Below are 144,179 nucleotides of genomic sequence, written 5' to 3' on the forward strand. Positions count from 1 at the left end.
ATTTTTGTTTTAACCATATTTTTGTTTCGTTGATATGAGTAACAGTCAGCTACTGTTTCTGTACAGTTTTCTGTACAAACTAGAAATGCTAGTGAAAAAGATACTCCTACATCAGTTTAGCTCTAAAGATTAATTGCTGCAAAGCCATAAAATACTTCTGTGCTAGCTAATCAGTTTAACTAGCAATAATCTCTCTAAAACTAGAAATTCATTAATTAATCATCCCAACTGTAAATGCAGTCTTGGCAGAAAAATCAATAAAAACCCCAACCGCTCTTTTAAGGTCAGATGTTATCAACCAAAACTCTGCTGGTTTACTTATGCAAGACTGCACATCTAGTTAGAGATAAGGCAACCACTGCTAAAAGACACTGCATATGTGATGAAGAATTTTCATAAAGACCTGGGAAAAAAAGTCTTCAGTTTTTACTGAACTTGCTTTTTACCTCATCCTTCTCACACTATTGCTGTTGCATTTTGAGCAGACCACAAATAGCTGAAAAGTGAGTAGGATTTTCACTCAGCATAAGGAAAAAGGGCAGCTTGAATCAGTAGTGAATTTGTAGTCTTAAGAGTTACTATTCTTTGGAAGGACTTGGAAGACTTTCGTAAGTACGAATATAAATTCTACTTGGTGAAAAGTTTTACACATGTTCTGGAAATTCATGAATGATTGAGCAATAAATTATTAACAATTTTTCATAAGAAAGGATGCAGTGGGGACACTCAAAGATAATAGATGTAAAACCAGCTAAAGACTTTATTTTTCACACATATGATTACAGTGTGGTACTCAGTAAGACAAGATGCACTCAGTACTGAATCCTAAATTGCTACCAGATTTAGCTAAATCATAAAGAATTATTTTACAGAAGAATTTTGAAAGAAAAATCCATCAAGAACTATTAAGCATGTTAAGTGTCTCAAAGACAGACATCTTGCAGATACATGAGGCATATATTATTACAGTTTTCATGCACCCTCTTCATAAATATCAGCTTCAGAGCTTGACAGAGGCAAGTTCTTTTGCCATTAGTCTTTCTTTAACATGAGTATTTCTTATCTTCTGCCCTATGTTTTGCACTGTGTGACTTACTTGTCCATATTTCTGCCAGCAGATGGCATTACTCAACATGACCCATGAATGTAAACAGAACAAAGAGGGGTTGACAGCTTCAGAAAAGGAAGTCTTCATCGGAGTACCATAACAAAGTGATCTGATCTATTTTCATTTTGGGAATTCCACTTTGAAAGTTAGGCAAGAAATGGTTCTGCAATCCATGTCCTAACTCTTAACATTATGTAAAGCAGGAAGCTAATTTTCCAGGAAAAAATGTGAATTGGAGTGCAAGATTTAACTCAAGTTTTTCTTATAAGGGTAAATGTAACAAACCTTCCCAAATTCTATCTCTCAGGTCTGTAATAAAAGATTCTTCTGGCGAAATTAATATGTATTACCAAATTAAATAGTTTATTCCATTAAAATGTAATTTTAAAGAATCCAGGTTAGCAAATAAAGGACTGCTCACTACTCATTTTATAAATGTCTTTCTGTATGAATACACCAGATGAAATGTATGTGACTAATTTTCCTGATAATGATGTGTGTAGATTTCATTCCTTCTTCAAAAAATCCCCAAATAATTCTGACTATCAATGGGGAATGGCCGTGTGAGGTGAATAAATCATCTTTTGGAGGTTTTTGAGTCTTTTTCAGCAATGTTGACAGAGGTTTTATGAATATGTTAATTCCCAAAAAATGGGCTAACTCAAAGTCCAGAAACACAATGGCAGCTGAACTGCATGAAAGATTGCTTTCAAAGCAGGGCTAACCCAGTGTAGTTCGTCTCTGCCTAGATTGGCAGAACAGCTTGTGGACTTTGAAAGAGAGACAAGGAAAACTTACAACCAACCAACACCCCTTTATACCGGTTACTCACCATGTGAAGTCATTGCTCGGTTTGTGAATCATTCCCAGACATTCTGATCTCTTCTGAATGTCAGGAACCTTCTCAACAAACATGCAAGCCACCTGCAAATTTACAGGCTTTCATAAACTGTGGGTTTTTTAGCACTATATGTTCATAATAAACTTAAATTGGCTCTCAATCTGTGTTTCACCTTTAATATTGCCTGCTTGGGGTATTTGTATCATATTGAACACTGTCAGTGATTAAACCATTTCAGACACCTAACACTCATGAGGTACAACTCCTCATCCTCCCCCTTTTCCTCTCCCTGCCCTTTGAAATCTTCCACCCTTCTCCCTTTAACTATGAAGAGAGAATCTTCTCAGTTTACTGAAACACACCTAAGCTGCACACCTAAAATGAGAAAATTCTCATTTGCTAAGAAAATATTCATTTTTATTGTTGACAAGCAGTGTAAAAGAGTGTAGAGCAATCCCATTGGAAAAATACACCATTAAGAATTGACAAATCTCTCTCATAGTCCACTAAATGAGAATTCTTTCATTGTGACAATTTTTCCAAACAGCATTTTTCTCTCATAAAAAGACCTCACTGAAAATTTAATGGGAAACTTTTAAAAGAGTTTACTTATTTATGCTGTTCAAATGTTTCAGAGAATAAGCATGTTCAACAGCATAATGCCTACAAGGATTATTTTAAAATTCCGGGGAAAAACATTATGTGACCAGTCATTAATGTGCTGTCATGTTCAAAAGCAGAAAAAGTCTGATAAATTATCTTTGCTTCAAGCTAGAGCTCTGCAGCTACAGATGTTATACTGGTCAGAATGCAATTTACTTTGTTGTTGAAGTCCTTTTTGCAGAGCTGAATGCGTTTAGGACTGAAGCTGGGCAGGGTGATTTCAGTCTTCATCTAAACTTCATAAAAATTTGTGAATTTCGTCTTTATTTCAGGAATTTCTTTCTGAAAACTTTTTCATTAATTTTTTCAATGAAATAAACAATGAGATGCAACTTCTTCTAGATTAGTATAATGAAAAGAATTGCTGCTGTGTTTTTACTTTTCTTGAAAAAGGGCAGTTTATTTAGATGATAATTTTATGTATGTTTTGCTAAAACTGGAAACACTTTGAAAACTTCTATTGCTCCTACTTCTGTGCAGTTTAAGGGAAATAATTTTATAGAAATATTTCTCATCAAGAAATAACCAAGAAAATTAATTCCATTCAAACATGTGCAGCATTTCTGTGTATTCCTAATTTGGCAGTTCTGGCAGGATGATTTTCATAATGTACTTAGCACCACCCTCAGGAAATCTTTTAAGATGTCTCACATAAAACTGGAGAAATATCATATCACTACTTTCTGAAATATTTGCTTATTTCTTTCATGGAAACCTAATTATATGTGACATATGAACAAGCAGGAGAACTCATGCATATTCCAAGTTAAAAGAGAAATTTCCAAAATGGGTAAGATGAGCAGCAGGTGAGAAAAAGATGTATAGGGTAGAATCACAGATTATAGCTACCCATAGCTAATTGCTGTTTAGATGAAACATGTGCATCTGTTTTCAGCAATTAGTGTGGAGATCAATAGAAAACATATATATTTAATTAGACATATGGTTCATTTTACTATAATTGGAACCCCATGTCACTTCTGGCTCTCCATATGCAGTATGGTCTAAAATGTTTTCTGGGGTGTGTTTCCATCATATGGAAGGTGAAGCGCAGACACCAGCTGATAAATCTCAGGGCCTTGTGGTGCTGCTAAATGGAGACATTTACAGTGATTTAACCAGACCAGAAACCAATAAAACTTTAATTTTGAATGTCATTTAACCCTTTCCCTGGTGACTGACCACACTGCATATCTTGTAACAATCACAATTGTTACTACCACATTTGTTCATCAGTATTTGAGCTTACCAGGGTTTTGAATAAGGTCATTTCACAAATCTCTAAAAATTAAAGAAACTTTAATTTTTATAACTTCTGAGAAACAGATGCATTCAGAATAAGGAAGAATGGTTGTGGAATTACGAAATTTTACTCATTGAATATACATTATTCAGTGATTTCAGTCAAAAACTCAAACCAAACCAAAAGAAAAAAAAAATCACAAAAATCTTCAAGCAATTCTGAACTGACAGATGTACCCTAGCTCCCAAATGTGTGTATTTCTATAATACTTGGTTACTGTATGTCAGTCTCATACATATTAAAATGTAAATGAGGAGAAGCTTCCTCTGCAGATACAAACAGCAGTAGAATGCAGGAAGGAATTAGTAAAGCTTGTTCTCAATGTCCATACTTTCTGCATATGTGTGATATCATACAATATGTTCATAAGCATTTTGAGTGTTTACCTCCAGTGTCTATCCTAGACCATTTTATATGCTCATTTAAATATTCCAGTATTGTTTACCAGATTTTTAAAAAAATTAATTTAGCAGATATAAAATGAATTAAACCGGAACAATTTAGTGAAAATCAGAGCTTTCATGTAGTTCTTGCTCAGAATGCCTCACATTGTAAACATCTGCCTGGCACAGGCAAATGGATCTATTTTAAGCAGAACTAGTTAACAGACAGAGCAAGAAAGCTCTCTTAGAGAGGGTAAGGGAAACGGAAAGTTGCGTCAACAGTAGTTGACTTATATGTTAAAAATTCTGTGTTAAGTCTAATAAAGGATGCAGACACCAAAAATGTGGCAGTGAAAGTGCTCTTTGAAAGACAAATGGGTATGTATGATCTGTTAAATGACCCCATATCCAAAGTATACAAACAGAAACTAAGAGCTGAAGTAAATCAGATCTTTCATCTGGATGAAAGATTTCAAAATCACATATCAGGAGAGCAACTTTGCAACCAGATATAGGATATTCTGGGTGAGGGAACTTCCTGGTTTTATGCTCTGGTAATGTCAGGAAGGGATTGTAGTTTCCTGTGGAGAGAAGAGCAAAAGCATTAAAGTACTGAATCTTAACTTTGGATCACATATATCTACATTTTCTAATGTGAAACATTCAATGTGCATAAACCACTGTCGTTTCCAAGATTATGTTTCAGGAATGAGTATCTTTGAATCAAATATTATAAACACTGGATTCAAAAATGAATATTTCTTCCCAATACACTTCACTAAAATATTTGACTATATGCACTAAAAATGTTACTTTTCAATCTAGCATGAGTCAAACAAATGATGGCTTCAGTTTTCCTTAATGTATTTGCCTAAAAAGTTCTGCAGTTGCTATGCAGCCTTTTTATAAGAGGTAGACAATACAGATTTAGTGTGCCTCAAGCTGAGGACAAATTTAAACCTTTCCTTCCATTTCTTAGGGAAACATTCTAAACTAGCCTAGATTAGGCAACATCACCAGTATTTTTGAAGTCAGGTCTGGTTTTGCCAGAGAAGGTCTGGGAAATTATTATTCTCAGGAACCTTAAATTAAAAAAATCTCTCTAATTAATTTGGAAAGAAATTAGACAAAACACTTCAAAGCACAGCAAGTTTAGATTTTGGGTACCTGAAAATGTTAAAATTAAAAAGTAAAGGACCTGTGGATTTAGAGCAAGTTTATCTGGAAGTTTCTAGGTTGCAATCTTGGGTACAGATCCTGAAACTCTGTCTGCATCTCCTTTAAAAGTTTAAGTCCTTTTCCTCTTATACACATCCCTCTTCAACTATACGAGCTCCCTAAGATATTTTTGGACTCCCTCTTCCCTGTCCTTTTTCACTCCATATGGTTAGAGGAGTCCATTGACCCAGGAAAACTTTCTTCTTAAGGCAATAGCTGTATAAAAACATATTTCCAGCAAACAAAGTCCAGCAAACAAAGGAGTTCCTTTTTTTTCCTTTTTTTTTTTCTTTTTTGTCAGAAAATTGTTCTTTATCTTAATTATATAAATGGGCTCAGAACAGGACAGCCAGAGAACAAGTGTTAGAAAAGCCAAGAAATATAATGTAGTTTCTTTCTCATGCATTGCTTTAAAGATCCATTTTGTCCTGCTTAATACTTTTATCCTTCTTGACCCTGAAAAATGAAACTGTCCAGAAAAAAAGTATTACTTTTGGACTGATGCCTATGTATATTGTCAATAATTGCAGGAATTAATGGGAATTTCTAAGTATTGTTGCCATTGAATAAATTGACATCACTGTCTTTGTTTTACAAGGGGAAATTTCTTTCATCGTGATCTGAATTCTTGCTTGCCTCATGCTGCTGCCTCAGATATTGGTGCTGGACAGAAGCCTGGCAATGGAGTGCACTGAAGGCCAAAATAAAAAGAAAAACAAAAGAAGCAAAAAACCCACCCCGGTCCCTCTAGAAATCTATTGAAATTGAGTCAGATTGTGAAGTTTTGTTCTTGCAGAGTTGACAGAAGTGCAGCTGGTTCAGCCAAGGAACAGAGTGAGCTGTGCTGAGCTCTGGTGTGATGTCCTGTCTGCAAGAGATGGAAGGCGACACCTTGCATGGCAGTACCACTCCACTTTGTGAGAGATATTAACAATTAATTTCATCCTTCCCTATTTTGTTCAAAAGGGTTGCATACACTCAGGACAGCATCAGGCATTTTGGCTGACAAGGCCAGGTTTATTGCAGGGGACACCTGAGATACCCTTGCACCAAGAGCATGTCCCCTCCCAGGATTTGCTGGGCTTCCCAGCTGCATCTTGGCTACAAAACAGAGTGTGTCCCACAACTGGTAGACACCATAAAAAAGCACAATCAGGCCAAGATACATGAGAATGAGTTTTCCCAGCTCTCAGGTACTAACTAGATCAGTGGTGTTAATGAAAGCACTGCACTACTTTGGAAGTTATTTTTACAGTAACCCATCTGGCAGGGCAGAAGGGCTGTTTCTGTGTGAGCAGCACTGCCAATGTCTCTCTGTACCCACCAGGAGCCCAGGCCCCCCAACCAGGACTTCAACACTTAAGATGATTCAACACCTTCTGTAGGTTACCACTCACACAGAGATTATGCCTCTGTTCAGACTAAAATGATTATGTTTTACCCCACACTCTGTCATGGAGTAGGTGTTGGCAAATAACTGATTTTTTGTACCTAGCTCTACTCTTAAGAATTAAAGAGAAAATAAGTCTAAATATAGGTTTGTAACACTCTTGTGATTTTCACATTTTATGGGTGAATTATATACTTTATAAAGAGTGATGAGCTTATAATCTTCTTTAAACTGATTTGAAAGTTCTTTAAAATAGGAGGAGGAAGTCAAGGCCAGGTAAATGTTTATGGACATAACTGCATTGCCTAGAGATCAGAGATCAGTGCTAGGGAACAATGCTGCCAGCTCAGTGAAAAGCCCACTGCTTGTAGTCATCTCACTAGCAACTTCTGTAGAGCCTTAGCTCCTCCAGGGAAATGGGAAAATGCCATCTCCCCCCAGCCCACAGTTATTTAAATACTCCAGTGTCAACCAATATTATGGTGCTTTTATGTTTTCTCCATTAGACAGCTGCTGGATCTGCCTTTATGGGAAAGCCACCCTTGAAGTCACTTGACCTCTTGTTGCCTCAGTCAACACAGATGGAACATTGAATAAAACCAGGATGTTGCTAGAAATCATATGACTCATTTGAACCAGGGAGGGAGGGAATTTTTTGTACCTTGGGAATTGTTTTTTTTTTTTTCTCCTTGGGCAAATAAGAGTTTGGCTTATCTAATTATATGCAAAGGTACACAGACTCTGTTTTGCAAGAATGTGTTTTCACAGTCCAGCAGTCATCTTTAAAAGGTCAACAGTTGTATAAGAAAAAGCAGCATACATTTTGATTTGAACCAATACCCTGTACTTCTATTCAGATCAGTGGAACACAGGATCACTGCATGGGAAGTATTGGCATATAGATGGTATCTGCTTTTTGTATCAAGACTTATTTTATAAGTTTATTTAGAAGTATAACTGAATTCTTGTTACATATAAAACAATTTAATAAATGGAAAATACAATTTTTTTCTTAGAGTCAAGATGCCATAATCCACAGTGATGACTTTTTTGCTATCATGATCCAGCAGCCTCCCCAAAAAGCTGCCAGCAATTGCCTGGAGGTCATGAGCTTGTTTCCTTCCCTTTTTTTCTGGCCTTCATCCAAAGCAGACTTGTTCAGACATCAAAACCAGCTCTACTTGCTGCTTCAATATACCAACAATTCCTAATCATCCTGCTCTGCCAAATCATGGAGTGGATTTACTAAAGTACCATGGAAAGTAGGACTAAAGATGCCATGTTGTAATGAAATTCATTCAGATCAAAAGCCCTGGCAACCCAGGTGGAAGCGGTAAAGCTTGAAATCTCAAACTGGAAAAATGAGCACATTATCTATTAATCCATCAGATGGACAGTTTATAACTATTCTTCTTTCATCTTTTTGATTTATATCACTTAGACATTCATTATAAAGTACCTTACTGCAAGGAAGAGGCATTTGAATATTCAGTCTATGTGAAGTTGTCAAATGGTGAGCAATTCCAGGAGGCCGACCCTTGCATTTAGAAGTTTGCAATGCAGACAGAGAAATTTTAGAGTATAACAGGAATTCTAGTACAACCTCAGTTTTATGTATCTGGACACATAATATGTCTTCTTGCAAGAAAAGATCAAAGCGGTTTTGACTGGAGTGCAACATTCTACCATTCTTTGTTCCTGTGGCACCCTGCTGAGCAGCGCATGGTCAGGAGTTTCCCTCTTAGGATGCCACAGGTTCTTTCTTTAACTTTGGTGAATGAGCCTTCACCTCAGCACCCCTCATACTTTCACACTGGATTTCAAGAGAAGCAAAGGTTACATTGAAACCATGGCATTTTTACAGCTTCACATGACTTTCGGGACCACCAACACATTATGAAAGGTTTGTGAGCTTAGTGGCCCAAGTTGACGGCCCAAGTCTGCACTGTCTTCTGAGCAGGAAAAGACCAAATGAGGATGATCTCAGGATACCAAAACGTCTCTGATGCAGTGGGCCTCTTAAAATTCTGACATGCATTTATTGGGAGAAATAGACTCTGTAATAATGGGAGTAAAATAAATGTCCGCACACACAATATGAGAAAACTAATATACTGTATGACTTGAAAATTCACAAAAGCAGCACAGAAGAAACAGATGCATCAGGAAGTCAGGAAATAAAGGGCAAGAGTCAATTTTAGAGAACAGGATACACACGCAGTTTAAAGACATGGCTAGGAGCCCAAATTATAAGAGAAAGCCTTTGTAGAAAGGGTGACAGTAGTTAGAATGGCTGTAAAGTGGGAGCTGTGTTCAGTCTTGGGGCCTGCTGGTTTCTGCTTACAGAAGGTGTTAATGGTGTCAGTGAGAAGGGACCAGCCCACTAAGAGGGACAAAGAACAGGCTTGCAGCTGGTGCACACTCCAAGTTCACACCACAAGCTCTGCAGTCATGGGAAGCATTTTCATCTCTCCAAACTCCTTCAGGGAAGGTGTAACTTAAGATGGAGCTGTGCCTAAGCACAACAATTAATCTCTGTTTTAACATGACAGATACCCTTTAAGTTAAACATACAATACAAATTGTATGGATAAGGCTGCTTGTTATTTACAGTGTACTTCTCTGAATCCCAGCTTGTGTCCTGTTAAGTCCCCTATTCATGGGGCAAATAAAGTTATATTGACTATGACCACGTGTTTGTTTCATAACCCGTTGCCTATTGTGAAGTGCTGGTAGAGCTGTGTAATCCAGAGACCTCCCTCTTGACCTACTTCAGTGATAACTGCTTTTTGTTCCATCTTTTGATAAACATTATTTCACATCTGGAAGACAGCCCCAGATATTTTAATATCTGTAACAGATGTTTTGTATATAATTTTAAAATAGTTCTTAAGTGAAAGTTTAAAGAGCTGCTGCATATTACTTTTATTGTTGTTCTTATTTAAAACAAATAATTTGTAAGTCTGCTTCCTCCATTACAGTAATAGAAAAGTACAATGAAATTTATTTAAGTACAGTAGAGTTTACCAGCCAGCAAAAGTAATTTTAATTAATTTTTTGAAGAACACTATTATTAACTGTCAATGCAAATTTCTGCAAAACGGCACCCCACAGACATATAAGAAGAAATTATCTCACACTGAATCTCCTTGCAAGCTATAAAAAGCATTGTACTCCTCACAATCTGTAGGTAACCAAAAGTAACTGTTTCAGAAGTGGCTTAAACTCTGATGTTAATGCTGTTACAGGGGTATTTTGTGTGCAGACAGACACTCTTTAGGCATAAAACCTCCAGTAGATTTCACCCTCCGTTCTCTTTTATTGATACTGTCTCTCACTAACATTGGAAACTTTGTTTTTGTGATTTTTCTCTTAATTCCTATCAAGACGTAACAGAAATCAATGCAGTAGATGATGCCAGTAGGTCTTTCTGTTTGAAATCTAAAGGATGGGGTAAGTGTGGGAGCAGCAGTATTATGACAGACCTATTTGCTCTCCATAAACCACAGCTGGATCACACAAATCAGTGGCTCTGTTGCTTCTGCTCTGGCTTTTAAACAGAGTTTCAGTGTGCTATAGATGACAAGCATTTTGAGTGAACTGTTGAGGAGACTCATTCTCACCCCACAGTGTAAGAGTTAAGAAAAAATCCTCTCTCCACGTTAGAAGTGGCTGAACTTTGTTACCTAAACACCAAAAAGGTTTGTTCCCTTTATCTGCATCTCTGTATCCACCCAAACATATGTCTGCAGAAACTTCTGGTTCATAGAATTGCTGGACTGTTCACTGAATTAGCCAAAGTGATTCTGAATTTTATTGCTAGTCGGACTGAAATATTCACAATCTAAATATTCACTTCCTTAAAAAGAATAAGAGAAAAGAAAATAAGAAATCTTAATTTTGCTACACTAACAGCATGAATATATGCTGGGAAGTTTATTATAGTATGAATTGATGTTATAGAATTTTCTTTGTAACTTTCTTTTTTTAAGTTATAAAAAATATGAATGAAAAAAGATAAACAGAGTGATTAATATGTTCATGTGAACTCTGCTAAGCTACTTATGAAGTGAATGAGGATTGGTGGTTTGTAAGAAGTCTCTGCTTTCCTAACTATGAAATTTTGGTGTTTGATGGAAGAGTCTGATTGAAAATAATGAGCTCACCCTCTGATTTACAATTGACCATTCTGCTATTAGGGGTATAAAGAGGCTTTCTGCTAATTACAGCTTTTTTTGGCTCATTAGATAGAGACTGACATTTCTCATAAAAAACGATGGTATGCTGGAGACATGTATGTCTCAGCTATAGTCTGGAATTCTGGTATCGTTTGAGGACTGCAGCTTTGAAAAAAATAACTGAAGACCTCATGGGCTGCAAAGAGGAGGAAGCAGACAGTATAAAGGCTGGGCACTGTGCCACAGTAAATACAGAAATGTTTGCCATCCATCACACCACTGGTCTGGGCAGTACCCAGAGATATGTCTACAGGCCAAACTCAAAATCAGGTTTTGTGGCTCTCAAAAACAATTAACTGAAACAAGTATTTTTTTTAACCCTTTATTGCTTATGGATCTTACATGGAATGTGTCCATAGATGAACAAAATCACATGCACTGACTGATATTCATAAAAACTAAAGCAATTAGAGTGTAGAAACTGTTCAGATTAAGAGCTGTAGTGCTGAAAAATATTTCTTCTTACATGTGGGAAGACAGAAGGGATTAAAAAAGCAGAATTTGATCCTGAAATATTGCAAAGAGCCTTCTAGCACATATTATAAAAATGGCATGAGGGTTTTTTTTAATCCCCTGTTTTCACAGGTTTTTTACACACTTCCAAAAGTTCTGAAAGCCCAGGGAAGTCAGTGAAGTTTCTCAGTTATAACTGACATTGAAAATATAACTTTTTGAGCTTGGTCATGATTTCTTTTTCGAGAGTAAACATAGACAACCATGATTATGAAGAATTCCTGGCAAACTGTTTGTATATTTAAATGGTTTTGTAATATTTGCAAACAACTCTGTGACCTTTTGGGCCTTACTTTCTTCTGATATTGAGGAATGGTGCATACATAAGTTACAAATATATCTCTCTGTGCTTGTTTTTGGATAAAACAATGATTAACCACACATTCGTTTTCCTAACTGTGTAGAAAGAATATCTTGGCAGATTTCCCACCTTCAAGCATTTGTATGTCTCAGTGGAGGCATGTGGTCTGAGAGCACCTTTTAATATTAATATAAGACTTGCAATAGCAACATGAATGTTGCCACAAAAAGGTCATTGAAATCACTTAGAAAAATAATTTGAATTACTGTGGGGAAAAGTACAGATTAAGACCAGGTTCCCAAAACTGTTATAACGCAGAGTTGTTGCAGTCTCACACTCTGGCTCAGTTTTGCATTCTTTGTCCATTTGCAAGGAAACATGGCTTGATTTTTCATTAGATATAAATAGCAAGAAGTAAGAATACACAGGACTGTAGCTTTAGTTGTCAGTAATTTGCAGCACTAAGGAGTGATTTAAACTGAACATGTAATCATCAAGGACTGTAGGCCTACACCCTCAGAAGATGTTCTTTCCCATCATGGCAGCTCTCAGGAAAGCATCTGTAAGGATGGTAAACCTCCTCCAAGTGTTCAGGGCTTTGGTGAAGGAAGGGAAGAAGGAGCTCAGCCCTCAGAGTGACTTCAGTCAGATGCAGAAACCAACTGGGTGCAACTGCCAGTGCTTTAGGCTGATCCATCTGAGACCCTGTGGGGCACAGAAGACAGAATTCTTAAAAAATGGAAACAAAATTGTGCACCAACAAATCTACCAGTGCAGAGCTGAGATTTGAGGCAGACAACAGACAGTTCTTGTAATCTCTAAGTGTACCTGACTTTCTTCTCACATGAAAGTAGGGAACCGACCTTGTCCTATGTGAGTCTGGCCATCGTTACAAAAGGATTAATTATAGTGGGAAAGGATAGCACAGGTACATAATGAACAATTAACATATGTCTTTTAATCTGTCCCTTCACTTACTGTCTGTTCTGTAAATCACTGGCACAAGATTTTCCACAGGAAAAGTTGAGTTAATAGGCAAACTCCTTAACCTGAAGAAAATAACACTGAAATCCTCCAAACCCATCCTAGTAACTCCTATGCACTCTGTCATTCCTGAGTTCAGGCCAGAAGACAGACAGACATATAATGAGAAACCATCTCTGGTTAGACCACACTGTCACTCCACAAGTTAAAATAATTTGCAAAGGAATATTCACTGTACTTTTGTCTTAAGTTTGCTCATGTATTAAAAACAGGAACAGAGTAAATATAAAAACCCACAATACCACTCCAGCTCTACTCTGAGCTCTTCTGCTCTGAGGAAACAAGTCTTTTTATGCTTTTTTTGAGAGAACCCTAAAGAAAAATGAACAAACTTCTGTTTTTAAATTAGATGCACCATACAATTCAGCTCTTTTTCTCAAGCTTTGTAAACCCAAATACCTTCATAAAGAGAGAAAAATATTCTGGACTTTTCACGTACAGAGAGTAAGTTTAGATTACTTATAAGGAAAAAATTCTTCACTGTGAGTGCGATGAGGCACAGGAACAGGTTGCCCAGAGAAGTTGTGGATGTCCTATCCCTGAAAGTGTTCAAGGCCAGGTTGGATGGGCTTTGAGCAACCTGGTCTGGTTGAAGGTGCCCCTGCTCACAGCAGAGGAGTTTAACTTGATTTTCAAGGTCCCCTTTAAAATAAACCATTCTATGATTCTATGAATCAGAGAGCCTGTTCCATGGCTGTAGTCAGAACCATGGAAGAGTTAATTGTAAAAGCATTATTGTCCAAGGGAAAATGTGGAGACCTCTCCTTCTGAGGGACCTTGGTGTTAAAAATTGTCCTAAAATGACCCTCAAATAACTAAAGGAAGGCATCATCCTGAATCAGCTATAACACATAATCAAAGAATCACAGAATAAATTAGATTGGAAAAGACCTCTAAGATCATCCAGCACAATCTATGACCGAACACCACCATGCCCACTAGATCATGCCACTGATTGCCATATCCACTCTTTCCTTAAGCACCTCTAGGGGTGGCGACTCCATCACCTCCCTGAGCAGCCCATTCCAATGTCCAATCACTCTTTCTGCAAAGAAATTCTTTCCAATATTCAACCAAAACCTCCTCTGGTGCAATCCAATGTCCTCTTGTCCTTTTGCTGGTCACCTGAGAGAATAAGTTAACCCCCACCTCGCTACATCCTCCTTTCAGGCAGCTGGAGAGAGTGATGAGGTCTCTCCTGAGCCTCCTTTTATCCAGGTTGTTTTTTAAACAACCCAAATTCCCTCAGCTGCTTGTCATCAGACTTGTGCTTCAGACCTTCCCCAGCTTCATTGCCCTTATCTGGACATGCTTCAGCACCTCAATGTCCTTCCTGAGCTGAGGGCCCAGAACTGGATGCAGCACTGGAGATGTGGCCTCACCAGTGCTGAGTATGCAGTAGGAGTGGCTTTCCCAGTCCTGCTGGCCACACTATTCCTGGTACAAGCCAGGATGGGATTGGCCATCTTGACCACCTGGACACACGCTGGCTCATGTTCAGCTTCTCTCTACCAGCATCCCCAGGTCCTTCTCCACTGAGCCACTTTCCAACCACTCTGCCCCCAGCCTGTGGTGCTGCATGAGGTTATTGTGTCTCAAAGTTTTGTTCTGAACAATAAGCAAGCTAGAAAATTACTGAGTGGTGATGTTATTAAGGACGCCAAATGAATCATGCAAAAGAATAATTTAAAACACACACATCCCCACTGTATATATATGGCAATAGGGATTTTAACTAACTAGTTTAATTGCTTCCAAGGCCTGATGACTTGTCAAGTGTACAGGATGGCAATGAAACAGCTCTGCTGAAGTCCAGATCCTCCAATATCCCGTCAGTTGAGACTCAGAGGCACAGAGCCGCCTGTGTGCTCCTGCTTCCACTGAGCTGGGAAGTATACAGAAATATCCCACATAGGCACTGTGGTCCTAAGGAGTATAGAAAAAAAAAAAAGGGGGGGGGGGGTAATTTAAATGCTATTCTCTCTTGAACAGCATTCAGCATTTAAACAATTTAGAGTAAAAACACTAGGGACCACATATTCAACACACAGAAGAAACTAATTTTTATAAACCTACTTACTATCCATCTTGAGCATAGGACAGGGCAGGGGTAGTCTGGGGTCTTATCTTGAGGCATATGCACAAAAAAGTTGGATTGTTGTCACAAAGATGGCCCTTAGTCTATTTCCTAACTTCTGAATTATCTAGCTTTTAATATTGTGGTTTTTGAAGATAGGCTGTGTGTTTATAGTTTTACTATAGAGCAGCCAAAGAATTCAAATGAGCATATCCAACCTTTCTATAAACCTGTTGAGAATTTTTCGCTTCATTGAAATGTACAAAAGCCTTTGCCATAGTTTCTTTTAGTTTCAATGTTATTTTCTCACTAGAGAACATAATTCTAAATCAAGATGTCTTTTTCTGCTACATATTCAAGCTGGGAAAGTTTGGAGAGATTGATTAAACTTACCTTTCTGTCCATTCACCTCATACTCCCTGACCTGCCTTTGATACTTACAATTTCCAGGGCCTAAGTTCTTGTGTATTCTAGTCTAAATCTTGACATCATAAAATTAGTGTGTAACTCATGACTAAGCTCTAGGATGTTACAGAAATATCTTGGTTTGCCGTCCATCTCCACTGCTTTTGGGACCGTAGGTGATTCTTTTCAAACAAAGCACACTGATTCAAGTCCATGTCTTCCCCTGTCATTCACCACTGAGAAATCAGTGTTGGAAGGGCATAGACAGGGGGGGATATCCAGCTAGAGATCTTTCCTCTGTCTGATCTCTGCATAGGATGTAAACCTAGGTCATCTAACCACTGCAAAGCAAAGCTAGAGGTGTTCTGTTCTGCTATCCTCTCAGTCTCTCTTGTCCTACTGTGCAAAAATATTTAATTATTCATTGAGTTTAGACAGAGTGTTAAAATTGCTATATTTAGATCACAATCTCTGCTCATACAGCTACAAATGTGTGTGTCAAGTGGATCACCTTCAACAAACACAGACTTTGCTCAGCTTATTCCAAGCGTAAGGCAGCTCCCTTGGGAGGAAAGCAATTTTATTTCAAGGCCTTGCTCTAAATCAAATTTATGGGGACTTGAATTTTAGGATTCACTGCTTTGAATTCAGCTGGGAAAACAGACTTCCTCTTTTGGCTCTTTTTAACATCACTTTTGCATCTACCCTGCTTCTGGAATTGATTTGTATCTGTGAAGTATATGTTAACAGGATCCTCTGCCCCTCCATTTAAAAATCTTCAGAACTACCTTTTAAGAAAGAGCTAAACCCTGCTCTTACCCAGGAATCCCCTATTGTCCAACCTAAGTTACCTCACATACATCTGGGTGTTTTTTCTGAGCCTCCTGGTTTCAGATATTAAATGCCTTCTCTCAGTTGCCTGGCACTAATTTTGCTGTTGAGAATTGCCCATTTGTGCAACTGGGACTCATTTCCATATGTGCTCAGGCCAAACAGGAGGGAGGGTGATGGCTCTAGGGGCTCCTTGAAGGTTGTGGGGAAAGCAAGGGTGACATTGCTTCTTTGTTGGGGTGGAGAGCCTGGAGACACTGGGAAAGTTCCTGTGGGCCCCAGGCCAGGAGGTGGGCACAGCCCTCCTCTCTTTGTGGCACCACCTGGGGCAGAACCCAGCCCTGAAACTTCAGGCGCTTGGGCAAAATCCAAGGAGAAAACATATGGAAAGAATGAAACCAGGGAACCTTATAAAAAATGCTGCATTTAGAAAGATGAAAAACACGGAGAACAACCTGAGATGCTTTGCCTGAAGCTGAGGATGTGGGTACTGCCAGCCTTTTTCTGTGCAAATAGAAACCCTTGGCAAAGGTTTGAAGTATGAGGTAATTGTTAGCAACGTTATGGTTAATTGGTATCAGATTGGTACACTTGCAATATTCTCATTTTAGAAGGCTGGGTTTTAAGAAATGGAGTGAGACTTCCAGAATTTCTTGCACGTGATAAATCTAGTGAAATTATTTGAACTCCTCAGAAGTGTTATTCACAGTTTCCTCTCCTGTTCCCATCCCTTCACATTCCCATAACGAACTGTGGTCTCCTGAATAATTTTCCGCATGAAACCTTCAATTCAGCCCAGGTAAACCCTGTCAGGATATTATGTCCTTGCTTCATTTGCTATTTCTCATTCCCTTTATTTGAAGAGTGAGAGGAATGTGGGTCATGTGTTTTGCCCCAGGGAAGCTCCCCACCACAGTACAGCAGAAAGACAGCAATACACCTGAACCAGTGCAATTAAGACTTCACAAAACAATTTGCTGACCCATCATTTATGCAAGTGTGTCTTGCATCTTTTGTGGTGATCACTGGCCAAATAAGGGATGGCAAAACTAGCGTGCTGTTCATGGCACACCAGCAAGCACAGCCATCTCCTGTGTCCTTGAATGTTTTGTTCTGTGGGTAACACAAATATTAGTGAGGAAGTGTCTTTCTTTGAATGTGATTGTTAGTCATCCTTCAAAGCATAAAAATGTTTTGGGATGGAGTAAACTGTAAGCATGCAATTAACTGAATTATTTTCTTGCAGCTGAGTTGCCGGTGGGATTTCATCCATGCTTAGATTGCACAGGTTTTCATTATTTTGCTGCCTGGTTTATGTTTGCTTTATGATCTGTAAATATTCCACAGGGAAGACTATTGCCAAGGGATACATCAAACTAACATTTTCTAATTAATAAATTAAGAATCAATAGCAGGCTACACCTAATCTTTCTGAGAATCTGACTTGGAACTTTTAAAGTTGATAAATGTACAACATCAGTAAGCAATGCTAACAATGATTCATTCTCCTCAAATCCTGTTCTCTTCCATAGGCAAATATGAGAACTTTGCTTATATAATAAGAGCTAAGAGAAATTATTTATGAAGAAGATTAGTTTTTGATAAAATACCACACAGAGATTAAACAAATGAACTCATATATGAACATATGTTAAAGAAAATGCAGATAAATTACACACTCCACCCCCACTTCCCCAAACTATTAAAACTGATAATACCTTGTTCAGGCCAAAATATATTTCAGCCCTATTCTGTAACAGACTTGGAAAGAATTGGGGAGTGTCAACATTCAGCTTTCAGCTGTTGCACCTGAAATGCAGAAAAAATATTTTGCTATTATCTGTACCTGTCTGAACTTGCTGTACTTGCTGCTCCAGGGCTGAGTTCCACACTCCTATGTCTGATGTCTCTGCTTTGGAACAAGCAGCCTGTGTTGTGGGAAATAAACAGGTCGGTGGCACACCTACTTAATTCTTTTGTTATGCTGCTTTATCGGAGAAGGAATGTGCACATTACAACCTCTCCTGTTCTATGTTAATGTAGAGTGACTATGGAATTCTTTTTGGATTACTCTGCAATCTGCAAGAACAAGCGATTACAGTAGGTAGAAATAAGCACGAAGGCTTCCATGATAGCCAGTTACTCTGTAACTTAGTTATCTAAAGCCCCGTTAAATGTTTTAAAGACTCTTTCACAGGGTCCCCTACCAGTATAAAAAAAGTAAAAAATAATGTCATCAGATGATATGTCACAGACATGTTTTTAGCAGGACTGGGCACTGAAAAGCATGAAAGATAATGGTTTATGAGACCTAAAATAACTCTTCAATTAAGAGCACAGTGGACATTCTAGTTATTCCATCAAACTAAAACAAATATGTTTGCTTCAATAAAATAATTTAAAAACATTTTAAAAAGCAAGTGATCTTTGATTCTCAGTTGGACAGTTTAATTTTATTCTAAATTATACTAGGACACTTATTTTTATACACTCTAGTGTTTTTTTCAATTTATTAAAAGTAGTCATTAATAATCACTTTGCATGTTGAAAACTGAATATTTATTCTTGCTTTATAGCCAAATCTTTACTCATGATACAACTTTACCATTTATGCCATTGCCCCTTGTTGAATTAATATAAACTCATTACCTTAAAAATAGTTCTCAAAGGGTATTTAATAATTTTTAGGTTATTCCATGATTTTTTTCAGCCACCTGAAAAGAAGCAATCATTCAGCAATTGTATTTTTGTACATATACTTATATATGTCTGGTAAATTGAGCTTAATTTTCCATGTGTTTAAGATACAAAAGAGTAGTTTAAACACAGAGGACAGACACAGGGCATGCATGAGGGATCAGGCTCATGTAAAATCTCTTTTCTGCTGTCCTAGGAGTTGTCAGCGACTCTTCTACAACATTTGTAACCCTTTAGATCTGGGACCAGGTTACATCAGTATTTCTTCACACAGGTGTATGTGACCTGGGTCTGGCAGAGAATTGGGCACAAGGAACTGAAAGATGTTCAGACAGAGAAAAATATTGAGGACAGTTTATCACACTGTCAGCAGCTGATGGAAAGCTTGATTTCGCCCAAGGAGTTCTGTGTCCTCTGTATAGTGAGGGCATAAAAGAAAATATAATGAAAAAAATATATAATTTTCAATGGCATATGAGGTATAAAACACCTATTCTTGAGCCTCCATTGCATAAAATCCTAAGCTCAGCATCTCATCTTTATTTCAGATGAGATAACATCTGTCCTTCATTATCTTCACATACAGACTTCTCTCTGATGTATTTGTGAATAGCTCTTTTTTTCCTCTGATGAACCTGACATTACAGGACTCTCACTTATATTAGAAAACAAGGGTTCTTATTGTTGAATTACTAGTAGTGAGTCTTTCAGGGTTATGTTTTTAATGAAAGTTTCCATAAAGGGTGGATTTTATATGGATGGCATTACACTTCCATAAAAACAGTAGGTCTTTATTGTTTCCATATATACCTCTTCTAGTTGTTTTTTGAGCTGGTCACAGGGAAAGCTGATGTCATGTAAAACTTCTATGAAGGGACCCTTCCAAAATTTTTTGGATCATTATCACAGAAACAGAATCAAGAACAAAAGTTTCTGTGAGGCCAGAGGAATTTTTACCAACCCACCTTTCTCATATTGAGGTACAAGGTTCAGCTTAGCTGTTCTTGGCCATCCTTACACTCACATGAGCCACAGAAATACCAATGAGCGTGGTGTTCTCTGGCCATGATTAATTTTAGAGCTCAGTTTTAATTTCACCAATAGTGTCTTATGATCTCTACATGTAAATCTTCCAGTCATCTACACATAATGATTTCTAGGACAGTGTGTAGCACTAGCATAACAGATACCTAAGTCCTATCAGCTGCCTATTCCCTTGACTAATCCCAGGATGAGACTTACCTGTAGCTTTGGTCGAGCACTAAGTGGGTATGATCTTAAACTCCATGTATCTGGAGAAATCAAAATGTTTCCCAAAGTTTCTGAAGATACTAAAACATCTGCATGAATAATTTTGGTGTTATTAGGCAAAGGTAAGAATTGTCACAACAAGGTGAAATAAATGACATGAATGAGGCAAGAAATGCCAAGTATACCTTTTCCCTATCCTTGAGATGATGGTATATACATACATAAATATATTTCAGCAGGAGTGCTCATGGTACTTTGCAGACACAAGAGAGCTCCTAGAGAATTTACCATTTAAGGTTATTTGTCATTGCTGTACATGAAACTACTAAACTTGGCAGGATCCATACTCTTTTCTAATATTACGAGGGATAAAATAAGCAGCCAGGGATCCCATAGACTGAGTAATGCTAAAAGAAGGTGTTTTATACTGTAAATCTGGCACCCTCCACTTCTGTATCTGGATGCATCTGGTCTCAAGATGGCCTGGAGTGGAAGTGGACATCATGGTCATGTAAAAAATTCCTCTATCTCAGCTTGAGGACTTGGCTGCTCCCGAGCTGCAGGTGGTCCTCTGCTGGGGACACTGTCTCTTGCCAAGAGCCCTTAGCTGAGATGGGAGAAAGGAAAGCTCCAGAGTTTCCTGTTTTTTTGAACTGAAGTGTCAATGACCATTATTTATTAACTGACAAAGGGGCCTTTTTTCCTCTCTTTTAATTAGAAACTACAACAACTTGCTTTTCAAAGCTGAAAATACTTGAAATGATCCCAAGTAATATTCCAAAACCACTAGCCTAAAGCTGGCAGTTAGAAACCTAATGAAATCTGATCGACTGGCTGAGCCCTCCTTTTCCTACACACATACTCACATGCACACACACGGTCCTCTTGCCCCAAACACACACACACACACACACACATACACAAAAAAAAAAAAAAAAAAGACAGACAAGGCAAGTGCATTCCTTTTTAACAGTCATCTAAATTTGTCACACATTTAGTGGACATTTTGGGATCTATCCACGAGAGATTACACTTAGTTCTTTGAGAGGCAAAATCTCCTTCATGAAACCTCCAAGAGCGGAGTAAGAAAGGTACATTCATTTCACAGACTATATTTAATTTCATTCCAGGCTCATCACAGGGCTTTATAATCCTCTTCTGTGCAGAGTATCTTCATGGTTTGAACTCCTCTTTAGCAGGGTAGATTTAGCATTTGCTGTGGGAGGGGGGAAAATCTAAATGAAGCTGTGCTGAGTTGCAGCAGCTGCTCCACCACAGGCTCTCTTCTTCCCCATTTAACATGATCTCTATTCCAGCTCAGGCCTCCGCAGCACACACAAACACACACACCAGCTCACAAGATGTGAGGGTTTTGTCTTTTAAAGGCAGAGTTTGACAGGCTGCTTGCTGCTGAGGTTCAGCCAGATACAGCTGGTCAAAGCAATGCTGCTCGTTTACATCTGTCTCCCATGCACTGAATTCTGTCAGGGTTTATTTGTCATGGATGGAGTTAATTGTGAAATGCTCAAAACTGAGAGAATATGGAAGATAAAACATAAAACAAGCATCTGTTCAGTGAGAAAACTGAAATTCTGACACAAAGCAGGGCTAAAACTCAAGCAGTTTAAATGTCTGAATAGGTCTCGTGTTTGAGAGCTCCAGGATTATTTATTCTGTCTCATTCAGTCCTCTTCCTAGTAAGTCCTTCTGTCACAGCCTGCCCTCAGAAACAGCTTTTGAGTCTGTATTTGCACTGTTTTGCATCTCAAGAGGGGCTTGAAAATTGTGATTGGACAGAAATAATGAAGAGTATGTCACAGATGTATAAAGAGCAACCAGTTTAGAGATGGTGTTTGACAGAAATGGTTTGAAAAAGGGGGATTTGGGATGGGGAGTGGGCAGAAACTGGGGAGGTGAGAGACATGTCAGTAATGCAGATGTGAAGTAGGGGCTTCTTAAGTTTGGCTTGAGGAATGCCTGCCTCACCTCAGGCCTATCTGGTATTGCTGGCCTATGCTTCTTTTGCAGAGAAATGCCTGTCTGCAGCATGCTTATTTAAACTCATCCCATCAGCTGTGTGTTGTCCACCTGTTCCTCTCCAGCAACAGCAGGATCACTTGTTAGTTGGGTCGCATGCTTTCATGATGAGCCTTCGTGATATATTTGCCACCAAGAGGAAATGAATTTTTAAGACTTTTATGAAGACATTATGATGCCCAGAAGTTTCCAAAGGGAAAATATTTCATCTCTCTGAAAACATGGGAATAACCCCTCTTCTCTATAGATGTCAGCAGTCAATGACTGCCTCTAGGAAATGAAGGTTTGTAGGAATATAAAACTGACATGTGACGCTTTTCACGCAGTATAGAGACTTATTTCAAAAGCATAGATATTTTGAGAAATCATAGTTCATTTCCATTTGCACAAAGTTTTATTACGTGTTCTCATAGCTATGTTTGATTATGTATTTGATGTCTTTTCCCATGAAAGCAAACCTCAAAAAAGAAACTTTCAAGGATAACCTTACTCGGTATGGTTGGGATATACTTTTTCTTATTCTAGTTTTTTATAGACACAGCAACATCTGTGTTTTCAAAATATTCACAAGACATATTGCATATGAAAAGAGATACACTTAAATCTTGTTGATTAGAGTGTGACTTCAGCATTGTAAGTTAAAAACACACTTGAATTCTTTGCAAATGGTGCCTCAAACTATTGCTAAAATTTCCCTCATTCATACCAATGGGTCATAATAACTTGGAGTTAGTGTTGCAACTCTGAGTACTTTAATCTATGTAACAAACTCCTCCTTGTTATCTGCTGCTTATCTGTTCGTTTCCTTGACCCAGTTCCCCTCCATGAGAGCCTGTGGGCTTTCTGAAGTCTAACATATTTAGGTGGGATGCAGCAGAAATTCAGTCCTGATCCACTAGAAGGGCTAAAACCTTGACACTCTTGAGTCAGGAGTTAGAAAATGTATCAAACGTAAAGAGGAACAAATTGCAGCTAATTGCAGAATACTGCTAGCAATCTGTGGGAAGAGGCAGAACTCAAACAAGAAATCCCACAAATTTCGTGAACCTCAGAATTCCTCTTGCCCATGATGTCTTTACAGTCTTTGTATAAACTCATCCTCTTATCCTTTCAATGGCAAGTTAGCTACCCCTTTGTTCCTTTTGTGTGTATCATTCTTTGCCTTGATTTTTTTCACAATCCCTTTCCCATCCTCCTCACCTCCGAAAATATATGAGTAGATAAATAAGCAGTGACCTCTCCCTGACTTTGCTCTGAGTCCAAGAGAAACATGGTGCAGGTTGATGCTTGAGCAGAATTCATGATAATTTTAATCCTTTTGAAACAAATGTTTCAATGTTTTTGTCATCTGGAGCCCTAGGATAAACTTTGGAACAAGAATATTCTGTCTATATGTGTTTGCATAATTTTCAAGGTCTTTATGTCTATTTGATTTTTATTTGTGTACATATATTTGTGTGTTAGATGGTTTTTAATACCAAATAGAGATAGTGGAGTCTCTGTAGAGTCAGAGCTATCTGTGCAAAGTCATTCAGAAATATGGAACTGTCTCCCTTCAGCAGATCAGCATCACCCTCTTCCAAGCCATAAAAAGCAATATTAAACCTGTTGTGGTCACTAGCTGGTTTGTCTTACTTCTTTGAAGTGTCATATGGAAGCTGCTACGAAGAGCATATTTTTTTCTAAATTTCTGCATTTCTTTATGTCAGCTATTCTCTATCCTTTGTGTTTATACTATTTCTCTTACATCAACAGTTCCAAAATAACAAAATCTGCCTAGTTTGTCAAAGAGATGAGAAATTTTCCTTTTTCATATCGATCAAGTACTTGACACCTGGTAAGTAGACAGTGCAAAAGGTGTCACAGACCAAAACCCTGTGACTGAGCAAAAGACTACAAATATTTCCATTCTACAGAATTCAGGACTCCATTCCAAATGCAGTTGGTAACTAGTTTTGGACAATTTGCCATGTGTTTCCCAAAGGAACTTATGGATTTGCCAGAGAGAAGAGAACTGGACTGCTAGACTGTGTAAATTATTACCTTCTGTAATCCTGCACTGGGGTCCGCGTTGTGTATATTTATAGGTTCTACTGTAAAATAAAGGAAGGCTAGGTCGCAGCTTGTCCAGCTCGTAAACATCAATATTTACATTTTTATTTTTGGCATTAGGAATTCATAACATCTTAATTTAGGGAATTTTAACATAGATACTGAATATGTACTGATTTTTTGTGCCCATAAATACCATTTATTTTTTTAAGAAAACAGAAAGATTAAATACAAATATATGTGTCTTTGAATTTTCCCATGCTTTAATAGTTGAAGAAAGAGCTTCAAATGTGGAGTTATTTCTAGGACTTGCAATACAAAGTCTGAGATCAAGAGGTTTTAAAGAGCATAAAATTTATTGGAACCACATTGTGCTTGTTCTTAGAAACCGAGATTTTGGCTTTTAAACTCCTATAATTTTTGTGGGAAATTAATGCTTACTGCTAATAACTGGATACCATTTCTAAGAAATCCAGGAACAGTATTCCGATAAACAATTAAAGATCATTTGTGAATTTATCACATGGCCCAGATTTAAATTTGATCAGGTTCTCTACTGTCTTCATTTGCATTACTGAGAGATAATTCCAGAATTAAGTGGCTCAGTTAGTTGCAAATTTTTGAAGGACAGTGAAGATGTTGATTATTGCATGAACAAAGCCCAGGATTTTTGAAGAACTTAGGGGAATTAAAGACCCAGTTTGCAGTGGAATGTAGACACCTAAATCTCTTAAAGCTTATTTATATTATGACTAAAAGATGTTTTGCTACGGAGTTACCTCCTTACAGATTATAGTGCTAACTATTGTTTAAGTTTTGACCTGAGACCCCTGCTGTAGACAAGACCATGAGAAGTGCATGACCTGCATGTAGCACTGCCTTTCTGGACCTCCAGCCACTACCCATTAACAAAATCTCCAGGCATGGCAGTGTGAAGAAATGTCCTGTGTCAGGGAAAACCTCCTTGTTTCACATTATGTTATCTTATTAATCACAGATATGAGCAGGACAGGGACAGCAAAGTAGATGAAACCTCAAAGTAATGGTCAGCAGGTGAATATGTCAGCTTCTGCCACCTCAGCAATGGTGTAATAGTATCAGTTCTTAGAACATGTTACTGATATTTCTCCAATCCACCAAGAGCTGCCTCAACAAAACTTCGGGATGAGATGGAAATGAGAAAATTTGTAGTTTAAACCTAGGGTAATGTATAATAGAAAGGCCTTCAATTTTCCCTTTTCATTGGACATGCCCTTGTGAATCCTCAAGCTTCCCTGTGAAGTGCTGCTTTCAGCTGAAAACATGGCACTGTGCAATCCTGTATCTTGGGTATTTTTTTAAAAATAAGGTGTTTCTTAATACCAATTTTAGCCAGTTTTAGAAAATCAATCTGTGGAGTTTCTGTCTGGAATGTTACTGCAACAGTCTGCTGTACAGCTGTTTGTGGTGCCATTCAAAGCTCTAAAACACCATTCTCCTAAACTGTGCTGGCCAGGGCAGGGGGAGATGCAAGGTCTGGAACCTGAGGATTGCTAGCAATGCACTTGAATGGACAAGACTAAAAGAAAAAAGTTGTTTTTCCAATCGTTCCTCTGAATTCTGGATAGATAAGAAGAGACAGTGCTTAGGGAGGTTCAGGGTCAAGCAACCTTTCAGTTAAATATGGGGATCTGAAGCAGAGGGGTAAAATTACTTCCGTGGGAGAATAAATTTGGTGATTGGAGGCAGGAGTGTGAGATGAGTCTTCCCACAGCCACTTAGTATAAAAATTTTTGAGATGGGCAAGCTGTGCAATGCATTGCTTACTGCATTAAATTTAGGGCTTAGGTTCACTAGGATGTCATATATAAACTTGTAGTATTATTCAGCCCACACTCTCCCATGAAAAGGGACTTTTTTCAGCCATAACTAATAATTATGGAGCATTAACTTGGATATCTGGTCCAGATGACAAGGATCTGCTAGCAGTAGCACCTTATATCTGATCTGGTCTGTGTTATTGATTGAAAGAAGGAATAGGCACAACCAGTGTTTTAGACACATATTTAGATCACTCTTGGAAACCCCCAGAATGGTTAACATACACACTCTCACTTAGGACTATGTTTCAAATTGAACTGACACCTCTCTCTTTCCATTTAATTTCAGACCAAGTAATAAATCTTTGACATGCCTCAAATGAGAAACTGGTTAGCCCTATTGTTTTTCTTGAGATGAAAAAACCCCACAAAACAAAACCTAATAGCCAAAACAGAACTAGTTTAATTACAATACAATAGACTAAGTTTTTGGCTGTAAACCCTACTCGTAGTGCACTAGAATACACCAATAATTTCTCTTGACTAAGACAAAAATGCATATGGTTGTTCTAAAGTATACACACACACAGAAAAAGTCACAAACCTTATTGATTTTGGCTGTGTTTGTGCTTATCTGACCATAAACCATGGTTAAAACTATTTTGGCAGTGTAGCAGTGCATTATATAGTTTATTGCTTTTTGTTTTGGAAACTGAAAGCTGCTAAGATATTGTGGTTTGGAAGCTGCTTCCAGAGCGTATACAGTGTTTCTCACAGGCACACACTTTCACTGTATTTTTGTTTTGTCAATGGATTACAGACATATCATACAGTTGGGCTTTTATGTACCTTTTCTAAGACCCTTAAAAAGCATAGATGGAGTCTCCACTCAGTTTAATTTGAGTCACTCCTATAGTATTAAAATAGTTATGTATTATACTGTAGCAAGTACAATAAAAATGTGTTATACCACCCCAGAAGTTGCTGGCTTTTATCGATTATTGTTACAGATTTTGATTTCTCACTTGCTAACGAAATCTTTATTAATTTTACCTTTCCATAAGGAAGGTTTCCCACCTATAGAAATATTTCCCTTTCTGAAACTTATTGAATAAATAAAAGAGAATGGAATTCCACAGTCTTTTTTTTTCCTATTATGTGTACTGTCTGATGCCAAGACACACACAGAAGTAGTAAATGGAGATATAGGCGAATAAGAAAAGGAATTAGAGGGGAAATTATGTCAGAGGTGTGTGATGGATGCTAATTTTGTGGGATTGCAACAGCAACAACAGAAGTAGGTTTTATATTGAGAAGGATCACACTGTTTATGGCTTAGGTTATTTTTTGAGGACACTGAATGTACAGAGAGATATGAGAGGTAGTGTCAGGATAGAAGTGGTGCTTAACATTTAAGTGGACTTGAGAAGTCTGTTGAGTAGCTTTTCACATAGGGACACTGGAGCCATCAGAATTGTACCAGAGACCTGCTTTACCTGGAGACCTGAAAGGTGGCCTGAGGCTACCACTGGAGTGTTGATGGGTTGTTCTCACCAGAATTTTCGGCTCTTACAGTTGTCTTGTAATTAACTCTCATCTTTAAATCAGGATTGTTCTTGCACCCACTGTGCTGAGTGGCAATGGAGAGACTCCTCTATATTGTTGAAAATGAAACCAAGTGGTGAGGTTTCAAGGATTATTAAGTTAAGAACAAAATCTGTCCAAAGGTTACAGCAGAGATGCAAACTCTGTCAGGTGTCCATGGGCCAGATCTCCTGATTTTCCAGCATGGTCCCAGTGGTAATTCCTAATATAAATACATAAATTTAATTTGAGGAAAGTTTCACAGAGATTTCTGTGTTTTCTTCCTTTTACAGATAAAATGACAAACTGCTGTTTAAGTCAATCTCAGTGCCTTTTTCATCCTTTTACCTCCCATTTGTATATCTCTATCAGGGAAAGAGTAGCTTGAGCATAATTAACAGCTTTTAAAAGGGATAAAAAAATCTTTCTCTGTTCACTTCTATCTCAAGACAGAAAGACTGATAGAAGTACAAGGAAATAAATGACTAACTTAATAAAGTGCTTGTCAAAGAGAAGATGTTCCATTTTGTATGGTCCAATATGTGGGTTGCGAGGAAGTAGGGAAATGTTTTTCTAGTGGAAAAGTGTGACTCCAAGATAGTCACAAGAGTGAGCAGAGGCTGAGGTGTACCCAGGTGCCAGCCTTGCCCCACCACAGCCACGTCTCCCAGACAACTTTCCTGGCTATGCCTGGCACTGTTCAACCCCAAGAACGCTGGGCAGGCACCCCAGATTATGGGTCTGGGTATGCCTGGGGCCACATCTGCAGGCACATGGCACATGGAGAGGAGTCTAGCCATGGAGAAAAGCCTGATCCAAGACATGTACAGAAATTCAGAGCTAGAGGAATCAACCTGAGGATACATGTTTTTTAAAGATGACAACACGAGGTGAAATACAGATTGCATTTATACGTGGTGAAGCAAAGCATGTACTTTACAAGATAATCAAACAGCTATTGCAGTGATTGTACACACAGTGGTTCTCACACTATTTCTATTTTATTGCCTTCAGTTACCTGTGGCCATGCATTGATGTATAACAATGATATGTGGGTGTAATAAATATTAGAATGGTCTCATTTATGGCATGCCACTGAAGGGAGTAAAATCAACGTAAAAGAGATAAAAAAGCAAATTAGTCTTAGAGGCTGAAGCTATAAATCAACCTTGTGCAAAGTGCTGGTCAGGTTTATTTGGTGCTTTTACTGCAAAAATACATGACAGTAGGAACTGGTTTGCATGGGACAGAATAGCAGGTAGGGCACACAGCCACAACTTTGCCTTCTCTGCCAAGGTCTGCTCCCACCAACACAACTTTGCTCTGACTTACTGAAGGTCCTTTTTTATGTTAATTTATCTTCCAGCACCCTGGCACCTGCACTGGGGTGGGGGGGCCCTGGCTGAGCGTGGGAGCCAGCAGAGCAGACTGCAGAGAAGATGACCTCTCAGCAGTGCCTGCAGGCCACGCTGCCAGGCTGGTTCTACCCCTGTTTCACATGAGCATCCTCCTCGCTGTCTCCACCATGATGCAGATCTGTACCACCCACTGGTGGGGCCCATATACTCCTGCAAACTGGATGCAAACTTAATTCCAGCACCTTTCCTAGGAAACATAGCTTTGCTGCTGGCCTGACTAGGAAAGGCAAGTGTAGCTCTAGGCTGGGTTCCCAGATCCTGAAGATAGCTTCTGGGGAAACAGAGGTGCTTTTCTGCAGCTCGGGTAAGTGCTTTAGCCCTGTCAGTGAACAGGAGAGCTCTGCCAAGGGGCCCCTCTGCTGTGGCAGTGCTCAGAGGGACGTGTCAGTCACGAGGGCGTTCAGCGTGCCTCGCAAATGCCTCTCCAACCATGGCCTGCCGGGGATTTTGGAGGAGGAATTCCTGCATCCCCAGCTCCCAGCTGCTCGGCCCCGTCAGGAATGGGCCCACCCTGGTGATGTGCTGAGATGTGAACCCTGGCCCCAGGGAACTGTGGCAAAAGAGGAAAGCATCTCTGGTGTTTATGTGTCTGCAGGCTTCTGCAGCAGCTGTGTGATCATATCTGGTGCCTCAGTGCTGCATACACCTCTCAAATTCTGCTTGAGAACCCCAGTGTGAATCCAGGGTCTGGATCCGCCCCACTTGGGGTGCATAACTGGCACACAGAGTAATCCCTACTCTTTCTAAAACGTGTCTTTTCTTCTCTGTCTGTTTATCTTCCTTTGTTTCATCTCTTGTTGACTCCAAGCCTTCACCTGGCCCCTAAATTGGCCCTCCTATTTTGACATCAAGCACCTTGTCCAAACCCAAGTTTTTCTCTCAGTCTCCCTCTCCAGAGCCTTTCCTGGCTCTGGCCAGGCACCACACCTGTGGCTGGTCTGCCCCAGATTATTCCCAAACACTTCCCTATTTTCTCTAAGGCTGCAGCCAAGATCCATCTATGATCTTCCAATCCCAGGGACAACAGCTGCTCTTCACCAAAACTGTAGGGCAAACTTTAGTTCACACAAGAAAAGGATGAGTTTATGTGTGAATTGTAGATTTTTTTTTTTTTATTTTATTTTTATGACTTCCTTCCTGAAAGTCTTCTCTGTGAAGGGGCCCACAGGTAACACACAATAGTGCATTGCGTAACCCGGTGCAATTATGTGTTTGCTCTGGTGAACAAACAGGGTGCAAAACCCAGCCAGTTTCCAGATTTCATACTTTCCCCAAATGTTTTCACAGGAAAGAATTCACATTTAACTTCCTCTGTTGTTGCAAAGGTTCAAAGCATTCATACTTGGCATATGGTTTTATTTTATTTAGAACTTTATCCTTGTTTTCCCTGAGTATAGAAGTCACCATAACGAAACTGTTCTGTAATTCAAATATATGTATAACTACATAGTGAAAAAAAATGAAAAGGGAATTTAAACAAAAAGTAAGTGAACTCAGCACTAAACCACAGCATATTTCCAAATGATACCCCACAGAATCATTACATTGCCTGTGTGGTAGGATAAAATGAAAATAACCTCCATGAATGTTTTTCAGCAAAATGACAACCAGGACTATATAAATGTACTTATAGACATATATAGAGATATATATGTATAACATAAAATTGGCTAGTAACACTTGAGCTTTATTCCTCTTTTGAATATCCTTTATTCAAAAGGATACACTGTTTACACAGTGATTACCTTTGATTTATACCAATCTGTATGAGAAAAAGAATACCTACCACTTACGGACAATCAGACCATCATAGTCTCAAATGTAACCTCTGTAACAAACATGTTTTCCATTATTTTTTCCTTCTTACATTGAGAGCTTTTCTTTGTATTTATCTCTGTTTTGATTTTTTTTCTTTCAAAACTTATTCTTATATGTGAAGGATGACTAAGCTAATTTCAACAGCTGTTGAAATTTTTCAAAAATAGAAAAATACTTATGTGGTATAGCTTTGAACTAAACAGACAATTATATCCAAAAATGCATATTTCTGAATTGTTTGGTCACAAACTGTACATGGCAAAAAAACCCCCAAAGAACCCCAAAAAAACCCACAACACAACCCTTCCAAACAAGGTTAGGCTAAATTAATATGTAAAATATACAAAATGCTTAAAATACTGTACTTTTTAATTTGACATGTTGACATTTGCTACAGACCTGCTGCAGACCTGCTGCAGACCTGCTGAGCATCTTTAGAGGCTGCAGAAAATGTGCTTACTCTAAGTCACATGCTGAATGATCTTAACATCAGACTGCAAAGGGTAGGAAGACTCTGCTCTCTCTGCATCTTCTGCACTCTTTTTATTCATTGTAAGAGTTATATTAACACTCAGTGACAATCCTGTTTTGCTTGTCTCTGAATTTGAACCAGTCAGGAAAATGTCTAAGCTATATTTAGAGAGAAAGCCCCGCTTTCTTTCTTTATTAGTGTAAATTATTTTGCTCTGAGTCAAGAGCTGCCAGACTTACAGGAAATGATAAATGGACCTCTGCTTTACATGCAGGAGAAAAAGGCAGTAGGGAAAACCCCTCTAATTTGTTTGTATGAATGACAGCATATCTCTTTTGCACAGTGCTCGAGGTAGTCTCATTGAGGCGATGTTTCAGTTTTGGAAATGACACTCTGAAGTGAATCTAAGCAGATCTACAAAGCTGGTGGCAAAGAGAAGACGGCTGAAGGGCAGGAGCAGTGCACATGCCAGGGCAAACAGGTATAGGACTCCTGCTCAGTAAAATATAGTCCTCAACATGGTAGACTGACTGAAACAATTTTGTCACCTGATCTTGAATCACCCAGGCTTATGTAGATGTTATTCCTCCTACTGAGAGCTTCTCTGTGGGACTGCTCAGGCAATAGCTGAGTTAATGAGTTAAATCTATGAAACTGAAGCATATAGTCAATGCCACAGAGAGAGTGCAGGTCACACTCAGCCTGCCTCATTGAGTAGTCCACACAAAGAGATAGATAAAATCAATTTGGAGTGAGAGGAGATTATTTTCTAATTGTTCTGGAACTAATCAGTTAAGTTTTTGGACTGCATGTCCGATACTCATTCTCTTCTAGCTTCAGTTTCATTAAATATCTTCCCAAACAAAACAAGCCTGTATTACCACAGATTTTGGGATGCTTTCAAAGAATTACTGAAAAACATCACTTGTGGAAAGGACTGCTTATGACCCTCTGCCCTCCAACTTCAGTCTGAATATGACCCTGCAAGATTTTCCCACGTGCTGAGAAAATCAGAATGTTCTAGAGCAGACTGCAACTTGTCCTTTCACTTTTGTCTGTGTCACACCATGTGCCCTGATGACCAAAGGTGGGGGGGGAGTTGGGGGGGGGGAGGACCTGCTATCAAGTTAATTTTGTAAATAATAGATATCTTGCAAGAATCACAGGTAGAAGCCTTAGAGACAGATTTTTGCTTTTGCCCTTGAACAATAGTAAAAGAAAATTTTGGACAAGAGCATCTACTTGATTACTTTCAAAGTTCAAAATGTATTTTTGGAGAGTTGGGAAAGAACAATAATAACTCCAGGTTCAAGAAATGTAATCTTTTGGAATAAGAGCAAAGCCCTGAAAGTCTTGAGAAACAAAGAGGTTTAGGAAAATAAGCCAAACTGAAACAGAAAAAGTTTTTTGAAAGTTGCTCCTCGTGCTACCGAAAACTATAAGAAAATTAGAGAGTCTCTGCACCCAAGGCTATGTCCCTTTCTAGCAAGAAACTGCAAATTGATGAAGACTTTTCCCTCTGAAGGCAGGAGTCTGAAGATGGTTTTTAGTGTGCCCACAATAAAACCTTGGGCAAGCATGAATTTGATTGTAAGAAAACTGACTAAAAGGCAATCAGAAAAATTAAAAGGACACAAATGAGAACTGTTTTGGCTGCAAATGAACCACATTTTGAACTCTAGTGGATTCTGGTTTGTCCACAGCGTTGGGAATTGTAATGTTTCATGTACAAGTAATGGTAGGTAAAAGTTATGTATTTATTAAAATAGAAGCTACAAGGCTTAGCCAATATATGATCATCCTGGATAAAAGCTGATTCACTTTGGCCCAAGGGCAGAATCACTGGGATAAATCCTACTAAGTGCTAAAATCAGAAAGAATCAAAGCTACAAATCTGGCATGCAAGAGCTTTAATCCAGAAGCACTATATACGTTGTATTATAGTTTTGATTTTAATGTACTCGTTGCTTGAGGAAAACACATCTGCATTACATTATGCCTGTGGTGCAGAGTACATAGATTTCATCACATCTCTGTACAGAATAACAATAAATGGACTGTGAACCATTCTTGAAATACCTTCTTTAAGAATATAACAACAGGTATAATATTTCAAGGTATGAAAACACAAAGAGAATGAAACAGAATAACTGAAAAATGCATTTTGAAACAATGTTTCAGAATGGTCTTGGTCATGTTCTCTTTATTTTATTGTCCATTTTGACAGCGGCTGTCTTCAGCTGTCACTGAAAACATAATTTCAAAACTTTCATTTTATTCCTGCTTTAGAGATACTAAAATAGTAAGAGTTATTATATTTGGAAGATATACTTATCTTCTGCAGCATAAAAAGTGCTGGACATGTTCTGTGCCCTTTTTTTTCTCACAAGAAAGTTATTAGTTAGAACACTAAGGAAAAAGTTTACAGAACTTCCGATTTTCAAGACTAGATTAAGACAGAAAACTTATCTAGGCTTTACAAATAGCTGGGTTTAGAAAAATTGTCAGGTTGATTTCTGGAATGGGACTTCCATAACAAAATACAAAAAGCCCAAAACAAACAACAAAGCATGATGCTCACAAGTGTTTTCCAGAGGAAGTCAGTATCCTGTTTTTACACAGAAGTAAGTCTATATGGAAGTGTCAGAAAAGCAGCATAGGTTTGATGATGATCATAACGTTACACAAGCTATATAACTGTGCAAACCTTATCTGCAGCATAAGGTAACATCCGTGGTTATTATGGTTACCAGCCAGCACAAAGGAAGTTCAAAGGAGGAAGCAACAAGGTGAAAGCAAATACAAGTCAACAGCACAGTTTTCCACTGTTGTGATGAAGAATGTGTGCTTGCTTTATGAAGTGCAATGCAATAGGACTACAGCAGGAACACATACAGAACAAATGTCAGGTAGGAGCCTGAAACACCTGTAGTGGCCAAAACAGAACTGATCTGGGATTATGGGACTGCATGGTGTGAGGAGCAGGTCCTTAGCTCCTGTTGTTCCATCACTGTGTGATCTAGATTCCCCTGCTTTGGAGGATAAATTATCATTGCCCAGCCACAGTTGGCTCAGTAATTAGAAAATTTGTCCTAACTATCAGAAAAATGCAGTGGAGCTTGATAACTATGTGTGGGATGATATGAGCATATTACTTTACTACCAAAGATCTAGTGCTGGTGACCTGGAAGTCCTTCTCAGCTGATGTCAGAGAGCCTTCTGTTTACACTAGACCAGACTCCAGTGTCTGAATCACTCTCCAGACTTCACTTGACTGTAGGTTGAGATCTTTTCTGATCATAATAATTGAAGTACTAACATCAGGCTCACAAGTAGATTCTAAAATTAGGCTGGTGCAGACTCCACTCCACTGACCTTTCACTCTGCTGTTGTTTCTGCTGCACTTTTTCAATTATGTGAGTCAAGACAGAGCTATGGTCATGCAGACTAGCCAGCACAGATCACTCTGATTCATCCATGAATCTGTAAATCAAAAGAAGTTTTAAATGCTCAATAAAATAGTCTCATGCTGAGGTCTGCATACATAATATATAAAAACTTTTTTTTTTAAATTCAACTTTAATTAAATGAAAGGGATGCATATTTAAGCAGGGAATCTAGAGAGGAGTTACATTTTATCACTGGGTTAATCTCCCCTGCTTTGGGCCAGCCCCATTACATGACTCAGTGCTTCACAAGTGAGCAGCCAAGAGTGCAGGTTCTTCATTTCCATCAGGATCTGGTTGTAATTATGGGAGAAGCTGAATGGATCACTGTGGCTGCAAAGGCAATAAAAGAAAACAAGAAACCTTTTCCATTGGAGCCCACTCATTCTCCATGCACAAATCAGAAATGTCCATCTCTAGCAGCTTCTGTGACTGCACCTGACTGTGTCAGGGGAAAATAGACTGGAGTTCTTCTGTGAGTACTTCAAAGAAGTTACATTTCTTTGGGTCTATTTTGACATATTTGTGAAGAGAGAAAAACCAGGAAATGTATAGCAAGAAGATGAAATATAGGTAAAGGAACCCCAAGTTAATTTACATTTACATTTATTACTTTACATTTTATTTTAGCCTGACACTGAAAATTATTTGGATACAGCAGATCATGGAACCATAGAGTATCTCAATTTGGAAGTAACTGAATCCCATAAGGATCATGTTATACCCTAAGTCTTCATTTTTCCTGTTTGTAGACAAAGTACACTTCCACTGCAGTAAGCAGAGGAAGTGACCATACATTCTAGTTCCCTTTTTGGTACCTAAAAGAAGACTATGAAACTAAATGAAATCATACTAGCACTTTGTCTGATGTGACATTGTGTATATTTTTTTCCTCAATGTAATTCGGTGTCTTTCAGCATACAGCAGAATCCAATTAAATATAATAAATCATGATAAACATAGATTGAACTAGGAAAGGGGGCTTCCCCAAAACTAATCAAAGCAATAGAGAAAGACTACTAAATGGGTCAAGGGAATAAAGCAAATATTATGCTATAATTACACTTAATAAAGAAGGAGTCTGAAGACCTGACCATATCTCTGGAGACCCAGATGTCAGAACATATCTACAATGTTCTGCAGTGCTCAGGGTCTGGCACAAGTGGTCAGGAGCTCAATGACCTCAAATGACAGTCATCGCCAAGCAAAGTATGTTATACGGAAAAAAATCCCTTAAGAAAATGATCTTTCTGGAAAAGATCATGTTGATATTTCAGGTAAATCAGACAGTGTTTATAAAGAAAAATGCAGTAAAACCTTAATGAATGCCTCTGCATTTGGCAAAAAGCCAAAGAAAAATGCTGTACCACTCCTTTTCAGAGAAAGTGAAGTAATTATTTGCTTCATGGGTGTGGGATAATTGTTATGCACTTCTTTGAAGCCAAACTTTTTCAAAAGGCAATTTAAAGCATCAAGTAAATTACATGTGTTTTAAAAATAAAATACCTCTTTTATTGACAATGCAGACATTTGGCTAGGATGAAATCTATAAAAGCAATATATTTATTTGAAGAAATGATAGGAAGGTTTCCTAAAGGTTAGAACTCCATAACATACAAAATTTTTTGTTGTTGATTCTTACTGCAACTATTCTAACAAGATGATTTCAGTGGTAGTTTGGTTCCTACCTATCTATGTATTTATGTATGTTTGTATGTATATATGTATGTATGTACGTACGTACATATGTACGTACGTATGTATGTATGTATCTATCTATCTAAAACTGCCTGATTTCCCACCCCTATCAGTCCAGACCTTGGTAAAAGATAGTTCTCAGCCTTATTCACTTCATAGCAGAGATTCTCAGTACACCCTTTGAAACCTCTCTACTGATATTTTAGATTTATTTGAAGTAAAGTCTTCTCTTGGATAGATAGTCTGAATGATTTAATCACTTGCAACAGCTAATATGAGGGTTTAAATTCTGCACACCTCCCAGGTGAGTGTTTTCACATAGTTCTCAGAATCTGAGTCATAGATCAGTTAGTTTATAAAACTGTGAAGGAGCGTCCATAGAATTTTTGGCCTGGTCAGCAAGCTTGCCTTTAGCCAACTACCTCATCTGCAAACAGAAAGTCTCTTCAGAATGAGAAATAGGAGATAAGAGGGGAAAGTTATGGCAGAGCTTCTATTGGAGAAGTGGATGCATCATCTATGAAAAATATCCAGCACTGTCCCAGCTAGCTGATACTACCCAGAATCATCCAAGACATATCCTTAAGGGATCACAATCAGCTTTAAAAGACTTTGCTTGAAAAATACCTCTTAAAAAATGTTCTTCCTCCTCACCAGGCCAGAGATCTGAGGAAAAAAGAGTAAGCATTGAAAACTAAGCTGAGTGCCAGCAGTTCCAGCAGAGCTCAAGTGCTGGGATCACTGTATCTTGCTTTCATGCCTGCCTAAGGCAGCCTGCACTGACTGCTGTAACACTGGTACTGGCAGGCAGCCCGCAGCCCTGTCACTGTAAGGGCTTGCTGGTCGACTTTCATAGCCCCTGTCACAGAGAGGGGAACAGGCAAAGTGCCACTGGTAGCAGCAAATGGAGGATTCCCAAGGACTTCTGCTCACAGAATACTTGTAAGCAGGATGCAACTTCCCTGAATGTGTTGGATAATTGATAAAATGAGTTTATATTGAAGGCTGAGCACCGGAGGTCAGAACAGATGTGCTGTCATGAGGTCACATTTGGACCTAAGTTCTGCATTTTCTTTAGTGAGAGGAGACTGGCAGTTTCTTGTATGTAAAAATATAAGTTGCTCCTGCATTCGAGATGCTGTGGTGATACACTTAAGTCTTTCCAATTTTAAAAAGTTTTTATTGCAACAACATTGACCAGTTATGAGCACAAAAGGACTGCAACCTGGGAGTGGATTAGAAAGACAAGAAATTGCTATGTTCAGTTTTGCCCTCCTGATTTCCATATCTGTGAGATGGTATGTGAATCAAACTGATTGCTTATTAACATGTTAAACAAATCCAAATGCTGATCATGTCAGAATGTAAAAGGAATGTAATTATTCATTAACTTTTTCCTCCTAAGTGCTTCTCAGCAACATGCAGATGCCCCAGTGTGGTGGTGATTCCTGTATCAGGAATAGGCACCGATCTCCCGTGGCCTGCCAGCTGCTGCTGTAAAAGTTGTGGAATTGCTTATGTAGATGTTTGGGATAGCCTATAGCTAAAATGGCACTAGATGTCTGTGTTTCAGTCCTTGAATATCTTCCAGTGTGTCATTTCTCAGTGTGCTGAGGAGATTGAATTTAAGAGTCGAGGATTTCAAGATTTATTTGTGCAACCACTAGCTGTGTATACCCAGAGTAATTAAATGGCTGATCCTGATCTTATACCTTAGTCATGCTTTTGATATTCTGTAAAATACAGAATACAGCTACATCTAGCATTACATTTGGTAACAGATCTGTTCCATTTCCAACAGTGAAGTATTTCAAACAGTCACTTTTCATTACTCTGAGTTAAGAGCAAAATGGATGATGACATTATCGCTGAGCGAGGAGGAAAAGATGCATACCAGTAAGACTGTGTCAGTAGATTGTTAATTGCTGTGTCAGTAGATTGCAAAGGTTTCAATTTCTCAGTGAAGGGCAGGGATTACATTCTTTAAAACTACACAGATGCTGAGGAGAGGACGAATGGCTGAGGAAAAAATAAAATAGAAAGGAAGTACAACACAAAAGCTGATTTATCCACCTGTAGCAAAGATAATCTTCCAAAGGTGTTTAGAAAATAAAGTACATTTTTGTTCTATTGCCTCAACCTCTTCAAATAGTATATCATTATTTATGAAAAACATCTGCCAATTAGTGGCAAGACTGAAACATGGAATCTGATCTGTGGTTTTGTTTTATTGTCACTATTTCCTACCTTCCATTCTTTGATGCCAGAATAGTTGTAGCACAGGTTAGAAAACCAAGGTTAAAAAACCCCCACAGTCAGTGTTTTCAAAGCTATAGGCATAAGAGTTTTTCTCTGTTTTGCATGAATGACAATCATTTCCAGCTTCAGAGTAAGTAACCATTCCTGCTGGGATGGGAAAAAAGTTAGGAGACTCAGAGGTGACATTCAAAGCCAGAGACTGCCAGAATTGTTTTAGGTGTATATGGACAGTACAGTTATTTTTGCAAATATGTTCTGTATTTTTCTACATGAACAGGTAGAAGTGATCTCTATCCTGAGGCACAGAGTTCCTAAGTAAGGTAGGCCACTTTCAAACTCACCTGTCGACTTTAAACAAGGTAATTTTCTTTGCAGACTGAACTAAATCCACTGTGACTGGGCCTCCAGGTGAGGAAGAACAGTCAGGGTACAGACACTGACAGGGATAGAGGGGGAGAAAGTGAGTGGCTAAATCTATGTTTATCTTTTTGTTTGCTTCTCCCATAGGCCAAAAGGATTCCACAAAACATTGTAAGAAATATATAGAAGTGGCAAATACAGGATTTACCTGTAGTTCTTGCAAAGAAGCTCAGATAACTTATGCTCCAATTTGACAAGTTCCATAAGGTAAAAGAATATCCTGAGCAAAGGAATATGTATGCTCAGCTGCTGTGAAAGCATCTTAATGGTAGCTGAGAACACCTGCTGCAGGCTAAGGTATGACATGCAAAGGCTGTCAGCTAGGGAGTAAACACCTTCCTCTTCCAATCCTTCTGGAGGGATTTTAAAATGTTTGTGTGAGTTATTTCCAGAGGTTTTGTATGAATTTCAAAAACACATGAAACCAAAAAGAAAAAGCAATTAGGCAGGCAGCTATGAGCCCTTTAAAAGCACACAAGCAAGCATCCACTCCTGAGCTGTGCACACATTTTTCCCACAGAATGAAAGGCCCCAGTCATGAACCAAGCAGAGCCATGAAAAAAGATGGGAGAAATCCAGTAAGTGATATAAACTGTTCGCAGAGTATAAGCTAGCTTAGTCTAGGTCTGAGTGTCCAACTCAATGGCACCTCTAATTCCTAAGGGACCATTGCTGGATGTCCTATTACTCCACAAGCCTCCTTAGTATATTGGTCTTTCTTCCACAATTTTATCCAGCAGCTCCCTGTTGCACCCTCTTCAGTCAGAACAGATCTCCCTTTTTATCTCAATTGTTTGGGAAATGCAGACTGTCAAGTCTTGGAAAGCATGAAGAAAATAAGGAATTCTTAGTGGTGGAGAAAGAGAAATTGGATAGAGACAAATAGAAAACTCATTTGACATGAGTTTTCAACATAATGTTCAGCAAAATAAAACCAATATAAATCTGGCATGCATAAGGAATTACCTCATATAAAGAGGAAAGCAAGATATTTTCCCATATATGTATGCCTCTAATATGATGAACAATCAATTCAACTAGTGTCTCTTTGTCCAACACTGATGTAATGAACTATATTGACTCTGAGGAAAAAAAACCAAAAACTAAACCCTCAAACCTCCCCAAAACCCCAAGCCCCCTAAAAACCCAGCTTGTTGAAAGAAAATTATTTCAAAACCCAATAAAAACAATGGGCTTGTGTTACAAGGGGAGGGTTTTACTGAAGAATTACCTTGTCAAAAAAAAAATAATAGCTTGTTGCCTGCCACTTCAGCTGGATCATTCTATTTCTTTTTACTTTTCTCTTTGTACAAATTATTTTATGGCATGGTGTATGGAGATGCAAGTCCCTGAATACATACTGTTCAAATTGACTAAGGGTGATCATCAAGAAATATTTTGTTGTGTGCCTCTCTGGAAGGCAGTTTCTTGAGATAACTGTATAGAGACCAGAAGGAATAAATGAAGAGGAGAAAAATATAGGAATTTATATATACAATATACAAATGAAAGAGAAGCCTTTTCACAGGGAGAGCTTTTACAGGCCTGCTGGCTTCTTGTTTGAACAGGAGGTACCACAGTCACCCTAGTCTGAGAGATGAAGCTTTTCTACAACGAGGAATCCTGTTCTGGGAGTGCAGGGAGAAAGATGATGTAAGAGATCTTTGCATCCTTCTGTGATCCATTAGTAATGTTTCTGTTGACTGATGCAATTGACTGAAGTTAATCGGATGATGTACTTCAACTGCAAGCTCTGCAGTGAAGGTTCCTGACTGATGAGCAGAGATTGAACAGTTTGACCACAAGCTATAGAAAACGATAGGTCACAGTTGTTTATGCAGCTCCCCAGGAGACACTCAGCAGAATGATGAGAAGACTTTACACAAGCAGGGAGAAGAGCACAATATAGCTGTAATTCACAGCACTTGACTATTTTTAGTTTCTAGTGTTTAAAAAGCAGGCTTTGATACATTAAAAAAAATTACAGGATGTAATTTATCCTGCAAGGCCAAAAATGTTAGCCTAAAGATCTCTTTAATGTGATCTTAATGGCACTGTACTGACATTCATCTGATGTGAATGATTTTATTCAGGCAGACTAACAAAAAAAAAATCTTGAAAGCCACAGAGCCTGCACTGTGGTTACAAATGAGTATGATCCCAGAAGCAGATAAGTAGCTGATTTGCTCCCAAATGTGCAGGATCTCAAAATACATTAATGGTATGTGAGACTTTTTTAATGTCTAGCCAAGAGTTACTATTTTTTCTCCTTCTGCCACTAGGCAAGATGTGCCTGGACATTTTACAGTGTGTCATAAATTAAAGAACACCAAAGGGGCCTTTCGTCTTTATTATAGCAATCTACACCAAAACCACAGTCTGATATTTTATTGTAAATAGAACAACATATCTGGTTTCTAATTCCAGCAAGCTGAGCAGCCAGTTGTTAAAGTGGCACTGAAAAAGCATTTCATGCATGACTTAAGAAGTCGAGTGTAGATAATTGTATCTGAAATTATACTAGTAAAAATATAGTATGGTAAATGAAAGGTCAAATACTAGCTCTTGAGGGATGGCAGAAGGGTCCTTCATCATTCATAGCATGCAGTTTTTAAAGAAGTGTTTCTCAAGTTTCAGATTACAACTAGGAAGTTATAAAAGGCTCCAAAGACGTAATTCCTCTAATGTGGGGAGTGACAAGGGAACATGAGTGGGCTGTAATACCTGGCTGGGTATGTTTATCTTAGCCAGAGAATTGCTACCTAACTCACTGCTGGCAGTGGCTTGATTCCTCCTGGGCAGGAGAACTGACTTGGGGCTGCCTGAAGATTGGCAGCCCAAAATGTTGAGAAAGATTGCTTTGAGGGAAGACGTGACTCAGAAGCAACAGGAAAAAAGAGAGCAGAACTATTGCCAGGTTCTCAGCATGCAGGGGGCAGAGAAGGAAGAGTGATGACAAGGGACAGTCCCAAGACAGGTATTCTACTTGCCAAGTCTGCTGTAAGACTGATGGTTGAGGCCTAAAAAAATTTTTAAAAAATTTTTTTAAAAATTTAAAATTCAATCTCTCCTCTACAGCAGCATAGAGGACTGATATGCAGCAATTTCCTTTATGCTGCAAAGCAGGAAAAGCTGTTTAAGCTAACACACATAAACATGTATGTTAGTTATCTGTGTTATTTTCAGTGCTCTGGGCTGCTGTAGCAGGAACCACTCACCAACATGCCATGGGTAAAGAAAGCATCTGCCAGGGCAAGGAATGGAGAGCAATGAGAAGTTGCAAAGAATGGTAGCAAAGAAGTTTGTAAAAGCTACAAAAAGCAGATAAGCAACTTAGCAGATATTCAAATTGGGTCATGTTACCCAATAGATTTTATCAATTGAGGGCTGCTGCTTAAGTGGTATCTCAGAGTGGATAAGAGTTGACCTAGCAGTTGCCATATGAGAGGGAAACAGATTCTAAAATAGTTTGGTATTTGCTTTAGGCATTAAATGTTATAAATCATGCTGTTTAACAAACTTATTGGAATTTTCTTTCTCAGCCCCCCTCCCCCTTCCCCTTTAAATAACAACTGCTAGCTGATCTGTGTCTGGAAGCATGGGAGTCAGCTCATTTGGAATATTGAATAATTCAGATCAGTTACTCCAAGTTCCTGGGTGGAAGCTCCGCTGGTGTATTTGTTGTGAGGATCCACATTTGGATGCAGTCCTTCCTGCTGCCAGTTGAGCCCTGGCAGAAAGCTCATCCTAGAACCACAAGGCTGTTGCTTAAGAGGAGTCACCAGTCAGACAAGTCTGGTCTAGGAGCTTCCAGTTGGCTCTGGGCCCTGTGGTGTGAAGAGCACTTAGCACAGCAGATCTCCCTGCAGTGCCTGTACAGGAATTAAGAGTCTTGGCAGCAATTCTGAGCCATATTTGTCCTTTGTACATCCTATTAGTAACTTCAGCTACCATGCAGTGCTGCTGCAGGAGTCTGGATACCTTGCTCCCTGACGAAAGGGGCAACTGCTCCAACCATGAAGCAACTGTTCTTGCTCTACAGACTCCCACAGGCTAAATTCTTCACCTGCCTTTGCCATGTGTCAAAGTGATTTCAAGGCATTCTCACAGTATACTTCAGCCCTTACTGCACAAGCTACACCGTTGTCTTCATTCAGAAGCAGCAGAGACTAAAAATTACACTGATAATATCTAAACAATAAGCTCAAATTAGTCTCATTCTACTGGTATCTATTGGAGCAGGTTCCGAAAGATTTATATAAACCCTGAGAGCAGGCAGGTAAGTGTGTCCATTAATCAAAAAATACTCTAGTTCTAAAAATAAATAAAAGCAATGAAAAAAATTCCAGTGGTACATCCACTCAGATCTGGATCTTTTGCCACATATTTCACTTTTGTCCAGATTCTAGCAATGGGCATGCTGACTTCAAAGCACTTTGAACTTCCACAAGTTTTGAAGTCACAGCTGAGTCAGAAAATCTGTATCTTTCTCATCTGTAGCAAGAAACATCTTAAATGCTGGCTTTAGATATCTACAAAAAAAGGAAGAAATGGAACAAACTTGACAAAGTCACTTCACACAGTTATATTTGGGGGGAAAAGTCAGAGCTTAGAAGCATTTGATGAGGTTTATCTACATTCTTTAAACTGATCATTTCCACATTTTTGCTGCTTAATAATAAGATTCTTGGTCTGGAGGTCCTATGATTGTTATTTTACTTTTCAATATTAAAATTGAAATATGAAGTTAACAAAACTTTTCTTTGCCTGAGAACTTCCTTTTATTTATTTTATTAAGAACTATTGAGGGGCTGAAATTAGATTTGAGCCATAAAGCTAAGTATGTAAAAGTTTATGTACTGATTATAAGTCTAGGTCTGAAGTTTAATGCAGATCCTTTATACTGAACGAGGTGTCACAGGCTCTTATTAGCCTTTCAAGTTTTGATTAGATGCCAGTATAATTAAAACATTCTTTGGCACAGGATCATGTGCCTTCATGATCACAGGCTGCTCTGTGTGCGTGCATGTGCACGTTACACAGCACTGCTACCACCACCCACCAGGGACTCACAAAGCTGCACCATTTTGTTCAGTAATTTCAGGTACTTCTGCAAACAAAGGGCTGTTCCATGTTTTATAGGGATTGGCAGTACTAGGAAGTCCTGACCAGGTCTTGGCATTGTATTCAGAGCGCCACTGGCAGAAAGTAACTCTGCACTTACTCTACAGTTCCATTTATAACTTGGAAGAGCAACTTGCACCTTCTGTAGAAAAACATCTGAGAGACAGTTATGAACATAATGTTGGTGAGAACTTTCAATTTTTATGCTTTAAAAAATGTGTATGTATGTCAGTATGAACAGCTAAAATCAAAGAGCATAAACTCTCCAATTAGGCCATTTGTAACCTATTTCAGCTGCAGAGATCCTTTATCTACTGCAGATACAGAACCAAGTATGAAGGTCATGCTAATTTTCAATTTTGTTTGCAGGCTTTTCTGTCTAAACCTCCATCCAAAATTGATTACATTTCCCCGCTCAAGAGCATAAAAAAGATGCTGATGAAGAGCTAAATGAATGTCCTAATCTCTGGGCCATACAGTATCCTGGGAATCCAGCACCTCCTCCTGAAGAATCCAATTGTCTTAAGTGCATGTCCTAGATTCTAGACCAAAGGATACATCCCTTGCCCTCTCACTCTCTGTTACACATGAACTATTTGCTCCAAGTGGAAAGGCATAAAAGGAGAAACTTTCTCATTTCAGGATATCCTACGAACCACCATGGAGACCATTTCCTTCACATTCAAACTCCAAAGAAGATAGAGGATGGAGCTAACTTGTTTTGCTTGCACATAAGGTCTTTTTGACAAACTTTTTGGCTACTTTCTGTTGGACAAATTTTCTTGGTATGTTCAGAAAACACTTACTGATTTGGGCCCCACAGAGATGCAGAAAACACCTGACATGCAATTTTGAGGGCTTGGTAGCCAAGTAGCTCGGTATTGCCAGGATCTGAGCAGTTATGGAATAATCAAGGCAGCCAAGTAAGGACTCTGATGATTTAAATTTTGCTCCTTAAAAGACCATGGATTATGATTTAGAAACCAGAAAAGAATACAAATACCTTCAAACATCTTTCAAGCCCACTGAGAGTGACACCATCCTTTCTCTTCTGACACTTCTCCCTCAAAAATTTACTGACATGTGTCACAAATTAATTTCATCATTTATTCTAATTTAGCTCTTTTACTAACAAGGAGTTGAATTCTTCTAGTTCATACCATGTGCCAACAGATGCCCACTACTCTGTGTTGTGGGAAGTCTGACTGTCCATAACCAGCAAAAAGGAGAAAACTTGATCAAAAATTTCATTCTGTAAGAAAAGGAGGAACTTTTACATTTATTATTCCTATTATGTAGTATGAAGGATTCCAACTAGTCCAAACATCCCTCAGGTACCCTCTACTGTTTTTATAATTTATTTTTCAATAATGAAACCTGTCAAACTTATTTTTATAAATTTCAGACATCCAGATGATTACAATCATATACAGTTTTCAAAGTGTATTAAAATATCTGTTGAAGTTATTAATTTTGAAGTTAATTTAGTAATTAATAGAAGTTATAAGTAGTGTTGCTTATACTTTTATTTGCATCCAGGCCACATTCAAGAGAAGATGAGAGCCTGTTAGCTTCAGCATAAATCATAAAAATGTTTAAGGTTGAGAGATGTCTCCTTTTCTCAAAGACTGCCTACTTTGAAAACTAAGTGTACATAGCTTTATTTAATACTAATAACATTGTGTGTTGGACATTGAATAGAAAAGTCAGGTTATTAAGAAGAAAACTCATTATCTCAAGATTGATCACATCTTCAATTTCACATATTTGTTTGAATCTTTGAAATTTTTTCACTTAGAGACTGATGCCTTAATACTATAATGCGTCTTCACTTGTCAGGAAGACAAACTTCAACAGGTAAGACAATGTATAGAATGTAGGTTCACCAGAAAAATCAATGCACCAGAACCTGCTAGAGTGAAAAAATGGATGTCTCTCTGCAGGCCTGGCTCAGATTCACTGATAAGCAATCAAAGTGAGCATTGCTTCCTGGAGGGAACAGGAAGGAAATGGGTAAGACTGAACAGTGCCCCATGCTGGAAATTATGTGTTTAGATTGTGCAAAGTATACAATAGGGGGATTTTCATTTTAAAGGTGTCAATGTATATTTTGGATGTCTAAACATGTTTGGTCTTGTATTACTTGGTTAGAAGTACAAGTATCAGCTATTAGGGAAGGATGTCTGGGCAGAGAGGAAAGAAGGCAGGAAGATAATTTGCTAAGTTAATCGATGACACAATAAAAATATTAGAAGTAGAATCAGGCTCTTACTCTAGCTAGGAGAAGTAGCTCTACTTAAAAAGCCAGTTCTCAGATAGACAAAATCACCTGAGAATAAAACAGCTCTCAGTTTAAGTGTGTGAGTGGAAGACATGGTTCCTCACTGGGAACATCTCCAAAATAGGTATTTGGAAAAGCTTCCCTCTGACAGAGCCTTGAGTAAGATGATGACTTCTACCAACAAATTGCCTGAGCCTTTGATGCAGTGCCCTACTGGTTTAGTATCACCATGGCTGTTAACTTTTGGTTTGGGTAAAGAAGAAAAAACTTCATAAATCATAAAGAAAATGGCTTTCTCCAAAAGAAAGTATCTCCTTCCTTCAAATAAAACTGGACAATAAGGTCCCATACTTCTGGGAAGGTTGATTTGTGGCTTGAAGGGTGTACTTTTAACGAAGGCAACAAACCACAAAAAAAGGATGACCAGTGTTGCTTATATTATTGCTTGATTATTTCCAGATGTTACATTATAGATTTGCAGTCTTGTTGAATTATACTTGTACCTTAGCATGTCTTTTGTGCAGTGAAAGGAGACTAAACAATAAGACTGGCATACAGAGTTCATAGACTACTATTGAGTCCAGATAAGACGTTTGTCTTAATACATTTTACATGACAATGGTGTATTTCCAGCCAATTAAATTATTGTCCATCATGACACTAAAGAGAAGAACTATCGTAAATTTGGTAAACTTCATAGGGAATTACAGCGAAACATTTGATTTAGCATTATTATTTAAAATATTATCATGCAAAGCCAACAGAGTACACAGGAAACAGTAATACTAGCAAATATTATTAGAAATAAACTAATAGTTTTCTTAATGTCTCTATGAATTAGTAATAAACAGCAAATAACAATACAATGTAAGTACCAATGGCCAGCTACAGATCACAAGAGAGAACATGCTTCTTTTCAGCAGCATCAATGCAGAAATCTGTTTCTGCCTCAGTACTGTTCAACTGGGAATTTACTGTGACTAAGCAATGAATACAAAAGCCTTCCAACTACTAATTGTGGCTTGCTATTTACAAACTTTATTTATAAACTCATTTTCATGCAAGTATAAAATACTAGTTCCATGGACAAATACACATTTGTTCACCACTCTAAATTATGTACATTGTATTTGCATCTAATATTCAGAGAAGTGCAAAGTCCACAGTGACGTAAATAACAAGTTTTGTAAACTATTTTAGATGACAAGCTCTCAAAAGATATTAGTAACCATATGATAACATACTTTTTGTATACTGCTGAAATCAAACATTTTTGTAGTAAAAGAACATACATTTCAGCTACATTCAAGTGAATATTTTATTACCATGTATTATGCCTTACAAACTTTAGTGGAGATGAGCAAGAGCGCTACAGAACCATACCTTAACGCAAGAGGTGTATTGAATGGTATGTGCAGGCATAGCCAAGGAGAGAGGACCGGAGAGAGAAACAAGGTAAGAAAACCTGTACAAAAATGGACAGTAATACTGACTAACACTGGGTTATGGTCTTACTTATAACAGACCCGAAGGGCTAATAGAGATCCAATTCAGAAACACCTGTGCACTGTAGGTACAGTTTGGTGCAGATCAAGAGTGCAGTAATACAGTCAACGTTGTACGCATAAGATAATGCACAAATACGCTGATATGCATATAAACAACTAACTTGTTTACATTAAGTAGGGCAGCACAGTTGTAGTACTGCATCCTTGGCACTTAGTGATAGGACAACATGTATTTGGTTTAACTAAATTCATAAACAGGATGTATAAGGGTTTGTAAGATGGAGCACATACATCATCCCTTCTGGTTTTACAGCATTTTTCTAATTTTCCAGTTCAAATGCAAACATGACACACTAGCTAGATATGGAAGACGTTTCAGATATTGGCTTAAAACATCACCTTCAACTAAAAAAGAGAGAACCAAGGAGTAATTCAAATGATAGTAAGTGAATTTGTTACTATTATCTTGTGCTGAAAACAAAATCTAAAACATTAAAAAAAAAAAAAACAAAAACAAAACCAAAAACAAACAAACAAAACCCCACAATGCCTTTATGGGCTTTTCCTGAATAGTAACTGCTTCCTTAATGTCCCTTTCATATATGCTAATTTCTCTTAAAAGAACTGCTGAATTCATTAATCTGAAAAGTTGCAACTGAGAAGTTTGGCCTAATGTATCACATCACACAGAATGGAAGAAAATATGCTCTTCTTCAAAGAAAGCATGTTTCAGCTATGAAAGGATTCTGATTTTAAGTGATTGTCCTTTATTAAACAATATTAACAACTATCCGGAGGGAGCCAATTTACTTTTACCTGTTTCAAACAAATTGGCTAAATTGCCATTTTACATTATATATAACAAATGTAATAAAATTGTTCTTAACATATAATGATGTAATACTTTAAAATTAACTGTTTAAAATATTTTACAAAGACATTTTATTATATATGAACTATACAACACACAAGAGTATGAAACATTTTGAACATATACACATTTCTGTATTTTTCACGTAGATTATTATTTTGCACCAAACATTGGTGTCTGCAATTTTACAGTCCTCAGATAAAAGCAAAAAAAACCACCCCAGAATGTTTAGTGGATATGTTTAGTTTGGGTTTTTTCCTGAAAATAAAACCTATTGCAAGAAGAATTTCTCTAATGATTTTTTTCTTTCCCCAATTTCATATTTTGCACAAAGCTCTCCAAATGGATCAACATACACAAGAAGAATAACCTCTCTGTTCTTTGCAGTGCAATTTGTCGGGGATAAAACTGAAACCAAATTGACCCTTTCCCCACTAATAACATTGAAAATTGCAGTCAAAATGTCAATGCCAATCACTAGTGAGACTCCTTTACCCCTTTTATTGAAAATGCAATCCTTTTCAATACCCATTTTAATGAAAATATTTGCATAGAGCATCCTTGTATTATTTCTAAAGAACATTATGAGCGTTTTAACACAAGATAAGGCACATGTTTTTCAGCATTAATAATCTAAAACTAATCCTGAGGATCTGCTCCTCCCCCTCAGCAAAATCTGCTTTTTTAATATACCCTGTATTACCTGAAGAAAGCAGAAAAGCAGTATAGAATTAACTCAGATTCTTTAGCTGAACTGAACTCAAAACATTAACAACTCCTGATAATAGTGTAACAAATCCACAGGTGAATTAAGTCACTCTCTAAACAAATAACTGTTAGAGGGAAAGAAAAAGACATAGCCAGTAGCAATGTTACCTAAAAGTTCACATACTAGAGATGACATTTATAGTGAGTTTTGCTAAAATAAACTCCCATCAGAAACAAGGTAGCTAAATTGTGAGGCACTTAAGGTTGACATGAAAAGGAGGAATGCAAGGGGTCTGTTTCATAGAAAACCTGAAGTTGCATATCATATCCTTGTATTAAGCCTTCTATTAAAGTGCTAGAAATGGAGACTTAAAACAAAAGGATTCAAATACAAAATAAGTGATTACAGAGCTTAGTATGCATTAAAATTAGGTGCTTTTGATTCTCATGAATTTAGAGCTTTTTAATAGTTTTTTAAAAATAAAGTCTGGAAATAATCCACATGTGAAATCACCTTCCTTGTGCCATCAATGCTATTTGTAAAGTGCCCAATTATTTTCTAAACAAAACCATTTGCCTTATCTTATGTTCATAGCATGACATAGTCTGTAGTATGTATGCAATCCATACTGCAAGGACACAGTCAGCCTGATGGAAAACAGCACATGCATACTTTTAATCGGAAGATTTAATTCCACCTGCCATTCTAAAAAGCCAGGTCTTGAATTACATGTCCACCCGTATATAGTGCAACCAACCTCATATTCTCAAAATGCAATTTAGCTGTTAGAGTCTGACGCTCAGAGAGAGACTTATCAAGCTTTTCCTCAGAGCAGCCTGACACCCAGACAAAATCACAGATGGAGCTCTAGATCTGAATCACATAAATCCACTAGATGCCAAATCTGAGAAGGATCTGGGTTCTTTTGGATGATGAAGAGGCTGAAGATGTGTGGCAGTCTGTGCATTACTGATCACATCTAACTGTGAGGGATATGATTCATTTACATTTCCTCCATTGAAACCATTTTGGAACTGTCAGGAAAAAAATAAAATATAAATGGTTAGTATAGGAAATCAACTTATTTACAAGTATTTAAAAATCCTCCTAAAGACACATTGGATGAAATAATCTTAAAATACATTGATTAGCTTTATTTTTTTAATGATGATTAATGGAAACTTAATTTGCATTAAAACAGGGACTGCATCATCAGTGAATGTTACCCATCTTGAAGTCAATGAGGGCCCTACTTCTGGTTAAGCAAAGAAATAATTCCATTATCTCAAGTACAACAGAGTTTCCATTTCAAGAAAGTACAGTTTGAGACTGTCACATCCAGTCGTTACATTTTAGAAGCAACCTATTTACATCTCTCCATGGCTGTAGTGGGATCCAGACATAACAGCTCCTCCAGGAATGCACAGGCAGTCCCATCCACAAGCTGAAGCATACTGTGTGCAATCCACTGGCTGAAATGTTGCAGGGTGGGCTTTTTGACAGTCTTTGTATTGACAATGCCAAGTAAGAGCAATGAATGGCTTTCATCAGTCTTAACATAATTGTTCATAGGATTATTTTAATCACCTAATGTAATGCTTCCTGTCATGCTGTGGACTTTATCTACAAAATACTCCATTCAGTCATGCAAAGAAAATACAACAAAGTATTTTAAACATTTCCATCATCTCTTTAGGAGTAGCTTATATTGTAAGTACTCATTCTTTCAAGGTTTGTCTTTAAGAACATGTCTTATACATTCATTCATCCATTCATCTGTCAAATTATGCTGGGTATTAGTTCTTTCTTCCTTCTATGCAAACACTGAAATTTGACTAACTGTGCACAATTCTTCTGTTTAACAAGCCTATAGCCATGTGAATTACATTTTAATCAAAGCTGACACACTTCTAAGAGTATACACAAGGATTATTTCTCACAGAACCAGGTTATTTCAGTATTCTTCATTAATAAGATGACCACGCTCATTAAAGTTTTTAGGAATGCTCTCAACATAGAATCAAGTACTTAGGAAGGTTTCTCCTGCTTAATAAAGGAATATTGATCCTAAACAAGCAGCCAAATAATCACAGGCCTTTCTGTCCTTCTCCACCACTGAAATGGCTGTGGAAATACACTGGCTATGCTCCTACCACAATTACAAGATAGGCAGAAAGTCAAGGTGCACGACCACAACAGACTTTCTAACTCTGTAGCCTTTCCATGTAGAAATTGATGCCAGTTACGAGTCTGAAAAGACACCAGTCATGGCTTGTATGGCAACGTCTGTCCTCTCACCACTGACAGGGGTGTCAGTGTGCCAAACCCAGCCACCAAGACTGCCCTGCTTTGGTTTGGCTGTGTGAATGTGGGCTCAGACAGCAGTGTCCTATCTGCTTATGCAGTGCTACTCAGCCCCATGGAGCACAGGAATGCCCTAGCAAAAGGGGTTGAATTTGCCTCTGAATAACTTAAAGACAATTTTCACAAAGTGGTCTTTGTTCATTTTTTTACAACAAACTAAATGTCCTATTATTATTGCAATACAGCATTCTAGTAAATATGAAGCAATAGATAGAATATTTTCAGAGGTGCCATCTTAGTCATTAAACCTTTTATAGATAGGTGTGAAGAAAATGCAAGGAAGAAAATTTAAAAATAGGGATCATAACAAAAATTACTAAGGAAGTGTAACAAAAAATAATCTGCAAAATAAATGCAACTGAAACCAGCCATTAAAAATAAAGAAATGGAATTGCCAATGCAACAGCTGTTCAAAACTGATGCATCACTTTAGTACAGCTTTTCTGAAAAGAATAATTCTTTGTTTTTATAAAGACAAACTTGGATGGCCCTGGAGCTGCTCTGCAACCCTATTAAGAAGCACTCTGAAAGACTAAACACCAAGCACAGCCAGGCAAAGCACAGCCAAGCTGTGCTCAGCTTGCACAGTGCAGTTTCTCAAAGTCACTTCATGCAATTTCAACAAAGGCACTCAGGGAGAAGCCATTCATCTATCTGAATTGTATCATATTTTAGGTAAATTTTTTCAATTCTACAATTGCATTATTTTCAGCAGTGAAGCAGTTTTAAAAAGGGAATGTTTCATACTTGTATTAAGCATGTAAAAAATGGATATGTTCTAATTGCATTCCTCACCTTTGTCTTGCACAGGTTAAATGCCAATTAATACTTTAATTCTGTAAAGGCTTATGCATGTGCATAGGCATTTGCAGGATCAGTACTTCAGAACATTAACTCATTGAGATAAAAAGAAAAATCATTTTGGCTCTATACTTTAGCAGCATTAACAGAAATAAAGGGTACAACAGAAACTACTTCAATAAAGTTTATTCAGAATAGGAACTAGTAATTGAATTATATTTCTAAGTTAATTTTACCAATGAAGAACAGTGTCTACAACTGTAGTCTGCTACAGCCAGGATCCTCTCTTCTATGGCTTTTATTATGCATTCTCCTTAGTGAAAAAAGACCAGCTTAGCTTACTGTGACTACAACTTTTTCTAACTCTTTTACCTTTAGCAGTTAATTTAGACAGCAGCTTGAGGAATAAAATGGCTTTCACTTATAGCAATATATAACAAATTTTTTTGCAGTAAGATTGTGCATAGGAGTGAAATAGTTCACATTTCGGCCCATTTTTATGATATTACAATCTAATACTTTCACTAATCCTAAAATTATTGAGTAATCTGAGTAGCTAGACAATACTCACACTCCAAAATCAATTTTTTTTGTTCCTTATAACATATTTAATGAAAATGAGTGTGCCAAGCAAACTCAACTCCTCTCTAAAGGGTCTACTAGGAAATTCCAAGACTTGGACCAACCTACTTTTCTTCTGCTCCTATCAGGAAAATTACTGGTATAGTATCACAGAGTTTATTTACTCTTGATTAATACTGCCAAAGAGAGCTATCACACTGCAGGTACACCTATATATAAACTTGACCAAATGCAACTCTCTCCACTCTAATGAACAAATAAAGCAAAGACATCCACACACTAATGAATGGATGGGATGCAAACCCATCCATTTCAAACTCAGCAATTCAGTCACGACAAACTCTGCTCCCCAGCAGTCACCCAAACCAATATAAACTCAGTAAAAATGCAAGCAATGCAGCAATGCTGTCCACCATACCTTGTTCCCCACTGTTTGCTGCTGTTGATTTGTCATCATAGGTTCATACTGCATTTGGTCCACGCAGGCGGGCTGTGCCTCCTGCGCGCACGGGTACATGGAAACAGCGCCGGCGTAGCATGTTTGAGGAGCGAGCATAACCGACTCAGAGTTTACCCCACACTCAAGGTTTTCAGGGACTTGCTGCAGACAACTGAGAAAATCCTCAAAGTTGGAAGAAGCAGAATAGGTCGATACATCAAAACCTGCTGCAGGAAAATCCATTTGAGCAAAATTAGAAAGCTGTGGCATCATCGCTGTGGGTTGCTTGTAAGGAACAAAGTCTTGCCTACACTCGTAAGGTGAAGTGTTAACTTCTGATTTGTAAGAGAACTCAGATGTACTGGCATGCATGCCAGGGAACACGTATTGCTGGGGCTGCTCCTGTGAGCAGCTAAGAGGAATGCCAGAGCTCCAATTTGTGAACATCCCATTGACTTGCATATGTTTCATCTTGTGACAGAGCTGCTGTTGCTGCTGCTGTTGTTGCTGTTCTACAAGCTGCTTCTGGTGCTGATGAAGTTGATGTGGATCTTGCTGTACCATGCAACCTTCATTCTGGACCAAGGGCTGCTGCTGGTTACAGTCTGAATACAAGAAGTCAGATTTATTTAAGGAATCCTGAACATAAGTCAGGATTTCGTCAGTTATATTGATGTCCCCAATATCATCCCCAACATCAGATAACTCAGCTTTAAAAAACTCCTCATCCTGCTGAATACACTTTAGATCTTCAAAGTCAATGCCCAGATTTTTCATGATGCTGTACAAATCACTGGTTTTGTTATCCTGAAAGAGTGCTGCACTGTCTTCAGGAAGTGGAACAGTACTGTCCGGGGAACAGCCCATCAGCTCTCGTTTGAGAATGCTGTGATTTCCAGCAGGTAGGAGATTGTCCGTCCAGCCACTGCTAACAACACCGCCCAGTTCATCCCTACTGTCTGCAAAGAAGTTCCGCTCAAAAGAAAGCTTATGTGATGCTGGAGGGCAGAGATAAACAGACTCGTCCTGCCTTAACATGACACCTAGGAGGGAGTTTGGATCCACAGAGTCATCGTGCAGCGTTGCTTTGGCTCCTTTTCCCACCGTGCTTTTACTCTTCGGTTGAGAGGGGTCCATAAGGCTCGACATGGGGAAAGATACCTCATACAACACAGCCTCACCAGTGGCAAACATGAAGGGCAGCTTCATGTTACGCTTCCGTAGATGTTCTGCCCCTTCTTCATCTCTGAAAATAAATCAGATATATAGCGTGGTACTGCAGGACTAAACAGTTACTCTAATCTTTTTGTCCCCTGGAATTAACATAAAAAATGAACTATTCTATTTGTAGGCATTTTTCAAATTCCTACCTATTCCAGCTCAACTTGGCTGAGTTAAATCAAGAGGCAGATTATGAAATAAGGAGCTTATGACTGTAATACCACATTTACATATTACATTTGTAATTAAATCTAGATAGCATACACCATTTTCTGTGCATTATGGGCTGAGGTGAAAATAAGTGGGCTTTGTTCCATGCATTAAGCTTTTCTTGGAACAGCAAGTAAATCAATACTTGAAGTATCCCTCTCCATTTTACAGACTCCTTAGCAAAAATCATTTAATCTATTTAACAAGGCTGAATTCTATATTATGCAGAACTTAGTTCTGAACTAAAATTCAGGACCAAATTTCTTTGTTATTTGTTGTTTCTTGTTATTTATTGTTCCTTCCACACAACTGCAGTTGGATTTCTTAGTTTTTGCTCGTTGGGATAGAATATGGTGGATGGAATAACTTCATGCTTCTGCTGCTGATCTTGTTCTTATAAGAAATCAGTATGTCTAAAGTTTTATGCAAAAGAACTGTGCCACAAATTCTGAAATATCAGAATTCTTTACATGTTTTTAAGCAAACAGAAAGAATTTTGGGTATTTGGAATATAAAAGGTCGTAATTTAAAAACAAAAATTTCTTCACAAATCTAAGCAGCCTCGAACAAGTTTTCAGTTTTTGAAGCATACTACTTTATGAAATGATGACTCACGTAAGAGGTCTTTGCGTGGCAATGATGTAATCTGGTCTTCCATTTTTGTAGACAAGGCGTGCGTTTGCCTGTACCCAGGCCCATCGATTTTCTTTGGTTAGAAGCCTAAATACAGTCATTCCACTCTCACCTGTCTTCATCACTAAAGAGGAAGCATACAGTTTACTGTCCAGCAAACAAAACCATGAAAACCTGTATGCCATGAAAGGAATCCCACCTGCAGAGGAATGTTACAAATCTCATGTCCTCAATCACCCAATTTGGTGTGGCACTAGTGCATTCCCAGTAAATCAGGAGGACTGATCACTTCAAGATGTCTAATTTACTCCTAAAACAAAAGTCAAAACTGCAAGATATCTGCTACAGATTGGCAGCATACTATATGGGGCTTTGTCCATATACATATGGACAATAACATATATTAATATATGTTAATAATATATTAATATGTGTCAATATATCAATAACATATTAATGTATATTAATAATAACATATTAATAACATATATTAATAAATACTAGAACATGTAAATGACAAAAGCCTAAGTTTCTCTTACCTTCCAAAAAGAAACTATTACTTTAACAATTAGAAAACACACTAGCTCCCAACCCAATTCTTTTGCATTTTGACTGGTTTATGCAGTGGTACTTAAAAACCTTATGTTTCATTCCAGCTACCACTAGCAATGTTTGATAAACATACTCAATTTTCACGATATATTTCTGTATTGAGTTTGTGTGGACACGTTCTGGTAGTAGCAGGGAGAGCTACAGGGGTGGCTTCTGTGAGAAGCTGCTAGAAGCTTCCTCCATTTCCAACAGAGAAAATCCCTGGCAGGTCCAAGGTGGACATGCTGCTGGGCAAGACTGGGACAATTAGAAATTGATAATGCCTCTGTGATAACATTTAAGAAAAAAAAAAGTTATTGTGCACATGTAATTGTGGCCAGAGAAGAGTGGGTTGAGAATACTTGAGAGGAACAACTCTGCAGACACCAAAGTCAGTGAGGAGGGAAGGGCAGGAGGTGCCAGAGCTGAGATTCCCCTGCAGCCTGTGGTGCAGCCATGGTGAAGTGGCTGAGCCCTTGCAGAACCACAGGGATGCAGAGATGCACCTGCAGTCCATGGAGGAGACCCATGCCACAGCAGGTGGATGCCCTACAGGCTGTGCACCCATGGGAGGCCAGTGCTGGAGCAGGCTTCCAGCAGAGGCTTGCAGACCCACAGAGAGAGGAGCCCATGCTGGAGCAGGTTTCCTGGTGGAAGGTGTTTTCAAGGCCTTATTTTACTTCTCATTATGCTGCTCTGGTTTTGTTAGTAATCAGTTCAATTAATATGCCCAGATGAAGTCTGACAGTATCTGGTGAATGATCTCTCCTGGTCCTTATCTCATCCCATGAACCCTTCATTATATTTTCTCTCCCTTGTCTAGTGTGGAGGGCAGAGATAGAGAGGTTTGGTGGGTGCCTAGCGTGCAGCCAGGGTCAACCCACTACAGTCTTTTGGTGCTGAAACCCAGGATCATGAGGATTTTCAAATAAGGATAGTAACCAGGAGAGGTAACAGGCAAAAAGAGTACTGAACAATGTCAGAAAGTAGAATAATCATGGGGAAGTTTTGTTGTAATTGTGGTGAAGGGATGCAGGGTGGATTTTGTACAAATTGTCCAATTTTGTTCTGTGTTGTGATGAAGTTATCTTGTTTTTTGTGTGGGGAGCTTTAGTTTATTTTGGCTGGTTTTGTTGTTCTAAGGGAATGTTGTGTGATGAATGTGGATTTTAAAGATAATTCTTTAAATGTGATTCACAGAGGCAAGGGATGGAAGTAATACAACTGCTCAAAACGCCTGCATTTCTAGACAGAAAAGTTAAATAAAATGTATGAGGAAAGTCTGAGAATCTAAACAAAAATCCTTGCTACGAAACTTCTTTATTTTAATCTTAGCATCAAAAATGTAGCAAAGCCAGTTTTAAGACAAAGTTTCAAACCATTCAAGTTTCAACCCCTTTTACTCTCTTTTTCTTTATGAAAGAAACAAAACCACTGATAAGCAACAATGACTGAGCTACACCTGAAACAGAAAATGTGCTTAAATAGGTTGAGAACAACCTGCTGAAGGGCATTATCTAATTTTCTATGAGGGGGTAAAAGAAAAATGAACTTTTCAAGAGTATTCAGTAGAAAAGAAGTACCATAATATACTGAGGATGATTCTGTAAGTTCCGAAGATAACTACATTATAAGTAACAACAAAAGTAAAAAACTGAGTCCCCTAAATAGTTATACATCAGATACCTGATGTTTATTTCCTTAACACTATACTTCTCTCCGTAATTGTCACTTAAACCAACTCAAGCTGCCAAGAATCAAATCCAGAAATGTTTGGACACTAGCATGTTAAATCAGAGATTAATTTCTGGTAAAAATCTTACACCAATATCAAAAGAAAATGCTTTATTTAACTTGCTAACAGGAAAGCTATCTTTGGCAGTCTCCCTGCCCAAAGAAAGTTGTTGAAATAGCAGAAGTGGGGTTGAGCAGAGAAGGAAGTAAGAAGAGCAAGATATGACAGAGACTGGAATATTTATTGTAAAAGGGTCTAAATAGGAATGTTAAACATTTCTTCTACCAGTGTAAGTTTTTAGAAGGACAGATAGAACATATGACATGAACAGTGCTCCTTTTGTTAACAACCTCTGTTTTCTCTGTAATTCATATTGCATTTATACTGAAAAAATGCTCCATGCTTTGATTTTTCAACCGTTGTTAGGGAATGGAACTTACTTCGGATGTGATTTTCAGCACAATAAAGCATATCAGCTGCATGTATAAACTGGTATCCTGTTCCTCTCATACACAGCTCTGCTTCAGTGTATCCCAGGACGATCTTTCCTCTGGAAGGTAAAATCAAAAAAGTTTCAACCCTGCTGATGAACCAACTCACAAAATGAATGTCAAGCAAGTTAATTATGTCTAGAACATTTTTCATGCAAGTTTGTTGCTATAGCAATTGCATGCGGAAGGAGAACAGCTCTAATAAAAAATAGAGTCAACAAATCATAAAATTTTAACTAGTCTGCCAGGTTGTCTTCAGTGACTAGGACTGGATTCACAAAACCATTAGATCATAAAAAAGTGAATGCCTACGGCTGGACACTCAATTCCATACTGCAGAACACACTCACTCCTAGCAGGCAGCTCCCATTAGTTTCAAAGAAAGACATTTTTTTCTTGGCCCTCTTTCTTATCATTTACCTAGAGGTGCTTGGTGTAGAATAAAGTAGGGCTTTAACTTTAGTTATCTAAAACTTCTTACCTAAATCAGAATTTTTAGTAGCTTAAAGTTTGAACTTAGATGTATCTCAGAACTACATCCCTTTTGGTATTGAGTGGTTTGGGACCCCTGTGTTTCCATTTAAACAAGATATGACTCAGAGAACCACTAGCAAGAGTCATATTTGACCCTGGCAGCTAAAATTAGAATACTTTACTAGAGGTTGGGGAGATGAAACACTTAACAGAATTCACGTCATCTCCGTGTGCTACATGATAAAAAGACATAGTCAAAAAGAGATCTAAACAAGATTCGAAACAAAGAAATGGAGATTCAAAGGCAAAAGGTATAAAAAGGGGAAAGTAGGGATGGAGAACAATAAACATAAAACTGTAAAATATGACAAAAAGAGGCAAATGTGTAAAAATATCAGAGGAACAAAATACTTATGTTAACATTTTGCTAACTTTTACTTGTATCAGCTTAGAGAAATAATACATTTAGGTCTCTCATTAGACAAACTACCAATTCGATTTTATCCTGCAAGTAGGCATGGAAACCCATGCGAAAGATTCCACTGAAAATTAAAGCATTGTCAGTCAAAAATAGGAGGGAGAGGAGAAGGAAGGAAGCCAGAGGCTTTTATTTTGATAAAAAAACATCCTAATGGGCTTCTTGCCCCGTTGATGCATTGTAACATTATTTTGATCTAGTATTGCAGTAGTGTTTCCAAATTTTACTGGGGAAAAATGGTTTGGAAATGGGTAAAAGTTATAGTATAAAAAAGTATTCCATTTATTTTGAAGAAAAAAATTTCCATTTTATTTTATACCTATTCGAACTGAAGGAGAAATGTAGAATTAAACTAAACACTTGTTCTCTCTGTTCTAAAACCAAACTTCAAACCAGCTTTAACCTGAAACTTTCCTTCTTCCCTAATTCATTAGTATGCTGTCTTTTGGTTTTTCTATTTTGCATCAGTTTTGTGGATTTTTGCTTTGTTTTTCCAACAGTTAGGAGTCAGACAGCAGTATGCCATTTCAAGGAAATAGACTATGGCAAACCCATTTCTCTTTACTTGATAGCAGGGCTGGAGAGAAAAACCTTAACAGCTGCTAAACAACCATCACTGAAACAGTTTATACACCAATAGAGTGGCCTGCTTTATATTTCAAATACATACTTGAAACCTATTTCATCAGCAAATTATTAGACAATTAGACAGAATGGTTTACACCTACTTTGCATCACAGCCAGTAGGTGTGAAATCCAGTTTGTGTTTAGTTCTGAAGATGAAGTTTTTGGTTCTTATCTCAAGGATAGATGGTGGCTGCAGGGGAGTAGCTACTGCAAACAGTGCAAGCTGAGGAGACAGAGTAGCACCATCCTTCCCTTTCTTGTTTTGTCCATGGAGAAACTTCAGTCGTCCTTGAAAATTCATAGCCTTAGGATGAGGAAAAAAATAATTGCTATATGCTGGAGATATTTAAAAGCAAGTTATTTCTGTTATGATGTAAAACATGTATTTTTCATTTTTCTTAAGATCCATCAGATTTAACCTTTATAGGATGGCATACATAAAAATTAGTTTACAAGTACAGAACACTGTTGTAATCCCCCTGAGTGTGTCACTTCAATATCTACTAATAAACTTACTGAAAAATTAACTAATGGGAAGATTAATGGGTGAAAAAAAACCAAAAAACCAAACATGCATCAAATATCAATTGGGGCTTCTAATAATCTAATGAACATACATGCATATAATGATACCTTTATTTTTCTTGCAAATTTGTATGTTCAATTTTGCAATTGTAAAAATTATATTTTGTAAGATATTACAAGGAAAGTGATAAACCAATACTTGTTATAAAATCTAAATAATTGACTAACAAAAAAATGCATTAAAAAGAGCAAGCACAAACTTTTCCAAACAAGGAAAACCTATGGTCCTCTTAATTACTATTACTCATTGCATCTCAAGATACTAAACTTGATACAAGAAAATACCCTTGTAATGCTCTTTGATCTACAAATGACACAGCACTTTACAAAACCAGTAGCTTATTTGCATGACACTGAGGAAACTGGGCCATGAGAAATGAGAGAACTTGCAGCTGGTTGTGACAACATCTTAAAGGGAAGACATTCAGTGTCACTAACTAAAACATTGTGGTTCAAACAGCTCAGATATCTTTGGAGACTTTACAAATAAAGTAGAGTTGCTGCACCTCTTGTTAGGATAATGCAGATTTTCAGCTTTTAAGTGTAGGTGGAAGTTCCTATGCAACCCCATACTCACCAGAAATCCAGATGAATTATCCAGGAGACATCGTAACCTGCAGATGAAATTCCTTTCCATAAAGGAAGAATTCTCCGGAGGAAGTTGGTCTGGGTTATAATAGGTTGCTGGCTGTGAAAAGCCATTATCTCCTGCAGGAAAGGATTATTTATAAGGATTATTTTTAGAAGAACACCTAGTGAAGTCTATCTATAACTAACTATCTTCCGTCTCATAAACAAAGCATTAGGTCACGACCTGAGCAAGAACAATGTAAACTGGAAACATCCTCAGAACCTGCCATGATTGTAACACTGAGGCTAAGCATCAATTCTTCTGATGGGATTATGTTTTACAGGCTCTGGTATTTGAAAACAGAATGTAATTTATTTTTCAGTGGTTTTTTTCTTTGGGGCTTTTGCTTGTTTGGGTTTTTAATTTATTCATTATGTTTGTCAACAGCCTAGATTCTGGATCAGTTGCAAAGAGCAGAGGTCTCAGCAGAGAACATACTCATGTTCCTACAATGGCAAGATCTGCAAAAAGACACAGCAACTACACGAACTGAGTATTCAAAATCTCAGTAATGATATCAAACTGTGAAACTTGCTTTCCAGAAAACCAGGTGAAAGCAGTAGCAATAAATAAAAATCAGCAACTGTAGGAAACCACCTACAAAAAAAATCAGCATTTTTCTCCAATGAAGGCAAAATCACCCTACTAAATAGTGAAAATATTTCTGGGCTCTGTTGATCAAAACACCATATTTACCTCTCCAGATATACCTGGAGTACTTGTGTTTTGGAGGTTGTTTGTTTTAAAAAACACTCAAAGCCATGATTTTTAACTAGGATAACAACCTCCACCTCATCAGCACAAGCATTTGCTGCTAAGTGGTATTTACAAAACAGACTTAAACATTTGGAATATAAAGTAAAACCAGAAGGTAAATCAATAAACTTCTGACAGAATACATATGTTCTACATGAGACTACATATACAGAGATAGCAGAGCATGACTACTCATAGCAAATTTAGCAATCTTGTTTGCAATACATATTAAAAAAAAGTCATTCCATAGAAATTCATACATGCAGAAAATTAAGAAAAATCCAGCTTAAAAGGACATTTTATGATAAAATAATTTTTAATTTAAAAAATAGTCCATGTACTCATAGAGAAGCAAGTATCAAGTATGTACAAAATAATAATACAGATTTAAAGAACCCATAGTGACCTTCCAGACATGGAGACGAGGTCAGGGAGAGCATGTCACTTAATAACACACCACATTATATTTTCTGAAATATAATTTTGTCTCATGAACAGCTGGAAAAGCTTACAGATAGTCTTAGAGGTTAGTACACTGGCAAAACAAACCCAAAGGTAAACAAATCATTACCAAAAGCCAGTTCAATTTAATCTCCTATGAATTCAAGGGACTGAATTTGAGCCAAATGAGATAGTTGATGTCTTACCAATAGGTCTTGCAACCTAAGGCCATCTAAATCCTACAAACATGCCGAGTTATCCAGCTTTTCAGATAAAAATCAGGAGATACCTTTTTTCCCATAAAAGATCTGCTATGCAAGGTAATTTTTTGCAGAATAAACTTCACGGTATAGAGAAAAATAAACCTTTTTCTCCCCTAGCTAGTAGTGTGACAAAAAGAGATAATCTGAAATTACAGCCATCTGAAGAACTGTATTGGCCAGTCACCATTATGAGCAGATCCCACAGGCAGACAATCTCAGGTATTTGTAGTCCAAGACAACTACCACAGAACTTTGAAATTAAAAAATAAGAAATTCCCACACTTGTCATATGGATGGTTCTCAACAGACAAAGCGAACTTCCTTAATTGCTGCTGCTGCAGATTTTATTATTATAAATTGCTTAATTGATGGTGAGAATTTTCAACACTTCTGAGATGGTGCTTCTCCAAGAAGCTCTTTGAAGAAGCAATGATTATGAAGAAAGAACATCAAAAAAACAGCTTGCAAATCCTAAATATTTCAAAAATGCCAACTCTGACTGGGTGCAGATGTAGTACCCAATAAGCAGTGCCAGGGTTTCTGCTGGCATCCTTGGCACTGGTAGGTGTGTCCTTCAGCATTTCTGCCACAGGAGAAACTCAGTGTTATTCTTTTGGTAAATACAGAGCTGAAATTTGAAAGTTCAGCAAGTCCAGCTGGATCCTGTGGAGTTTGTTAAGTTCCATAGTAAAATGCACATTTCTTTCCCAAGAGTGAGCAAAGCTGTGGTGAAAGAAGTGGCTCCCAACAGGAGAGGAACAGAACTCAAAACAGGAGGCAATGGGCTTCAAAACTGAGCCTCCTACACTTGTGAAAGCAACACTGCTGCACTTTTCCAGGCAGACAGAAGGCAGGAAGGTTTTACTGCCAGGATCTTGAAGTGACTCACTGTAAGAAGGCAAAGAATCTTACAGAGCATCTACAATCCCTAGAGCAAAACTACCAATTAACACTACAGGGGCTAGAAGCCACATCCCTCATGAAGCTCACACTGGATCTCATCAACACCACGGAGCAATGCGCAGAGCATGCAGTGCATTAAGTGCTTGTCTTTAAACTCAAGACCATATGCTTGTGCAACATGTGAAGTTCAAAAGATAATCCAGACTTAATGCCCCAAAGCAGATATTTGGGACTGAAAAATCAGGATTTTGCAAACTTCTCTGGGAACAAGACAAGGACTGGGAGGCATATGTGGGAAGCACAGTAACAGCTGAGGAAACCAGTGGTCTAGCAGCATTCCAGAGTATTGAGTGAGAAATAACTAGTCCAGGCTAACTGAAGCAGAATCAGTTCCCAGATTCAGGATAGAATCTTGCCTGAGCAAAATGCTATCTATAAATACCTACATAATGCTAGCTGAGTATTAAAACAGAAATGGATTAAATTAGCAAAAATGGAGGAGAACCTTATGATCATATCATTATCCTTTGCTATGAATCTCAGTTCAGTCTAAAAATCCTCAACATCCAAACATTTTATGCTACTTGAGGCTCAAAAGTAATAATTGAATCATAGAATGGTTTAGGATGCAAGGGACCTTGGAGATCACCTAATTCCAACCCCGTGCCATGGACAGGGACACCTTTCACTAGACCAGGTTGCTCAAAGCCCTATCCTCCTAGGCCCTGAATGCTTTCAGAGATGAGGCACAATTAGAAGCTTTTAGCAAGCTAGAAACACAAGATGCAAAACAAAGAATTGTTTGTCATCCTGCTCAGCGTTTCCTGTCGTTCAGTCAAATCTGAGGCCAATCTAACCTGGTGTCAGACTTTTCAAACAACCTTTCCTAAATTCATATGCACTTGCTTAAGGTTCATAGAACACAATTTCACACTAAAGCAAACAGGATGAACATCTGGTTTCTGAAAATTGTACTCTTTGCTGTACTGAACTCTACTATTAAGTAGCTGTGCAGCTGCAAAGATTGATCTAGAGATGATATAGTAATGTTGACTGCTAAATGAAAAATTGAAATATACTGAGGTGTGTTACAAACACAGTAACCTTTCTCTATCAAATCATGGCATTTCCATGGCTTTTTTTAAAACTAAGTTAATTTAAGGTTTATTAAGGAAATGGACTTCTTATGGATTAATAAACCCCCTATAATCAAGTCACAGTAACAGAAGATTTTACATGTTTAAACAACTGTGTAACATGTTTAAACAACAGTTGTGCAAAGGGAGCATTAAAATGGAGCAGTTGTCTCTATGGCTTTGTTGTCATTATGATGCAGGCACATGCTTCCTGTATTACACAATTACCTGCACCTACACATCTTTGCTCTGATACACATGCAATGTTCCTCCTTAGTTGTTTCTCAATATAGCAGCTCACTTAAGCATCAGCCAGTAACATGTGACAACTCTGCTCTAAGATGCATATTAGTTGATCTTAAAGGCTCATCTATTTAATCTTCTATTTCTCTTCCCCTTTTATCTCCAAAAGAAGTAGTGGTCTATGTGGCAATGAATGCACTATTTCCTACAGTAACACTGTAACTAGCACATTCTTAGACTGATCAGTCTAAGAAACATTGTCACTTATACTCCATATTACAGTCTTCCAATTTAAAGTATAATTAGTATTTTAATGGCACTGTGCTATGAATAACAGTGCTTATTTAAAGTGCAAAAAATAGTAATTCCCACTGTTGGCTAAATGTGTCCATAAAATTAAAATAAATTTGAAAAACACTATTTCTTCCTTTATTAATAAAAAGTTATCTAAATTTCTTTAAATAAACAAATTTAAAAAGCCCAAAAAACAAACAACTAATCCGACAGGCAAACAATAAATTCTGTTCTCACCTTGTACACTTGGAGCAGAATCCCCTGACTGGGCAGGATTTAATGCCCAATGTAGCTGTCGTTGAAACTCAGGTCTGTCTTCAGTGTGAATCAGTTCAAATACACTCTGGTGTATAATATCAGACTGGGAACAAAAGGAGAAAGGGGAGAAAGGACGACAATAAGAAAATCATATGACAATATGATACAAGTCATCTGAATGACAATGCTCTTATGGATATGGCAAAATCCATTTTGCTGAGGGATAAATACATACAATCACATGCAGGTGGCAAAGCTTCATTAAATAATTTTTAGCAGCTCAGAGAACAGCTCAGTTACACACAAGACTGTATGGGAAACAATAATAAAAATATTGCCTTAGAAAAAAAAGGTTACACTATGTCAACTATTTCTTTAGCTGCTTTTACCTAAGAAGGCCTGGAAATGCTGTGCTTAAGTTCTGTTTAAATAATTTAATTTTATATAATAGTAATATAAAGTACTTGTCAGCTAGTACTTGACTTGACCTACCATAGGTGCTACAGGAATACAAAAGAAGGTAAAGACCCTGAACCAAACTGCCAAAACTAAGTGCAGATCATAAACAGTGGATTTCTTTGCCTGAAAACTTTGTCACTTCTTAAGGATGGGGTAAAACATGTAATTAATTAAGCCCTTATTCCACTACCAATTGTGTGGTTAGGAATGAGATCTAAATGGCAAAGCCTCAATAGCAAGGATCAGTACTTAAAGGAATTTAAGGGGGAAGAAAACCACTCAAAATATTCAAGAAAATACTCAGTTGACTGAGAAGAGTTAAGATCCCGGTTTTTGGCATGTTTCAAAACCCCAACCACTATATAAACATAAAGTATTTAAATGAAACATAGATCTAATGTAATTGAGATGAACTGGCAAAAGTAGAAGCCTACGTCAAATTTTGCTGTGATGAATTTCATAAAACAATCAGTATTTTCCATAATAAATTGCCAGAAATGCTAATTTTTGTAACTTAAGGATCTCATTCCTGTATCATGCACTTGATTTACTGGCATTACTTCACAAATTTTATGCCTAATTTGTTTTCCAAGCTTTTTTTCTTTTTTCATTCCCCAACACTGGAGAAATGTGTAAACTCAGGAATAACAATGTTTTTTTAAAAATATTTTCTTTTACACAAACTTTCCCCAATCTCTTATCAGTTACCTGAAATTGCAGACCAAGCAAGGTTTCTCACTATTTTTAGACAGCAGCTGAATCTATCAATATCCATGGATATACAGTTGTTGAGAACAATAACTATCCTCTTCATTCTATCATCTTCACATAAAATAATCCCAGGAGTTTTCTAACAAAGGCAGACTTTGCCTGCTGTGCCTCAGTCTTTAATACTTTGGCACCTGGTTTTCAAGCCCAGTGAAGTCAGCTGTAATTGACTGGTACCATAAATAGTAAAAAAAAAAAGTTTGTTTTGAAATTAATAATTAAATAAATAAACATGAGCAAGAGAACAAATTTTAAAAATACCAAAATCACTCACTTGATATTTATAAATCTCAAGGCATATGGAAATAATTTTTCATGAAAGGTTTCTATTAAAATAATTACCTTTCCATTCAATTATGTCTCACTCAGTATCATAAACTGGGTAACACCACAGTATAAATTTCAAACAGTTGTTCCAGTAAAGAATAATTAAGTGTGAAAATTTCCTATCTTGCCTAACGCAGCTCTGGAAATTATATTCCTGTTGTGCTTGGCCTGACATTCTGGCTATGTAAGCTGATAGAAAAGTAATATGGTTTCCAAGTAATACAACCTAAAGTACCTGAGATTTTTATTACAAAAAAAATTTAAGACCCTAAATATGAACACTGATGTTCCCTGAAATTAGGCAAAACCTCTGAAAAAACCAGAAGAAATAAACTTACTTGTTGGAATCCTAAGTAGTCTTGGATAGTAGAAGAGACGTAAAAGACCAGAGCATCTGCTGTAACAACTAACACAAATCCATTTAATGCCTGGGGAAGAAGCACAGCAAATTGTCAGCTTCAGAGATAAAATTCCAGATCATTATTGTGGCTCTAGGTCTACCTATAATGTAGTCCCCCAACAAAATGTGAAGCACACAAAAGCACAAACAGCAGGATCATTATCTACGGCACAAACAGAAGGATTCCTCATTGCATCTCTCTACTGTAAATATATTAGAATGAAGAAAACAGGATCTAATGAAAAAAAACAAAACTTTTTTTTTTTAATTCAGTGGAGAAGACAAACCGTGTTGATGACTTTTAAATACTCTCGATTATAGAAGATGAGGGACAGTAGTATGAAGAACTGTAAGTTTATCTAATATCAGTCAGTTCACAATGCTTATGTGGCTCAAGCCTTGGACAGCCCCAGCACAAAGGAGAGCCATGTCACAAACCCAGTCCCAAAATCCATTCTATTCACAGCACAGACAGGCCACTGTGGACAGGAAATCAAGCTATCAAGATCCCCTATACAGTCCAAGAAAACATTTTATAGTTGACTTAAAATAGAAAACCTCTGCAAAAGCAGGCTGTTGCAAGTAAACAATGTTTTTGAAGAGATTTCCCCCTCCATGGAGCAGCAGACCAGGCGGCTCCACACTCAAAGTCACGCAAAGGGCATTTATCTGAACTCCCAATCAATACAGTCCATGGCAATGGTTGTGATAGCAAACAGAACATTTGTGACTTGGCAGCTCATCTGAAAGGTGCCGAGCTACTTCTATGCATTTCAGTCAAGATTTAACAAAAGGCAGTCTCTAGGGGATGGATTGACTATATTGTGCCACTTAATTTCCTCAGCTGCATTTAAAGGCAAATTTGGCCAGCATACTCAAAACACTTTTAAAAAAAACCTATTTATGCAGAATTAGTCTACACAGAAAATGTAAAGTAAGGAAAGGATATCCTATACTTCACTGCAACAAAGTAATAACATATAAATGAAATATCTCATTAAATGACTGGTCTTTAAATGCTGTAAACCACTCCGATTTAATGTGTAGATATTATTTAATCTACTCTCATAAACAGTTGTTAGCTCTATAAAAACTCCTTATAAGTTTAGTAAATTTTACGTGACTAAAGAATGAGCTAAAAAAAATCAACAATAATCTGAAATTAAATGGCATAGCCAATCCAAGAAATCTCAAGTGGTTCCACAGAATACTTGGTTTTGATGAAGCTTGCAGCAATTTCATGGGAGCAGAATGCCGCAGTGGCAGGTGCTCGTGTCCTCTGCTAACCCTGTTCTGCAGGGCATTTCACCTCAGCTGGTTGACATAAAAAATCTGCAAGCTGCACAGCATCTAACTTTGTCTCAAATGTTAAAATTGCCTATTCCGGTCCATTTCATACAGAGCTACCTACACTTACTTTACCTGGAATTCAATCACATTTTGCACTGGCCCTGGTACACAGTTCATCTCCAGCCAGGATTGTTACTGAGACAGTCAGATGCATTATTTAAGCCAAAAAATCTGTAAAATGCATGTATCTGAATATACCAATAAGTGGGAGATGAGTTCGGATGAAGGTTCTTGCAAAATGCAATCCAAAAATAATTACCTTAAAACACATAATGAAATTTCTCTGTGAGTCTATTAATCTGGAGAACTGAAGATGATATTTGTCCCCCTAAAAATTACTCTCAGTGCTCCTAATAAAGAGGTAATTACAAAATTGTTCATCATTGCTGAGAATTAAGTTTTAAAAATTTCTTAGACGTCATCACTTGTCTTGCACTTTTTATCATAAACTTGTTGGGCTGTAATAGATTTTGTATTTAAAATAAGAATTTGAAATAATTTAAATAATTTTAAAGGAAAATTAGCTTGCTTTTAAGGAAAGCACATTTATGTATTTGATTTCTGCTTCCACAATATATTGAATTGGCAAGATAGTTTCTATGTTGGAAATGAAAGACAATTTTCTGTTTGTTAAAAGCAAGCAAGAACAACTGATGAACAATAAATGCAAATATAAAGAGGGTGTTTTTTTCATTTCACCTTGGCAAAACCAAAAAAAAGTAGGAATAATAATAAGGAACATGTTCATCATCTGCTATAATTTATTCACCTGTGTAACACAAAAGACTTCTGAGCCAAAGTGGAAGGACTTTCAATATTTACAACTTACTGATTCCCACTATCTTCTAGAAAATTCCCAATTTCATCACACTCATGAGTTGTTACATAACCTAAGAAAACTCTATCTGCATATTCATTCTCATAAATTTTTTCACATATATAAAATATTTACAAAACAAATTCATTTAAGAAATTTGGTTAATTTACTTACTTCCCAAGAGGGGCAGAATTTTCAGTAATAACTATATCATCCACTTAATTTTCATACTGGAAAAGAGTTCCCACATATAACTTCCACTCAGAAGTCATAAAAAACCCCCCTATATTTCAGATGAAATAGATGTCCCCAATATAAACCATATTTTCCAGTTTTTTAGGTTTTCTTCTGTATAAAAGGAAGTTGTTCACTGGCAGTAACTCCACAACAGATTTTTGTCATACTTTATTAAGGTTAGAAAATAAAGTATGTATCCTAGTCGTTCTAGTTGGTTAGAAAACAATTTTCAATTAGCATCAATTTAAAATAATTGTTTTGTGGGATTCTTAGAACCTGTTTTCATTTCTGGTCTTTCAACACTGAAATTCATTTTTTCTAAGCAAGCAATTGGCTCTGACCGAACGATTTGCCACTTTTGATAGCTACATCAGTGTGAAACCTGTGTAGAAGACAGCCACCAACATATTTCAAATGGACCTGCAGGTCTCCATAAAATCTATTTTGTGAAACTAGTTAGAACACTGTAATACCTATATTTGTAATTTCTTGAGTTTAATCTGGACTTGGTAGTATATAATTATCCATACGCTTTGACTCTGTAGGACATTAAAACAGGCTAGACAATTCAAAAAACACCCCACACTTTTAAAATTACTATTTCCCATTAGTTCATATAAAAGTTATTCAAAGTATTTTAAATTTTTTCCTGAACCTACACTATATGTGCTGAGTTCTTTCAAATCACCAAGAAAACTAGATATTTCAGCAGGCCCAAGGTCTTTGAAGGAGAAGTTGTTTCTTTCAGACAATTAGTCACCAAATTTACAGTAAATTAGTAACTTACCTGGCCCTTATAAAACTGTTCCTTTATATTAATAAGTTTATTAACAGATGCAAAGAGATCGCAACCCCTCCTCCTCAGTAAATTACTTAGAAACATTGAAGAGGAGCCCATATTCTAACAGCCACTCTAAAGTCCCTACCACCAAAAAAAAAATCCAAGAGCTGTTTAATATTACCCTAAAGAAAATGAGGAAAGGATTTCACAATAAGAAAACTTTTCTATCTCATCACTGAGATTCTAGTATGCTAAATACAGGTGTTTGGGTTGTTTCTTTTTTTTAATTTAAATCTTTATACATCATGTCTATTGCAAAACATACCTGCAATAGGAGTTCTCCTTCCAGGATCTGCATCCCTTCTCCACACTTTCCTGTTCTAGGGGTTTCCTGAATGCCATTTCTTTCTGGTCTGGTAGAGCTTGATGATTTTAATGCAACTAGAACAAAGAAAAGAAAAAAAATTTAACCAATCTTTGAAAGGCTCACTAGAAATTTAGGTAATGATCTGCTATTTTGTGCAAGAAAAAAAAATATTTAAATATATATATACACACACATATATATATAAAAATTCAGTCTAATGAAATATTTTTGTCTCCATGTCAAACTTTTTCCTTACCTTTAGAGTGAACCCCCCAATTTTGTCATCCTTCTCTTTTCTGCATATAATGCTTTCACAACAAAATCATAATTATTGCAATCAACCCAAGCCTCATTATTTTAAACCTTTTTTCCTTCTTCTCCTTCTCTTTAAGAGAGTTTGTCACTCTTGTGACAAATAAAGGGCACTTTTGTTTTCACGGGCCATTCTCCTACAATGATAGCAACTCTGTGTCAAGGTAAGAAAACACTTGCACTTATTTTTATCCCACCTAATTTCAGACATCAAACTATGGTTCATCAGACAGGTAAGTCTGCTCTAGACCTAAAGCTCCCTTCAGGGAAAGGATGCAAAGAAACATAAACCCTCAATGCATGCTAAATAGCAAAAATTCCCAAGAAAACAAAGAAAGGTATTTCAAACAAAAAGGTATGGGTATTTTCTGTCACAGTTAAATTTAAACCTTTTAAACAATTAGGCACTCTTTCCAGCTTCAGATAAAATACTATGACAATAAATCATCATTATTCAGATCACAAATATTTCTAATTGAAAGAAAAAATCATCCAATGACTAAGAAATGAAGGCTCCAAACATATTGCTATCAAGTTCCCAAAAGACATTGCCATCTCTGAATTCTTCTAATAAACAAGATGCTATCAAATAAAACTACATGCTCCAAGATCATCCATAACTCAGAATTTACCTGCTTTTCCCCGCTCCAAAAATGAGGGGAAAAAAGAGAAGTTTTCAAATCTGAAATTAGTCTGTAGTGTCTAAAAAGCTTAAAATTACTTGAGCAATTGTACCTTTTTTCCACTGTTCAGAACTTTAGTCAAGAATCCTGAACAACTTCCGTTCACTCACCTTTAAATTACATTAAATTATATTTTACACTACATCAATTAACTGAAAGATAAATGATGCCTTTCCCTTTTTTTAAGCTATCACAGCAGCTAAGAACTTTCAAGCCAGACAGTTTTCATTAAAATATACCTCAAAGGCACCACAGAGGAAAAATGTGTTCTAAAGAGACATTAACTGATTAATTAGACCAGACTGTATCTAAAGGTTTACTTTGAAATTAAAACCCTACCGCTGTTCTTCCTACAAGGCAGTCAAAATGTCCTGCAATAGGCCACACAGATGTAGAGCCACAAATTCATGTGAATAGGTTTTGTAGTCAATTCTCTTGCTAGCATTATTTCAAAAGGATATATAGAATATTCACTAAACATCCCTGAAGCCAACAGGCAGTAGAGGAAAATGTTTTAAAATTTATATTGTATGATTATTGAAAAATCCACATCCAGTGAAAGCTGCAAGTAAAGATGCCTAAACATGCTTGCCATTCTGCAAAGTACTGTATGTCATTAAATACAAGTGGGTTTTTTCTTTTATAGTGTCTGATAAGATGAAATACTGTCAGAAATATAAAATCTATCCTGAGCTCAAATGTATCTGATGCATTGGTAGCTATATTCCTAACATTCAAGGTGCATGAGAGGTACATGTAAAGTTAAACATTTTCCTGAATTGGAATCTACAGCTTGTGCAGAAATCAGAATGTGGACGGAATCAAGCTGTTTATGACCAAGGCACATAGAAAATTGCCAACAATCTGGATTAGTAAAAATGGAAGATAGCAAGGAAATTAGAACTGCATAGCCATAATTTGGTATACAACTCCTGAAAAATAAAAAACCAAATTCAAATTTACCTTGTTCTGACAGATAAATCACAGGCCTGTTAGTGCCTGCTACGAGCCACCCAAGTCGCTGGCACTGAACCCCAGGTGCCAGGATGCACACCTGTAATGTGTGCTTCCATCCTGTCAAATTGAAGGCTGCCTGAAACAAGGAACCTTACAGCAGGGAGGACCACCTTGCTAAGCAGCAATGCTGAACAGACTCAGCAACACAATGACATGGCCTCAGAAAGACCAGCTGGAGATATAATAATAGGTAATGGAAAGGAGAAGTAAATCTTAAAAAGCATAACTCATCCAAAAGTAATATTACAGTCAATATCACCTACTTTAAAACCAGCCATGTGTATTCTGCTAGTTCTCAGTCTATTTTACTCATGTCATCGGGCAAAATAATCACAATAGTTCATTACTTTAATCTCTTTGAATCTCTGAATTAAATAGAATTCATTGTGGGCTATCCCCTCTTAATTTTCTTATATGGGAAATTAAAACATGAATACTCCCACAGAGTAAAGAGGAAAAATCTGCACGCATACTCTAGAACACCCTCACTATCAAATTACTTCTCAGAATTTCCCATTAATAATTTTAAAGCATCAAAAATAAAGCAAAATTGCTTAAACTTGTAAAAAAACCCAAAATCTAATGAGCAAGCAAAACAAAACCCCAAACCAAGAAACATCTGTTACACAATTTTAGCAGGAGGGTTGGATTGTAAGCACCTGCTTTCCAAGTAGGTTAATGATTGTCATTTAATCCTGTGTTCAGCAATAAGCATCATTTCCATTGCCTAGACTTCTCTGATTTGAAGTACTGAATCTCAAAGACAACTAGGCAGTGACATTTTTCTAGACATTAAAAAACATATATATACATCTATATTCTGATAGATTTGTCTTATGAGTGTGAAATGCTTTAGTACCCAAGCCAGCAAATGTAAAAGACAGTTGTTTTTACATTACATCTACGAAGATAAATTAAATAACAATGGTTACATCAGCATTTACCGGCTTCTTATCTCTGGTTTAAACTGTTACATTCAGGTGATAAGAGACTTCCATGGAGATGCAGTGTACTTTATTGGACTAATAGTATGGAGTGGGGGAGGTAATGTCTGACATACAACTACTGCTTCAGGTCTGAAACAGAATTCTAGCAACTGAGTTCTAACTGCTGCCAAAAGCCATCTTTCATTTTAAAACCATGTAAGTAGTCACTAAAAATTATTTTCAATACATAAGGACAATAGGTATTTGGGATCTTCCTTCTTTCCAGGGACCAACAGTCAGTACAAGAAACTGCATGAGTTATAAGCAGCTTGCTGAATCAACTAGTAATTCATGATAGATTAATTTCATTATTGTCTGCTGAGATATTCAGGAGGTAATCTATTGTGAGGAAAATTATTGAAAAAACAAGTCTATCCACAGTCTCATTTAATCTCTATACTGTCCTTCAGGAGAGACTCCAGTCCAAGATGAAAAAGGTCTTTTTCACCTTCAAACACCTGATCTCTGGGGTTTGTGCTTAGTAGGTTATGATCCCTTCAAACTTCAACCCACAACCAGCATCCTCCTCCTTCCATGCTGTCACTCCTGTTCTCAATAAGAACCTTTGCCATGACTTCCTCATTTGACAGGCCACTGCTCTGAAGTCCCAGCTTCACTATTTCATCCACTTCAGCTTGCAAAATCAATGATCAGGCAGTCATCTGTAGCTACCAGAGCACCTTCAACAGGAATCCTGTAAATGATGACTCCTTATTCTCTTTGCCAGAAGTTGCAACAGCAGAGAATCACAAAATTGTGACAGAGCAAGTGCAATTACACTCTGACTGATGTACTTGAGAGGGCCCTACCTGTACTAATTGTAGCAAAGTTAATAAAGTAAGTGGAGATGCAGAGAATTCATCATAAGGTGTGTATGTTATCAACTATCTAGCCAGGTTTCGGATGAACACTCATGCAGAAGCCTGATTTAATGCATACATACTTGAACTGTTGAATTTACTATTACTTTAAGAATATATATGGTTAAATTACTTAAAGACAAAGGCATTCAAAAACTGTTCCACTTCCCCCATTCATGAAAGGAATGACACACCTACAACACTTATACAAATATTCAAAAGAAATATCAGTAACAATGAAATCTAATAAAAATGCCTTTAACCTCAATGTGACTTATATCTCATGCAATAATCAGATGGCGGACCATAGAACAACACAGTAGCATCCATCAGTGGGTATCAGGACACTGTCAATATTCACCTCAGCCAAACCAAGTTCCTCATACTGTTTTTCTCAAATCTAGAAACTACTAAATTTGGGGAAAAAACGTACATTTTTCTTTCAAGTCATCAGAAAGAACAAAGTAAATGAGAAAAAACAAATAAAAGGGTTTTTTTTTTCTGTGTTGAGTGAATTAAGAAGCTTTTCTGACATAAATGCACATTTTCCTGTGCTCAGCTGTGAAGTCTGGAGAGATTTTTCTCCACTGAAACAAGAGCATTCACACACCAAATGTCTCTTATTATCAAAGGAGTGAAAAAATGTATGGTTAAGCTTCCCATCTCAAAATTCATCTAATCCAGCCACGTGTTACTAGAGTGCTGAATAAAACCATTTCAGCAACTGCTGGCTGAAAAGCTTCATAGAAACCATACCAAAGTTCAATGTGTTTGTAACCTTTGCCTTTTCTTACTTTTTTTCCCCAAAGAAAAAGCATAGCAAATTGTTTTAGAGGAGTCGGAGTAGCTCACTACTGAGAGGTGTAGAGAACAGAACATCAAGATGCCAAATTTTAAACAGACCTTTTAAAATCACATTGAGATGCAACAAATTTCTTTGAATCAGACTTGAGACAATTTTTTACTTTCAGGTGAATGATCTATTCAAGCCTAAAACTGTATTGAAGCAACACTTGTCTAATATCACAAGTGTATCACCAGCACATCAGTCATACAGCCCTGGAATTTAATCTTAAAGAGCTTCCCAGAACTGCTTTAAATCAAACCTTGGCACAGTTTCCAAAATCTGGCCAAACAGGTCAAAGTTTGCAGTCAAAGCCAATTGAGACCGTTTCATAACCTTTTCAGTAGATTTATAAATTCTACTTGTCTGTTCTAGATTACTGTACAAAAACAACAGTTCTCTTGAGCGGGGTGGTCCTGCTCCAGCAACAAATGCTAAGCTTCAACACAAAGGTCACCAGCCAACACAAGGCAAGGAGGGCACTACTGAGAAAACAGTAGTTTAATATTAAACTCTTGCCTAAATCATTAACATAAGCTAAACTGTTTATACTAGTGAAAGATCCATTTTCAGTGGGAGAACGTATTATATATACACACCCATGTATCTACATGCAACCTTATCTATTTCCATTACTTAAGATTATAAAAAACATTTTGCACCTGCAATCTCTGACATTGTCAAGGCAAAAATGTTTATGAAAGTTAAGTAACACAAGGAAAAAATGCAATTAATTATTTTTCTAGGAAGATAAAAGATGCATTGACTTTATATTTCGCAAATAGCTACACTTCTAGAAAGCAAAACTGTACATTTTAGTAATAAAAGTTGTGAAGGATTGCTCAGTATTCAGAGATACAAGAGAAAATAAATAAAATTCAGAATTATCATAACTAGTTCTAAAGTCATAGCTATATTCCATGAGGCAAGATTGACTTCTGTGTAGGCTGCACTTACAAGCAAAACATGTTACATATGGGGGAAAAATGTTTTCACTGTGTTTGGCATCCTTAAATTTTCCATTTCCTACTTTCACATTTATGATTCTGAATAATTGTCAAGATAGATTTATAGTGGCTCTTCTTCCTTACATGTCTGAAGATGAAATAATTTAAGAGCAGTCTTCCTGGCAAACTGAATTATAAATTAAAGTACAGCTTCTAAATTACAGTAAACCGTGGAAGGATGGAGCAATGTATAACATGTGTTCTCCATTACTACTGAAACTCCAAAATGTAAATAAATTAATAAAAAAATGTAAAAAATACATGACTTTTCTGATGTGCAGAGCAGCATCAGAAGATTTCAGAGCAGTATCAGAAGAAAACACCTTACAAAACCAGTCATAGAAGTTGAATAACCGGATTTTGTAAATATAAGCAAAATGAGGATGAAATTGTACATTTGGTTGTGATTAGTAACAAAGGATACGTTTCTCCCCCTTAAGCATCAATGAATGAACCTAATTATGACAGTACTGGAACTGCTTTCAAATAATACTTGAACTGCTTTCAAATACTATATTTTAAAGCAGAAAAATTACCAACAAAACATACCCGGGAGCTGCCTTTACCTTCTGTAAAAAAGCCAAATATAGTTTAAAAACTAATAGCAATCAAGTTTCAGCCTTAGAAGACATGATACATTGATTCATAAGCATATTTTCAGCTAATGTGGAAACACATAAATATGTCTACATATTTAGGAAAAGCTACTGAAAGAACCAATAAGCCACAGAAGACAGGTATTTCATGATGTGGCCTAAAAGAAATTATTCATGGTTCAAGAGAGAGAAAATGCCATGAAGCAGCTATCACAGGAAGATAAATCATACCACCATGAACACTTTCAAAGAAATGTTAGTAGGTTATAATTGGTGAAAGAAGAAAAAAGATACTGAGAGGGAATAAAACTTTTACCAGAGTAAGTTTTAACGAGAGAGAGGGGAAAAAAAACCAAACAAACCAAACCTTGAAAAATTATTTCCACTATTTAAAAAAGGAGACCAGAACGAGGGTAAGAGGTCAGGTTCTGGGCATTTCCTGGGCTTTTGAGAGTCAATAACTTAATTGCTGTACGGGTACAGATTGCTTACTGATGTTACAAATCTCTAGAAATGAAACATTTCCAGGCATGCAGATTTTGTGACTGCAACCAGAGCCCAGCAGCGTCACAGACCTGCACTGGATGCACTACGAGTTCTGTGCATGAGCACCCCTCCATTTCCAGTCATCCAGCATTTTCTTTTTAGCCCAAATCCAAACCAAATAAAATGCATACTCATCAGCTGTACAATCAAACACGGCAGAGAGAGCACAAATCTACCATCCGCAAGGATTTTGAAGTACAAAACAAATTTTATTTAAGGGAGGAAGAAATGTAGGACTTGCCCAAAAATGCTTAGGCTAAGAACAGGAAAAGAAAATTTTCATCTCCAAAGCAGATGATTCCAAAGGTTAAAAGTGTCTTAATACAAAATGCTTCAATAAAAACTGTTAGGAAACTATAGTGTCTGCCAGCAAAGCACCTGCTACAATATAGCCATATGTATTTGCTAAACTCTGGGGAAATAGTTATACTTTTGGCATGACCAAGATAAAGAAATTTCAATATTAAGGTTCTACTAAGGATCCTACTTGAACATTTCAGAGACCATGGATAAAAACAGACCTACAAACCAAAAATAAACCAGTAAACATTCCGTCAGCATTGGACTGAAATTACTCAAGGTACAGCTCCAGAACTTCCCAAGGGCCCCGCTGTACTTACACTTCAGACATGTCCTCATACATATTTTACACTCAACAAGAGAAAAGTGCAGAAGTGGTACACATTACTTCAGGAATGCTGCAGGAATCTAAAATAGTCTCTTCATTGCAATCAATATAATGAATATACATCAGAAATAAAAGCAGCACACATTTTTCTCAATACCAAGTACAATGGTTTTTGAATGTGTGATATTTCAGATTCACCTAACAAAACCCATCTAAATTTAAATTGACCTTGTGTTTCCCCTACTATACAAAAAAGGTCCAAAGTGAAAAATACCATTTTTCATTTATCTGTGATCAAATAATACGCTTAAATAATTTAGCATGAAAGCTATTTTTGGCATATGGAAGTCTGGTGCTTGGCCTTTCAAAATTGACATGTCTGGAGTTCAGATCAGTTCTACTTGGTTTCCAGGTCTATGGCAAGGATACGTTTCCACTGCTCAGAGCTATAAATCATAAAACTGACAAAAACTTGGCAGGAGTATCACATTTTTTTCTACCTAAACTTCAATCAAATTTCATTGGCCAAGACTCAAAGAGAGCCACAAATTTGCCAGAAATTACATTTCTGAATCACAAGATTACTTATAAGATAGTAAATGAGTACACACATTTGTTCTACTGGGGGAAAAAAAAATAAATAACCTTTCTCTAAATCTATTTTTTCTTCTTAGTAAAATTTACCGACACTAACAACAAACAAAAGCAGAAAAAAAACTTTCAAAAAGTTTCTAAACCCTACAGCTGTTATTGACAAACCACCATATCCTAGAAATACTGTAGTGTAGCATTTTAATTCCACTTATTTTATGGTATTTTATACTTGAACACACTATTTGAATAGGTATCTTCTAAAAAACAAGATTTTCATTTAAATTTGCAATTTTTTTCATTTAAATAATTATTAAACTACATATATATATAAAAATACAAGCCCATATCAGCTACTTTTCAAAATATCTTGAAGTTACAAAAGGTGAACCAGCAAGTTGGTAACTCATTTGCTGTTTTACAAGTTGTGTGTTTAGTGGACCATAACTTAAATCCTAAAACTCATTTATAATAAAACAAGGAGATATATTTTAATAGTTGGTTGTACTGAAAAGTTATTGTTCTGCTAAATGCATGACTACATGTGTAAATACTAAACAGGAGGAAGAAAACCACAAATTCTTTCTTTCCAGCACCTGAAACATAAGAAAGCCTGTAGGAAACATCTCTAACTCTTCCTGGCATTATTTTTATACCGTCTAAAAGCCTCTTAGAAGAAACGAACCCTAACCTCAGTCTCCTGAATAGGTAACAGCAGGTAAACAGGACAGGAATTAGATCTTACCTAATGAGTTTATGATGGGCTAAATGCATAGCAACTTCCTGAGACAGAATTTGGACAAGGTACTGGGTCTCCACTGTTATTTTGGAGAAATAGCCAAAACTTCATGGTTAAATGTCCTAAAAGAACAATGCTTTAACTGCAACAGCCTGCAAAAGTGGCATCTGTCTTTCCCCATAGCTTCAGTCATGGCAGCATTTTAAGACAGCAGAACTGCATACAAAAATGAGGAAGGCAATAATCAATGCAGAATCTGTGGCTTAGCTGTATTTTCCACACAGTAACAGCCACTATTATACTTTTCAAGTAAATATAAGAATATAAGATACACTACAGTATATACATGAAGCCAGCAGGGTGGTAGGCAGGCAAGAAAGAGAAAGATTGAGAGGCTGAAGACAATGAGGAAGTTATCAAAAATATGCCTAAAGGCTGAGAGGAAGAATGGTTTTGTGGTTCTGACATCGTCTTCCTGTGCGTTGTGGTGGAAATCATACAGGCACTGTACACTTCATTTCTTTAACCATGAAACCAGAACAGGAGCACTTCAGCTCCACCAGCATTGCAAGGATAAATGCAGTAAAGATTTGGAAGTTCAGATTCTCTAATTGAGAGAGATTTCAGTGCTCCATATGAAAATCACATTAGATTACAAAAGCTTAAAGGTTATAACTGCACTGTATTTCAATATCATCTTTCCTGACAATTTTGACGTTCTATGTTGAACTATAAAATTTATGAATTAAAGACCCATGAATGGTTACAGTCTCCATATAACAAACAAGGCAAAAATTTCAATGGTTTCCTATACAGAAAGAAGAAAAAGGGAAAAAAGGTCAGACTGGATTTTATCCTAGACACTTTCATTGAAGACTGTGCTTAGGAGGCCATGCAGGACAGACCGAGCATCAGAAAACAGAAATAGCAACAGCAAGCGTTATATAACGTATGTTGCTAAGGGTTAGGCTGTGACGCAAAGGAAAACTATATTTTATTCATTACAACCCCAAGGAGGAGCGAAAGAGAAAGGCAAGAAATGCTGCACTGAAGCACACAGACAAACTCTGGAAGAAAAGGACTTGGGGTAACAAGAACCTCTGCCTCTGTCATCTGCTCTCCCCCAGAGGGATTCATTTCATTGAGGGCCTGTTCTAGTCTGTCCATAAGTAAATACCATAAAATATTTCACATTTTTAAGATTCTAAAATTAATATATAAAATTTTACTTATTATTTAAAAAAAAAAATCACTCCTGTTAAGGTTCTATTCCAAATAATTCCAAATACAGAAATGATACATCCTTTTCATAGCATAAGCTTTTCAGAAAACCAAAAGGTACATAACATTTTCTTAAGATTTTTAATGCTTCCCTTCTACTTTTAATGAAGTGCTTCAGAAATCAAGACAGATACTTAAATGCTATTCATTGAACATCACCACTTAATTGAACCACTGATACCCATAAACACAGAAAGCTCCTGCCTTGATGAGATTGCCCTGGAGGGCAACCACACACCCAAAGAAAGATAAGTGATAGGATAGTATCAAGATTTCGGTTTCTTGTTGCAGTTTCATACTTTACAAGAACTATGCAGCTTGTGTGGACTGGCAGAATTTTTTTGGTTGGGGAGGGGAGGGGTTGGGGGTGCTGAGGGTTTGGGGGTTTTGTTTGTTTTCTGTTTGTGCTGTGGGGAAATTCTGATTGTTTTGAATCTACCTAGAAATACAAAGATTGTTCTGAGAATCTGACAGCAAAAGGGACCTCTCTGGAGCTGTGACACTACCTGGCCCTGGAGCTCACAGGTGCCCATGGTGTATTTTTGCAGTATTTTGTATCTCTGAAGTTGGCAATACTAAAGCCCAATTTAAAAGGGATTTCCATCTGCTTCCACATAGCTTGGTTCCACAGCTTTACCACTGGAACCAGCTTTACAGTAAACATGAGACTTTGCTAGATGCTCAGAAAGAACGGCCCCTTTCACTAGCTCTTCATTTCACACGCATTCCTTTCTTGTTTGGGAATTCCATAAATTTTTATTTCTAAAGAAACTACAGCATTGGAAAGGCTGTACATAAGTAGTTACCATTTCCTCACAAAATGCTTTCTGAAGCATGTTCAACTTTCACTGCACCTGAAATGCCATTAAAGAGCTGATTTGGAAGATGCAATGTCTTCAAGGGGACAAAGCAACATTTTCAGACAATAACTGCTGTTATACCACATCATCACAGTAAATATTTAGTTAAATCTCAAAAATACTTAGTTATTCCTCTTTTTTGTCTTTTTTCTTTCTCAACGCACTGAGATTCTAGGAAGGGTTATTTTGCTTATTTTCCTAGAAATTCTCAAATTGCCAGTGACCATTTTATCATGTGCAGCTTATGTGCTCCTGTGATAACACTGCCCATTAAATTCAACAGCTCTTCTCCCTTTTTTTTTTGCTATTACCCTACTTGGTACATGCACAGACAGCAATCACAACCCCTAGGCTTCTGCCATGCTAAACATGACAAACACAGTCATCTCCTCTAATATGTACTCTCTAGGGTGTCTTTGTTCCTGTTATATCTGTAAGACCTTAACTTGATCTGACAAACTGGATGACATCTCTCATATCTTCTGGAGAATCTCAGTTGTTTTAAACTGATAAATGGAGTAACCCTGCTCTGCAGGAATGTACCCTTCAGCACTACCTCCAAGACTGCTTCCAGAGAACCTACCAAAATCTGCAGAAGGGAGAAACAAAAGACAGCTAAGTCCCACCTCGTAAAAAGCCTTCCACATCACTTGTTTTAGTCCCACCAGAAAAGCTGAAATGAGAACAACTACAAGTTTACAAAAATACTTATCAGTATTTACTAACTGTAGCTACTGAAGTGAAAAACATTCTTAATATTTTAGTTTAACCAGTTATTGTCTGGCTCCCAGACCTCTGAAAACAGTTACGTAACAGGAAACATTGTTTTAAAGTGGACAATTGCAATGGAGATGGATCTGGCTATAGGCCAGAGTACTGCAGATCTCCAGAAGGCCCGATCCGTACAAAGGACCTGATACAGGAAATTTGGCCCCATACCCAACGTACTATTCTGAAAACTCCCAATTTAAATAGCGTATCTACTTCTTTTCCTAAGTTCCCCCGTCAGCCCCACCATGCATGGTTGCTGTATCTCCCTCTGGATGGGTAAGAATGCATGGATGGCTTGGCACTCACTTCACCCTGACCCTAAGCATGGTGCAGAAACTGGATTTCTCCTGACTCTTTCCCCATACGGCATAAATCCAGGTTCTTCTGACAGCTGGTAGCCTCTGACTCTTTTACAGGTCTGAAGAAAATTACACAGCTCTTTTTTGCAGTATCAGGATATAAACTCAGCCTTTATTCACTCCTCTGTTAGAGGCGGTTCTTACTCCATCATTTTCCACTGCAGAAGAGGTCTGAAATCTAGGGGTACAGGTAAGACCTACACTTCCTGTTGAAAAATATCTACCATATAGAAAAGAATAAAAAAAAAAAAATCTTTCTCAAACCTGAAAGATCAAATCAGAAAGCATGTTCCATCTGGGACACTGACCAAAAGAGACAACATCACTCCCTGACCTAGTTCCCATCTTTGAAAAGGGACCACTTTGTTATGGGATGAGTGTTTCATGGGAAATGCATAATCTAGTCTAGAAAACTCAGATCTAGTAAGGTAATAAAGAAAAATCAGAAGTCACATAAAAGAGAGCATACTGAATTAATCTTGACAAACATTTTCTGTGTAGTAAAAAGTGTTTTTTACAGGTAAGGCTACAACATCTGTAAGGATATCTGCCCACAGAGTGGACACTTAAATAGAGAATTGGCAATCACTGACATTGGCCTCCACATAGAAAAGAGAAACAGAAACAAGCTTAGGGCCAAAATTTGATTGCAGTTTTATTTATAATAAAAGGAATAATGTGCACATATTTTCTTGTGAACACCTGCATGATATTAAGTTTGTTTTTACAGTTACACAGATTGTTCATGTTGTTACCAAGATAAATGTACTTTGCTTCAAAATTTCAGTTAGAAGTTTGTGCCATGCCTTTATCAAGCATATTGAGATTCATATTAGAGTAAGCACAAATCAACTCATATTTTAATGGTGTCATCTGTCATTTCTTTTTGCATTCTGCTGCCAAAGCAGCAAAAGATCAAATGAAATAAAATCTAAACATAAGGTTTCATTTACCATGCCACAAGAAATAATTTTCAAGGTGGCAAAGACAGATCTGTTTGATAATTATGTATTTTCTGCTAAATTGTTCCATATGCTTAGAAAATTTGGGATTTAGCCAAGAAAAAAAGCAAAATCACTTCTCGTAGTTGAGCAGTCCCTCCCCAAAATACACACCAAGTTATCTTTGTGCAGTTGATTCATAGGTAAAAAGATTTACATTAACTATTTCTTTCACTATGTTCATCAGGAAAAAACCCAACACACAGTTACAGAAATACATGCATTTGGCTTAACAATTCAAAATGTAAGCTAAAATAGTGCAAAAATACTTTGAAATACTCTAGTGACAGTTTAACTTAATTGACTCCATCTGCTTTACTAAGCCATTTGAATTATTAGTCACACTTACAAATATGTTCCTTTGACAACTGTCATTAATGACAAGATATATATTTTATATAAAATAATCCAGTTGCAACTACTCCCCATATTTGTTTAATCTTTTAACAGAAAATAAGTTTTGCTCCCATATTTAAAACATTTACTTTAGCTATAAAATTAATCCATCAAATTGAAGATTAGCTTTGATACACCAGAATGAGAATCTATTATTAGTTTTAATGTCTTAGTAAGGGAGATGCATATAGGACAGATGAAAAGATGACACAGAGCTCTCTGCAGTATTCAGATGGTGACTGTTAGTGAGAGGAACCTCACTTCCTTCCTGCATCCCAGCCCTTTCTGCAGGAGGATGCTGAACTCACCAAGAGTGTTTTAATTAGAGTTTGTAAATTAGGGCATATTCTGATAATAATTTTTTTTCAAATATACTGCTGCTACAAACTGCTTTGTAGAAGTAAGTCCAGATTGATTCCAGACACAACTTCATACTAATTTCCCTGACCTTAAAGTACAAAAAAAGGAAGAGCAACATGAGAATTTTTGGCAAAAGCTATACACATTCCCCCTTACTGCCTTGCACATCACCATTTCTGTAACACTACTGCCAACCATAATTTAAGGATTTAATTTTACCATTACATTTAATACATCACATAAATTTACAAAAGGACATAGAAGTATGTTTCCATTTCTAAGCAGTTTTCATGTCTGTTGGAGAAGAGCCTGCATACAATCACATTCTGGATAAAGTATATTAATTCTGCGGTGCAGCTTCAAATATCTGCATATATAAAGTTGAGTGACTTTCATTCTTTCAGCAGAACACAAGTAATAAGATGGCAAAGAGTGCAATGGTTCAAAGAACTGAAGAGTTTGATTTAGAAAGGTGAGACAGCCCTCACGCACTTTTCCCCACCTTGCTTTCCAACCCAAGAGTGGACATGGTTCACTTGGATAGTTTTAGCAGGGAACATATTTGCCTCTAAGTTTTGACAGCTCACAGCATACAGCGCTCAAGTAAAACTCAATGATACTTCAACACAGTAGTGAGTAGTAAATCACCACAGCTCAACACTCACCACCACTCAGCTTCAGCCAGGGCTGCAGAGCTCAAAAGCTAATGCAAGCCTGGAGTACAAATAAAGTTTAGCAGAACATATCTAGTAACACATATAGGAGCAACCTCACAATTTTATAAGCCTCCTTTGCATACATCAAATATTTGCAACTGAGATAGCCAATTATTAAATGTCAGCGAAGCCAACATTACATTTAACAAAGAGTAGAAAACTACCATTACTATCTTGCCAACATTACATTTAACAAAGAGTAGAAAACTACCATTACTATCTTTTCACTATAAGTTTTAATATTCCATAACCAGTTCTTAACTCTCTCTGACCTAAAGATTCAACTAAAACAACGAGGCTGTGCAAGGCTATTAGAAAAGTTCATGATTTGTGTTATTTTACCCATTTAGGAAAAGTGAAATGAGTCTATACTGTTTCAGCTTTGTGGTACATATGTATAAATAACTCAGCAAAATAAAATAAAATTCACCCTGCTAAAAGCATAAGTGGTTTCTCAGGTATGTTTAAACTGAAACACTCAAGTGCAAAAGGAAATAAAAAGGCATATTACTGGTGATGACTATACCATAATGTATGAGTAGAGGAAGGCACTGACCTAGACAAAGAAAATAACAGGTAGGATAGACATAGTCTGTTTTGCACAAAGGATATACACAACTTCTGAGATTTAACTGATCTTGTTCAGTCTCAAAAAAAGACAGACACAAAATTACCAGGCATTCACTCTTGAGGACAGCTTGGCTTTGCAGGGAAGATAAAAAGGCAATACTCCCATGAGCTTTCCTAGTCTGCTTCTGGCTCTAGCAACTAAAGAAGTTATTAAAAAAAGTATTATCTAATGTATCAGATTTATTTTCCTGCTCTTTGTGCAGGCTGTGAAAACTATTGATATTTGTTTCTATCCTCAAACATAACTGGCATAATTGAGGGGTGAATTAAAAATAAACTATACATAAATCAGTAATGTATTTCTTATGAAAGGAACTATGGATGTTTAGTCTAGTTAATACTGTAGTAATTTACAGTTTTTTGCTTTTATGTACCAAATGGTATTTCCATCCTTAGATCCTAGTGCCAACAAAAATCTACTATTTCATTCCAAACATTTAGCAGTATTACACTTTGCATACATAAATATATAGCTGCCAGCCTTGCAGAATAAATTCAAGTAACAAATACTTTAAATCCAATCTGGAATCAATGCACTCTGCAAGCAAAACAGCAAAAGCTTCTGCTATAAGCAAATCATCTTGCTCATAAAATAAACCAAAGAACCAGAACTGATTGCAACTTTCACTGTTGCATGGCATAACAATACAAAAATAATCAGCTTTTATAAAATAATTTATTATTTGCATCTCTTAGTTCCATTTATCTTATGCACGTAACTTTCTTTTACAGAATCTTTAAGTGGGGTGACAATCTTTAAATCTGAGTAACATGTAGTCCATTATCACATTCAAAATTAAACAGAAATATTTATTTTCAAAGATGTACATAGAAAAGGTGATGCTGCAGAAATGTTATATTTGAACTTACTTTTAGCATCAGCTAAAAATTTACTGGGCTGAGATTAATTCTTGAGTTACTAGAAATTACACAATTATCATTTAATTGTAAATTGCTTAAGGCTATTATCAATGTCTTAAGAGGAAAAGAGTTCGGTGGCCTTAATATAATCTAAATGACGTAGATCTCCCATTAAATGGATTTTTTTATTTCCTAGGTTGTTTTTACAAAAGAAAGTGGCATTTTGGGAAAACTTGTTAGTGCTTTGGCTCCTACTGATTACAATGATCAATATCAGAAAGAAAACCATAAAGCTATTGAAATACAGAACTGATTCCCTAAACATCCCTCGGATGCTGCCACATGAGCTACATCCTGTTAAGTATTAAGTTTCTAATTAGAGGAGATTAAATTGTCCGGTGTTATATCTTAGAAAGTGATAATCTTGACTCCATATTTTCCAGAGAACCTTCCACATATGTATAAACCTGAAGTATATCTGTGCATACTAAATACCATGTTTCACATTTTAAAAGTTCCTTGAATTTTTAATGTGAAGAAGGTTCTTAATAGCACCTACTAAGTTCTTCCATCAGAGAAGGCAACCAGAAAGGAGAGAATTTGGTCATGACATATAAAAGTCAGTAAACATCTCTATAAAGGCAGGAATTTCCACCAGGGAGTCATAGAAGGACCCCTGTAAGAACCACACAGCTGAGCAGACAATGCCATCATGAACTTCCAAGTCAGTTTATCTGAAAAGATCTGTAATGTAAGTGTATTCTCATTGCTGTCCTGTCTTAAAAAAATTGACAAAATTTCTCCATAAATCTCTTCAATTTAATTTAACATGTCTCTACTTTGACACCTACTTTATTATGGTTATAGAATGGGGTTAGCTAGTGCAGACAAAGAATCTTCAGGATACTTGAAAGATACCTCAAGTATGAAAATATTTACATACAGTGTAAATTCCTGTGTTTTATTTTCATTGTGAACGAAAACATGATCCCTTTATCAACATGAACTTGGGGCTATTACCAAATGCAAAGGGAGACAGATCTTTTCCTGTATGATTTCACCAAGACAAGAGTTTCAAGCAGCACATGGCTTTGAACAGCACTGAAAGAGTCTGCCCCAGTCATTTTCTCCCAGATGGGTTTACAGCAGAAGTGTTTCCTGAACAGTTTTTACCATCTAATATTATATCATTTGAATCTGGCCCCTTCCATTTGATTCTGCCTTCCCTTCCCATTCATGTTTCTTAATCAGACAAATCCCCTCCAAGAGATTATAAAATAATTTACACATGGGTTTCCTGGGAGAGAAGAGGCAAAAATGAATCTTGTCTAGGATACTTAGGAGCTTAAACTGAGAAAATAAGGCAAAGGGTTAAACTGAAGGACAGTCTCAGCTATTTAGGTTAGTCTGACCAGCTTAGTCACTCAGTCAGATATCCTCAGCTGGAGGAAGGCAGAAAAGGACAGCAGATAGTTTTCTGTCTCTTAATGGAGAGAGACCTATTTGAAGAGTAGGGTGGGAGCCCTTCCAAAAACATGTCATGGCACACAGATGTAGTGTCTCACTTGAGCCACAGTATTCCAGAGAGAAGATGCATTTCACAGTGTCAGCTGCCCCTCAGCACTGCTACTTCATCCAATGCATGGGAAAGTAAATATGTGCACAAGAAACATCTCCTTTGCATTATTCAAACAGACTGGCATGGATGTTACAGGTAATGTGAAACGATGGCAAAGCAACTTGAAGTAGCAAGGCATGGAATGAAAACACGTGCTAAGGTTCCTCTCAAATACAGTCATGGTTTCTTGATTTTGCACAAGGTTTTATTGCATCCTTCTGTTTTGGTCTAATTCAGATGGATTCAAATCCTGCAAGAAACAACCTTATAAGACTGAACCAGAATTCTTGCATACAACGGGTAGAGCCTAATTCTGTCATTAGTGTCTTGAATGCTTTCTTCTCTTTAGTTACAAGGGGCACTGTAAGACCCATTACATTTTTTACATTGTTAGTAATCCAATCCTTTGCCTGAATTATTTTTTCCTGTATAGCTTATAACATTTATTAAAATTTTCTACCATTATTCAGGCTTCCTTATTGCTTAGAGTAAAATGTTCTTTGTTATTTTAACTATGTTTTCAGACTTCTCATTTGTGCACACTGATTTTATAGCTTTCTCTCTCTTTTATTAGATGTCTGTCTCGTTTAATTCTCTGATATGTACCCTAATGACTTTGTAAGTGTTCTCTGTTTTCATCCAGTCTTGCATGCAATTTCATTTTTACATTCTATATTTTATTGGGAAAACAATTTAGGAAGAGGTCAAAAATACAACTGATCCATCATGCATTCATGACTTCTTGAAAGTTCGCCACAACTTCTGACTTCTAAGATATCCTAAATAACACATTATGATGAGTAGGCAACTCAGAATGATTTGTTGAAGGGTGATCTGCTTGCACACACAGGTGCACTCAGAATTATTTTATTTTTTGTTTTATAATGAAGCCTTCTTATTATTTTCAAAAATTAGTCTAATTACTTGGCCTGTCCAGCAAAACCAGATTTTTTTTAAGCTTATTCTCATTACAGCAAGCACTTTTAATTTTAAGTAAGCAGAAGTTGTGTCTGAGAAGGAAAGTACCAAGCACAACATAATACTCAAAAGTCCAGACAATTAACCACCTTTTTAAAACACTTTCTCAATCCATATTCCTTTCTGTATCACTAATGCAAAAACATTAAATCAGCAACAGAAACACCCAACCTTATCTTGAACTGAAACTGCCCAGCAACCTTTTCTTCCAATGAGTTTTCAGAGAAGCAAATGTCTGTTTTGCTTTTGAATTTTGAAGTGAGTCGAATACGTAAGCAGTGGTTTTTAAATGTTTTCAAAATATACAAATCAGACTAAATGCAATTGTAAATCTCATTGACATTGTTCTGCTGAACTACTCCTAATTCAGTTCCAACATTCAAACCTCGTAACATCAGCAGTTTATCCTCAAAAACAATTCTTGATGATCTCTTTACTTTTGAGGTCCTAGAAATGTCATGTCTGAAAGATCACATTCTAGTGTCAGACCCACTAAAATGGAAAGCTAGCATGAACATCAGTAGTTTAATGCCTGAGCTCTTAACATCCTTTTTCCTCCCACCCCGACAAATGTACAAATTACTGGCAACATCTCACTCTTCAAGTCACAGCCCCTAGTGTCTATAAAACTTACTACTAAAAAACAGTAAATTTGCATTACCAATTAGAGAAAAATTATTAATAAAAGAATAAAAAAATGCCTGCTGCATGCTTAGAGCAAAAAGCTTTGCAAAATATAGTTGTGCAGTAATTGAACCCTTTCCCCTACAATATCACACCCATGTAGGACATGTTTCTGTTAAAAGTATTACCAGAAGCTATGACATTCTTAAATCTGGCTGAAGTAATAACACTGAAGCAATACACTTACTGATTTTAGAAACATTTTACAGAATGAAGACACTAGATTTGCCTAACATATATACCATACTCTGTTTTAAAACATTCACCTAATCCAAGAACTTGAAATTGAACCAGATTGTGTATGCGAAGATTTCCTTCAACTTTCTTAGTATACATGTTTTTGAGCCATTCCCAAAATGTAGCTCAGAAAGCTCTAAACTACTTGTTGAACTGGATTGGTGTTTCTCTTAAGACCATTAAAATATTTTAAAAAAATATCTGCTGTTAAAGATCTGAAAAACCATTATACACCACTGAATTGCTCACAACACTAAACCAACCCATTTTTAAAACCAACCCAAGTTCTGCTGCACAGGTAGCTGAACTCAGGTTTTAATATGCTCTTAGCCTTTTTAATGTTGCTTTTTAAAGAGTTAACAGCATTATTAACTGTGGAATGTAAAGTGTTTATGCAGTGGTCTCCTTTAAATGGGGAACAAATCCTCAGCTGCTATGAAGTGGTACTTAACACAAGTCTGTTTTCTTAAGCAGAAGGTAAAACTAACAACCAAGTTGAGTATTTTTTTTCCTTAAGTGACTGATACTGAACTCATTTCACAGCGCGATAATTCATCAGTCCAGAAACACCACACTAAGTCAATCTGCACAAACCTACAAAAACGAGAGTTCAGTCACTGCATTTGGAAGACTGTTTGCTCACACAAACAGTTGCACTTTCTATAGCAGATGTTTCCAAACTGTGCTATGCATTAGGAGCCATTGCTCCTGATTTGGGTGTGAGAATGAACACAAAAAAAAAAAAAGAAAAATAAAAATGGAGTCATAAGTAGTTGCATTCACTATGCCTTAAAAGCTCATTTCCTTAAAGCCTAAAAGCATATGTCTGCATCTTGCTCAAAATATCCCCATCAGGCTCCCAGATTCAGAGAATGTAAAAGGAAGGCAAAATGAGACTTATGTGGGAGCTGAAAGGCAGTTTGCCATTTTTGACAGCAAGAAGTGGGCAGAAGGTTACAGGACCTTGTAAGAGTAGGATTAGGAATAGACTATTATGTCTTTGTCAGAGAGGGTCAAAGGGAATTTCTAAGCTTCTAATGCATCAGTGGCAGTTCTCCTCAATCTAAAGCAGAGTTGAGAAAAAAAAGCCTCAAGAATGACAGCATATGACATGTATAATGCAGCAGAACAGCAAATTAGTGTGCAGTGTTTTTATGGTTAGCCAGTTACACCTAGTCAAAATTTTAGTTCAGATTTTTTTTTAAACACACATAAGGAATAAAACTTTACTTTTGCTTTTATCTTGTACTTAGAAACAGAAAAGAAAATCTCAGGAAACATACAACTGTTCAAATTTGTAAACTCTCACTTGGGCTTTGAAGCTTAACAACCACATACCAAACTGTATACTGCTTGTGGTTTCAAGACTTAGAGGCAATGAACTCTTGTCCCCCAACTATCACAGAGATGACAATCACCTGCTGAATCACCAAAACCATATCCTGGCATACACACATTTCTTCTGAGCTGTTTCCCGTTCAGTTGCTTCTCTTGGTACATCATCTTTGCTTCTTCGGAAAACAAGATCAGCAAGAGATGCATGCTGGTAAATTCTAATTTATCAGATCCATTGATGGGATACTGCTTTAGCCACAAAAAGAGGAGCAAAAAGGACTTCCTAATCTTTTTGAGGTGAGGCATGAAAAAAAAGAAGTGAAGTAATTTAATTTCTTATAGAATGAGATCTATGGGAAGGTGAACCTAGATCAACAGTTTCCTACTTCTGAGCCTTTGGTTCCTAAAATCAGAGTTTTCTCTTCCACTAATAATTTTTGAATATGTTAGAACAAAGCAAAAGCTAACCAAATATTACATATTGTTTAAACTGCCACTTGTTAGACTTTTGATTTGTAAAAAAGACAGTAAGTTAATAGCAATTAGAAAATGACAGCTAATACCACAGATTGTTTTTTTACTAAATCACTAATTTTGAAATTATTAAAACCTTCCATTAAGAAAAGACCATATTGAAATAACTGTTCCTTTTTATACAGAAGTATTAACTTCTATTGTAAAGCCTAGGATTCAAGAGTGGTTTTTAAATTCCCTTTACAGTTCCCAGTTATTTTCTTTGCATCAGTTTCATTAGGGAGCTCACCTCATGCAAACTTGGACCTGGTTCTCAAACGTTAACTCAAATACTTTCTTTTCTTTTTTCAACTGAAACACTGCCTTAACTTTATCTTCACTCAAGCGATGGCTCAACAGCAACTTCATAGGATTTTTGCCTGGGAAATTTCTCTGTCATTTTAATTGAAAAAATGGAAACTGTCATTTATATTCTATACATGAAAGAGGAGAGTTTATTCTACTAGTAAAGGGTAATGTTGAGTTTTGCAACTACTCATTAAAAGGGTATAGAAGTGGGTTTGGAAGGTTTCTTTCAAAGACCATTCAATTCCAACACTTGCTATATAAAAATATTAATAAATAAGTACTTTCTAACTAAAATGTCTCTTATTTAAATTGAGGGAGGAAAAGATACATTTCACCAAAAGAGATAAAGTTGTATTTTTATGCCAATTCATAACTTCTCAGAAATTTAGAAATGACTGAACAATAGCAAGAGAATCAAGTGGACTTTTGGAGGATTGCTTCCTTTCCAGACCAAGACTGTCCTTTCCCTACTTGGGATATGGGACTTAGCTTATTTCACTGCCAGAGCCCATGGGCTTATCTTGTTAAAAGCCACATGCATGTCCCCAGTGTCAAAGATGATTCCTCCCTTGTCCTTTGCAGAAACTTCTAGTCACCCCCTGAATTTCACAGGTTTCCACTGAGATTGCCAGTGAGACCTCAGTTGTACTACACAGGGAGAAGTGGAATGGATTGCTTTGGGACAGAACTGGAGAGATTCTCTGGAGAGATGTTAGCTCACCAGCTTGGTGACACAAACACAACTGAAGACCCTGTGAAACTCAAGGGAAACAGTATTCACTGCTCTCCTGCTGTCCACAAAACCAGGTGCCCTACATAAAAGGCTGTCTGTTTGTGAGGCATGATTTGCCCCTTGCCTATAGATGAGACAACTATTATCACTGGATAAAAGCTGAGGAAGAATTTCTTCACTTATCTAAGGCAGCAGCTTTTCCAAAGCAGTACAGCCATGTTACAAGAAGCACTGAGCACACCAGTGTAGCTGATGCTCCTAATGCTGAAGGAGCATTTTTGCATCATAATTAATTGCAAAATAATTAACTGCAAGGGTTCCTACACAGGGCTTACAGTCGGCTAATATAGGTCAAGACAAACAGAGGGAAGGGGGGCACTTCAGAAACTCATAGACTAATACATTCCTAAAAACTTTTAGTCATGGGGCTCAAACCCTTCCTGCAGGAGGTCATTAAGCCTTGAGTTTTACCTTCCAGTGTTGATGGGGTGCATGAGGAGTGGGAATTTATTTTTCCCTTCTACATCACTAGGTATAGCTTATCAGCACTTATACCAGCTGATGACATACTGACCAGGAATTCATACTGGCATTGCTATCCTTCTGAAGGATCAGCTACAAACCACACAATTAGGTAGGTAACTGATCATCAGACCCATTAATAGGCTTCACCCGTCTACAAAGTTCCCTTTAACTAGGTCAAGAAAGCATACCAACAAAAGCCTTCATTATCAATGTGCTGTACGAGACCAGAGGCATTTCAACATCCTTTAATGTGATCAAATCAGCAGCCTGGTCTCTGGTAAGATATTTCACATAGCACCAAATACAGCATGACAGTATCAAAGCAAAATTCAGAGCAGCTGTGAGGACAAGCAAGAAAGACTTTTTTTTGTTCTAGGCACGTCTCTTATCATTGTCTGGTAAAAGTAAACCAAACAATAGATGGTATAAACAAGGAGGAAACTGGGGGCTACCCTTATTTTTTCCTCCAATTAAGTAAAATACAGCATATTAAAAAATGTGGCATAAAGAATCAATAAAGAAAAGACATCATCCTTCTGTTTGTAGCTCAGATGGAGCTTCCAAGAGGAAGAAGGGAATTCACTCACAAAGCTAGTGTCTTCTGGTGGCCTACAGGAACTGTACTGCTGAAGATGTGACAAGTATTTGATGAGGAAGTCAGACTATTTGATCAGTCAGGCAATGGACTTACTTCAGTAATCCCTACTTTATACAATCAGTTAGAATTTGTCTTGAGGGCCCAAGTATGTGTATATTTCAACTTATTAGATGTTATACAAGGCCATGCGTAAAGTGTGCAGTACTGGCAATCCAAAAGGCACATGGGTTGAATTTCAAGAGGCAGTTATTCAGTGGAAAAAAATGAGCATCTCTTCAATTAAAAACAGAGTGTAGCACGCATCACTAAGGGCAACTAATTCCTATTTGTAGGTCCCCTTTAATGTTCACAGCTGGCAGGCAGCAAACCCACATTTTCTTAAGGCAGTCTCAGATAACTGTTCATTCTAGTTCTTACAGTTTAGCTCATTTAAGTTTCTAGAATAATTGTGGTTAAGTTTTATCATTAGCACAATGCCTTGTTAAACATAAAGATTGAACACAGCACCGATGAGCAGGAGCTCCCAAAAGACTTTTCCCAGAAAACATTTATCAATACATTACCTGAAACTTTGAAGAGCACATTTGAAATTCATTATTTTTTACCTCTTTAAAAAGAGGTAACTAATAAATTAAACAATTACAATGACCAAGCTCTAGTAAATAGAATTAGCTTCTAGTTATCTAGCTGGATCTTCAAGACAATTCACAAAGCAATCATTCTTTAAGTAAGTAGTTTATGAAAGCATGTACACAGCAGAAAACGTTCTAACAGAGATGAAGTTCTTGTTTACTCAGGAAAAACAAACAGTGTTATAACTGGCTAGAACTATAAACCTCTACAGAGCTCAATCACACATGTCTTACTTCCTGTTTGACTTTATTCTGATAAGGCAAAACTAGGGCATTTCTCCCATTGGCAAGCACACATAGGAGGAAACCTGCTGAGTCATAAACAGCAAAGACAGCAGCAAAAACTATTCCAGTACAAGTAGATTATACGCACACATTTTTAATGTGAATTCATACTGAAGCCTTAAATAACTAGAACATATTTCTAAGGTCACAGTCAAGCAAACCATATTCTACAAATTCACATGGATGAATCATGAAGCCCATGGAAGACAGATGTTGGGAGCCCAGAGCAACCTCTAGTTATAATTTTCCACTCAAACTGTCATTGGAAGAGGGAGCAACAGTTGTGGTGACTTGGTGATAACAAAACCAAAAAGCTCCAAATCACATGATCTTTAGGTGCTAAAGTACAGCAATAACATTAGCAAAGATTACAAGGATTGGAATACACAAGGCCAGAGAAGCAGCGGTACTTCCTGAGGCTAGGCTTTTTATCTTGCTACCTGTTCTAGGTTCGAATGTCACACAACAGTGTCAGTCTCCAGAACACTGATGTTGTTAGAACAGGATAAATTATATTTTAGGCTCTGCTCTTACAAACAAGACTCAGGAATCCAGAGCAAATCCCAGAGGAGTATGCTTAAAACTATTCTCCCAATTACAAAGCCTACAGAGAAAAAACAAATGCTCTGCATACTGGGACAGGGTTTTCAAGAAATTTTACAACAGCCTTGTGGAACGTAAGAGGCTCCTACGCTGACTTTTCATATGCCTTTGATTAAATAATACACATAGGGCAGAGAAGAAGAGATAACCTTTAATTTCTCTTCCTTGCAAAGGGAGTTCTAACAATGATTAACATCAATCACTGAAACACCAGAATGTAACAGGAAAAGAAAATGCAAAGAACACATTAGCCGTTAGCATTTGTAACTGGTTTCTCCTCTTATACTACAAATACATTAACATTTTAAGTTCTTACTTTGTAATATAAACAGAATTTTAAATTTTAGATGTTCAGTTTGGGTTATACTAAATTGCATTAATCCGTGGGGGTATAGAGACCAGCTGCATCAAATGCTTAGTGACACAGCACTCCTAAAAATAAAAGCTAAGATTGTGGAAGCATACACATTTTGAGATTTAGAGTGATGTCACAGCTACATGGCTCTAATCATCATTTTTGAAGATCAGAATTTAGGACTTCAAAGCTTAAATCCCTACTTATCATCTGTTACGTAAAATACAGGCTAAAATAGTCTGTAGCAGACAGTCCCAAATGGTCAGTGTGAATCTCAGGGGATTGGGGGCAAGGGAGGAGGCTTGGAGAAAATAAAAAAAAAAAAAGAGAAGACAAGCAGTGAAAGAACACACATGGATTAGGAAACAACTTGAACGGTATGGTAGTCTGATCCTGAAATAACTATACAATTCCAAGGTTGGCATTTTATACTGATTTTGGATTTGGACTGGAGGAAAAGCAGCACAAAAGGAAACAAAGTTGGTTTGTTTGGGTTGGGCTTTTTTCTCCAACTATTTTTTTCCTCCAATTCTCAGACAAGATTCAAAGAATTTCATTCAAAACTGTGAAAAATAATTCATGCGCCTGGTACAAAATACCAGATACAGAAAAGGTAATTAGAGAACAATCAAACTATGGGGTATTTTCTACCTTGGGTGTAGGAAAAACAGCTCAAGACCATCATGAATCAAGCAATAGTAGCCAGGCCCACTAGAAGCTGCTGGCAACAGCAAATTCCTATGCAGCATCCAGATAACCACTCAAAAGCAGTAAGTGCAGCCTAACTCCACTGCTCTTCAGGGCTTTTGGTTTTCCTGGTGTGGAGATCAAATATCTAGGTATGCAGCAACAGGAGCAGGGAAAGGACGTAACATGAAAGGGAAGTCACACATTCAAAAAATACATGAGGAAAACAGCATTAGACAGACAAGGCAGGCAAAGATGATAACTGTCTAAAATAAAAGCAAGTTAGTTCAGAGCTACTGTATTATCCTGGTCTTACTGGGCTGTGGTTTAATAATTTTTGTACTTTCAGGTTTCTGCTCCAGATCACCACCTGACACTTGGCAGAAAATCTATCTATATCTGCTAAACTGGAAATACATTGCTGCCCTTCTCAGCATGACAGAATAAATACACTGTCTCCCACTTTGCCTGTCTTTCCCATTCTACATCTTAGCCATACTCTCCAGAACAGGAACCACATGCAGTCTGTTCTCTTCAGCACACAGTATGATAGAACTGTGGGCATGACAGGAAAAATACATTATCAAAAATATATATTTTATGTGATGACAATGGCTGCACTGCAAATTTAAGCCATACAACACCAAGGAATGTGTGTTAATTATTTTACAAAGTTAAAGACAAAAGGCAATGCAAACTTAGTGGAAAAAAAATCTTAATTATTTTGTTATTGCTGTGCTTGCCAGAATCACTAGCATCCCACATAAGAAACCAATTCTAAACTAATTTTGAGCGGAAACTTTCTTCTATAAATGCAGAATACTGCCCAATAAGCAAGAGGGGAAAAAAAACTCCACATACTTTAAACCACAGGAATTCTTAGTGAAATGGATGAAAGGACAATTAATAAGCAACATGCTGAATTTTGTTTCTAATGTATTGATACACACACATAGCACAGCTACTTCATTTTAGATTCTATTAGCCTCTCCTTTATTCTCAGCACACCTTTAAAAAGAAAACTCATGCCCCTAACATTAAAAAAGTGATCAGTCATACAAACTCTACTTTTAACCCTTTAATCTGTTTCACCAAAATCCCAAGAAGAACAATTATGAATGTTTTCTTTACCACAGTAAAGTATTTAAGTGATTATGAATTCATCATATAAGAACCAAAGCTAGAGGCAAAAGGGCTTTTTCCTTTAGCATGCATGGGGAACAGGCTATGTCTAAATGACTGTCTAGTTGAGCTCCAGATGCTGATCCATACAAAGAGCTGTTGCCCCACATTCTACTTTATATTTCTCACTGCTGAATGCACACATGCATGGGCACTTAACAGCAAAACGAACTGAAATAATACCAGGACAACACACAAAGACACAAAGTCTGATTGTCAGCAGACACCTGCCTGATTCTTCCAAGTCTCTTAAAAATAAAAAGCTTGCCTTAAGCCACTTTCAGAAAGTATCTTACATGCACAAAATAAACACTCCAGCGGTGATTTAAGCTAACCTGCTTGACTTTGAGGACTGCTAATCCACTTCAGTACAACAGGCAGAAGTGCACAGCTGAAAAGTGACACGACCCTAAAACACTTTTTAGCTTTGATTTGCCACACAAGACTTTATAAAGAAACAGACTTGAGACTCACTACTACAATTTTCTTCTCGAATCAAGGTCAAATTTGTACATATAAAAGCATGCCAGAGTACCTGACATGGGCCTACAGAAAGCCTGCTGACATCATGTGGACTTGAGACAAACCCGATCACACTAAACTCTAGTGTGTGTAAAGGGTCACTTAGCAGCACAATAACTTCATTAACAAAAAACAGCAATCAAAAGCAACTGCTTAACAGAATACAATCACCAACAGTAAGATCTTTTGAGGTTGTGGAAGAGTAAAATGTATACACCTATTTCCTACAACCTGAAATGTGGTAAGCATGCACAGGTCTACCATATTTCAGTAGGCCCTACAGAAAAACTCACCTGTCTCTAGCTCCAGAGAACATTCTGTACCACTCTACCATCTCAAAAACTAGGGTCAAGTGAAGGTGTTCTTCAGTGGTGTTCTTTTATTTTATATATATATATGTGTGTATATATATACACACACACTTAATTTTTAAATAATACCAAAAACCCCTTAAAAACATTTAAGTGAGGCACATTTATTGAAATAGATGAAACCTTTTGAGATGTCTTTCACGAAACCATTCCTTTTCTCCCCCCAGACTTCCGCCTTCAGAAAACAGACATTCACTCTAGATTATTTAAACTTCGAAAAATGCAAGTGTTTTCTTTGAAAAAAATATCTATTGTTACAGCAAAACCTTGGGTTTCCTCTCAAGCAAGATCATATGATTACGCGTTTATATTTTACTTTCCGCAGGAATTTGCACGCCCCCCATTTGCATCCTGTTATTCATTGAGCGTTTCCCTTCACTTCAGCATGCTGCGTTAATAAAGTGGAGCCTTGGCTCAGCCTAGGCACTCAAGGTGACAATCAGTGCTCCCTCTTGCATTTGTCAGATTTATTCTACAGGGTTTTCCATATATATCCAACTACACAAAACCACTCTTTCAAAAAAACCATTCTGAGAAGCACTGCATAGATAGAGCATGAAAATCAAACCTAGGGCTTTTCAGGGGTTTTTTGCTAATTCTGTTCTTCAAAGTACTGATTTTTCTTTCAGAAGGTGAATTTTACTGAAATAGATTCCGTTATTTAAGACAACTAAAATAGTATAAAGATCTTATTTTCACTCTTCTGTCTGTCAGTCATAAATTGGTTAGTTTTGTATATTTTCACTTAAGTCATTGATGTTAGTCTTTAAATACCTTCAGCTGGAAACTGACATTAACTTTATTTGCAGTCCTGTAACACAAAGGCCTGAAAAGTAGCAAAACCACTTTTTCTGCTAAATAAGCCTGTTAAGATAACTTCTACTGAAGGTATCAACTCTTTTTTTTCTCTGTAGAGAAATCATAGCCTTAACTCTAAATCATAGCCTTAAATTCTATTCGAGGACCTTCAAGTGCAAAGTGGGGGGAAGAGGCAGGAAGAATAAAAGTCAAGCAGTTCCATAGCATGAGAAATTGAGATGAGAAATTATTTTCACTCCATCTCAAGTAAGACTTGCAATAAAAAACTTGCAATATTGGAATTATTTCAGAAAACATAATTAAAACAACCACAACAAAACACATTTCATTGAGACTAGAACTTCTTCAATTCACCAAGAGAACATAGCCAAGCAAAATAATTTCTATTACAGCAGTCTACCTGAGATAATGTCTTGCAAACAGTTTCATGAAACTGAGGTGTCAAGAGAACTCTCATTTGATGGGAGAAAATATTTCTATTTGAGAAAAGCACCACCAGAAATGTTTGGCCAGCTCTAGTCTTGGAGCTTAGACTTCATACTAAGAATTTCCCTGAACAAGCACAGAAATCAAGACACTTAGATATATTCTTCAAGCAATAAAACAGAATATAAATTTATAAGCACTAATAAACTGAAGTCAATTGACACAATGAATGAAAATAAACATTCTGTATTCCTGCAGGGAAATGTGGAACTATTTTAGACAGGTTTCCTGAATCCTTTCAACCATGTTTTGGAGGCTGAGACAATCTTCAGCTGATGAGGACAGAGGTTATTTTAATGCCCAAGAAAGTTTAAAAACAACTTGAAATTTAGTATCAACTCCATTGCAATCAAGATTCTTTAGCCACAGCTGATCAGTAAGACTTCATCTTTAACATAAGAACTGTAAAATCTCAATGACTGGTACAAGAGAAGGACAATTAATTAAATACAATCTTCTTGCTTTATTCCTGCAATGAATAGGACCAGTGTTCCTGCCTTTGAACAAACTGGCATGAAGCCAACCAGTGCATCTCAGCCTCCAGAGCAGCTCAGGTAGTGAAGGACAGGGACAGGACTCCTCGGCCAGCTTGGAGGTGACCAAGGACACACACTTCTGACCCCATGACTGCTCTGAGTGCTGCTGTATTACCCTTGCCAGGACTGGGGTCAGGGCACACCTGCCCACATAACTGGAGAACCTTAGCTGTCGTTTTAATGCCTCATGCCCGGCATTAACCAGGGCTTGGACACAGGAAAGATTTTGTCTCTATTCTTTACAAGTCACCTTTGCACTAAACTGTAGGAAGGGGCACTATCAATTACTTCATATCAAAGTAAAGTTATTTCTGATGCATCATCAAGCAAAATACAGCTGGATGGGAAGTCATGTGACATTTTGAAATAGTAATAGTTTTACTAAGGCAATTTTCAGAGGGGGAAAAGAGAAATCTCTTGGGTATATTTGACAGTCTGATGAAAAGGATTAGAGGACTCATTAAGGGCAATATTACTTCCAAATGCAAAGCTTTGAATGACTGGTGACCTACGTGAAATATAAGTAGTTACATTTGGTTTCAAGAAAGTGGAAAGCTTACTTTACACAGTTACATTGTATATATTCACTCAACCGGAGGTTCCATTAAAATACAGATAAATTTAACAGTTTTAAGTACTTAAACAGCTGAAATCAACATAGAGCATAAACTGAATTTTACAAGCAGTTCGAACCCAAAGAAATTCCCAACGCTCACCGTCAAAAAAGCTTTTAGCTCTCAGGTAGCTGACGCTGAGCCTTAGCACAGAGAGCTTGTCCAGCTTGGCAATAACATCCTGCGGGAAGGGCAGCAGGCTGGCCAGGCGGTCCAGCTCCGCGTTCAGGCGGTCCCTGTGCCTCTTGGACGGGTTGGACTTGACTCCTTCAGCTGGGGACGGCTTTACACTGCGGCACAAAAACAAACAGTGTAAATGACAGCTCCTTTCCAAATACAACGCAAATATTTGCCCAGTCTAATGGTACATATTGTCTCAAACTGTAACAACCAAAATGTTTTCCCAAGTTACTTTGTTTCCCATTGGAAAAAAATAACTTCAGACGGCCTAATCTCCCCTCCAACACACATTGTTAAATGAAGCAGTTTGAGCTACAATGTCTATTTGAGCTTTTGAATGAATATTTGAAACCTTTGAGATTCAGCAATTTTTATAAAAAGCTTTCTATGTTTTCAGTCAAATGTCACTTGAATTCTTCCAAATGTTGGTATTCCAAATATACCAAAACCTTTTAGTAATATTTCTCTACAAAAAACCTTGACAGTATGCTTTTTTCACTTCAATTACAATTTCTCACAGATGTCCTTAATTTTTATTAGTTTGGAACAGGCTAGTACTAATTGAATACAACAAAAGTTTTAGCAAATTACTAGGCATCCAAAACTATACTATAAACCATGACATCTAGCTCAGCCAGCATGTAAAATCTTTGTAGCAAACACTGGGAGCTCATCCTTTAAATCCTCTCTCAGCTGAAGGCATTTCATTTGAGTACAACATGGCAAATGTATGCCTTTCTACAGGACAAGGAACACTTTTAAAAGCTTTGTGTTATGATTCACATAATGAAGTTTTTGTAAACTTGCTGTTTTCCATTCATATCCACCCCAAGCTCTAATTCCAGATATTTGGATACTCACCCCCTCCCACATACACAGAAGTCTGGGAAAAAGTTTAAACCCCTACTCATTTAAACTACAACTAGTCATTACAACAATGCTGAGACAGAATGGTTTATCTGCCTAAGCCGTAGTGCATTTTATTTTCTTTATTAAATAGTTTTCTAATTAAAGAGTGACTCATTGTCACTTTTCCAGTGCTGCAGTTCTACGTGAGATCTACAGCAGTTATCAATTTGTGCTGCTCTCACAGAAATGTCGGTTCTGCAAGATGCATCACCCAAAAATACTGAGCAGAAAGACATTCAGCAGCTAATTTCTTCAGTATTTCATTTAGTCTGCTCCCAACTGTCATCCTTATATCAATTATAAGATGAGAAATTGCAAGAGCTCCAATAGTTATTTTTGCCACTGCTTAAAGTAAACCATACAGAAAAGTAATTTCATCTTGAATTTTTAGTCAAATGGGTACTGATAGAGTGGAAATTCTTATTTTTAGTGTGTTTTTGCTTTACATTTCAATTACACCTATTGTTAGTTTAAATCCAAACCCTTCTTTTTACAATCATTGCTTGTTCAATTGTTACTTGTCAAAAATTTGCACTTAAGCCTGGCTGCCTGCTCCCCAGCACTACAACTGCCCTTTTCCACATTAAAGAAGCTTTTTGCGGAGCCTGGAAATGCAAAGGTGCCATAATGCAAAATGTTGATACCAGACAGAAACATAACAGCAGGAATTACTTCCCAGATGGATAAAGTTAAACTTGCTGCAGAGAAAATATTGTAAATTAGTGGTGCTTTAGCCTAAAACATTTGAAAAGTGGGCAAAACAGTTGAATCAAGAATCAGGAAAATTCTTTCTCCTGAAAAAAACCCTAGGTGCATCATCAATGGCAATGGATGACTAACTATTTGGTTACATATGTGCTTCAGTCACAATTCACAACTTTGGCACCAGCAGTTCACCATATTCCCAAATGAACGTTAAACTTTAAATAATTTAGCAAGGTTTTCTTCATATTCTTTTATGCTGGCAGAAATTTAACTTGTACAAGCCATATGATTAGCAAAATTTAAATACAGCCCTAAAAATAAAGTTAGAAATCATCAAACGTTAGCAGCAACATTAAAGGGTATTTCTTAAATATTTTTAATGTATTAGACGGTTTCTAAATGTAGAAACAAAATAAAGGATTTCAAACATTAAGCATGTAACAGTTGTATAACAACCAGTGAACGGCTAACTATTATCAAATCAAAGTGGGCTGCTTCTGAAAAGCAGAGGACCCCACAGAAATCATTTAATACACACAAACTTTACCACATAAATCAGCACTAAGTAATAGGCTTTTCTATCTTAACTATCCCCTGCTTTGCTTACAACTTGGAAATTGACCGAGTAGTTGAAACTATATTCAATCTTGCAGTCACCTCATCAGATTGTCAATTAGATGTGATTGTTTTTCTACTTTACATTTACTTTCTAAAGATTTCTCTTAACTAGCTCAAAGCATTTCTGAATACTACGTTACCAGTATTTGCATCATTGATCTTGCCATATTCTCTCTCTCAAATCAAACACCGATTATCCCTAATTTTCCCCTTTGTCACCCAACTAAAATTCATTATATAAAAATGGATCCTTCAGCGACGAAGGGAATAAGGGCAGAAGTGCCGGGAGCATAAGCAGCAACTTAACCATTTTCCATCCACTTATAGAAAACCTTGATGCTAAAGACAGCCCAGCTTCAATGCAGAAAATTATCTTCAAGGCAAATTATGTGCTATGTCAAGATTAAATCCATTCTTCTGCTTTATTTAAAAAAAAAAAAAAAAAAAAAAAAAAAAAAAAAAAAAAGACTAAAAGAGGGAATATATTTAAGCTGATCTTTCCATTCTTAATCTTCTACCTTTCATAGGAAATCTGAATTCTCTAATCAAAGGCCAGAGGTATCTGTGAACTTCAGTGCCTCTGTACCTGTCTACATCCCTTGTTACCCAACAGCTGCAAGACACTTGATCAAGCACATTTAATTTTTGATTTACAGTTTTAAAGGATTTGCTATCACAACACCAACTGACTGCTGTTCTCACAGGTCTGCTACAGCACACTTAATCAGAAGTTTTCACTATACATGCTCATCACATGCACCTTCATAGACACCAACCCTAAATTTTTTAAAAGTGCACATTTACCTGAGTCTTAATTACTATCAAAAGGCAAAATTAAGTTTCAATATTTACATGCTCATTTGTATCATTTTAAAGGGAAACTTTAGCAGTTTCTGAGAAAATACAAAGAAAGCACAAGTTTATTTTGTTCATAACAATATACAGCACTGAGGAAAAAAGTTGAAAACTGAACAACTAAGAGCTTAAAAAGCATGATACCTTAGTAAGAAGACTGAAGTGTGAAACGAAATCAGAGAATAAAAATGTGCAAGAACACTAGAGATAGAGATGTATTTTTAAAAAATTAATTTGTTAAAACCCCTTAATTATTAGTTCATCAGAACTATCTTATTGCTTAGGAAAGAGGGGCATGAGGAAAAACATACAAGTCACTTAACTAATGGATTTCATCTTAGCTTTGAATATTTTTCATCTCGTATTTAACAGTACATGCAACAACATATCTTTTCCTTACGCCCAGGATTTCACTCAGTGGAGGCCAGGCATATAAAATCAGTTATGATACTAAGCAAGTAATAGGATCCAAAAAAAAATAAAAAAAATCTTTATTTACTTTAGCAGCTGAAAAATTCTTCTAAGAATTTACTCTTATTTCCCACACTGAATTTACGATTATTGAAAATTTCTTTGATTTCTTTGGAAAGATGATGATTTCTTTGGAAAGAACAGATAAGAATTACAGACTATCAACCTCAAATTTACTGTCAACTAATCTTGAAGGGGCAGCGACCCTTTCCAGTGGCTCTTTCAGCAGATACCGAAACCAGTCAAGATTCAAACTGCTGAATTGATAAAGTTGTTTTACCATAAAAACTACCAGTGACATGCTACTCATCTGATGCTGGGCTACTGTTTGCCATCCAGTAGTAAATGTTAGTTCAGGTTAGTTTGGTGCATGAAGGATTCAACCAGCATGATAGAACCACCCAGAACACCAATCAAGGATGAAAGTTTGACACTCAGTTTTAACATATTTCCCAACTTTCTAAGATAACAAGGCAACATTTCTTGGAAAAAAAAGAAAAAAAATTATGTCCTGTCTACTGATCACATTACTTATATATGTATAGCTTCATTTGCTGCAGATTCTCTTTCTAAAAAACATTCTTTTGCAAGAAACATTGACCAAAACCAACCAATCAAAAAACCCCCGCAAACCTTAAAAAAGTGACTTTTAAGCAGCAATCTACATGTAACACACAGCTACCTCAAGACTAACATATATATATATAAGAAGTTTATTCTACGTAAGACAACAGTCTTACTGTCTCCATTTCAACTAAGAGGTGCAAATTGTTTTATCACAGACACTGCTATACACAAAGGAATATATCAATGATTATTTTTCTTTTCTGATTAACTTCCTTTTTGAAAGCTTATTCTGGCACCTCTTGTTTGTTTGCCTTGAATGAACACATAAATAGTTCCAATTTTTTAAATTAAAATGTCTCTGCTCTACTTTCTAACACTGCTAGGACTATTGATCACTAAAGATCAATCAGTCCGAACCCTGGAGTACTCAGTGTCACGAGCACATTTAAGATAACAACGAATAAAACTCTATCATCATTTTTTTTATTTAGTCTACTACATAAACAAATCATTATGCATTTTGCCTCTGCATAGCATGAAACATTTAGAACTCCCCACCCCATTCCATATCTATTACATTTACCCAGTTATACAAAACAATTCCTATCCAAACACTGAAAAAAAGAAAAACAAACCAAATCAGAGCTATTAAACAGAAAGACATAAAAACTGCAAGCTGGAGCTGTACTTACATAACACCTTTCATCCCACATCAGAATCTATCTGCAGTAAACCCCACTTCCATAAAACTTGCATTTTCCCCCCAATTACAATGCTACTATGTTAGTTCACTTAACAATCACTAGACAAAAGAAGCTGAAGACTTGGAAAAAAAAGACAACGACAGAAAGCAGGGGCCACGCGTTGCTCCCCAAGCCTCAAGTGGGCAGTGAAACATCCCCCAGCCCTGCTGCCACCAGGGGGACTCACAGGGTTTAAACCTTAAAGAGGGAGGCAATTGAAAAGCTCACAGGTATTGAGAAACTGACTTCTATAGCACATTACAAGCAATTGTGGTGCACGTGTTTAGCATCTTTTTCTTCTCTTCCTTTACATGACAAGATAACGAGATGAATTGCAGGAGCAATTGCCTATTATGTTCCCCTGCAATTGCTTTTCTTTTTCAGCTGCAATACTGTAATTCCCAACTGAATCAAAAAAAAGCATATTTTAACACTTGGCACAGTCAGACAACAGCCTGTGATTCCCTCTCAAATTCAGTTCTCTACAGGGCACGTAGTAAAAACTGGGAGTTGTAAGGAGGACGTTTGTTAAATTGTTATGGAGTTATGACCATGGCTTTCATGAGTTATTTGTACCTGAAACAAGAAGTATTTCTTCTGTTTAATTTTTTTCCCATGGCAACTATGACATTATATTTAGACCTTCTATTTCTATAAGCTGTCTACACAGATTACTAATTATTATGCTCCATTAGAAGGTACATATATGGCAAACAAAACACTACAACTATCAACACATAATCTCTTCTACAAAAGATATTAGTCCCACTAATATATCACCTCTACCTTTTTCTTTTTTCTTTTTCCTGAATAACTGTGAATTCTACTGAGGGGAGAAAAAATTGAATTCAAACAGATGAAAATGACAGTAGTGTCAAACCTTTACTTGCCAGGACCAAGTACATCTTTACTCTCTCCTACAATCAGTTACAAAAAGCTTGTTGCCTGTCTCACTTTTTTTTGGACTAAAGGTGTGGTCTGTAAGTAGTTATGTGAGAAATCAGAGCCGTCTGACCCACTAACAATATTCTCCAAGGCTGGTCCAACAGAAGCAGCAATCAAAGGTATTTGAGAAGAAAAAAAACACACAAACACAATAAATGTGTTAAAGGCAAGATAAATGTCTTACATAAAAATAATTTCCAGTAACCCAAGCAAGGTGGGTTAATAATCAGCCACCACTTCAGTTACAGGTGAACAAATTGTTTCAATAAGAATACTTTTATTTTGAGAAGAAACTTCTCCCTTGGATCCTAAGGCAAAGTCCCTCAATAGATAAATAGTTCCCATTAGTAATAAAGCTTCAAGTTCAACTAATCACAGCAGTTCAGCCAACTTACATAACAAGAAGATACAGGGAAAAGGACTACTTACATAGACACTACAGTAAGGTAAAACAAAAAGGTTTCACATCCTCTAGGCAAGGCTAACCAAAATTTAAAAATAAGCTAGATATTAAGTGATCTTCCCAGCAAGGCAGAACACCTCATCCTTTCACAATTAGAACCATTTGCCTTTAGCTATTAGTAGGCTGCAAATATGACCAATATATTTCATTTCCTCATAAACAAACACTGATTTCATTCTTAAAAATCCAAATCTACAGTCTGAATTTATTTAGGTACCTCTACATATTTATTTGGAAATGAATGGTAAAAAAAAAAAAAAAAAAAAAAAAAAAAAGCAGGAACTGGTCTTTCTATAATTAATGCATTTTCTAGCAAGGGAATTAAATATATCTATATATATTCACATTTTTAGATTTTTTATCTAATTTGTGAGGTAAAACCCCAAGCTATGTACATGCATTCATTCTTACAACTCAAATCATAAAGAAGCAAGCACTCAAGCTAATTTCCTTCACCCCAAGACCGAGTTGTCTGCTGCAAATCTAAAAACATACCATTGACAATATGGTTTTGTCAAATATTTTTCATTCTCTCCTTTAATGCTTTTGTACTCCTTGTAGTTATTCTACATCTACAAAAGATTTCTGTAGCCCACAGAAATGCACCGGGATTTTTTGAGCTTTGCTTATTTTTCTTGCAACTCAGTAGTCTACCTTTGCTACTTTTTACGACACATATTCTTGACTTTCAGTTGAAAGTGCAAGTTAAGCATCTCCTCTAGCCTAAAAATTCCCCTCTCATGACAGCAACGTGTTAGTGAAGCACATAAAACCTAGGATGCAAACATAAAGCAGGTGCATCACACAAAATTACTCTGGCACTAAGCTGCTCCCAGAGTTTCAAAAATATAAATTAATAAACAAAAAACCACCATATAGCCAGGCTTTCTTTTTCTCTCTCTCTCTCTCTTTCGACTGGTCTACAGCACTTGGGTTTCTCTGGCTCTGCACAAACAAACGCATCTCCTGCGGCACTGGAGGATTCAAGAGGAGCGTCCAAGCCGGGGGTTCAGCCCCCCCAGGCAGGCCCTATAAGCGATGGGAACCGGCCAAGCCTTTCTCGACTCGGACGCCGCGTTCCCCGCAGAGACACCTGAGCGGGCCGGCGGCGCAGTGCGGGCCGGGTGCGCAGGGGCAGCGCGGCACCGGCCCCGGCGCCCATCCCCGCACCGGCCCCGGCCCCGGCCCCGGCGGGGCGAGCGCAGCCACCGCGCGGAGCCGTCACCTCAGATGCCTCCCAATCTAGGTCAGCCGGCTGCGCCGTGCTGCCGGCACCGTTCCCTCCTTCCACCGCCCCGACCCTCCGCGCCCCGACATTCCCTTCTTTTTTTTCGCGGTGGAGGGGGAAAAGCCCTACAAGCAGTAAGAAACCTGCCGGCACGCCGAAGCAGCAACACTCCGGGCGCCCCTGCCCCGCACGGCCGCACGCCGCCCCCGCCGGGCCCCCGCGGCGCGGTGCGCGGCAGGACGGCGCGCCCCCGGGACGCCCGGCGCTCGCTCTCCCCGCCTCGCCTCGCCCGCCCGCGGGGCCGCTTACATTTTCTGCACAGGTTTCCGCCGCTTGCGACTGGCGTAGGTGACATTGGGGTTCATCCTGCCGCGGGCGCCGCCGGCCGGGGGCCGCCGCCCCTGCCGCCCGCCTCGTCCCGGCTGCCGGGAGCGGGCGAGCCCCACCGGTGCCGCAAGCCCTCGCCTCGCTCCGCCCGCGGGCCCCGCTCCTATCGCCCGCGGCCGCCCGGAGCTCCCTCGCTCGCAGTGGCGGTGGCGCCTTCCCCGGGCGGGCGAGGACGGGAGGCGGAGGCGCTGCGGGGCGGGTTCCCAGGTGATCGGCGGCGGCTACACCCACTCGCCGCCCCCGGAGGGCACAGGTACGGGGGCGGTCGGGGCTTTCCAGCGCCGCTCGCCCCGCGTCTCCCCGCCGAGGCGACGCCGTCTCCCCGTCGGCTCCTCTGCGGCGGTGGGAGGCGCGGCGGGCTCTGCACCCCGGCGCGGCCGCCGTCTGCCGGCCGAGCGCCCGTCACAGTGCGCGGCGCCGGGCCCGCCCCGCAGCGCCCGGCCCGGCCGGGCCCGCCCCGCCCGCTGACAGCCGCCCCCGCCCCTCGCCGGGGAGGCCCTGGCGGCGGCGGCGGAGGAGCGGAGCCGCCATGTTGGGAAGGTCACGCCAGGAGAGGGAGCACCGGCGCGGCGGCAGGGGGAGCGCTCCGGGATGGGCACGGGGACCGGGAGAGGGAAAAACACCGGGCTTCTGGCGGCCGGGGAGCGATGCGAGCGGGGCTCCCGCGGCCGGTGGGGAGGAAGGTCAGCTCCGAGCGCTCACGTAGCCCTAATAACAGAAAATAATCGTGTCAGGGGAAAAAAAAAAATCACAGCGTTCAGGTTGAAAGACAAATGACACCAGCTCAGGGGCACTGTGAGGTCCGTGTCTGTCACTCCCCGTTCCCCCCCTCTTCCCGCCTCCGCCGGGCTGACACCGTCAGGTCGCCCCAGCAGGGAAACCCAAAATAACACGCGAGCGCCCAAAATAGGGAGTTATTGGGGGAGAAGCGGAAAGGCACCGGGCTCCCCGAGGACAAGGACAGCAGGACACCTGGGGACAGAACGGGAATCACTGGGGGCAAGGTTGTCTCTCGCCAAGCACCGGGAGGACCGGCGGGTCTCAGTGACCGACGCGGCTCATGTCTCGTTAGGTGATGAATCTCTGAGATATTTACGCTGACATTTTCGGCTAAACACTTGTTTCAAGTAAAAGGAACTGCATGAGAAAGTTACTGCCAAATTGCTGACCAGTAAAACCGTCCGAGCAGAGCCCCGGTGCCGGTCTGACCCGCCGTCGCTTCCCCGCCTGTTCTCTCCCTCGGGTCCGTTTCGCCGCCGCTGCCTCAAGCATCAGAGCTCTTCCCTCCCCTGGAATAACCGCAATAAATTTTGTCTCAGCGCTAAACCTGAGAGCCCGGGAGTCTGCCTGTGTAACCACAGGTTGTTCGCGGTCTCGGCTGAGACGAGAGCCGGGAAGAGCACCCTTTTCTCCCTTTCCCACGCACCCGCGCCCCATGGGCACAGCTGCCCCGCCGCCGGAGCGCGGCTCGGCCCGGCCCCGCCGTGCGGTCCCCCCGCAGCCGCCGCCCCAGCGGGCGGGAGGCCGGGCCGTGTCCGTGGTGCTGCTCTGGCTGCCCGTCCGCAGGGCTGGCCGGCTGTCGGCACCGCACCCGCGGCGGGAGGCTCGCCCCTTCCTTCACCGCCTACTGGAGCCCCGGTTACACGGGCGTTTCTGCCCCGCTCTGCCGACGGAGTTGATAGCCATGGTCCCGGTGTTATCGGGCGGCAAAAACCTGGGGCTGAGCGCGGCGCCCGCCCCGCGGCCCGGCGGCTTCCCCGGGGCGATCCTCTCGGTCCCGCGGATCCCTTCGGGCCGTGCCCGCCGGGACCATCCGCGGGCGCCGGCGGCGGCACTGGGCAGCACAGAGCGCACTTGGTTATCAGCTTTATTCCTCGGGTTTAGTTCCCTGACATCCTGTGCCGGGGGCAAAGCACGCTGAAGCCACAATAGGCAGATGAAATTAATTTGACTAAACCTTAACGATGCTAGTGGGCTTTTCAAATGCCAGTGATTTGTCAAATGGTGTTTTGAGAACATAAATCTTCAGAACACAACAGTTTTGAAAGTGTTTTGTAAGAGGACCCTATGCCTTATGAGGTCAGTGCCTTCCAGTCACAGTCCTGCCAACTTTCTGACCTAACATTTTTGCAGAGGATGCCAACTTTTTGGTAGCTTCTTTCCTCTGTCCCTTTCCTCTTCATTCTCATCTTCACAAGATCATACCAGTATCCTAGAAAAAACTAGTGGATAATACTGTACATGTCTTACTTCTGTTTTCCAGCCCCTTTCTTCTTTTGTTTTTATAGCTGAAACTGGAAATTTATGAACCTTCTTCACTCCAAACATATCAATCTGTGGAAGCACTCAGTTTCTTCCATCCTAAATTTCCCAGTCCCTTTCAGTTCTCTTTTCAGCTTGAGCTTCTTCCTATTCACTGGTTTCTTCCTCTGTTAACACAAGTGGTCTGTGATCACTCCATACAACATACATTGCTGCTCTGCTTTCATTCTTCTCTTTGCTTACATTATCTTCATGTTAAAAGGTTACAGTCATTGTTCATGGCTCCTCTTCCAATTTTTAATTGAATTGCTTGCAGTCATGTATTCCCTTTGAGATTGAACAAAAGCTTCTCCACTGGTCTCATGATTGCAGCTCTTTCTTGATCTCTTGTGCTACCTAGGTAGCAGAGAGACACCTGTACTTATGCTGTCTTATTTGCTAGTTCCAAATCTGCTGGGGTTACATGAAGAAGGAAGTAGTCCTGCATGATGGACTGCATCTCCCAATTCCCTTCTGGGAATTGCATAGCTCTAGCAAGTACTGTGGTTACTGTTAGCTCCCTAGTTTGGAAATAGAGAGTAAGGTAAATTCATGCTGCTAGGCAGAAGTTGCATCTTCTGTACATTTGCAATCCAATCCACTGCCTGTTGTTAGAAATCCACTCCAATGGGGCAGCCACCTGTCTAACAGCAAGTATGACATTTCAGATGTTCAGCACACAGAGAATTGCAGAGAATTGTACATCCCTGGGGCCTTTTAGGCAGTTAATAAAAAATTCTAAAACTTACCCACAACTTTTGCAAATCAGCTCTCATCTGATGTTCTTACTGTATCTTTGTCTAATGCACTGTCTCATATTCCCTTTTCCTTTTGATAATTTGGGTACAGTAGAGATGTTGCCTCATATTGAATGTAAAACAAGAAGAACTATACAACTGTGATTTAGCAATCTTAGAATCTCCTTCACAGTATATGTTTTTTTGTCTGACTTTTTATTATTTTTCTCTTTTGAACTAATATTTTGTCATGTTTAACAGCATGTTTGGTCTTGCAAAGGATGACTGTGGTTAATGTCATGTGGATGATTTTAAAAGGTTTAATTCTTATGGAAACCACTTTCATGCAGATAGTACTCTAATCTCTTCTCATTTTATCTTTTGGCTATTAGCTGGGTGTTTTACTAGGTCTAAAGTAAAGAACAGATCCTCCTGGAATAAATTCTCTCAAACCACTAGCAAGCACTTTTCTCCTCATACTCAAATCCAGCATTTTTGCACTTATAGATATGAACTGTTATGCCAATCAATGATGAGATTTTTAAGCAAAATATGTTTGTGCATCTAGTGAACTGTGCCTGTCCCCATCCCCAGCATGTGTCAGGTCCAGTATCCAGTATGCCTTGCAGTTATCATCCTCTGAAACTTCCAGAGATCTCATTTGTCAGCAGTCACACCTGTTGCCCTAACTCCAAAATGAGCTGTATAGTTTTATTCCACACCAGTCCACATTCTGCCCGATTTCTGCATCTCCTGCCCTGAAAAGTTCCCTCCTAAGCTCTGTCTCCTGGCCCCTCACTCATTTCATACTGTAGGGGCTATTTGGAGGATGGGATTTCTCCTAAACAGACAGAAATTCCTGAGAAAGCTGGAGCTTCACAGGGTCACTATGAGACCAAGAAAAATCTTGTCATTTGGCAGGAATTTATAAGAATTATAAACACTGCTTGTTATCTTAGGGTCATCTCTGACTCATTTCTAGCTTTTATCCTAGTCTTTCTGTCCGTGGCCAAAATTTCACTTCCGTCAGCTTAATTCTATGTGCCGACTTGTCCTAGCTGTTTGCAGTGCAAATAACAGAAGAAATCTAGGCTGGTTATCTGTGATTTCTTTTCTCCTTCCCTGGAGACATGGAAAGAAGATTGGGATTTAAAACTGTGATTTATGCATCTCAGGTTTTATGGATATACAGAACTATTGCTGATTTTGCTGTTATTTTCTGTTATTGCTCTGCTAAGAAGGAATATCTATGGCAACTCAGATTAGTTGCTTCCTACTCATTTCAGGGAAGTAATCATCTGTGGAAGATGAATGAGAGTTAGTGAATGGATTCTTTGGTGACTGGAAGGGTCATTCCACTGCGAGAAACAAGGATTGTTGGGGGATGTTCTATCCCACCTCTGAAAACTTAAACAGAAGTAATTATATAGAGAACAAAGAAAGTCAGTAATGGGACTAATATTACAGAAGCCTCATTTGCAGGTACTAAGTGAACTGTCTATTTATTGAAAACTCAATAAAACTGAGTTTTATTGGGAAACTGGGATTGACGTTAAACTTCCCCCTCCTCCACCCTGCTACTTAAATTTTTGTTAACATAGGACAGAACCACCACATTCTTTTTCTTTTCTCCATCCAGACACCTGCCTTCCCACTCCCACTACCCTTGCAGGTACTTTTGATGTGTTAGTGTTTAAAATCACACCCAGTTTCTATTGCATATTTAACTTGGGGAGCATTTCCAGAAGTTGAAAAGCCATATCAAGGATGAAAATAATGAAATATAATTAGTGTTTGGGCAAGTAGAATAGAATCCTCACATAGCGGCTGCCTGCTGGTAGGTGTTGGTTAATAATGATGTTTTAATTATTTTAAATTCATTGACTTGCACTAATCCAATGTAATCTATAGTCTTAATTGTTCCAACAGAGCCCTCAAAAAATTCTCAAGTAGATGAAAAAAACATTTAAAGACTGTGTTCAAAATTTTTGGACTTGGAAAAAGTTTGGGAAATTAGTAAGAGTAGTCTGTAAGGTAGGATCATTATTTTGCTCAGATCCTATGGTGTATAAACCAAAAAGCATATTGCACTTCTATGTCCAGAGATAAAGGAACAATATTACCATAAAGTAAGTATAAAAGTCAGTACATTGCTTACTTTTATCAGGTTTTTTCTCATATGCAGTAATAAGCACAGGAGAACAAATTTATACAGAAACTGCCTCTGTTCAAGAGAACTCTTTTTAATCTGAAACCAAAAAGAGCTATACAGATATAGCAAGCAACTTAAAGGAAAGTTGCCTGCCTAAAACATTCATCAATCCTCTTTTTCCCACAAGCATTGAAAGTAAATTTTATATTATAGCTAAAGTAGTCTTCAATTATTATGCCCAAGGACCTGTGTTTTTGTCCTGAAAAGGAAAGAGCCATTCACTTTAATCCAAAATAATCCACTCCCAGTCAAGTCCTAGAAGACATAAGGCAATCAGTGATAACAAGTCATCTCTTCCCAATGGCAAGTCCGGATGGCCCAAGAGAACCTCAGCCTAGACACCAGCAGTTAGACACCAGAATGACTGACAGACACTCCTTCCTCCTCCCCTCCTTCCTTGCTGATGGAACAAGTTTATGTTTGTTACATGAATATACTAACAGTCAGATCTGCAACTACAAGCCTAGTAAGAGAAAAATACTTGTTTTGCATATACTGTATGATGTTTCCTGCAGTCAAACCACCAGGATCAACAAATACATTATATTTCTGGGATCCTTCCCTGCCACTAAGGCTCGCTGGCACAAAAGGAATCAGATCCGGACTATTATATTTTCTTAGTTTCCAAATTAAGGTAATTGCATTAAACTGCAAATGGCCACTGGCCTGTGCTAGCCCCTGAACTGCCCCTGGAAATCATGTGGAACCATGCCGAAGCTGTCTAAAGGATGATTCTAACAATTTAAATTACCAGTGGTTGTTTTAACATCCTGGAAGTTCCACAACACTTGTTAAATTTACTAATACAGATTTAACCTCAGAAAGCATTTCCGGTGCTTTTGGCAATAAATGTTCTAAATAGCCTGCAATCTATGCAGGGTGCAGAAGCAAGAAAGTTTTGGTCACAACAATAAATCACCATGACAATCAGCAAATGTGGGCAGCATACGATCCAGCTGCACCACAAATACAATCTTGTTGCACCAAGACCTTCTGTTCTCTTACACACACAACAAATAATAAAGAGATGATCACTTTTGCTTTAAAAACACTACTGCACTCTATTTATTAATAGGGCTTTGTTGCTAAATTGGCTTATAATTTTAACAAAAACTGTGGTTTGAAAGGTCCTGAAACAAGCTTACAATTATGACGGCTGACTCAGTAGGCTGCAAATTTTTTTTCTGCTCTCATTAAGAGGAAAGGATATACACAAAGTAAGACTAATGAGTAAAAAAATTATCTAAATTAGACATGACAATGTTGTTTCTGTGCCAGAGTTTAATTTCAGCGAAAAGAAACTTGAGCTAACTTTAGTAAATAAATTTAGGTGTCGTGCATTTTAATTTAACCTTATAAAACCTTACCATGACTAAGATGAGCTACAGGTATTGTGTCAATGGCAGTTGTATTATTTCTCATTCTAGTGGGAATTTCTGTCAAATCAAGTGGGTGTACAAAGAGAAGAATATAACAAAAAAAGCAAATAGATACACAGATATCTAAATGCCAAAGACCAAGGCTAAAACTAATATGAGATCTGTATAATTACACAGAGAGATTTCCAAAAACATAATGTATAATTAATAACAGACAAGAGCTAACAAACAAGAAAACCCAAACATAGGGATTTTAATACCTGCTCAGGAAATAGCCTGCTTGAGAATAAAATTGTGGTCTGTGTTAGTTTCAGTCAAATTATTTTCATTTACATGATACAAAATGCAGTCATTCTTTGAGTGCATAGTCCATAAGGCATTGTGAGCTGAATCTGTGTCATCCCTAGGAGCTAATTGCCCTACCCATTATTTACTGTCTTCTGTCACAAGGAGGCTGCATCCTTCCCAGGTAACATGCTCAGGGCTTAATCCTAGAGATTTTTTTGCATTGAGCAATTGTATTTTTATAGAGTTTGTAATTTAGACATCTAACATACTTTCCCATCCAGAGTGACTAAAATTTTCTGCCATTCCAGCAATAATTATTCTTTTTATTTCATCTCTGACTGAGCCACCTGAGGAAGTGAAGAGAGGAGAAAAGACAATGCATCTGCTAGGGCAGGAAAGTCAGGAAAGTAGGGAAAAAAATGCCTTTGAAGAATTACAACCAGCATGGATCCTGAGAGCTACCACACTACATAGAACAAACAATAACACTGCAGAAAGGGTAACTGGAGCAGGTATCTTTTCAGTGGGGAAAACTTGAATGCTTTTATTCTGTAAATAGTAGTAAATAATGTCTTGTTATTTCTTCTTGGCATTAATAGAGAACATGTATGTACTGAAAACTGTCCACAACCACTTTATGTATTGTTTGCTTTATCCTTTCTATTTTTTTTCCACATTTATCCTGTTAAGTGTCCTAACCAGACTGTGTTTACATGTATCCCTATGCAAGCCACAACTGTTGCTAGCTATATATCATCTTTATAGTCTCATTATCTCTGGTTCTCTGAATTCTGTCTGGCTCACAGACTAACTTTTAGTATTTAACACTTGATTGTAATGAGTTTTCTCAAAGCCTTCTAATCAGTGTGCCCTGCATGCAAGATGAATGTTTAGCTCCTCAGTTAGAGTGGCCTGCATGTTCATTTTCCCAACTAGCTATCTAGAATCAGCTTCGGTGTAGAGCCTCGGGTGTTGTCTGAAGAGTAAGATTTTAACAATCTCAGCTATGCAGAAGCTGTCTCTTAAATTTTTTTTATGTTACACATACAAAAGAACCACAGACCAATGTCTAGCTTAGTTTTTTTTGTAGTTGAGAACGTCCTTTAAAGATCTTTCTGTTTACAAAAATAAAGATACCGAATAATGAAGATACCGAATTAGAAAACTATCTGTCTGGTGGGGGAAAAAAAAAAAAGCTGTTCTGTTTCTTCTAAGGAATGCTACCTCATTTATCATTTGTATTTTGGATTTTATATTTATATATATATATATATATAAAATATTGTAAATAAATGACAAATAAAATACTGGAGTGGATAGAGATATCATGGGCATTCTTTGCAATAAAAGGTCTTTTAAAAAGAAGTGCTTGTTTTTAGTGTATGTCTTTAATCTTCTACAAATGCTGGACTAAACCAGCTTTGAAACCTGCACATTACCAGTTTTTGATGTCAGTTTTCTTAGCAATTCTGATAAGCTCAGCACAGTAGTGTCAGAACTGTTTCTTCAGTGTTTTGCACAAATATTCTTATTATCCTGGCACTACAATAGATCGCATCAGCAAGATACCAGGAAGTTTTAGAAATTCACCATTTTCCCTAAAAAGTCAATGGATCTGTTGCCTAAACTATCTGCCAGAGATTAAAAGTTGCTCATTTCAGGGGTATAAAATATTGCTTGTTATTTTTGAGGGTGTATATCAGAGCCAGTTCACAGCTGCTTTCATAAGGAAGACTTACCAAAAGGGATGTCCTAGAGGCAAACATTACTTTTTCATCCAGAATTCCTTTTATGTGGGTTCCCTGAGTCCACACTTGGTAAGTTTGAATCGGCTTACAAAGATAAGGGTGAGGTTTCCCTTCAAAAGTAGTTGGTACTCCTTTCAAGGAACATGTGACAATATTTTGAAATAGAGTAGGATTTGAAAGAAACTAAACAGTAAGCACAGAAATTGGGTGAGATGATCTCATCTATGTTAAGAAAAACAAGCTGCTGCATGTTGGTCTATCTGGATCTTTCAGCTGACCCTAAAGTGGCCTGTGGTCTGCATAATGTCTCAAAGCTGGTGTGATATGTTTTAAGTGAGTTTCCAAAGATGAAAGAATTAATTCCTGTATTTGTTTCTACCTCAAACCTAAATGTATCCTAAAGGAGTTGCAGCTGAAGGTTACTTCAGTTACTGAAGTTGTCTTATTGAACAAAATAAAACAAATCTCAAATTTTCTATTTTCTGTTTGTTTGCTTGTTTCCTGGTAAACATTCCTACTATAACTACTAAAATATAAACAGTTATAGTAATATGAAGTGAATTGAGTCTATGTGGCATTCAGCTCCCTAATTCCATCAGTTCAGGGTATCTGAACTGATGGCATAGTGTTTTGCATGCTAAATAGTAACACTGTGTTGTTCTTGGTACGTTTATTCATTCCTTATATGATCAAAGTAATTAAGCACCTCTATGCAACTTTGAAATGTTTAATAATAAAAAGGTTTGGGACAACTTATCAGAATCACAGAAATGTTTAGGTCTTACTTTTTAAAAGTGGGATTCCTATAGTAGTTTTCTAGAAATGCAACCAGAATAGAACTGGAAGGTAAAACTGATGAAAAGCAAAGGAAATAAGCACAGCAAATAAGGAAATCCAGAAATAACAATAAGCCAATAGTTAAAAGAGGTGGGTATTGAAGAGAAAACTATCAATGAATATGAAACAACCTGAGACCAAAAAGGAGACATTAAAAAAAATCTGAAAAAAGAGACAGAGAAAATTATTGACATCTACTAGTAGCTCATGGAAGTTATTATCTTGTAATATCTGCTTTGGTAAAGTCACTGTAAAAACTGGTGATCAATATGTTGTTACATTAAAAAGAAATTTCTTAGAGATTTTATGCGAGTAGTTACAGTGACAGAGAGCCATACAAGGAATTCTACAAATTTAACAGAGTACGTGTGTCTGAGCAGCAGTATCTGGGTCATTGACAACATCAAAACTCTATTTAATTTCCTTGCCTTTCACACTCATGTTTTAGAATTAGCCAGTCCAAAAAATGGACAAAGAAAGGGAATGATATGGGAATAATCTTCAGCTTGTCCTTAGAGAATCTTCTTGTGTGTTTTGGCTCTGCAGAGCATATTCTGAATTTACAATAATTCTTCCTCAGTGAAGCCCTCAGGGAAAGGCACACACAGGGAAATCTCCACCTCCCCCATCACACAAACCTCTGCAATAAACTGAAAAAAGAAAGCCTTTCTAAAAGGAGACCTGAAAACAAATTTACTTTGGGATATTAGTCATCCTGTCAGAACCTCTCCCCAGTAACAATTGTTTCAGCAAACCACGTTCCAGAATGTTATGGCTAGATAATACTTGTTAAAGCCACATTGCTACCCTTGTATAAAACATTTATTTTATTCCCATAATATTCTCAATAAGTAATATATTTTGGAGTCTCCATTGTTTCAGGCCAAAATTTGAACCAAAGTCATGACAACATTTACAACAGACACAATGAGGCAATTATCTGGATCAGGGCGGAACCTGGTAGATACCTATGTGTGTATTTTCCCCTTGTTTTCCTTCCCTTTGTAACCATACAGATGGAAGAAACATACCTTAGTGGGGTTTTTTCACCCTTCATCTCAAATTTTTCTATTGTAGGCAGAGCAGAATAGAGAAAACTGACAGTTTAGGATTGTAAGCCTAAAATAGTACAGTTCCTGATGATTGGAAATATGGTTACCCTAAAATCATGGCTGCAGGTCACTTGAACTGCTTTTATAAAATGAAAATAACAAGAATTTCAGATATGTTTGTGCCATTTTGCTCCTGTTGTGGTCATTGATTCTCTGACTTTGCTGAGTTTGTTCCTTTAACACCTTCTAGCCACAAGCAGTAAATAGTTGCTGCCCTAACAGAATTCACAAGGGATGATGAATAGTATTAAACATGAAGATGATGCTCTAGATTGTTTAGGCTTGTGGTGGCTAGAACCACCTCCTGTCATCCTCTCCAAGACTATTACAGATGGATTTTATATATATATGTATATACACACACACACATGCATCAAACTACCACACAATGATTTATATGTCCCTAACATACAATCAGATAAAACAATAATTTCTTACATCAAGCTATATGCAAACCCAGAGCAAATTTTACATAAATTAATAAACACTTCTGGTTTAAGCCACAGTGTGCCACGGGGGAGAGTAAGGAAATAGTATGATATCCTTTTTGCTTCTGAGTTAATATTATTAAGACTAGGCTTTTCATGGAGATTTTTGGGATTCACACGGTGTAAGAACATTCAGTATTAGTAATATTTGGTTTATTCATTTATTTGAGGTTCTTTCACACAGACAATATATTTGGTTGCATGTCCAAACAGCAGACATAATATGTGTTTTCTGAAATAATTGATAAGGATGACATAACTTACAGAATAAACTTTGGACAGTACTCTGTATTTTAAGTCACCTGTGTTTTCTTTATGAAATAAAACAATATTTTGAGTAGCTAGGTCATTTCCATCTATAAAAAAGTACAGAAATCAGTGTTTTGTCTGATGATATTTTCCAATCCCTTCAGTCTATTTAGCTTAACAGATGTACAGAGGCACACAGATGGAAACAATCTTTTTCAAGTTTGATACTCAAGAAAATAATCAGGACAGTGATCTGATGACACTATGCTTTGTGTTCATTGTAACTGAAACTATTGCAATGCTGATATTAGAAGAAAAAGAGTATTATTTTTTAGAAAATTATGGATTTTGTGTTGGTTATCTAATATTCCACCTATGTCATTCCCAGAAATCACTCCATTTCAAAAGAAGTGGCTGTCCTACTCAGCTCTGTGTCATGCTGTTTCTGTTGGAATTAATGGTTCATCCAAACTGCAGGTGCTGTTAGACCCTGAGCCTGGGTGAAAGCAGTGGCTTCATTCTGTGGTGAAATAAGGTGAGCTGCAATTCAATATAATTTTCTCTCTTGCTCTGTCTTTATTTCCTGTACTCCAGTTTACACTGGAGGGTGAAACATCAGTAGGGAGGAAAGTCAGTGTGTGCTGTGCATCAGGGTAGCTGACTTGCAGGATCAAACTGCTCATAAATGCAGTCCAGGAAGAGGTATTAACTAATATAATTTCAATAGAAGATAACCAGTGAAGATTACTGTTGCAATTTTATCCTACTTTTGTAAGGAGTGATAGGATTCAAAATAAATCTCCGATGGTGCTCCTTGGTTTGATGAGCAGCCACCTGTACTGCCAGATGTACAGAACCTCAGGCTTTTCCACCTTTCAAGTCAGTATTCTGCAATCTAGTCACTCCAACCAGCAGTCAGGTAGCAAACATTCAGCATGGCTCACTCAGGAATTTCAGCTGGGATTTGGACCCTACAGGACTTTCCGTGAGGGAACTTGTCACAGCGTGTTTGTGCTGACACAGGGTTTTAGAAACAAAGTAATTTATATTACTTTTTGCAAGGTGAAAAGCCTTTGGGAAAAGTAATAAATAAATAAATCCTCTTTGTGAGAAAATCTCCCCACTGAAAAGAAAACAAACAAAAAATCATCCTGTTGTTTTTAACTGATATCAATGGCACATTTTTGATAGCTTCTTCTGTCTTTTCAAGCTTCCAGCTATTTTCAGGATTTTTAATATTTGCAGTTTCCCCTGACCAGGGATCACTGACTTATCTATGTTTTATTGCTGCCAAGCACCCTTATCCCAATCTACCCAATACTCAAACATTTTTCTCTATAGCTTTGAAGAGGTAGAGGGAATTTGTACCAGCATCATTATTGTACCTTTGTATCTCACTTTTTAAAGTCTTCCTTTATTGCTATCCTTTATCTAATGCCTTGCTGTTGAGCAGACAGGCAACAATACAAAGTCAAACACATTAGTCATTGCAAGTACCTCCCTCAGCCTTCATCAGAATGTTTTGTTTCTTCTGCAGCTGTATCTTACACAAAGACACATTCATGAAATCACACACAACTTTGATTATTTTGAAGACATGGACAAAACAAGCAGCAGGAGGAAAACAAGCAAAAAAATCCAGAAGTAGGAATATCTTCTTTAATTGCATTCACACTGAAATTAAATTATATTCTTCAAGAAAATGCTCAGGATGTCTAAACCAAATACTTTGGAAGTGATATGAGACATAATGAAAACAGTACCTTTTTCTAAATACTTCTTCTGAAAATGCTTACATGCAGGTTTACCACAGTGACACTTACTGTGTTAATAGACAAATTAGTAGATATAAATCATTCTGACTTGTAAACACAATGGAAAATTGCAAGTTTAGTGTGTAAGTTGAGGTCTGTTCTTAAATACAGACTCTTATTTTTCAAGAAGCGGAAAAGAAAGGTGGGAGAAAAAAAGAAAAATTATTTATTTAGGTTGAACAGAAACAGCAAAAATTCAGACTTGCTAGAAAAAATGAACACTTCCATATCTCCAAGTTTATTCTACAAAAGGAATTTCCTTCATTTGAGCATGGGCTAAGGTTTCCAGCCTTTGGAGTAAACACTTTAAAAAGCACTGCAATATTTTTATTCTTTTTTCAATGTCAACTGAAACAAAGTCAGGATTAGTGCTCAGTGGATTTTCTGAAATAAGTGAATCTCATACATAAATAAACTGCTAGGATCCAGCTCTACTTAAAATTGTAATAAATTTGCTTTTTGCCATGAGTTTATGCAGTACCATGCACAATGACTACAACACAATTCAGGCTCAGAGTCTGAATGGAACCTCAAGCACATTTCCCATGTGTTATTTATTCCACTTGAAGCTATCCAGATTAAATAAATAGACGTCAGTTTATATTCTGCATAGCAATTAATACATAGATTTTAATTATCCTAAGAACCTGGGCCTTGAAAAGTCAGAATTAAGTTGAACATCCTGCCTGAAATCTAATTATGGAATACTGTACATTCCTTAATATACCACATTACAAATACAAACACAATTAACAACAATACAGGTAATAACAATATCAAATCCCAGTAGCAATATATTGATACCCAATTACCAAATTTCTTCAGAAGAGCTGTTGTAACTGTCTGGAAAACAATACAAGACAGAAGAGTTCCCAGGGAAGTGTTGTTAAGGAATCATTGCTCCTACGTGGTTATGTCTCAAGCAAGCATATAGATAACAACAGCACTAATTTGAAAAACTATTAAGCAGGTCCTGAAGCATAAGCATACTGCATAAACACTGGCTAAGCAAAACCCTAAGTCATGCCTGTTTTCTTTTATTCCATATTTTTATCCTAGGTGGAAATAAAGTCAACATTGTCTCTCAGTTCTCTGAATAAAACCTCCAGGTTTTTCAAGGTGTTTCAAGCTCAGCAGAGGCAAAGAGAAAGAATGAGGGTGTAGGGTTGTTGTAAGCAACCACAAGAGTAAATTCACATCTATCGTTTCAAGCACCATAGCAAGCATTTAAAAACTTCTCTAACATTAAGCTAAGATTCACAAACCCATATCACTTTGGTCTTAAGAGAAGCTCTGATGGCTCTGGTTCTGAAAGCAGCACTGTTATTAACAGCTGCTTGTTCACCCCAGTTTGTGAAGAAAGAAAGAGATCTTTATTAATGCAAATCTGAATTCTCTTCATGTATGGTACAACCAACTAGTTACAAAGCAAAAACTTAGAAAAAAAAGAAAAGTCCTAAAATATAGTGTCTAGGTAATGTTATCCTCATGGAATCAGGCTATATGTTGGGAATGGGCCAATAAATATTAACGGAGATAAATAAAACAATACATAGTATTAAATAAATATAGTATAATGTCAATAAATTGGAAAGAGTAGCCTGGAAATAGCACACAAACTGTTTCCAAAATCAAGAAGAACTGATCTAAAGCTTGGAGGCAATGAAGTCGAAGAGAGGTTAATCTGATCATGCAGCAATCCTTATGACCTCTTTATGTTGATAGGATCATTACTCTTAAGCGGAATTAAAACCTATGGAGGAATAAATATGCTGAGATGGAAATGATTATTGAATTATAGATTGCTGAAAATAGCTGTGATGTGAAGGCTGCCCCTGAGACAGCATTTGCCATCACTGCATCACTGCCTGCTTCTGAAGACAAGGTGCTGATTTTGAATAACTTGTTTCTGCAGGAATCTGTTGATTTGCCCAGCATTCCTTCATTAATTCAGCAGTCTTCTTTTCTCCAGCAGTTAGCAGACCACAGGAGGCACCTATGTTTTACATTTGCTTCAACTAAAAATAATGCTAATGAAATATCAACTAGCTTCCATTCATGACAGGTCTAATTTTGGCAGACTGAAATTAGTAAGGGCTATTATTTTTTTGTATCACAATTCATATGCAGATCTGGATGTTTCAAGAAAAAATTGAACTAAGATGCCTATCATTTAGCATTTTGAAAGAAATCCAGCAAATCCAGAATTTCTGATACAGATTGTGAACACAATACTTTGTGTAGTGTCTATAAACACTGAAACAAGGCTTAAAAGCTTGATCAGCTTTCATACTTTGAAACATCTGGAAGTCAAATGACATTTTTAAAGGGACCGCAGATGAACTGAATAAAAAGGAAAATAGATTTAATGAAAATGTGTAAAAAAGAACTTTAATTGCAAAGTATTACTGTTAACAACATTCACTTGAAGCTTTTACCTCATTGCAATTGTGTCTTCCTTTGGACACAAGCAATCAAATTGCCTCAGTATAATTTAATTCTTTTGGGCGTAATAAGCTTAATGCTTTATATAGCAGTGCTAAACCTGACAACTGCACAGCGTCCTGTAAATGCAAAGAGCAATTTGCCATTGTGTAACCCATCGTGAGCAATCACCCCAGTTCAGACAAAGCCATAAATTACTGCAAGAAAGACTGCAGAGGTGTCAGCACCTGGCCCAACACAAAACTATTTGTGCAAGAGAATTTTCCAGCCACTAAAAATGTATCTACAAAGCATGGATGATATTTTTTTTTTCATTTTGCAAGACTCCACTTTATAGCAGAGTATGCACTGCACTCTACACACACTAAATGCTCAGATGCAGTTTCAGAAATATTTTCATTAAAATGAGTTATCAATTCTTTGAAAATAATTGCCCTCAAACATTTCCTTACCCTCTTTCCAGCTGAAAATTTCTGAGTAATAATGTTTTCTGGGAGCATGATGGGGGAAGGAAGACACCTCATACCACTCTTTTTATTGTAATGCTGAAGGTCATGTCTGTAGTTGATATGTGGCATATAAAAAGACAAAGTATCAGTAGGTCTGATTATCTTTTGTTTTAAACCTGAGGTGAATTCTGAGTATACAGACAAATGTATGGAAAAGCAGATAACCTTCTATTTAAAATATAGAAAAATATTTATATAAAAGATAGTTTTAAGGTTTTAAAGGATCAATATTTTTAATTGATATCATATGATTAAATTAGCTATTTCTTTTGGAGTATAGCTACTATTATTAAAACACATTTATAGTATCTTTTATATTCAAATTTCTTTTTCTAAAATGTTTTCCTAAACTTCCTTAATTTGGGATCCCATCTCCTCGACTACTATAAAACATCAGTTCTGGCAGAACTATTTCAAATATCAATTAAAAAAAAAAAAAAGCTTGCTTCTTATAAGTGTAGACATAGTATTTGGGTTATTAGAAACAAAGGTACAATATGTATTCCAGTTCACCCTCTGTGGTATTTGCTGTTGGTTTTTTTTAAACTAAAAAATGCCTTCAAAACCAAACCAAACCACATTAACACCCTTCAAACAAACAAACAAACAAAAGCTTGCTTTCTTTGTCCTATACAAGACAAGATACCAGAGTTCTGAATAGACCTCAGCATTTCAGGACTTGGTACCATGATGTATTCACATAATTTTGTGTGTGTGTGTGGATTATTTTGCAGAAATGTGAAACTCATTTGTATGTTTGTCATGGTTATGTGACTTACAGAACTGACATTTGAAAAATACATGCAGCTCATAATGTCTCCAGTTTTGGGGAAAATTTCTGGATTCTCACATCTCCCAATAGAAGCAACCTATGGAGACCTTTTGATTTGCCATGGGGGCGTGACCAACTTCAACCACTTCTCATCTCCAAGCAAGACACCAGTTGCCTCTCCTCTGTTGCTTTTGCAGCAACTGGACACAACATTTAATACACAGGGGAAATATTGAGCTTCAAGGTGCTTCCAGGGAGAAAAGCAGAGAAACAGATCCCTCTTTGCATTATACACTTGGGGAGGTACTGAATGAAGGCATGAACCCAAAATTTACTCCTAAGACCACTGTAAGGGTGTAAGGACGATGTCATGCATAGGGTGTCAGCCCTCTTAAGGATTAAGGCAAAAGAAGCAAAGACTTGCACCATAATGAAAAATTGCCTCTTCTTCAAAGAGGCACTGTCCCACTTTAGTAGTCATGGCAATACCTCTATATTTCATAGATATTCACATCAAACAAATGCTTCTGATTATTCTTCGGTTTTCTTAACTGTTTTAGTCAGCAAAGGATGGAAAAATTTTTATAAAAATTGGACCATAAATAGTAATTTCTCTATTCAACTTGACACATATGTTCATTCAATCATTTTTACCAAAACAAGGCAAACCAAACTAAGATTTGGGGGGAAAAAAATGAAAAGAGGAAGAATAGGGAGGTAAAGTGTTTCCTGCGCTTTGTCAGACTTCTTTATTTTCAGAATTTCTTCGTCTTTTTCACACAGAATCTACACAGAAACACACTGACAGTGCTGACAAGTCCACTCAGCTCAGGTTTACTTCCCTTTTCCCTTTAACATAATAAAAATGGTAAAAAGAATAGCAAAGATGTTGCAGTCTACTAGCTACACAGGACATTGATCCAATATTTAGCATGTAAAAAATAAACATCTCACAGTGCCCTTTTAAATTATAGCTGTAGTTTTTTCTTAATTTTGAAAAGATCCCTACTATTGCTTCACAAGTTGTTCTTGAAGGCCATTAAAAAAAATAGTGCAGCAAAATAAAAAGCTATTTAGAAAGATGGGCAAAAATGGAAAATTCAGATCCAAACCTGAGATTCAAACATTCTCAGGATTCGCACACATTCAAATCCAGACATGCAAACATCTGTATGTCTACGGGCTCTGACCTAAAAACTCATACCAAAAATCCTAGTGGGCTTTTTGGCTAAGGTCCCTCTGTATTTAATAATCTTTATTATAGGTTTGAGAATCTAAACAATTCACCTTTTTTCTTTACAGGAGAGCTTTCTAAAGTTGTGAATGAAAACAGTACCTCCATTTAGGAAGACTGATCATAGACTCACTGACCTCTGAGAACAAAAGAAGAACCATTGTAAAAACAAACAACATCTACATGTGGGCTTACACTCCTCAATGGGATCAGTTTCAAAATGCTCTCATGAATTTCTCCAGCAGATGAAATGTCTCAGTGAGCATGTCATTTATCTCGTCTATCATGCCTGGTAACGCGTAAGACAGAAAACATAATTTCTTTAGCCACCACCCAAGAACATTCTGTATTTTTATAGGAAACTATACAAAGGGCAGGTAAATTCTCTTCTTCTCACCTTCTCATCTGTGTCTGAAACAGATGGATGTAGCTGACCTGAAGGGTTGGCATGGAGAAGACTGAACACCTGTAAGTGTCCTGTTAGCACTGAGGAAGCTGAACCCTCAAGCAGAAGAGTCAGCAAATAAACTAAAGGAACTTTATTTGATCATTTTATTTAGAAACAGAAAGGGCTGGTTATAGGTTAGATTGTCCAACTTTATGTTAATGCATTGCATCAGATAAGAAAGTAAGATAACTATGTTAACTCTAAATAAGTTTACACCAGGAAGAATCTCCTGTAAGGTGAAATGCAGGAAAATGAGCAATAGTAGTTTTGGTAACCTCTACCTTGATCCTTATTTTAGGGATTTTTCAATGATTTACCCAACACAGGTGTGTATGTAGAGCACCTATGGGATTTCTGTATGAGCTCTTCACCAAATGAATATTATCAAATATTATATATTGGTCTTCATTCCATCCTTCTGTGTTGTTCCTGCGACTGGAACAATGGGAGGGATGGCCAGCTCCTCAGCATTTTGCTCTAATCATCACTTCTCAAGAGAAAGCAACTCCCTGCAAATCAGAAGTATTCACTCCTCAGGTGCTCTCCCACAAAATCCTTCAGATGGGAGGCTTAAAATAAGCCCTTAAAGGGATCAGATTGTGCTCCTGGGGAGTAGATGTTTTGTGTTCTCTTCTTTTTCTGAGAAAAGGATCAGCAAAATATCTGCTGTAGGATATGAAGTAGTTAGAAAAAAAGAGGCTTTTGAAAGGCCTAAATAAGAAAGAATAAGGGAGATGAATCCCAGAAAATTGATGAGTAGTATTAATGTCCTACTTGAATGTAGTTTTATAAACTACTAAAGATATTTCCATCACATCTACCACTATTAGATACAAAAATATAATAAATTGTAACTTACCACAAAGAAGACTGTAAAAAATCTAACATTTACAGTTGTTGGAGAAACCTTAAATCTTCCTTCTTACATAATTCTTGAGAGATCAGGATAAACATAGAGTGCTATGGAATAAGATCTTCCATGACCATGTAATTGAAGGCAGTATTGTAATAGATATGTACAAATGCAGCAAAACACCACTGGTATCTTTTCCTGCACTGTGGAGTTTGTCCCCTGGACTCAGTAGTGTGTAGCATTTTACTCTAAGCAGTCCTATCTTTTTTTTCACTTCTATGACTTACAATGTTAGGACAGCCCTCAAGATATCACCTGTAAGACACCTTGGCTATGGATAAAATTTGTTGTCGTTTTATAGGTTTTTGTTGATTTAGTTGTAGTTTTATAGATTTTTCATCCTCTGAGATAAAATGTTAAAGGGTAGCCAAGAAAGTAATTTCCATGAACTATACCTACAGTATCATATAGGTTTAAATAATTTGTGAGGAAAAAATAATAAAAGAACGTTACTTAAAATGTAGAAGAAGCTGTTGAAATGTAGGTCTCAAAGATTATGAAAGCCACACTCCAGCTCAGAAGCAAGTTCTGGCTTCCACAATTACCTACTGCTACTAAAGTTTGGTTGCCCAGCCTTAGAAATCCCAGGAAAAATACATGAGAAAGGGATTGAGAAAGGGATTGAGAAAGGGATGAGAATTCTTTGAAAGTTTTGTGACAGTAGTCACTGATGCCTGGACTGTTTTCAGTAGCAACTGCTTTGAGGTAACAGCCCAATCAGCAGCAATTTTGGACTATGAAGTCCAAAAATCAGAAATTAGTTTGGCATAGAAATCAGTAATTTTGAGGAAAGGAGCCAACTGAAGAGTACTTCATGCATCTGGCATCTGGTGAATAGCTGCTCTGTACAGCATGGAAGGATATTGTAGGAAAAGATTTGAAACAAACTGGAAACTAGTAACTTTAAAGAAGCCTTCTGGGGACTGAGAAAGATTCTTCGTTGATAACAGTATGGAAAAGACAAAATATGAGGCTCCCGGGAAAAGGGTGAACCACAAAACAGGCATGACTTGTAATGTGACTGAGGTCTATATGACTGAATACAACCCTAAATATCATTTTCCAAAACCTTAGTTTGCAGATAAGCTAAAAGCATATTTCTCTTAAAAATGAAAACAACTGAAATTATTAATATATCATTAATTACATGACAATTCTTTTCCATTTTCTAGAAATCCTAATATTAATCTGTCTGTTCTTAAAACAGACCATTTTCAGTGTGAGTGAGAAACATGGAACTGGGATCTACAATAATAAGGCAACTCTGAATAATGATTTAATACAGGGCTTTGTCTAGTGTTAGATGAAAGAAGGCTGTGAAAAAACTAATATTCTTTAAGCCCTAATGGGATTAAGGCAGTAACATGATGCAATTTGGTCATTCTTTCCAACAAGAAGCTGAAAGCATTTGGCTTTCACTGCCATAATAGAATCACTCTTTTCTAAGCATTTTTAATTTTGATGGGATATCCAATATAACATTATGTGGATCAGCTTAAAGGCAGTTATGTTTGATTATTCTCCTCTCTTTGTTTATTATGTTCCTACTGATATTTCAAATAAAAATATCTCTGCAGTTCTAAGGCGAACAGATTGAAAAGCTGTAATTAACAAACCCTAGACATGGGCAACTCTAAATATACACAAATACAAGAAAAGTCTTGAGCCAAATCTGAGTATGATGATTAAATTATTCTAAGAACCAGTACTTAAGTATCATCAGCAATGCCAGGAGCAAATTATAAATTGGAAACATGACTTTATATTTTCCCAGCTGCAGGCAATGAGAATTTGCACAGACTGACCTGCTTGTAATTATGCACTCTTAAATCTCTTGGCCTTTCACCTCAGCCAAGTGACTGAGCCCACAATTCCCTTTTGTAAGTCCTGTGGCCACACTGGGTTTGGGTTGCTTCTGCCAACACACTCTAAGAAGTGATGCACTCATCAAATGAGTCTGCAAGGCTCCTTTGGCCTTTAGCAGGAGCAAGTTCTCTACCTTCTTTCATTCCAGTTCTTTCTTCAGCTCAGCCTCTGATCTTAGGGTTAATCTTTTGACCATATAATCACCCATTTTCTTGAGCTCATCATGAAAGTGTCTGCTTCACTCACCAGTGGGCTCTGAGCCTTAGCACATAAACCTTGCCCTGCATGTTTGCACTGGGTAGGTGCTAATGCTCATCTCAGAAGTCCACCTATCTACCCAAAAGAGAAGGTGTTATTTCTATTTTGTCAGATCACAAGTCAGTGGCTTCACATATGCAGGAAACAAAACAAAACAAAAACTCAAAAGAGAATGACAATGTGGGAGACAGTCTTGTTCTGTCTTTCCCCAAATCCACAGCTTCTGTACAGGTTGAAGGAACTCAAATGTCTCTCTGGACTGCAAACATTTTCTAGTGGCAAAGAAATAAGGAATTTTGCCTTGGGACATTGCAGTATAAAGGGCCAGGTCAAAAGATTCAGAGAGCAGAGCTTTTTGCTACTTTCAAGTTGTCAGGTTTAGTTTGTGCTAAAAGGCACTGTGGTCCCCGGTGAAAGGTAAGAAGCTGTTTGGACCTCACAGAGAAAAGAAACTACCCTTCACTGAGGTTCATGAGACGTTTCCTGCAGTCAAAACCCTTCATAGTCCTGAGACACTGTTTACCTGCCCTAGGTCCCAGGAAAGCTCTTTGTGCTGGGGACTACATTGGCTTCTTGAGGGGGAAAGGCAGCCCTCTCCCTTCATGTGCCAAAATCTATCTGAGTTTTGAGGGAATTCTTCCTTCACCCCTCCAATTAGTCCCAGTTTTACTTGATAAATAAGAGTAGCATTTGTTTCTAAGGTTTCCCTCTTTAAAACAATATTTAAAAAAACAATTTTGAGGGGCAAGGTGGTTATTGTTACTTTAAAATCTGTACTTGAGTGGATGTAAAGTGAGCAGAAATTGTTAATCTTTTAAGGCAGATTTGCATTCAGTGACACCATGTTGACACTGAGGTCTGCTATATTGCAGCAAAGCACTTCTGTTTTGGTGTTGACATTTAAATTTGACATCCTTGGTAGGCTCTAAAACATCTCAAAAATGGTGGCTGACACCCCCCCCTCCTTTCCTTTTTATACACCCCTGCCACTGTATAGTGTGAATTTGACTGGATATATTTCAGACCAAGGCAGGTTAGTAATGCTGTAAGTGTTACTCTTGTGTTCTGCTGATCCCTCTAATTTAGGCAGGAGTTGTTCTCTTACCATTTTTGGCAGAGTTAAATACTAAGGTACATCAGCCCAAAGTGACAATTTCTGCCATTTCTTGACATTTATGCCACAGAGATATTAAACCACTTGACAGACAAGACCTTCCTATATTTGTTAATCAGATAAAATGTCGGAAATCCAACCACAACTGAAGAGTCATGTTTTTACTTCAATACCAAGTATTCACTGATACAGTCAAGTAGTGAAATATAGATCTGAAAGTCCATCAATTGCTTCTGAAGGTGACAAAATCTTCAATGTAATTTCTCCTCCCACTATATTTTTCTGGACCTGTCTGTTTAAGAGGCCTTTTGTCTCCACACAGAGACACTAATGAATCATTTTCCTTCACAACTAGCCCCATATCTACCAAAAACAAAAAAAAAGGAAAACATTTTAAAATTGAATAATTGGAGTGTTAGCCATTATGTTGCCAGCAACTGGGTACTGTGCAGCTGTTTGCTCACCTCCCCATCACCCTTGGTGGGATGGGAAGGAGAATCAGAAAAAATGCAATACCTGTGGGTTAAGATAAGAACAGCTCAGTAATTGAAATAAAACAGAATATTATAATAATACAGCAGCAATAAAAGTAATGGAAAGGGAGACAACAGTTAGAGAGAGAGAATTAAAAGCCAAGGAAGGTAAGTGATGCTCAATACAATTGCTCCCTAGTTGCTGACCAATGCCCAACTCATCCCTGAACAGCTATCAACTGCTCTGAGCCAACTCTCCACAATTTATGTACTGGGAATGATTTTCTGTGGTACAGAACATCCCTTTGGCTGGTTCAAGCCAGCTGTCCTGGCTATAGTCCCTTCCAGCCTCTTGTGCCCCTGCTTAACAGCAGAACATGAGACACTGAAAGGCCTTGACTAAGAGCAAGCACTATTTAGCAACAGCTAAATATGGGCGTGTTATCTACATTATCTTCTCACTGAATGAAAAAAGCACAACACAGTAGTACCACTTACTCGGAAGAAAATTAACTCTATCCCAGCTGAAACCAGGGCTAGTGTGTACAAAAATGAGAAGCAAACAAAAAAATGACTTCTCAAAATGTCACCTGTGACATAAGTTTCATGAAGGGCTTTGAATAAGGTCACAGTTGCATAAAGACACAAATGTATGTTGTGCTCATCAGACTGTCAGTTCCCTGTCCAAGGGAGACTCCCTCTTAGAGAGCATCTGATCACTTCCATGAAAGAGCAATCCCATTGAGGTAAGAGGAATATATGACTGTCAAGCTTAGCTCATCTTATTAAAATGTCAGAGAACAGGGGAACACCCACTTTCACTCTATGACTGCTTTCTCCAAGAATCTCAAATCAAAAGCACTCTTTTAGTGCTGGCTAATATCCAGAAAACATATAGGTTACGCCTATAAATTGTGCAAAATTGAACTCCATTTCTAACTGTGAAAAAAAGGAAAGAAATCCAAAGAACAATAGTTAGAGAAAATCATGGTACAACACCACTGAGGAAAGTTACAACCAATGGTGAAATAGTATTTCTTAGAACCACAGCTGAATACTTCAGTCTTTGAATACCATGTTGCTTTATCAAACATAATGCATATTTCTGTTTTTCATAATAGGAAGCAGCCAAAGGAAAAAATCAGTCTAGGAGGAGATAAAACATCTGTTACATTAACTACTTAGCTGTGGGAATACATTTTCCCATATTTCAAAGAACCAGCCAGGGTATATGTGAACATTTTAATATGCCATATTCTCTACAATCTAGAAAGCAGTTTAATTTTAATAATTAAGGAACAAAGTTTAACTCTCCTATGGACAAGTGAGCATACTATGTGTAACATTGATTTCAGAAACATATTTAAATCAGTAAAGGACTATTTTCAGACACTCAATTTTTCTCTCTCTTCTTAAAGAAGTGTAACTTCTTCCCATGTTGCAAAACATTATCACGATATTAGGAAAATTTATTTTCAATTGTGTTTTACGTGATATATTTAGCAGGGAAAGCACGTATAGCTGAGGCATTCAGGGTAGGAGGGATTGTGAAGACCTGTGATACTTCTGTTAAGTGTGTGAGGCTGAAGAAGCAGAAAAAAGAGAAGGCTGAGTATGAAATTACCTATGTAAGTTGACTGGATACTTATTTATCTAGAGTGATGTATGTGGCAAATATTGCAGCATTATCCCTCTAGTCTTGATAATTGTAATGGAGTTGCTTGGGATACCTAACAAAACAGATAAAAATGCTGGCCTTAATGTCTGCTGAACAATAGTTATACACAGAAAAATTTATAATGTGCTAGGAACTAGCACACTACTTATTTTTTTCTGAGAATTCACACAAGCTTAATCACATGAAGGGTTTGAGGAGGGCCATTTTTCCTGGGAGCTGCCCCCAGTTAAGAAAGTGAGCAGAGAAGCATAGGGATGCAAAAGTGTGGATTTCCAGTCTAAATACATGAACTCTCTTTGGAATCTTTAGAGATGCCACCAGTAGTAGGGAGCTCCTGTCAATGAGTACTCATACTGTAACATAATAGATAGTTCCCACTTCTGCCTGATAAACTACAACTGGATAAGAAAACCTCTCTGCTCTTAAGACTTAAAACTTAATTTCCAGCTGAACAAGAGTTTCTTGGTACTGTAAGGAGGCTTTGCTCTATGTAATAAAAATGATTAGATTTTATGGAATATCAATTTTATTATAAAATGTTAAATTATAGAAATAGTCTTCCCTGTAATGAGAATAATGTATGCATCTACAACCTGGAAATCACGCAAATCACATCCATATAAATATCACATGACACTTTTCTTTCTAAATAGAAAAAATATTTGATCATATTATTAGGGGGTAAAATGCCAATAGTGCAACTGTGAGAATAGTGCTGTTACTTGTCTTGTGACAAGTCTGTTCTTACTGGAGGAGGTTATAAAGAATACATATTTCATCCACACACCACAAACTATCTACATTCAGCAGATGTTTTCTCACAGCAGAAATTTTGGAAACAAAAAGTCAGTCTTCTTAACCACAAGATATGAATCATGCTACCGTAGCATGGAAACCAAGATGATGTACATTCAGAAATAACAAATAAAATCAAAGATAGCAGGCTATTGTAATAGCTATAATTCGTAAGAAATTCTACTGGAAACCATGTTTGCTTTGTGAAAAAACTAAATTCTGTAGTTTACATATGAATGACAATGATTAAATTCTTCTGAGTAGTTTTAGTTTATATTTAGTGTCTTATTTTAAATTATGTCTCACTGAGTTTTATGGGCATGACAGGCTACTTGCACTTAAATTTTAAAAGAATTAAAAGTAGAATTGATTTCCGTTTCTTCAATCCTTCCATCTTTTTTTTTTTTTTTTTTCTGTACCATGCTCTAGATTATCATTCTTTTCTTCTTGCAGAACTAGTTTCATCATTCCAGGAGTGAGGAGTCATGACCTGATTCTATTCTGACCATCAGGTGCCTCCGAATTAAAAAATAATAATTAAAACATCTAAGTTTCTGTGCATTTTTACTTTTACACAAGGTTTGTTGCATCCCAGCTGCTACTTCTGCAAATGGATGCAACCTTGCAGGGGGATGTGTGACCCAGGTCCAGCCCAGCTGTGTCTGCCCTGCACTACCACACAAAGAGCAAAGGCAGCCCAGAGTCACTGCAGTGTGCTTTGCTGGAGAAGTGCTGGATCAGCCTTTGCTGTGCTGGGACATGTGCCCTCCCCAGCAGCTGTAGAGCTGGCTCCAGTACAGGGCTCTGCTGGGGGCACTGCACCTCACTCACAAAGTTCCCCACTTCCTTTCTTCCCCTTCACCAATATGCTTATCCTCCTGTCGTTGAACACACAGTGCTTTTTCTCAATACTCCTGGTAGTTACTCAATATTAGCATTGTTTTAGTGTCATCATACAGACTGTTGTTAACCATGTTAACACACGGTTACTGTGCTGTAACCATGGCACAGATGGGTGAGGAGAGAGGAGAGAGACAAGGCACTCAAGGAGATGAGTCTCAAACCTAGAGTAAGTTTGGTATGCCTCATCTTCATGAAGGAATTGTAAATCTGACCTACTTGGAGTTATCATCTTACCTCCCATAGGCAGCTAAACTCTAACACGTTTGAACGTCCTACAGACATTTGTATAAGGCTGGAAAAGACAGATCAGCCTGTCACAGAAAGTAAATGTATAGATGTCAACCCCCCCCAAATATATGCATTTGGTTAGCAGTCAGACAAGATTCATGCAAAGAAAATCATTCACCCTATCAGAATCATGAGAAAAAGCTCTACTGTATCTGTAGTTTGATCCAGTTTGATCTGTAGTTTGATCTCATCACAAATTTTGAGATTTTGACCCGTGAAATAGAGGGCGGTTTGGCACAATGAAGAATATGTTTACCCTGCTTTTCCCAGCTCTTCTTAAGCAACCCTGAATTATTTTGCTTTTAAAGACTCTGAATGACATAACGAGCATGTACGTATTTAACAAAACCCTAACTGAAATTTTAAAAATTAAATTAATGCTAATATCCTTTATTGCTCTTCCATACGGCAGGGCAGAAACCACGCAAATAAATTAAACTGAATGCAACAGAACTCTGCCTTCAGCTAAAGTTGAGATTATTAATGCATGCAGACAGGTCAAATACTGTTGTGGTTTCACATCAGTTTCTTCTGTTTTACTTCCAGATTTTTGAGAGCTTCCCTTAGGTAAGGAAGACATCTGTTTATGTCAGAAAACAATAGATATGCTCAAACTGGAATGTGGAGGAGGTTTCTCTTCACAAAACAAGCACAGCACTCTCCTGGCAGGCTTGCCAGAGGGCACAACATAACTAAGAATATGAACTGCTCCACTTACCATCTCTATACAAACACAAGATTTTTCTCCAAACATGCCCTTGATGATACCAGAGAATGTATCTGAAGCTAACACTGGAATATTTCCATTTATTTCCTGACACTGGAATAAACCTATCCATCTAACTCACCAAAGTGGATTACTCTCTGCATAGTATCATTCAGATTATTACAGTGCAAAAACCCAATAACAGTAAAAAGACAATGTACCTATCAGCAATAAACTTATGCATGAACAGAGCAAAATACTGGCCAACCTACAGCAGGAAAGCTTTAGTCACAATTTTTCATGAAATTAGTGTTTAGCCTTAAATGTCTACAGTTATTCATGCAAGTAAAGATGTAGTCCATAGAAATTAAATCAGGTCTATATTAACATCATTTTTTTAAATTTAGCTGAGTTGTAAAGAATCAATCATCAAAAAGTTACGCTTCTAGTACAAGATCAGTTAGAAATAATGCCTTGGCAATGATATTTCCTTCAAGTTATGGTGAGAATAGAAAAACACATTTTTAGTGCATTCATTAAGTTAACATATTCTGCAATTAATAAAGAATCATGAGTCACTTTCTGGGAACAGCATTAAAGGAACTCCAGGACATAGTATTTGAAGGAAGAGAATTTGGGAAGTCCTGTGATAGAGTGGAACTGCATTTCTTAATCATCCAGGAAAGTGAGTTTAAAAGGAGGGAAATTGGTGATTTCTTTTAGTAAAAATGAATCACAGAAGCACTGGAATCTGAAAATCAAAATGAAACCTCACCAAATTATACAAATAACTAACAATATAGTTCTGAGACATAAGGAAACCACAGGTTTCTGGCAAGTCTTTGCTCAAGAATCTTGGAGCAGTTAGCAAAGATATAAAGCACAAAGCAATTAGAGTGTTTCCTCTTTTTTACCATTGAAGGTTTAACAGTTTAGCAGGTAATTCTGGTGAGAAAATTTCTACTTTTCTATGCATGCAGATTTCAGTGTATATTGACATATATTTACATGCTTTTACATACACTTTTCTTTAAGATTTCAAATAACAGTTGTTGAGAGACCAACACTGAATAGAACTCATTTTAATTCATATGCTTACTTCAGATGCAGCTTCAGCAAAAAGTTGGGGTAGTGGTCCCTGCTTCCAGGAATGGTTTTGATTTTTTTCAGTGATGATCTAATATGAAGGCATACATCAACATGATTTAATATAAATGCATACATGGCATTTTAGTTTTGTTCCTTAGCAGGTGCATTGTTTCTGGCTGGGATGGAGTTAATTTTCCCAGCCCTCACAGTGTTGTGCTCTGCACTGACAGCTGGAAAGGCGTTGATGGCACACCAGTGTTTGCACTCCTGCTGAGAAGAGCTTCCACAGCATCAGCTCTGTCCAACATTCCCCCCTCACCAGCAGGTTGGTGGTGGGCAAGATCTTGGGAGACAGCATGGCCAGGACAGCTGACCCAAACTGGGTACTCCATAATATTCCATTCCATGTGTCTTCTCAGCACTAGAAGCTAAAAGAAAAGAGGAGAGAGGTGGGAGAGTGGGGACAGGGGTCATCTCTTATTTACATAATTTTTCTTCTGGAGCAATTACTATGTGTACTGAAGCCCTGCTTCCTGGGAAGTGGCAAGACATCCACTTCTGATGGGAAGCAGAGAATAAAATATTTTTGTTTCCTGTGCTTCTGTATGCATGACCTATGCCTTTGCTTTATTAAATTGCCCTTATCTTGACCCATGAGTTTTTTCCACCTTATTTTCTCCCTGCCCTGACAAATAAGGAGGGAAGTGATAGAGCAGGTTCAATTCTCTCCAGTTTGAAGAGTCCAGTACTACCCACTTCCCGTGGCAGTATCAACCTTCGTCAGACTTAACTTCATATCATCCTTCTCAGATTTTCCTGCAAGACACTGATAAAGCAGCTCTTTCCAGGACAATGGCTGTGAGCGAATGTTCTCATATTCTGGAAATGTGTCAGAGGGGGAGGACCTGACAGTTCTGAAACTTTTAATCTACAAATGTCTTATTCAAAGTCTGGCAGTCCCTGAAATGATGGATGAATTAAAATTAAAGTTATCAGATCTTATTTTCAACATCATTCAGACAGATTCTGCTCTACTTTGTTATGAAGTTTTAAGAAGGCTAGTCCTGCTTGTATTGAGGAAGAGGAACCAGATCCTATGCTATAATTTCACACTTCTCTAATTTACTTCAAAAGAAAGGAAAAGCAGATTAATATGTTCCTTCCCTTCTTCTCCAGCTAAAGTACAAATCTTTTCTGAGACTTGTTCATCTACCAGAAGGTTAATAGTGGCAATAATACATTTAATAAATAGTACTTTTTATTAATAAAAACCAAAGAATGTTGTAAACTAAAGTAGAAGCTTTAAAGGTAAATGTAAAAGAATGCATATTTTCTCATCTTCCTTTTCCATTCTGCTTTTTTAAAAGCCTTTTTTCCTGAAATTATTATCTGTCTCTGTCTCGGATTCCAACTCTATTACAAAAAACTCTTACTAAGCCTTTTTTTTTCTCCAGTAATCTTTTTTCCACCCTCTAGCAGAAAGATAAAAGGCAGGTAATTTGTCTGCAGAGTCTCCAGACTGATGAGAAGCAGGAGATTCTGTGACCAGAGGAAGCTCTAGCACTACTAAAGAAAACATCCCAGCAATGTGTTCCTCAGTGACACAATTATTATTTGAAACAACCCATTGATCAGGGCATACATTTTAGATATTGGAATGAGAAAGTAGCAATCCTTACTTTATGTTAAAGGAGAGTTTTTCCACTGAAGGCAAATATATATATATATATATATATATATATATATATATATATATATATATATATATATATATATATATATATATATTTTGCTTGGGAGTAAGAACCAAGAAATTGTAATCACATCTTTACAATCTTCCAGAATAATAGTACTCAATTATCATGTTTAAGAGGAACCCTGAGTGTGCTTTGTTTTAACTGTTTTATAATTATATTCTTCTTAATATTTGAAACATTTGTCGTTAAAGAGACAAAAATTTGCTTTCTGAAAGCTGAACACATTGATACAGTGCTTTGTTGAGCCTTTTGCAAAGTTTGAGGTGCAAGTTGCAACAGACACACGTGTGCTTTTGTCTTTTGATAGAGCTTCAGCCCAAAGTGCAGAAACAACTGAAGTCAGATTGCTCCTGCAGGTAAACTAAATAGGTCCTGACATGACCAACAGAAACAGACAACCCAAATTACTTTCAAGAATAATGCTTTTTTATCTAAAATGAGTAGTCCACCTGCTTCTTCTTTTTCTGTTGTTTTAAGACTGACTCTTCATTTGAAGAGAAATTTTCTTTCCTGAAGGGGAAATATAAAGAATAGGAACTGATATCAAAAGACAACAAGCTTTACAAATGTATCCAAGAGACACAAGCACACAGTGTCTTCGGGGGAATTGAAAAAAAGAAAAAAAAAAGGGGAAAAAAAAAAAGGAAAGGAAAAATAAGAATGAGTTATTTAGAGATGTTTCTAAATTTTCATCAACAACAATCTCTCCATAAGAGTTGACATTAATGTCCCCCATAACAAGTCCCCAAAATTGTCAGACTTAAGAAAAATTCTTTCCAGTTCCTCTGTTTCTTTTCATATCTCAGAAGGGAACCTGAAGGTATAACACAACAGGTAGTTAAAGAGAAAACTAGTAGAAACTAAAGTTTCCCATTTCACTCTGCAAACCAGTCCGAGACTTTCAGTGAAGCTCCTGGCAAAGCTCAGGATGTTTGTACTGGCAGCTGAATGAAGGCATTGGCTGGGACCAGCTACTGAAATAATTTTTTTGCCAATTACCGGCAGTCAATGCAGGTAATTCTGTTCACACTAAACCCTTTTCACAGATTAATTCATGGCCTAAATAACTCTGCTTATTTTGCTTCAAGTGATTGCAGGAAATGTCATTCCTCCTCTCTCTCTTTTTTTTTTTTCCCTCTGCAATTTTCTTTAATTTTTGCATTCCAGGCAACACCACATCTGCATAGTATAATCAACAGGTGACTTCTTGGGGATCCTCTGCATGCCCTACCACAGCTATCCTTCCAGCCAAATCTCTTTCTCCAGTCTCTATTCTTTCCCTCTACCCTCCCACTGCTCCAGTATGCTCTACTGTTTTTCAAAGGTGCAGTGAAGTATGGTTCGAGGGCTATATGTACCACATAATATTAATGTTTATTAGCCATAAGTCCCATGGCAGGTTTATGAAATACAGTTGTGTCAGGCACCACAACTTTTCAAAATATAAGCATTCTTCAAAAACTATGCGCTAAATATATTTTCTTCAGTTTTTTCTCCAGTTAATAGTAAAAAAATGAATATAAAGCAGATGACCTCTTCTTTGCTTTATTACGTGAGCAATATGAAACAGCCTTTGCTCCCCCAAATCTACTATCGTCAAGTATTGAAAAGATGAGAGTAAATGCTCAGAAGTGCAATATATCACTGACAGAATTCCACCAGGTTTCTTTCCTTTATGTAGGTCACAGTCTAAAGGCTCTCCTGAAAACACCTCTGTTGTCTCTGCTTTCTTACAGTTCTTTATCAAAGCTGGAGTAAATACCCCATGTGTCTATCTCTCATGTGGTCATTAACTGTACTAATTAAAAAAGCTTCAAAATAAGTATTTAAGGATTTTTCTGTAAAATATGTAACTCCACGGTTTCAGGTGAAGGCTCTTAGTTTGAAAGTTTGCACATTAGTTGTGAAGGAAAGCAGAAAGAATAAGAAGGAAGAAACTCTTCTGCAGGTGAGTTCCTTTACCATCAAGTCATAGTCATGTTCAACCCAGAAGTGTGGTGGTGCATTCTTTCCTGATTCTAGTCCCTCAATGATTTTTTCTGCGCCCCCCCCGTCCTGCCTTGTATAGTTGGGTTAGTCCTGACTGTATCCCTTTACACAGGTGTCACTCACCCCTTGGATCCACCCTTTGCTCCAGGTCACTCCTCCCACCCACCTGTCAATCCTGTCCTGTGCCAGTCCCTCCCACTTTGGGAATCCCCTAATCTTCCCCAGTGGCTGGTTCAAATTGTTCCCCACCCTTTGTGTTCCCCATTGGTCATTGTTCTCTAAACTCCACCTTATGATCCTCCCCTGGGTGTACTTAACTGGCTAAGGATTTGTACCCTCCCCTGAGACCTCCCCTGTTTATAAGTCACTGTAAGCGGGTGTTCGGGGTCTTTACCACTGCCCGTCATTCCAGTTCGGTGCCCTTTGTGTTTCTGTTAACAAATTCAATCCTCAGAGTGGCAGGCGGAGCCCGTCTCGTTCTTTTCCACCCCGATGGTCTGGTGGGTGCCAAGGACTCTCGGGAACCCCTGGGAAGGGTTGCGGCCTGCTTGCTCACAGTGCTGGACTGAGTTGAGACACAGAAGGACTCTCTGAATGCACTACTTCAATAAGACATAGATAATGCACTGCAAACAAGCCATACAAACCCTATGTAGAGTTTCACGAAAATTCACGCAGTGAGATGATCACATGCAATATAACACATTGCTGACTCACTGCTAGTATGACAGAAAATAGTTTGTTCTCAGCTTATGATAGCTTAGAGAAAGAATAATAACCATGAAGTTGTAGCAAATTATCTCCACCTGAGACACTGATGGAATTCTGAGGTGGAGCTGGCCAGTTGAAACCATAGAGGTTGAAACTGTAAAATAAAAATATCTGCCTGGAAAAGGTTGTGTATTGAGACACAGGTCCTTCTTTGAAGAAGAAAGGGCAATATTCATTTATGATTCCTGTAAAGAAATATAATGAGTCAAATAACTGCAGTGTATTTTGTAGCTGGAGAGAAGGGTGAGGGGGTGGGTGGGGAGAAGACAAAATGTCATCTTCTGTCTGAGTCTGGCATCTATGAGAAACAAGAAGTTCCTTTTCTGAATAAGTTTCTCTTCTTAATAACTTCCTAAACTCCCAAGGTATACTTTTTATTTTGCTCCTTAACTAAGGAAGTAGAAGCCAAAAAATTGAGAAAAAAAATTGCTCAACCTCACAATGGAGAGACTATGTCTGGTTTAGAGAGGGGTCAGATTAATCTGTGAAAGCAGAAACTTGGTAGTTGTGAAATTTAAATGTCAGTATAAGCACTTAACTATATTTGAAAACATGTAGACACTGGATCCACATGTTTGGGTTTGTTAACAAAAACTTACAGAATTTTTCTCACCAATAATCTGGAGTCAGTGCAATTTTACTTCAGTGTGGATTGGGGCAACCGTGGGCTCCCCAGCTTGGTTCAGATGGACTACAAGCATGTTGAAATAGGCAGTGTCAATCACTCCCACTCACTGTGTGCAGTTTCAGGAATTATCTTTATGTGGAATCACAGCCTAAGTTTAGTTCTGTCTTCTTATGGTTTTACTTACCTGTCGTGAATTTATCTGTGATGGAGGGGACTCCAC

At 37.6% G+C, this 144,179-nt stretch overlaps 1 protein-coding gene and 1 long non-coding RNA gene across 2 annotated transcripts; both read right to left on the reverse strand.

Annotated features, from left to right (window-relative positions):
- Window positions 1-11,468: 11,468 nt before the first annotated feature.
- Window positions 11,469-18,288, reverse strand: LOC134563045 (uncharacterized). The gene is made up of 3 exons (XR_010083309.1): window positions 18,162-18,288; window positions 14,743-14,928; window positions 11,469-12,663 (listed from the first exon to the last, which is right to left on the reverse strand). It is a non-coding gene; the product is annotated as an uncharacterized LOC134563045 (long non-coding RNA).
- Window positions 18,289-48,923: 30,635 nt separating this feature from the next.
- Window positions 48,924-111,711, reverse strand: AHR (aryl hydrocarbon receptor). The gene is made up of 13 exons (XM_063411151.1): window positions 111,585-111,711; window positions 111,328-111,447; window positions 110,081-110,866; window positions 102,190-102,377; window positions 71,380-71,495; window positions 67,808-67,897; window positions 65,895-66,018; window positions 61,568-61,698; window positions 60,507-60,709; window positions 58,776-58,885; window positions 55,992-56,133; window positions 53,925-55,191; window positions 48,924-50,793 (listed from the first exon to the last, which is right to left on the reverse strand). The coding sequence occupies exons 3-13, from the start codon at window positions 110,134-110,136 to the stop codon at window positions 50,638-50,640; spliced, it is 2,583 nt and encodes an 860-aa protein (XP_063267221.1). The 5' UTR covers window positions 110,137-110,866; window positions 111,328-111,447; window positions 111,585-111,711; the 3' UTR covers window positions 48,924-50,637.
- Between the last annotated feature and the right edge of the window lie 32,468 nt (window positions 111,712-144,179).

This window comes from Prinia subflava, chromosome 1 (genome assembly GCF_021018805.1).
Source record: "Prinia subflava isolate CZ2003 ecotype Zambia chromosome 1, Cam_Psub_1.2, whole genome shotgun sequence".
Taxonomy (NCBI): domain Eukaryota; kingdom Metazoa; phylum Chordata; class Aves; order Passeriformes; family Cisticolidae; genus Prinia; species Prinia subflava.

Excerpts from the sequence above, each read along its gene's own strand:
- AHR (XM_063411151.1), bottom strand. The coding sequence starts at position 110,136 with ATGAACCCCAATGTCACCTACGCCAGTCGCAAGCGGCGGAAACCTGTG. Across the intron at positions 102,378-110,080 it reads CGGAAACCTGTGCAGAAAAT|TGTAAAGCCGTCCCCAGCTG; the intron begins GTAAGCGGCCCC and ends TTTGTGCCGCAG. Across the intron at positions 66,019-67,807 it reads ACTACTTAGGATTCCAACAA|TCTGATATTATACACCAGAG; the intron begins GTAAGTTTATTT and ends TTTTGTTCCCAG.